The sequence below is a fragment of the Amia ocellicauda genome, chromosome 21, assembly GCF_036373705.1.
Source record: "Amia ocellicauda isolate fAmiCal2 chromosome 21, fAmiCal2.hap1, whole genome shotgun sequence".
NCBI lineage: Eukaryota > Metazoa > Chordata > Actinopteri > Amiiformes > Amiidae > Amia > Amia ocellicauda.
This window is the reverse complement of record NC_089870.1, coordinates 15112624-15255977: the sequence shown is the minus strand read 5'-3', so window position 1 is coordinate 15255977 and position 143354 is coordinate 15112624. Positions and strand designations below refer to the sequence as shown.

General features: G+C 46.4%; 5 protein-coding genes across 12 annotated transcripts; 1 reads left to right on the top strand and 4 right to left on the bottom strand.

Moving 5' to 3' along the window:
* Nucleotides 1-13459: 13459 nt before the first annotated feature.
* tmem260 (transmembrane protein 260) lies at nt 13460-41512 on the bottom strand. Of its 2 annotated transcripts, none has more exons than XM_066694460.1 (17): nt 41387-41512; nt 41063-41226; nt 35869-35900; nt 34028-34179; nt 24017-24194; nt 23542-23655; nt 23250-23429; nt 22954-22994; nt 20387-20473; nt 19127-19235; nt 18865-19037; nt 17015-17186; nt 16737-16876; nt 15812-15988; nt 15241-15294; nt 14529-14619; nt 13460-14281 (listed from the first exon to the last, which is right to left on the bottom strand). In XM_066694460.1, exons 2-17 carry the CDS (start codon nt 41190-41192, stop codon nt 13994-13996), a joined length of 2118 nt encoding a protein of 705 aa, XP_066550557.1. In that variant the 5' UTR covers nt 41193-41226; nt 41387-41512; the 3' UTR covers nt 13460-13993. The 2 variants fall into 2 exon arrangements, with proteins under 2 accessions (XP_066550557.1, XP_066550558.1); XM_066694461.1 differs by having other exon boundaries at nt 41063-41224; nt 41440-41495.
* Nucleotides 41513-55477: 13965 nt separating this feature from the next.
* On the bottom strand, nt 55478-77390 carry peli2 (pellino E3 ubiquitin protein ligase family member 2). 2 transcript variants are annotated; one of them, XM_066694174.1, is made up of 6 exons: nt 76985-77390; nt 62617-62746; nt 58471-58572; nt 57725-57928; nt 57428-57616; nt 55478-57145 (listed from the first exon to the last, which is right to left on the bottom strand). In XM_066694174.1, the coding sequence occupies exons 1-6, from the start codon at nt 77059-77061 to the stop codon at nt 56567-56569; spliced, it is 1281 nt and encodes a 426-aa protein (XP_066550271.1). In that variant the 5' UTR covers nt 77062-77390; the 3' UTR covers nt 55478-56566. The 2 variants fall into 2 exon arrangements, with proteins under 2 accessions (XP_066550271.1, XP_066550272.1); XM_066694175.1 differs by having other exon boundaries at nt 57731-57928; nt 76985-77380.
* Nucleotides 77391-86585: 9195 nt separating this feature from the next.
* ktn1 (kinectin 1) lies at nt 86586-117749 on the bottom strand. 5 transcript variants are annotated; one of them, XM_066694572.1, is made up of 39 exons: nt 117592-117680; nt 108641-108732; nt 106431-107014; nt 105554-105697; nt 105274-105426; nt 104982-105112; nt 104673-104786; nt 103712-103852; nt 103406-103512; nt 103056-103200; nt 102560-102656; nt 102243-102415; nt 102071-102139; nt 101858-101895; nt 101648-101738; nt 100342-100410; nt 100199-100236; nt 99747-99837; nt 98233-98301; nt 98108-98145; nt 97873-97963; nt 97187-97255; nt 97062-97099; nt 96552-96642; nt 96177-96227; nt 95725-95765; nt 95246-95336; nt 93847-93933; nt 91044-91133; nt 90775-90852; nt 90432-90521; nt 90247-90339; nt 90088-90159; nt 89809-89892; nt 88963-89046; nt 88291-88374; nt 87906-87998; nt 87661-87771; nt 86586-87492 (listed from the first exon to the last, which is right to left on the bottom strand). In XM_066694572.1, the coding sequence occupies exons 3-39, from the start codon at nt 107011-107013 to the stop codon at nt 87463-87465; spliced, it is 3759 nt and encodes a 1252-aa protein (XP_066550669.1). In that variant the 5' UTR covers nt 107014; nt 108641-108732; nt 117592-117680; the 3' UTR covers nt 86586-87462. The 5 variants fall into 5 exon arrangements, with proteins under 5 accessions (XP_066550669.1, XP_066550665.1, XP_066550667.1 ...); XM_066694568.1 differs by lacking the exon at nt 108641-108732 and having other exon boundaries at nt 117592-117749; XM_066694570.1 differs by lacking the exon at nt 108641-108732 and having other exon boundaries at nt 89818-89892; nt 117592-117749.
* Nucleotides 117750-118112: 363 nt separating this feature from the next.
* Nucleotides 118113-130194, bottom strand: msh4 (mutS homolog 4). The gene is made up of 20 exons (XM_066694575.1): nt 129776-130194; nt 128539-128727; nt 128144-128307; nt 127623-127733; nt 127281-127396; nt 126752-126925; nt 125793-125965; nt 125406-125473; nt 124961-125035; nt 124611-124675; nt 124288-124457; nt 123995-124131; nt 123280-123383; nt 123023-123147; nt 121737-121937; nt 121127-121245; nt 120344-120472; nt 119720-119894; nt 119068-119156; nt 118113-118502 (listed from the first exon to the last, which is right to left on the bottom strand). Exons 1-20 carry the CDS (start codon nt 130008-130010, stop codon nt 118308-118310), a joined length of 2814 nt encoding a protein of 937 aa, XP_066550672.1. The 5' UTR covers nt 130011-130194; the 3' UTR covers nt 118113-118307.
* Nucleotides 130195-130230: 36 nt separating this feature from the next.
* Nucleotides 130231-132611, top strand: vcpkmt (valosin containing protein lysine (K) methyltransferase). Of its 2 annotated transcripts, XM_066694573.1 has the most exons (5): nt 130262-130563; nt 131178-131291; nt 131580-131652; nt 131837-131956; nt 132249-132611. In XM_066694573.1, the coding sequence occupies exons 1-5, from the start codon at nt 130298-130300 to the stop codon at nt 132351-132353; spliced, it is 678 nt and encodes a 225-aa protein (XP_066550670.1). In that variant the 5' UTR covers nt 130262-130297; the 3' UTR covers nt 132354-132611. The 2 variants fall into 2 exon arrangements, with proteins under 2 accessions (XP_066550671.1, XP_066550670.1); XM_066694574.1 differs by lacking the exon at nt 131580-131652 and having other exon boundaries at nt 130231-130563; nt 131178-131280.
* Nucleotides 132612-143354: the final 10743 nt, after the last annotated feature.

Genomic DNA, 143354 nt, shown 5'->3' with positions numbered 1-143354 from the left:
TAAGGACGTTTGATAAGTACATTATAAATAATAAGGCAAAAAGTATCGTTTGCAGTTACAAATCTGTAGTAAGAGTAATAAATGAAGGGAGTCGCTGTGAGGTTTAAAATACATATATACTAGCACAAATGATGACGATAATAATAATACATATTTGCTATTTAGTATTATTATTTAGCAGCCTGGTTTACAGACACTGCTCTGGGCCAGTTAATCGAGGCATAAGTAAAACCAGTCTAAGGGAAGACTTATGCAACAGTCTTAACTTGAGCGTCTATCGTTAGTATGACTTATAATTATACTTAGACAAAGACTTAGTCTGTTTATGGCCCCTTAAGTGTTTCTCTAAAGTCAGTTATTTAAACCAGTTTACTACACTACCAGGCAAGGGTGTAGGTTTGGTTTGGACATGGGAGTGGGGACACACTGGTGGAGTCATGATTGCTAGGGGGGTTGGAATAGTCCAATTAAAATAAGTTAATTAAAAAAACTACATTTTATGGGGAAAACGTCAAAGGGCTGCTGAAAGGCTAGAGTATAGATACAACTCAGAGTAAACATAAGTTACAGAAGTAGCGGAATATTACATTTGAGGGTAGAAGTGTCATTACAAGGAGAAATCTTTCAATGAATAGTGCAACACGGTAAAAAGTGCAATGTTTGTTTTTGAATCTCTGGTTGTGTCACCATTACCGTTACAAAGGGAGGAAGAAGGAAAGAAATATATTGACATTAACTAACACACTAAATATTAAACTGGTTATATTTATTCTTGTGTTTTAAATAGGCACAATATACACCATCTAAGAATGACTGGATTTTTTATTTTATTTTTAACCCGGAGAATTACCTTGGACTCTCACGTCCGCACACACTTTCACGCCTCAATGATTAAAAACACTCTCCACACGGTGGCTGACGTCAGTCGGGCGATAAGTGATGCATTATGGGATTTGGAGTTCTCTTGTCTGCTGATTGCGCCCCAAAACCCAAAGCTGAAGAGCTTTACCAAAACACCTACAAATCCCAGGGTGCCATTACATTTAAAGCGACAGGACTTTTCTTTCTTTCTTTCTCTCTCTCTCTCTCTCTCTCTCTCTCTCTCTCTCTTCAATAACTCACTGCACTCACAGGGTGAAATATATACTAATACTATATTGAAATGTTCTCAGATTTATCAAAGTTATTAGTAGTGACAATTCACCGTTCCCTTGACATTGGTAGGGACCGTCCCAACCTAAATCTAAGCCGTAGCTACCAGGATCAGTTAAGTAAAGACAGTAAAGATATAAAGTTTACAAACGAGAGGAGGCCAATCGACCCATTGTGCTCGTTTGGTGTCCATTCATAGTGATCCAAGGATCCAGTAAATCAAATACATGAAGGATAACTGTAATAATGCTCCTGACTTGATTACATTTGATGGTACGAGACTGTTGTAGTTGTAAAAGTTATACCACTTAACTGAGAATACATAATTGAAAGTTCTCCCTAGACAGATAAGCACAGCCTGACCCAACGAACAGGTGTCAGAGTCGGCACAAACCAAACGACCACCTTTTTAAGGTCAGTGTTGTTATATGAACTTCCCCTCTCCGATAGAAATACAATGTGGCTCAGCTCTCCAAAAAAGAAAACAAATCTCAGCAACAATATCAAACATAGGGTGAGCGCTGCCTACAAAACCCCAGGGCCTATTTGTCATTAGCGCACATTGGATATTGACAATCTTGTAGGATTTAAGATCGCAGGCGTCTGCTCGGTCGTGGGAGCGGCCCAGCTGGGGTGTGAGATCCTCAGCGCTGCCTTAATGGAGTCACCAAGCAAATTGAACCTTTGCACTACATTAGCTGCATATACCAGAGAGGAGACATTCCTGCAGCACGCTCACTGACACAATCTGTGAGGGCAGCAGGTGTCCAGGGGAGCGGCACACGTCTTGCACAGGGCAGGCGGGGGTCCCAGATGGGTTAATGGAAGGCTTAGCAATGGGATTACAATGCAGGATGGCCAGCCTAGGATTGAGCTTCAATTACTGTAGCACTGTCTGCACCCATCTTTACACAGGACTGGTGGGGGGGGTAGGGGGTGCCTACAGACCCTCTGCTGGCACACGCCTGTCACCCCCCCCCGCACCCCTTCGGCCACCGGACAATCTGCTCCTTCCTCCCTCCCTCCCTCCATCCATCTCTCCGTCCACTTTTCCATCCCTCCATCCGAGCACCCAAGCTGGTGTATTAATCTGTCTCTAAACGCCCCCCCCCTCCCCATCCCTCCCACTCTCCACCTCACGACAGCCTGCCTGTCAATGGCTAAGCGAGTCCGAGGCCGCAGCCAGCGAGATTGAATTGTTAAGGCCAGGGATGACAGGCTCTCTAATTAAATTCTCCAGGTTAATCCCCACAGAGCCTCTGATCTCAGTTTACGGGCCAGCCAGGCGGGAGAGACGTGGGGAATAAACAATAAACACGCGGCTTCGGAACAATGGGCCCGAAAATGAAATGCAAAAAAAGAAAAAAAAAAAACAGAAACAAAACAAAACAAAAAAACACACGGAAATGAGACGGAAGAACAATGTGAGGGTTTGTCCCGGACAGTGTGCCGAGTTTTGAAACAAAGGAGAGCGATTAGGACTCGCTTCACTAATAACATTTTCATTCGTAGGAAAACAACAACAAACAAACTTGCACATGAACAAAGACAAAAGGCACGCGTCTCTGGAGGAATAAAACGAAAACAAAAAAACGTTTGTTCTAGGCATGGCTGAGCTGACACGAGTGAGAGATTCTCCTCTGGGGATATACGTACAATTCTTGAATTTGATACTGTACGTCTAGGATAGGCCAGGGGTCTCCTAAATGCAAGGAAGAACTTCAGTCCATTCCCTCTGGACCCTGCAGAAACAGATGTGTGCGACAGTTGTCTCAGGTTACAATTTCATTAGCACTACAACCAGTAGGGAAACAGAAAATAAGTATTCCGAGTTCTGAATACTAGCCTTGCCCACTGCCTCACCATAGAAAGGTCTCCACTCCCCTGAGACGTTCACAGCGCCGGCTTCACCCTGTAGCTCTTGACCCAGCTGAAAAAGTCTCGACCTGCGTCACGTTGCATGAAATAGTTCAGGACTATTTCATTTCTCTGGCAGGGAGCTGTGATCGCTTGAACGAGCCATGCTGTCAGTGTCAGTCTGGGTCACCTTAAAGACATTCAGACCGCTTCCCCATAAATTTAATTTCATGAATTCGAACAACTGCTGAAAACTTTGTGGGTGGCTCTAATTCCAGCCATCACGGGAACAATAGGGAACGAACACGGCCCTCGCCCAGCGTTTTAAAGTAATGAACTCATCTACGCAAGACGGCCGACTGTGAGCGGTTTCCCAGCGGACAACTTGACGTGGGACAGGGTAATGAAGTGCCAGGAGGCCTCGAGTGGTCGGGGCACCTGTCTGACCTTCATGATGTCACCCAGTTGGCAGCTGACAAGGTGAAGAATGATGTTTTCGTGACCTTGGCGCCCTTCAGAGGAGCTGCTGCTGTGCTGTGATTGGCCTCGGCTCAGGCCTGCTCAATCCTGACAGCCCCTCGGCTCCCCTGTCTTCCTCGGTGCACACACACAGCCTTCGAAAGAGACGCTCTGTGTGCCCTGCATCCCGACTGCACTGCCTCGCATGATCCCCTGCAGCCGGGGTGTCAGGGAGCCAGGCCGGTGGGGTGCGCGAGGGACACTGGCTGTCAGCGTGGGGAGAAGTGCATCTGCCCCTCCGCCTCAGAGCCGCGCAGGGGAGCGAGGCGTCTGTGCTGGTTTGCTCAGAGGTGTAATGCCTGATTAGAGGATTAGGAAGTCACTTCTTTTCAGTTCTGTATGGAACAATTATTACGAGTTTTGTGTCTCTAATCCGGGGATAAACACAGCTTTTCAAGAACAACAGGAATTCTTTTCTGTCGCTTTTTATTTTTTCTCCTTGGTGAACCTAGAGTTTTCTGAACTCCACAGCCCCACGCACACCCGTCGGCAGGGTTGGGCGCTGGTGTGGGAGCTCGAGGGCACGGTCCGGTGAAGAAGGGTGGAGCCCCTGTTGTGCACCTGAACGGGGGAACGGCACACTGACGGCAGTGGGTTGGGGCGGGTGTGCGTGGGGTGCAGAGAGCTTGCAGGACAATAAGTATTTTGTTTCCAAGGGTACAAAGCCAATGCAACGATCCCACATGAAAAAACCTAACCCTGCTTATGCGCTCGTATTTAGGAGCCGTAATCTCTTTTATTTGTTTGCACACTCGTTCCTCATAATCTGCTTTCTTGTACTATAGAGAACAATCTGAGGTGCAATTACAGTGTGTGAAGAGACATGCAGGACCCTTCTATGCTGGGCGTTTGTGGTGCCATCTCCCATGCTCCTCTCTGGGATAGCACTTCTCCCAACACAGCTGTTACACTTGTAGGGACTGGCCTGGATGAATAACACTTAATTAAAAAGAGACTTACATTTCCTCCTTTTAAGACCTCCATATATTGTGCTATTGCCGAACAATATGTTGGCATATTTCAACACAAAGTCCTGCTCCAAGGCCTGTCCAAGACGCATCTCCTTCTAGAGAGCCTTCAACCAGAGAACAGTCCTTCAGTATATCTGATTTAAGGACCCCACTAGCATACCCTACATTGCAAACAAATATTTTTGAATCCCTGCTACTATAGTCAGTCAGTGACTTCTTCCTACTCACAAACACACACCTGTTCCAGACATTGAGAATCGATTATTAATGTCAACATAACATTATATGCAATTCCTGTCCTTTGTTTATCAAGACATGGGTCCTATTACCAAGTATAGTATGTGTTACCAATGTAAACAACCCTTCAGCATGAGATCTTCCTCGGCAGAGCGCTCCTGGTGGTGGGATCTCAGTGGCTGCTCTAGCCCTGTTGTCAGGGTCTTGTCAGGGGCTTGTGTGTTGCTGGGAGCGTGGCACCCATCTGGCAGGACTGGATTTTCCCCTAATCCCCCAGCCCCTCAGCAGGGGGCCACAGACTGCTGACCAGTCCTGTGTGCCAGACACAGACACAGACACAGACAGACACAGACTCCCTAATCACAGTGCACACCGACCAGTCACCGGGACGGGGGCACAGACACAGTCACCACACGTGCCATCTCCACAACACCCCTGTCCCACTAATCCTGTTTTTCATCTCTTGTTGTGATACAGTTTTTTATTATACTTATATCTAAATGGAAGGGGGGGGGCGAGATTGCATATTGTTTTTGTTTTTCCAATTTAATTTCACTTCCCCAGGAGCTTCCAAAGGAGACCCGATGCATTAAACAGTGACATCAGTAATCGGTCAGACAGGATGAGAGTCTTGATTAATAAATAAATAAATAAATAAATAAATAAATCACATGGAAATTAATTGGGCCTAGTCTCCAGCCCAGCAGCCTGGTGACCCTGATGACAATGACTGGCCACACAGCCTCTGTATTCACAGCAGACAGTGATTCAAAGCTATAGAAGCTGAAACACAAACACTGAATTATAGCTGCTTTAGACAGTAATACAAAATATCGCATTATCCTATTCAAGTCCTTATATTAGCTCAATTGGATACTGGGATTTCCCTTTATACACTGGGAGGCTTTAATATTTATGATGAGGTGGGTCCTGCTGGCACATATGTATATGAAAACAATAATACCACATTGTAAGTATTTAATACACCCTGAACAGTACTGTTAATTTAAATCTGTAAAGCATCTGTGCATTACAGATATACCTGGCTTTCAGTTAAAGATGATTTTATCAAGCATTGTGCATCCTAAAAAGTTCATGATTCCAGTTATTCAGGGAGTACAAAAACAAAACAGTGCGGGAACCCCCTCGACTGCTCAGTGAAAGCCAGAGCAATCCAGGGAGCGAGGCATGCAGTCCCTTCTTCATCTGCTTCCCAGGCAAACACAGGGTGTACCGACTGCCAGAGAGTCAATTATGAAAATAGAGCGGAGACTACATTTCTTAATGTGGCACAAAATTACTACCTGAGGGAGAGAACCGTCACCTTGACTGCTAAAACTGCCCAAAGCTCTCGCCACTGCCTCATTACCCTGAAAGCCCGTGCCACCCTGACAAAGGCCTAATCCGCAGCCTCACTGTGCGCTCTTATGCGGCACGACAAGCAGTCCTGGGATGGCCATCGGCTGTCTGCAAATCAGTGCTAATGTGTTCGTTTAGCCCTTGATTATTTACATCCCTTCACTCGGGAAGCGCAGGAACACAGCTCTGCGCTCTGCTTACAGTGCTAAATGCATTAAATCACGCCAACAGTTACCATTTCGAAAATATACACATTACACACTTTATAAGAACAGCAGTCAGAACCCCGACTCTAGACGGCACCAAAATCTGATGCTACACCCAAGCCAAACATCAAGCTGTCTTAATTAATGCAGCTGAAATACTGCCCTGACCTGGATGGCAGTTTGTTTGAAAGATGATCTAAACAAACCCCGAGCCCAAGCCTTGACCCTACTTCTGAACCCTGACATTAATTACAATGGATTTTTTAGCTTCTTAATATGACTGCTTCCTTACATTTCCTCAGTTACAATGATCCAGAGCTTGATTGAAACAAAAGCTGGTGGTCTGAGAGGACAGGGGTTGCCTACCGCTGACAGAGAGAGAGAGAACATAGGGGATCTATAGGAGCTTTTTTTTGTAATCGTATGAAACAAATCTACCAATATATGCACACAGATACTGTACATCCATTTAGTGAAAAAACAAAGCACCTACACCTGAGGGAATTCAGATTGCCAACGAAAGACGTCTTTTCATCATTCGATTTCTTTAGAACAATATAAACAGATATCTACAGTCCACAAATGCACGCAGAAACAATCCCTCAGGAGTAAAAAATAAATAAAAATAAAAAATAAAAATCTACTTCCCCAGGGCTTTAAGGTGCTGTAATTTGCAAATGAGGGAGGATGGTGAAAGGATTGAGGGGAGAAATTACTGAGCTCCTTCCAGAGAAGCTGCCTGCCGCCGCTGTGCTGTCACAGAGACTCTGGGCTCGAAGATAATGCTGCACTCTACCAACAGGTGTGATAAACCCATTACCGCAATGCTCCACAGCTGGCATCTCCCTATCAGGCACACAGTGGAGGCAGCAAGGGGAGAGCCGGCGCCGCAGCCCACTGAGCAACAGTGGCGTTGTGTGCCAATGCAGGAGGGTGCGTGCCCATGAGTGTGTGTGTAGGAATTTGAGCAAATGGAGCTGCAATAACCCATGAGCTTCTACACAATGTCAGGGATCTAGATGTGTCGATATACAGTGTGTTGGTACTAGGTCTACTACAGAGCTGAGTAAACCTGTTAACTAATTTGCAGCATATGAATGTCATGTTTTTTTAACTAGAGGATCTATGGCTGTAGGTGTAGCACTGCTCTGAAACCCATTTCACAGGGAAGCATGCCAAAGACTATTAAATAGGCATTTAATCGTATACTGGGCTATTTCTGCCTTTGTAAATGCATGTCTGTGGAAGTAAATGGTATAGGTGGGTTGATATAATAGTCACGGGATTGATGCCTGAGAGACCCGGTTTCTGTGTTTGCTATCGCATGCCATGTTTCCTGTGTGTGTGTCTGTGTGTATTGGACCTGCATTTGTATAGTTTGTACAGGTTTGCGCTTGATCGACCTGTGAGTGTTCGTGTGCAGCTCACTGAGAAGGCCCGGAGACTTCCTGGAGAACCAGACTGGGTCTTCTCTCCTGCCACCAAGAGTACAAAGCTGCCTCTTCTCTGAATGATGGATCAACGCCGTCTTACTGTCAGGCAGCCATAAGCGCCGAGACAAGCCACACCGCCAGCCAGCACAGGGCAAACTCCTCACCCTGTCATTTTGGGAGGGGAAGGGATTAGTGGGGGTGGAGGGTTGAAGGTGGGGAATGGAAATATAGATGGCACAATCTCCACTAAATCCCTCGCCGCTTTTCATTGTGACGGGTTTAATTGTGTCGCCCCGAAGAAAAACGATGATCGGAACAGTAAAGACGAGGGTGATGATGGGAGCGATTGGGAGTAAAACACAGCTCTGTGTCTGCGGGGACGAGATTAGCGGGAGGGGTTAATGCGGTAGGATCGGTGAGGGGTCTTGGCAGAGAGACATGGGGGGGGGGGGGGGTGGGTGGCAAGGGAGCTGGGGTCACCTTATCACCTCCCAGCGTCTGGAGGATAGGCCAGGGGCACACAGATGCCCATTCATACCTGTGCATTCGGAAACACTGCATCACACAAAGACACACTGATCTCTGCCGGTTTCATATGTCAATTATATTGTTCAAGGGGAGTTTTAGAAGATGGATGTCCACAGAATTATGGAAAGTTAAGATGTTCAAACAATGGGCATTTACAATCAAAACACACATCACATTTTAGAGTACTAAATCAATCAGGGTGTTAGCGCCACTGAAACCAAACCCAGGAGGAATCTTTTGGGATCAGTGGTGGCCACCGTCCCACTGGATTGGTAGGTCTGGTTAAAATCCTGACTTGATATGAGCTACATTATCTGCTTTACTGGTTCAATTGAGTAAATATTGGTTTCAATTAAGTAATTGAGTGTTGAGGTGGAACAAAAACCCAAAGACACTGCAGGCCTCTAGGACCAGAGCTGCCATCACTGTCCACCAAGTCTTCCATAAGGAAAGTTACAAATGAGAATAGTATTCCTTCTAGAAGCTCACTGATACAAGGACATTATCTTGATGGATACCAGTGACCAACCTTCCCTTACATGGTTCATTCCACACTCTCTTCTTGTCTTAAAATACTGAACGTATTTGAGTGATCTGAAAGGATATGAGTAGGTGTAATACACAGGTTAGTCACAGTCTGGTTCAGGGTTTGGAAAGGGCTGGATGTGAACTTTGAGATTGAGGTACTGGCTTACTTTTAAAGCTATGAAGTACACTAGAGAAGCAGATGTTACAAGGTCACATAGCATTATAGCGGCAATCCATAACATGGAAAAGACCGTCACTGTATGTGTAATAAAAAATAATAAAAAAGAAAGACTGCAAACAATACACTGGCATGTACACAGATCTGTGTGTGTCTGTGCTAAGCATCCTTGAAACAGATGCTTAAGGAATGATCTGTAAAGAAGTTTTGAGAATGTAAGATGTTGCAAAATTTGTGGCCAGCTCTGTACATTATATCTGCCCCCCACCCCACCCTCCTCTGCTCTCTTTACACCGAGCGACAGAGATAGGCCCAGCAGCTAAAGCCGTCTTTTCAGCCTGTTTCTCGTTCTGTCTATCTGAGACGCACAGCAAGCGGAGGTGTCGCTTTCCTCTGGCATTTCGGACAGTATCTACTTATAGAAAAGAGAAAGAGAAAAGAAAAACAGAAGGGGTATTATCAGGGAGGGATGAGAGAAGCAAAGGCATTTTGTCTCTTTATTCCCCTCCTAAGCCCTGGGCTTTGCTCCCAATCCGATTGGACGATACGGCCAGGCATGTAAATGAAATGCAAAGAGGAATAAGGCTGGCTTCCCATCTTCAACCTTCTCCCCCCTTCTTCCCTCTCTCCCTCCCTCCCTGCCTCCTTCCCCTCCTCACTGCTTTCCCTCCACAGCCTTTTCGAATGCTTTTTTTCTGTTGCTATTCTCATTCTCTCTCTTTTTCTGGCTGTTAATAGTGCTGTGTCTCTCCATTTGCCATTCATACCATGCCTCGCTCCCTCTCTCCCCCGCTCTCTCTCTGGCTGGGCTCACAGCCCTTATCAGCTCAGACGCCCCACATTCCAGCGTTGCTGTGGCTCCCTGCCTGCATCCTTGGTCACGGCAATTCCACGGGCTCCTACAATCCCAGCAGCACCTCGCCGACTCGGGGTGGGCAACGTACGCTCACTGAGGCACGGGGAGGGGGAGGAGACACCCCAAAGAGGGATACAACCACAAAGAAACTAAGAGTGAAATAAGTAAAAATACTAAATAGATGAAAAAGAAAGCTAGGAGTGAGTAGAAATAAGTTTCAGAGTGAGATTGGGTGACCTGATCTAGCCCCCCACCTACCAGCCTGTCTGCAGCTCTGGGCTAGCTTGGCAGCCTGGAGGACACTTCTGAGGAGCTTCCCGCTGCAAGAGATCACAAATTATCTCCATCCAGACGCAGGCATGAAAACACAAAGAGCAAGACTCAACAGCTTCCTGAAGCACAGGATGAGGCAGAATCACACTGAAACACTGTAAATGGTCTGCAGGGAAGTGATCAGTGTCCAAGAAGCTGCCCACATGGTGAACATCAATCATTCATAAAAACACAGCACTCTGATGCCTACAGAGATGCTGTTCTCTGCCTGTTGGCTGGAGTAATTGGCCTTGACTTGGACTGAGGATGCCCTGTAGCTTTGTTTCAAGAATGAATGTTGGTGGAAATTAAATATTGATTACATCTAAAGGAAATGGTGACTGAGAAGACCATGACATATGGGTAACATCAGTGTCATTCTCATCAAACCAATGGGCGACCACACACGCTCTGTGGATGGGGCATTGTCATCCTGTAAGACACCCCTCCCAGCAGGAAAGAAATGCTGCCACACCCGGTGAAGATGATCACTCAGTACCAGTAGCGATTAGCATTGACCTTGCCTTGCCTAAGGGAATGAGTGCACCCAAACCATTCCAGGAAAATGCCACCCACACCAGAATCCTTCACTGTTGGAGTTCTTTAGGTTGGTGCCACATGTCTGGATGATTCATCTGATCATTGCACATCTATGCGAAACGTGTCCCAATAATTACCCCTCTTTCAAAGTTACGGAGGTCTCCTCTTGCAGTCATTCTAGCAATAGTTACAGGCAACCAGGTTTGTCCAGCATTTTCATACATGACTATAAGGATGCTGGGATACTATTATCTTAATTAACGCATGAGCGACACCTGTGTGGAAGCCCTTGCCTTCAATATACTTGGTGTCTCAATTTTTTTCCCCATTACCTGTAAACATATACGTAAGTATACACACAAACAAACATTTTTAATTCATTGCAATTTACTTGAAAATCTCAGTTCTTTGTCTGACACAGACACTGTGGGGGAGAACATTTTTAAATAGTCATACCTTTGTTAAAATGCTTAAGCTGTAGACTCCAGAAGAGAGTGTAGTGTGTGTGTTTCTTTATCAAAAGCCTCCAACACTGCTCCTAAATCAACAACTATGACGCAACACAGTGGAACCATCTGTGACTGGTACAATCTCCTCTAACAACCTGCTTTTAAATTGCATTTGCAGACGCATTTACTTACTGCCTCGGCTCTCCAGTTCCTCTACGCATGTCAGGGACAGTGAATGGCCCGTCATGTTGTTGGGATGCCACTGCTTTGGGAAGAGGAGATTTAGAAGGAAAATACATAGGGCATGCAAGTCTGTATTCACTCACAGTATTCCTAGTACAGTAAAAAGAGTGTTTTCTCTGAACAAGGAAAAGAAAACCACAGTAAGTAAACAATAGGACTATGGAAAACACATCTGATCAAATCTTAAATCTAAGAAAGCATGAAGTGAATGAAGGTGCCGCAAATGCAACACAAAGATCTCTCTCCCTCCTTGTTGGTAGTTTATGTCTTTGTCCAGCCCCCCCCCACTGACCCCACGAGCTCCCACAGAACAAACCCAGCTCCCACAGAGGTAAAGGAGAAGCGGAGGTAATCGAGAGCCCCGTCGAACAAGGACAAGTTTGTTCCCCCGACATACCAGAGACTGAGAGAGCGTGAGTCAGGCGCGGAGTGCAAGTGATCCCAGCGTCCCTCAATCTGCTGCTGATGACAGGTGAGGCCAACAGCCGCCCACCGGGTGTATCCCTCCCTGTCACCAAGACCCCCCACCACACTCCAACACCCTGGGTCACCTGCTCTCAGCTTTCACCCAACCCCCAACCTGCATGCCCCTATTCTTTCTTTATTCCCAGCTAACGCCACCTTAAAAACTGCTCACGACTGGTATTGGACACTGAAGAGGGGGTGCGGAGAGCACCGGCCTGCCCCAGACCAGGGGGGACCACCCAGCAAGAGGCCGCGGAGGGGTGGGATTCATTGCCCGTTAATCCGGTGTCTTCCTTCTCACAGCAAATAAACCCAAAGGTGTCCAATTTTCAAGGAAGAATTGGGGTTTGGTAGATATGGTCAAATCTTAATTCCTCTCCTCAAACAAGCTGGATTGGAGGTCAAGGCCTTAGAGGGGATAGGTTTGAGAGGACACATAGTGTGTCAATCCCGAAGGCACAGCTGCCATGGAAAGCAGGTTATTGCTGAAACCAGTGGGCTCTGCGGCGGCTCACCTGGCCAGCAGGAGCGACGGACTGCCAGCCTGGAGTCGGATCATCAGCCTGGCTCCCACTGCCACGCTTTCGGGTCCCTGATCCTGCCCTCTGGCTTGTTCTCCTCACTCGCACAGACTGGGCAGATGCTCAGAGGAACGTCAGGCCGGGTAGGACGGTCTGAGGTCAGGTGACAGTTCTACAATGCAGCAGTGGTGGGTGGGTGGCACGGGGACGATATAAGCATTCAGCGTGGCAAAGGGATCGGCACGTGCGAGAAAGAACAGCTGAAGAAACCAATCCCTTCGCCCAATGAGGAATTCGACCTGCTTGGGCAAGTTTTGGCACCTCCAATTTCCTGTTTCGGGGCACACAGACTTCATTTCGAGGTAACCTTGTGGTACTAAAATGAAACGGGCGCTTCAGTTGAGATAACACTGACTGGTGCCTTTTAGAAATTGTCCAGGGGCATAACTATACTGAACCCACATCTCTGTCATTTCCCCCCTCTTGGTGTTGTGTAACATTGTGCATCCTTCCAATTCTAGAATTGCTGTGAGGTTCTCTCTCTCACTCTGTTTCTCTCTCCCTCTGTGTGTGTGTGTGTGTGTGTGTGTGTGTGTGTGTGTATACTTAACTCTGGGAGTCAGAGGGTGGCCATCCTGCTGTGGTGGTCTGATCAACTCGTGTGCGCACTTCCCTGGGGAAACGAGACCCAGAAAGGGTGTTTCTAAAAGGGTCTCTGGCTCGAACATTTCATATTTCTTTTAAATCCTGGCAGAAGGGATTAGAGAGGGAGTCAAAAATCCATTAGAATTGAATGTTTAAAAGGACAGGGAGTGGTGAGATGGAGCTGCCTTAAGTGCACATTCCCATGCGAGTGGTAGCCAGCCAGGCTGTCCCAGATTAACCGTGCCCTGTAATCCCTGCTTCTGTGCCCAAAATGGGCCTTCCTGCTTCTCTGGGTTTGGGGAAATGAAGCAAACATTTCCAATGTGTGACAAAAAGAAAAAGAAAAGCCGTCAAGATTGCAGGTCTTTTCTTATATTAAAAATAGACGAGAGATCTGACTGCTCCTGGGCTAGATTGAGAAAAACAGGTCTGCCAGGGTGGAGCCAAACAGCAAACACACTTCCATAAGAAATACAATGTTTATTCAGTCCCGGACTGGACAGCTCATCAGTCATTTTTAAAACATTTTGTTGAACTGAAAGTCAGAGATGTTTGGTATTATTTGTACATTTTCACATTGTTAAAGTTTGATTTCAGCCCCCCCACGCTGCAACAGGAGTTAAAACCACCCAGTCCCTTTATCCTTCTCCTCCGCTTTAAAAATAAGTTACATTGAAACAAGGACAGATTTTTCTACGAGGTATGAAAAGACTGCATTGCTACCCTAACTCTGAATGAACATGTGCAATGTGTCCCTATCTGACTGAAACACAGAACGATTCTTCTTTAGTAAAGTAGTGGTTATGGTCGATGTATTTTTCTCTGCCAATCGGAACACCTGTAATTCCAACTGTCCCTCCCATTTCTCTTCAACAGCCCCTCCTCTTGACCTCATCATCGTTATTATTTTGGTTTCCCAACATTTGGTTTCCTTTCAGCTCCACCCACATCTCTCAGTTGGCCGCACCATACCTCAGACCACACCTGTCTTCCCCTAGATCCCTCCCCCTGCCTCAACCCTTCTCTCTGTCAGGTGGGGCGGAGCTCTCTGTCTCTTCCTCTCCGCCTTGAGGTATGCAATGGCATCTCTGATGGCTTCGGCCTGAGGGTCTCCGGGCTCTCTGTGCAGGTACCGGCTGAAGTGAGTGATGCTCTGTGTCAGCAGACTCTCCGGGCTATGGCCCCGGCCCCCGGCACGCAATAGCCGCTCACTGGCCAGGCCCAGGTTCTTGTCCCAGTTGGGGGGGTGGTCCCTGTGTGTTTCTACGATCTCTCGGTAGAGCTGTCAAAAGGGAGAAAGGCTTGTCACACCACAGAAACACAGCTGGTCAGGGTTGGCAAAACAGTGGCCGCGTTTTTCTAACCAATTCTCGTCTCTGCAGGGATATTGCCAGGTAATGTCCTGAGCTACACTGAGCACTATAAGGACACTGTATTGTCTTGTCCCCTCAGTAGTATGAGAGGTCGGGCTGGTCATCACAGTGGTGTGGTAAGCTAGACCAGTCCTTCTGGCGGTGCGGTGGACTCACAGTGTAGGAGAGCTCGTACAGACGCGCCTTTCCCTCGCCATCACTATGCTGTCGCTCCGCCAGGTCAAACAGGAAGAAGGCCACCTTCATCCTGAAAGACATTCGATGCACCGAAGGGCAGGATAAATCCACTTACATGCTGCAGGACAAAACCTTGGCTTGGCTCTGCTGCTCTCACCACACACACACACACACACACACAAATACTGCAGTGAAAGGAACATCCTTTTCAATAGCCAAACAGAGAAATAGTTTTAAATACCTGAATGCATTTCATTGGGTTACATCCATTGTGAAGTACTCCCTTTGTAAAGTGAAGCAATGAGGGTGACAAACACTCATCTGAGATTTCCACTACAATCGTGTATATGAAAAGATGTTATTATATGAATCACTGGTCTCTAAATAAAACGTGAGTCTCGAAGGCTTGTATTTTACTCTCATCTTTTTAAGCATGTTAAGATGTGCCTCCGCGTCTGTCTCCGGTAGGATTATGTATATAGTCCTCTCTGTCACATTGAGTGCCGTATGAGAAGACACTTTCATCCCATAAAAGACATACTATACATATTAACGCACACAAGGAATCCTTATCCTATAAGTTCCACTGGGTCCTTGAGGCTCCTGGGTGTGTTATTGCAATGTTATCAAGTTTATCAAGTGGAATCCAATTCAAAACCATCCAGATGCACTGACCAATGGGAACCCTCACCTGGCTTGCCACATCTCCTCATTGGCCACCTCTTCCCAGGACCCAGGAATGAAGCTGTGGAAACAGAGAGGAGCATTGGGGACTGCAATGGCTGATGGGATACTGGCTGATACAGAGTGTGACAAGAGTTGTGGACAAGGGACTAAAGGTAACACACCAGTACTCTCCGACAGAGGGTATAAGAGAAAAACAGACTCAGAAAATCTGAAAAAGGAAGGGAGCAGCAGAAAGCTAGATGGGGGGGAAACTGCTTGTGAGGTGAAACAGAATCAAAGAGAAAGTAAAGAGGCAGAGGCAGTCAAAGAGTGACAAAATGAGCGACAAAGGCAGCGAGGGAGGGAGATAAGGATGAGCTTTAAGTACATTACTTATTAACAGCAAAAGAGAAAAGCTCATTATCCTTGAAGAAGAATTCTGAAAGTGTCAACCATAGCCTGGCACTGACACGATTAACGCAGAGATGGTAGGGCCTGGCGTGGCCTCCCGGTGCCACGGGGATGCCATGTGTGACCCAGTCTGGCCAGCACTACCGTTCGGAGAGCCAAGCTGCCCTGCCCTGTGCTGCTGGTACCTGTCATGCGGCTCGGTCCAGTTGTACAGCCCTCGGGTCCGCTGCGCCCACTCGACCGGGGGGAAGGGGGTTTTACTGGGCACCAGCTGGTCACACACACCCCACGGCCAGCGAGAGAAGCCCAGTTCCCAGCTGGAGTCCCCCTCAGGCAGCCCAATGCAGGCAAACAGAGGCCTCCTGCAGACACCAGGACAGCAACATCAAACAAAGCTCTAAATCCTCAGTTACATTGTCTCTAGCCTTTGTCACATTTTCATTTTTGAATGTATTAGTTATTAAGAAAGTTCTGCCCGAGTTCTTCATTGAAGTGTTCTGCCTGCCTTCTGTTTCCAGTCTGACAGGAGACATAGACCCGCTGTGAGGGCAATGGGCACCTTTACCAGCTCCCCACTTTCTGGTGTTATTGTTTGCCAAGGAAACACTGCCCCCTGGTGGTCTGACAGGTACTGCATTGAAATATTAAACCGGCTCATTGTTATTACACTTTTTCTTTACCACTGCCTGTCCTAATGAACCTGCTTTCCCTGCCTAATTGTAATTGTCCATCCCCTGTGAATGGGAGCTATTGATCATCAATAGGAGCATCCTTCTTATCCTGCCCGTTGGGTCTCATCAGTGGATACTGCCTAGATGCTGCAGACAGGACGACGTTGGCCCTTTGACCCTAGGCTCAAAAACTCTGGTGTGGGGACATCAGCAGGACCTGGCTCATAAACAATACAGCGATACAAACCTGAAACTGTGTGTGTGTTTGTGAGGGGCTATTAAAGTCTTGATAGTGCACAATAAATACAATACCTTTTTTTAAATTATTGTTGTACAATTTGTACACTGCAAGAAAATTGTGTCCAGCTCTACTCTCTGAGGAAACTGAGGTGGACAAATATGCAATACTCAATTTCCCTCGCGGACCAGATGGACTCACTGTGAATTGTGGGAGAGGAACTGCTTCAGGCTGAAGGCGTCCCCGCTCTCTGCCAGGACGGGGTCCCACCACCGGCCAGGGAATCGCACCCCGGGGAGGTGCCGGCCCAGCCTCGCCACGTACCAGTCATACGTCATCATCTGGAGAAACCAAACACGGCTTTCACAGGAGGACCGAGCACCATGAAGCCGGAGAATAACTCGACAGGATAGCGAGGTAACACAAAGAGGACGCTGTAGGGTCAGCGACTTTATGGGGGCAGTGATGGCAACACTGACCTCCTGGTCGACGAGGCGCAGGTCAGGCCGCAGCCCCTGGCAGTAGTGCAGGTAGCGCAGCGTGTTCCCGGGCAGGTCCCCCCGCGTCAGCACGATGGAGTCGTTTGGGAAGGTGCTCAGGACGTTGTGGGCAAACCTCTGCACCACCGTGTTGTCACTCTGATCGCACAGACTGCAACACACACACACACACACACATTATAATCCTCTGCAGGTTAATTTTACAGTATACATTATATTAGTTTAGTTTTACTAATATATTACATTGAATATTACAGACTATTATTTAATTCCACCGCATAGTTGTGATTACCACTGTAATCGTAATGCAGTTTCTAATTTGCCCAAGATCTGACAGGGGACAGGTTTGAGAAATGCCCTACAGCTGCCTCCTGCACAATAAACTCTGTGGCCCTGTGTTGGCTGTAGATGGCGTGTCCGTGTGCTGGGAATGGAGGTGTCTCTGAGCGGCCCAGGAGAGGGTGGGTGAGGGAACAGAGGTCTGTGTGCTGGGAAGGGATTAGGAGGTCATTACAGTGGTGCAGCTCCAGAGTACAGGCCTGGATAATCTGTCCTCCTCTGGGACGGTGCTCCTACAGTCTCGCCACACCCCCCCACCAGGACTATCTACTGCACTGAGCTCGGGCCGGCCCTCCCAGCAGCGGACACATGGACACAACACACACACAAACACACTACACAACGCTGCTAAAACAAACACACACTGCACTCTACAAATCCAGTTAACTAGCAGTTAAACATGATTGAATGGGGACACTTTATGTAATCATTTTCCTCTGTATTAGTCATCAGGTTATTGCAATTACGTAAACAACTTAAAAGTACTCTATTTGATTTGAAACGAAAACCCCAAAATGGAATTAGAGAATTCCTCTCGTCTCTTACCAGGTGAGTATTGTTCTCTCTTCCCAGAGTGTCTGTTCTTAAATTCAAAGACCCACTTTTCATTGTTAATACTTAATACACATATGCATAAACACCTATACATATACACACTTTTAAATTAAAGAGAAACAAGCAATTCTGGATCTTTTTGAGGACCCTGAAGTGAATATGGTACACAAAAAGCACACTACATACATATATATATATATATATGTGAAAATACTGTAGTTTTTGTGTGTATTCATATCTTAATATATATGTGTGTGCGTGTGTGTGATTCTCAGACCTCCCTGGCGGCTCGTCAGCACTCAGCCTTCCCACGGAAGGAGCCCTGCTGAGACGCGCTGTGATTTGACTCTCTAATCACAGTCAGCCGGGCACGATGTGAACTGACAGCACTGTCCAGGTTCTGTACCTGATCAAAGCGCCGCTCTGATGGCTCATAAAGTACCTTGTTAGTGTAATCTGTTGACTCTGATCACTAACATTTGAAATCAGGCATTAATGACTTCATTATTCCAGAGCCGGCCTTTTTATGTAAAATGTACAAAGGAGCACAGAGCGCCTCAGAGCTCAATGGAGGTTTGTGGGATTTATTTTTTATTTTTTACATATTTTTACTGCTACTTAAGACGTTTTCAAAATGAACAAAGTGAGGCGCTGGACACCTGTGAACTGGAGCATTTATTTGCATGGCAATAAGCTATAACACTTCTCTCCTGAAGTGCCGTTTACTATGGGACTGAACTGACACAGTCCAGCACTGCCCTGGGGATGATAAAGGGATATCAGAGCCACAGCAGGCTTTACAACCTAAGCACCAATACAGACTTCACAAATCACAAATCATGGATAAATATCACCACACAAGACTGATATTACCTTGTCTCTTGGTGAAACCTACCAATAAAGTACACAGATTGCATTTACACCCCGCTGCTCACCTGTAGTTGCTGTGTGCCAGGTGTGCCAGGACCACAGCAGTGAAGGCCCAGCCCAAACCCCTCCACAGCGCCCCTGCCCCCAACCTGCACTCCAATCCCGAGCACAGCGCCGCTAGGCCAAGCCCGGCCAGCACACACAGCACCGCGTCGCTCTGCATCCAGAACCGCTCCACCTGGACACGACACATAGCGCTCAGTCAGACCAGCTGCCCTGGGATGAGTCCCTACCACAGAGCGCACCCCCTTCAGGGCCCACACTCACCACTGCCAGGAACAGAGGCCTGCTGATGTCCAGGTTGGCTCTCCAAGCGAAGAACAGCGAGTACAGGCACAGCATGGCCGCCAGGAGCCAGGGCAGGGACCGGCGCCTCCTAGAGACACACACACAGCATGGCAGCTGAGTCACAGAGCAGGGCACTACAGTGAGATGCACAGCCAGGAGCCAGGACACAACTCTGTGCCTGCTACAGATCTAGTGACAGCCTGGCAGTTATGAAAATGGGCAAATGATGAACCCATTCTACACAATAGGTGCTTTTTGTACATTATAATTTTTTTAATATGCTAACTCGTTTTATTTTAGAAACCCCAACTAGGATGAGCTAACTGGACTAAAGCTCCATGAGCTTGTGCGTGTGGGAACCATACATACGCCCGTGCGTGTGCTCTGTGGTCTCCGTGCTCTGCGTACGTGACTGTGCCCAGCGTTCGCAACAGCCTCTCGAGTCGGCATGTGTCTTTGTGTGCGTGTGCACTCTGTGTAACGTCCCCCGCAGGCGTGCCCGGGGCCTGACAGGAGGAGCCGCTGTAAAAACCCCCCGAAACGGCTGTTAGAATCTTGAAAGGGGCCCCTTTGAAGCGGCTGCTATCTGTGCACATTAAGGTCTCCGAGTAAATTCCTCAATGAGCCGGGGCAAGAGGCTGGCAGTGTCGTGCGCACACCCGTCCTGCACTGCTCTCCCTGCCCCCTGGCACTGCCGCCCTTTATCAGCGCAGCCTCACAAGCACAGGCACACAAGCCGTGGCTAATGAATTACACCCCCTGTGATCCAGTCCAGAGGTTACCGATTCATCACACGCCACGCTCCCCGCCATCGCTGAACCCAGACAAGCAGCAGCCGCAGACAGCCAGGCCTGCTCGCTCACACGCCAGCCTCTCCTTCATATACAGACAGCGCGCACATACACACGCACGCACACACACACACACGCACACACAAAATGTCCTATATTCATTTCTCCCGTTCCTCTTTTCCTGCAACATGGTGTTTCAGGTCCATGGCTATTTTTAACATCCCAGGGGGAAGATGCATTTGGCAGAACTCCCTCAGCTCCAACATGGATCAAATAGGAGCTGACTGGTTTAACACTGCGACAGTCAAGATGAAATGCAAGAGACAAGGTATAATATAATAAATCGGTATCTTTTCGAATCCAATTCAACCTAAAATAATGGTTCGTGTAATAACCACAGTTCCCACTTTTCCACATTTGTCCAGTGTGTTTTCAGCTCGAGTCTTACCTGTCACCAGAGACCAGAACCAGACCAGTCCCGGCCAGAACCAGGACAGGGAGAGACAGGTCCCTCACACAGTGGTCCAGCTGGGCCCTGCAACAGTACATAGACACTGTGAGCAGAACAGCACCGCAAACACATGGAGAAGCTGGTATCTCAGTTTGGCTGTCCTTCTGTCATTTCTCCTCTGTCAAATTATCACCTCACAGGGGTCTGTCAGTACGGTACAACTCTTGACTCATGTGCTCGTCAGCATTTGTGTTTCTGACCATTTATTCTGCAAGTAAAGCTCTCTCCGCTCCTGATCTGGAGGGTGTGTTATCTCTAGCTGTCATTCTGTCAGCAACAACAGCTAACTGGACTACAATCGAAGAGTGCGAAGTGTCTGTCAACAAGTCCCTCTCTACCATGGAAGCTCTACAATGAAGACTAGTATAGTGGATTGTATTAAGCAGAATGCATTCTCAAAACAAGGTCGACAAAGCCCACAACCACATGGACACAAAAGACACGCTTACACACACAACAACAGGAAAGTGGACAGAGGTAGAGACATGTCAGAAGCAGGCCTTATTAGAAGCTATTTGGCTCTATATGAGTGTATTCCAGACATCTGGTTCTCTTGGATTGAAGTAATTTAGCTGGCCAGCAAATCCAGCCTGTGTCTGTTTAGGAGTAGCCTACAACAGACCTGGGGTCAGTTTAAAACACATACAGGATTACGGCAATGCTATTAAATTACAATTATTGTAACCACACATCCCCAAAACTACATTACTTCAAACTCTGAACATACAGTGAGGGAAAAAAGTATTTGATCCCCTGCTGATTTTGTACGTTTCCCCACTGACAAAGAAATGAGCAGTCTATAATTTTAATGGTAGGTGTATTTTAAAAGTGAGAGACAGAATAACATCAAAAAAATCCAGAAAAACGCATTTCAAAAAAGTTATAAATTGATTTGCATGTTAATGAGGGAAATAAGTATTTGATCCCCTATCAATCAGCAAGATTTCTGGCTCCCAGGTGTCTTTTATACAGGTAACGAGCTGAGATTAGGAGCACTCTCTTAAAGGGAGTGCTCCTAATCTCAGCTCGTTACCTGTATAAAAGACACCTGTCCACAGAAGCAATCAATCAATCAGATTCCAAACTCTCCACCATGGCCAAGACCAAAGAGCTGTCCAAGGATGTCAGGGACAAGATTGTAGACCTACACAAGGCTGGAATGGGCTACAAGACCATCGCCAAGCAGCTTGGTGAGAAGGTGACAACAGTTGGTGCGATTATTTGCAAATGGAAGAAACACAAAATAACTGTCAGTCTCCCTCGGTCTGGGGCTCCATGCAAGATCTCACCTCGTGGAGTTTCAATGATAATGAGAACGGTGAGGAATCAGCCCAGAACTACATGGGAGGATCTTGTTAATGATCTCAAGGCAGCTGGGACCATAGTCACCAAGAAAACAATTCGTAACACACTATGCCATGAAGGACTGAAATCCTGCAGCGCCTGCAAGGTCCCCCTGCTCAAGAAAGCACATGTACAGGCCTGTCTGAAGTTTGCCAATGAACATCTGAATGATTCAGAGGAGAACTGGGTGAAAGTGTTGTGGTCAGATGAGACCAAAATCGAGCTCTTTGGCATCAACTCAACTCGCCGTGTTTGGAGGAGGAGGAATGACCCCAAGAACACCATCCCCACCGTCAAACATGGAGGTGGAAACATTATGCTTTGGGGGTGTTTTTCTGCTAAGGGGACAGGACAACTGCACCGCGTCTAAGGGACAATGGACGGGGCCATGTACCGTCAAATCTTGGGTGAGAACCTCCTTCCCTCAGCCAGGGCATTGAAAATGGGTCGTGGATGGGTATTCCAGCATGACAAAGACCCAAAACACACAGCCAAGGCAACAAAGGAGTGGCTCAAGAAGAAGCACATTAAGGTCCTGGAGTGACCTAGCCAGTATCCAGACCTTAATCCCATAGAAAATCTGTGGAGGGAGCTGAAGGTTCGAGTTGCCAAACGTCAGCCTCGAAACCTTAATGACTTGGAGAGGATCTGCAAAGAGGAGTGGGACAAAATCCCTCCTGAGATGTGTGCAAACCTGGTGGCCAACTACAAGAAACGTCTGACCTCTGATTTCCAACAAGGGTTTTGCCACCAAGTACTAAGTCAAAGGGGTCAAATACTTATTTCCCTCATTAACATGCAAATCAATTTATAACTTTTATTGAAATGCGTTTTTCTGGATTTTTTTGTTGTTATTCTGTCTCTCACTGTTAAAATACACCTACCATTAAAATTATAGACTGATCATTTCTTTATCAGTGGGCAAACATACAAAATCAGCAGGGGATCAAATACTTTTTTCCCTCACTGTATATAATGGATTCATAATTATTTTATTGCATTAACTTAAATCAATCGCTGTAAAATATTGTTTCAACCTTGCTGCTCAAACCGCGAGGAAGACTGACAGATAAACGGAGCAGCAAAAAGACAGTGGGCAGCAGGACTAAGGAAGATTTACAGAAAAAGTCATTAGAAGAGCTCAGCACTTCTGTACTCACTGTAGCATTTGGGCCAGCCCCACCGAGCTCTCCGTCTTGGCCTGTTGTCACACAATCAGACAAACGTCACCGTCACACTCCGATCGACTGCCACTTGGGCAACATTTCTAATTGGCATCTAGACTGATTGAAAGACACACTGCTATTCCCTTCAAGTTAACCCTTTGTAACTCACAGAACATTTGACTACTGAGAGACTGTGTATAGTTTAGACCGCAGCAAAACAAAAAGGCACATCGGCAGTGTAGTTCATAGAAAAGTTATCTGTGTTCAAATAACAAGAAGCCCGAGATTACCAGGCTGAACGTCCCATATTCAGCCCTCAGCAGGTGAGTGAGGAATCCAGACAAGGTGGTCTGGTCCCCCCAGCTCCAGCGCGCCCTGTTCAGGAAGGAGGAGAGAGGCAGGTATGCGTAGGGCAGGAAGCCTCCCAGGAAACAGGTCCCCAGCAGAACAAGGGTGCGCAGCGAGAGTTCCTACGAGAAAGGGAGACGCAGTGAGACTCACGGGATACGTCTCACAGTGCCAGGCTCGAGAGAGAGAGTCCCCAAGTGTCAGCACCGAGCAGCACAGTGTCCCAGGGCTCACCTGGTGTGCGTGAAGGCGGAGGAGGACCCAGGGCACGATGAGCACCACGAAGAGGACCAGGGTGTGCTGGTTACAGAGGCCCAGGCCACAGCACAGCGCTCCCCAGCAGCCATACTGAAACACACACACACACACACACACAGCTGCTGACAAGAGGCCACACACTGCAGCCAAGAAGTTTATATCATAGTTACCTAGTTCAATGGTGGAGTAAGAGACCGTAGTTAACCACAAGGGCTCTTAAACTCCGGGCTCAAAGCCACGTCTCCTTGTTTTTTTGGAAATTGACCATCCGATGACATTTAGTAAACTATTTACTTCAAAGAACAGTGCAAAAATGATTAACTTTAAGAACAATTTGATGGCACTTCACACCAAGAATGGATGAGGTCTCGGCTCAGCGGGAGTCAGGTACACAGCAGCACAGTGATTGGGAAGCTGGGGGTGGTGAAAGTTGGAAAGTGAGGCAGGGTACCTTGCTCCGCTGCGCAGGGGTATCAGCGCAATGGAAACAGACAGCCAGGGAGAACAGCAGCCCGACGAAGAGGTTGTTGAGAGAGAAGACCTCGGCTGCCATCGACCACTGCCAGGGCAGTCGGGACACTGCGAACACCCCCCCGGCCAGCACGGCACCAGGCCCTGTGCCTCCCAGCCTAGGCAGGAATGACAGAGAAAGAAAGAGAGGCAGAGAGAAAGAGAGAGTCAAATGACGATACCCATCAGTCTCTGAATCTGAACCTCAAGTCTCTGTTGGTCTCTCAGGATGGCTGTCAGTCAAAGCATGAGTGACAGTATTGCGATGAAGTACCTGGCAGTGGAGTGAAATGTGTCAGTGTTTGTGACCCACTAACAACACGTGTGTCTTGAAAAATGACACATCCAATTCAACATGATCTGTATGGCCTTTTGTAATTGTGCATGTGATTTTTTTTTTCCTTTTTTTCTTCTTAAAAACTAAAATAATGGCACTCAGCACATTGCCGAGATCTGAGTGGATCTCCAATACTTCATATAATTCAAATCAAAGATTGCGTCCCCCCCACCCGGCTCTGAATAAAGATGATAAACACCAAGAAACAGGAGATGGCCGATCAGTCAGCCAATGGGGAGGCCCAAGTGTAGGGTGCTCAAGACAACATACGACCAATATCTACCTCCATCTCTCCTCCCTGTAGGGCACACACTGCTCCAACAACAGGCAGGAAAAGACAGCCACCTCGGGAGACATCTTTAGCAATTTAAATGTTTCCAGAAAAGTTTTTTTTTTTTCCTTCCTTCCCATCTCTTCTCCTGTAATTGAGGCGAACTTGGGATAATCTGTCATACGCTAAAACCCACCACTTATTAAAGAGACAGAGAAAGAGAGAGACAACAAATGAGTATAAGGAGAGTGGAAAAGGGAAAAGAGACAGAAGGAGGGGTTTGAGGGGGGGATGAAGAAAAAAAAAAGTAAAAAGAGAGAGAGAGAGAGAGAGAGAGAGAGAGAGAGAGAGAGAGAGAGAGAAAGCCCAGTCCCCAGCACGCTGGCTCTGAAATTTGAGCAGGCTTGACAATTAGGAAAGTCAGGCAGTATGGCCCTCTCCGCCATTGTGTGAAGTGGCTTAGAGTCTTCATCAGCCTATCAGCTAACTGACAGGCAGAGAGCTGCTCTATTCAAAGCTGCAGATACAAGCTGCAGGCCAAACGGCTGCCAGGTCCCTTATGACCCCACAATCCCCTGCCGGTGACAGCTTCAAGCTCCATAGCAAATTAGGCGCTCTCACATTACAATCGCAGAAGACAGATTCCATTAGCGGTATCTGAAATTGAGTAGAGAGCAGGACTGTTATCAGACCTGACTCATAAGCACCGCTATTAATCACAGGCATGATACCATTTATACATTTCCAGCTCTCTGCCTGCCGCTGTGATATTCTGCCACAAAAGGCCTGATGAGACTTAGGAAAGGGAACAATAGAGCTTTCTGGGGAAAGCGCAGTAAATCAGGAAAAGAAAAAAAAAAAAAAAACTCTCGCTGACTTCTTCTCTCTTTTTTTTTTTTTCTTACTGTGCTCCTTCTTCTTCTCCCGTCTCCCATGCATAGAGAGGAGCGAAGGATTGGGGAGGGGGGCTCCTGCCAGGAGATAGCGCCTCTCTCTGTGCACTGTTCTGGGATTTAGTTGTCAGTCAGGGGGTGGGGGGTAGGGGGCTTTAGATGAGGTGCACTGGTCCCCCACACCCTCAATTCTACCCCCCTGTGTGGTAATTAACCCGCAGCGCCCGGGCACATACTCCTAGTGGGGGGGCCGTGTGGGGGGAGGTGGGGGGCTGAAAGAAAGATTCGTACATGAGTTCCGTCAGCCTCTATACCGTGGCTTTATACAGTACAGCCTCTGGAATAGCCACTCACTCTCCTTTTAATGTCTCACACAAGAGTTTTTTTTTTTTTTTTTCTTCTCTTTCTTTCTATAACAAGTTGACATCTCTCTCGGTCATATTGTGTGTTTACAGTACAATCTCCATTGTCGTATCCGCTCCCTCGGATCACACCCACCCCCGGCGCTCACGCCAGCCAGACCCAGGACTTCATTTTCTCTCGGCTTTCTTCATATATTTCGGTTTAACCCGCTAATAACATCTATAATGAAGCTCTTTCATCGAAATCTCGTCGCTTACCATGTACTAGCGCGTGTTCAGCATCCCAACCTCTCCAATAACAGACAGGAGGACAGGAAATGCTGCGGAAATCTGCAATGTGTACTTAATGGCTCTTAACCACGGTGGCATTATTTTTGATTTCCTTTAATCCAAATGTGACATGTGTTAAGCAGAGGCTGACACAGTATTTCAAGGATGAGAAGGCAAACCCAGGTAATGAAACGCACACGGCTCGAGCGGCGAAGAGAAAGATGGCTTTCGACAGCGTTGCTAAGACGTCTTGAATGCAGAGCCTTTTCAGTAAACAAACAAAGCCAAAAAAAAAAAATGAAATAAATAAAAGGCATGCATCTTTTTTTAATTCAAAAGATGAAAAACACCCAGGCTCATTCAATAGCCAGTCATTTTGTCAGACACAACAAACCCAAGGAGCTCCGCAGTCTGACGAGAGCTCAGGGAGACGGCACAGGGTCCATGTGTAGGGGGTCGACCACCAGGCTCCTGTAGCCGCACTGAGAGGTCAGTCCTCTGCCAGTGGGGCTTTGCGATTTGTTAAGGAGTTAGTGGTATATAAAGACGAATTCAGACACCCATGGGGAAAGCACCAACAGGATTAATGGGATACGCCTTTTAACAGTGACAGTGTTTATCAAGCAGTTAATCACTGAATCTTGCACGTGTAGCTCCCTTTTCATCTTATCCCAGGATGATCCTCGAGTCCTTCACAGGGCAGTCCCAGTCAGTCCAACTTCCAATCAGACTAGGAGGACAGGCACGCCGTCCAGCGACCGGACCCCCGCAGAGTCGCCTGCCCATGGGGGCTCGGCACAACAATCCCACGTGACGTGTCTCGGGGTGGGAACAGAATGGGCAGCACGCCGACTTGTTCCACCACAAAATACATCAATACAACCCCCCCCCACAGACACACACACATACAAAAATAAAAATGAACTATGGGCCTTTAAAATGTTACCTTGTGTGCACAGTAAAGAAGTTCTCAGAATGTTTTCTCAATTTATAAATAAAAATCATCAATCAAAATGACCAACGTCACGGTGTGAGCCAATGAAAATGAAGTAATGACCACATCTGCATGTCCGTTTATTTCACACGAATGTTCCGATTCAGAGCAAAGTGGGAAAATAATAAACTAAAACAAATTGAACACATTTTCTATATCCCTGAAGAGGTGCACTCAATATTAAATCCAGTCACTGAGACTTGAATTAAACCGAGCCCTCTAGTCCAGCAAGAGTGGGGAAAGGCATCACCTACCCTGTGCTGTAGCCTGCATCACTGTCAACACCGCCTCCCCACCCCACCACTCACTCCTCAATAATATGAAACACTGACCTCAGCCCCCAGCCTGCCACCTCTGCCATTGTCTCAGTAGGGCTTGGCTGTGGAATGTCTTCAAAATTAACCAGCACGGCAAGGCAACAATGGAGCAAAATGATCAGAAATACCTAATTAAAAGACATTTAATAACATAAATATTTCCCACCAGATGGTTGTTGGAATTCCGGATCAGCCAAAGAATATGTGTGTGTGTGTGTATGTGTGAGAGAGAGAGAATGCTAGCAGAGCTGAGAAAGTATTCTTAAACCTGTATTTCATTAAAAAATATATATGTTATAGATGTGCAAATTTTAAAAAGTGCTGCAAAAGAAATGTGTGATTGTGTGCTGCACTATGGGTGTGAAGGCTGCTATGAATTATTTTGTTTCACGATTTGCACTGTGTATATGTTTATTGCATTTAATCGCAAATTCACACATTTCCTCATTGCATAGACATTTGGTTCAGCCCTTAAATTCCATTCCAAAAGCTTAAGCGTAAAGTAAAACTCCACAAATAGTTAAAACAAACCACTGTAAACCTCTGCATATAGGTTTAAAAACTGCCACAGTACAGAATTAATCGTAATATTCTCGGTCCTTTTGCATTTAATACACATTCCCTGATATTATAATTTGGTCTTAAATGCATTCTTAATCTGCATGTTAAGAAAAGAAAAGAAAAAACATGGCATTTCCTAAATTCATTTAGCCATTATCCAAACAATTGCACTGAGCTGCACAGAAATATAAGGTTGCTCTACCCAATCTACTAAACCGATCTCAGAATACAATAATTGCACTGGCTGATTTGCGCACTGCCAGAAAGTCTCATTAAGAATGGCTGGGTAAAGTAAGGATGTAATATTCAAGACTGGCGCGGTATGGAGACAATTGCAGGCCTGCGGGCGGGAATATTAAATGCTACAGTATACCGCCATTCCTCCCTACAGTAATGAGGAAATGACAAGTTCATTAAACAGCTGTTACATGGCATTAAAGGACTGCTCCTCGGGGCACCACGGGTCAATCTATGAGGCAGAGATTTCCAACCAGTCTGCGGTGGCACAGCGGTGTTGCCATCAGACAGGAACCGGAGTGGCACAGAAAAAGGTAACACATTAATTATTCATGAATGTATTCTTAAGAATAAACTTCTAATTTGTTAAAATAAAATAAATTCCTAACAGAATTCAATAAAGATATCTAAAATTAAACTAAAATATTGAAATGTACTGTATTGTATTGCGGGGTACGCAACCCGTGGCCCATTTATCATATGATTGCGGCCCATGTATTCTATTTCACGGGTGGTTTTGTATTTTAGAAGAAAATAAAATGGCAAATGATAGACAATTTAAATACCATACAAGATAGTAGACAACATTAATAATCCATCATAAACTGAAAATAAGAATAAGCTAAAAGCAAAATACTAAATCAGACAGCATACTAATTCTAAACAGCAGTGCTAAATGCAGAGAGGTTGTGCAAAACACAATTGTATTACATCAGTAGGTTACCGGTTTCATTTTAACCCAACAACAGCCAACAGCAGCCAACCGCAACTTCAGGCAACACAAGAATATCAAGCTAGGCCCATGAAAATCTACACACAATTGTGTTTGGTCACTAGAAAAGCAAACCCTAGCCTTAACGAAAGCTTAAGAGTAATGGGGAATTTAACCCTAACCAAAGCCCAGACCAAAATACAACTCTAAACTCATCAATTAACTTCATTTTAGAGCAAAAAGGACTTTCAAAAACGCCACTTATTGCAACCAGCATAGTAAAACACTGTCCTTTCACAGCATTATCCCCAGTGCTCAGCACAGACATATAAAATAATTACATTAAACTATTCAATTAAATAATTAAAATAGACATAAAATAAAGCCCAGCCTCTGGGATTAGCATGTCTCATTTTCGAGCCGAGGGGGAAGGTGGGGCAGGGACAATAAAGAGCAGATTTGAAGCTTCATGGTTCCCGCAGAATTCCTCTGCTCATTGGCGGCCTCTTCCCCAGCTGGATTTCTGCCTGGTAACAGCAGATGTGCCCGAGAGTAGCGCAGTGCCCGGGAGCCAGGGGTGTACCTGCCTCTCAGCCTCGCGGCAAGGCATCGGCGCCAGGCACACACCCAGAACACCCTGCCTCTGTAACACTGCAACAGCCCGCCTGTCCACATTAAATCCAACCGTGATCTTCTTGTCACCGGAATAGTGTCCGCAGAATTCTAGAATCTAAAAGAAAACCAGGAAATAAGAAACACACTGCACATGTGCAGTGTGTTTCTTATTTCCTGATTTCCTCTATACTCTGCTGTGTGCAGGGTTTGGGGGGTGTGGCACTGCCAGTACCACATAGTCCCATATGTTCCTGGCAGTGCCACGTTCCTTGGATAATGTAGATTTACGGTCAGGCAGGTTTCCTCTGCACACATCTCAGAGCATGGATTCCACACGGAGTTAAAAAGCTTGGGCAACTGATGGTTTACAATGAGATTAAATGGCCTGTACCTTTTGGTCTTGAATTCCTTGCCTGCTGAACCCAAACACTATGACTGATCACAGTGGTCTTTGCAAACAGAAAAAAGAGGCAAACCTCTTATGCTGGACGTCTGTGCTTTCAATCTCAGTGTTAGATAAATGTAAAAATCATTTTACCATGCCATGTTCAACTGAGAATAAAAGGGAGGAAAAGAGCCAGACAATACCACATTTCTGTCACTTTCTGCTTGTGTCCCTTTATTGTTCTCCTCTGTGAATGAACAGAACAGAGGGCAAAGAGCTCCTTTAACTGTTATCTTGGGAAAGTCATGGCAATGGCAGCGGAGAGACAGACTTCGCGGGCTGCGGCCCTGCCGAGATGAGTATGCCATAACAGCAGTCACACAGAGCCCAGTCTGAGCACCTCGACTCTCACTGCCAAAAAAGACACAGGGATCCTATGTTGTGAACTCCACCATTCCGGAACTGACCCCACACTGACCCGCCCCCCAACCACACACACAAACACACACACACATCCACACACACACGCACACGCACATGCACATGCACACATACACCCTTTCCTCCCCAACCCACATCTCTGCCAAACCTTCTCTGATCTCTTGCCATCACCCAGCCCTGCCTTAGCCTGGATATTTTATTTTGTTTTCTCTTAATTTGAAAAACATAGATGATTAAAAATATATATATACTAAACCCCATGTAAGCCCATACTTAAGGGCTTAAAGGGTGTGACTGCCAGCCCGGCTAAAATGTGATCCTTTGCTACCATTAAAAGGGGTGTCCCAGTAATAAAATAAAAAAGCCCTCAATTGGATTTGAGGAGGAAGTGCATTTGGAGATTACGTGCGCAGTACTGATTTGAATACCGTCCACGGTCCTTCAGATTGTCCACTCTCTCGGGCCTGGACAGCGTGACCTCGCAGACCCCGTGAGAGACACTTCCTGCCGGGGATCAGTGTAGTGATCCACTCACATTTTTGTTTTTCTTGCCTCACTAATAAATACACAAAGAAAAAACACAGTGACACAGAGATGTTGCCTGGGAGAAGAATAATCTACAGCCACTGCTGAGGGACAACATGGCATTTAAGAGCAGGACCCTCACATCCATATTCAAGAGTTGGAATTTCCTTTCAGCTTGTATACCAGTACAGCATACTTCCATACATACTATATATAAATAAGTTCACATTTGCAGTGATACAGGGGTGTGTTTGACTCGAATATAACAATGAAGCAGTTCCGCCCCTTTTTTTTTGGTTCCTATTCAGCCCCCTCTTAAATCCCAGGCACAAAGGTTTGTGGTTCCTATTCTGTTGTGTCCGGCCTTTCCGGTAAAAGGCTGAAGGAAGCCCATTTCAAACAGATTAGTTTTGTTTACCTGCTCTCTTTAATAGGTTTCTCTGATATCAGACCATACAACAACGAGTCCAGTCCAGCCAAGGTCCTCGTTGAGCAGACTTTAAAAGTGAGAACATGAACCGGCAGCCACAGCGTCGGCACTCAATATAAATCAATTATATTATTTTATCATATCAGTTAAGTCTATATACATACATATTCATACACACACACAATATGAATTTTCATATAAAGATAGATTGATGAAGAGAAAGAGAGAGAGGAGTGAAAATCAACATTGTACATATACGTTCCTAATAATTCCACTCTGCTGTAGTATTTCAGAGACTGTTGGTGATCATGACAGATGAAAGGCGATGTCTTTGGCTGCAGTCAGCGGCACAGCCAGTCGGCACAGCGAGAGCTTCCTCTCCCAGCTCCGCAGGCGCGCCTCTACACTGACCCCACACCACACCGCCAGGCTCGGGCGGCCTTCAGGAAGCAGAATGGAGGCCAACGCAGGCCAAGCGCAGGCTCACACGTCAGCGCCGGTGGGAGCGTGAGCAGGACCTCGAACACTCTCTATCTGTCGGTCTGGACGGAGAGGTCACTTGTCCACACAGCTGGCCTCAACAAGCCAAACAAGAATGTGGGGAATAGTGTTCTTCTTTTCAGTAAATTCCCACTCCATTACAAACTATCTGTATACACTGCATAATTATCATATATCTAAAGTACCCCTTAACAAATACCGTGTATAAGACAGCAGCATAACTTCATCACAAGACAGCTAATTATAAAGTATCTAAATAATGTAAAACCCCTAATAGGTATGGTTTAGCCTGTACTTAATAACCACACAGTAGTGGCATGTCTTGTCAGAGCACTGCAGTGGGGGGACCAGTGGTAGATTGCTGCTTTGTGTGCAAATAGAAGGCCATCGTGATTTCTTCCAGAGGTCACTCCTCTTATTGGTCTGTGCATCACGGATCGGGGGCTTGACCTGGCCTTGTAGGAGTCTCAGGAGACCCCAAGCGCAGCTTAGCAGAGGGCTCATCAATGTAAACAATACCAGGACTGAGGACAGAGAGGAATTGCGTGACGCACACAGCAAAAGAAGCAATACTGTGTCTTGGATAGTGCTGCAGACCCAGCAGACCGGAGGGTTAACAGGTCTTAAGGTTAGGAGCAATGCGTGCAGCATGGCGAGGCCGGCAGAGCGAGCCCTGCCCTGTACCGCTTTCTCTAATCCCTTTAAAATGGGGTCACCTGCAGGTTAAGAGCATGTAGCAGGGCTGGGCTGGGCTATAGCGATGTCAAGGGTCAGAGGTCAGGCCAGGTGCAGGGGGTGGCATCATGAACAGCTAGGAAGGTTTGGTTTTATATACTACACTCACACACACACACACAAATAGTAAACGCAAAGTTATATAATAAAAAAACAAATCCCACAGTGCTTGCGAAACACAAGTGATGAGGCACATTAGGCCCGGGCTGGGGTGATTCTCTTAAAAAACAGGTTTTTTAAGGTCAAGCAGACACCGGTGTAAGTACAGGGGGAGACGACGATTCAGGAGCCCTTCCACTGAGGATTACAGAGGCCTGCGCACGTGAACGAGGATAATTAAAGGACTGATTGGGGCCGAGCTGAAACAGCAGTCGGGATAAAGAGAGCTTGACTCCCTCGAACAGCGAATTCGCCCGAGTTCATCAAGTAAAGCAGAGAGGTAAGCTCTCCTCAGGGTCACCTGCTTCTCTATCTGGAGGAAGCCAGGTTCTTTGTCTTATATTTTGGACTGTCTGCACCTCAGTCTTGCCTTATTATCCAGGGTATAAAATACATTTTTTTAAATATATAATCTCTCACTTTAGAACCCTGTGTTTTTAGTTCTAAACACACTGCAACCAGTTTAAACTATTCATCTGTATTCTGCTATAACAGAGATCGAACTTGTTTAATGTTTTTATGTATTTACAGACGCTCTGTGTACTTGGGTGATTCTAATCAGACACAGAAAGAAGGTCTGCCCTCCTCCCATTCAGTCACACACACAGCCCTGCTCCTGACCTCCCAACCCGCAGCACAGAAAGCTTAACGGGATAAAGAACTTCCAGGTCAGGAGGGGATTAGCAGGAAATTTAGTTCTGAAACAAGGGTCAACACCCTCCAGGATAACTGTATCAGCTTCAAACCCCCGCAGGCCCCGGAGCTCCCAGCTGAGCCCGACAACCCCAGAATCCCTTACTCGTGTCTGTGATGCCACTTCCTCTTGGCCCTTGCTTTGTCCCCCGCCCCGATAATGTAAATGACACTGTAGTTAAATTTTGACTGAAGCAATTTACCATCCTGTTGCTCCCTAATCCCTTCGACAGCAGTACAAGACATGTGCGTGCTATACTCATTTACTACCTGTCATTTACCACCGCTGCTCGGATGGAGAATTCTCCCGTTTGCAGCCTTTTGCACAGCAACCCATTTTGTGGTGTTTATAAATACACAAGGTGACACTGCAGTAGTGCCTTTACACACATACACAAAAGGTATTTTGAATGGATGTCTTTCTATGCTTTCCGATACCGTGCAAGCTAAATGTAATCTGTTTTGCTTGATTTTGTGTAGGGGGCACAGGTGACAGCGCTGATGCACGTAGTACCTGCAGACGGTGAAGCACAGCGCCCCGCTCGCCACAACCCCAAGCAGGGCAGTCAGCAGGTTGACACTGTGGGCAGGAGAGGACAGGGGCAGCAGGCCAATAGCCAGGCGGGACAGAAGGGTGAAGACAGGGTAGCCTGGGGGGTGAGCCACCTGGAGAGGTAAAGAGAGAGAGAGAGTGAGAGAGAGAGGGAGAGGGGGGGGATAATATTGTCAAATGAGAGAAGAGGGAGAATGCCAGATAGCAAAGACACATTCAGACACAATCAGAGGGAGGAAAACACATTGATCCGCTTCAAAAAGAAGAGGAGGAGGAGAAAGGAGGTGGAAAAAGGGGAACAGTTTTAAGATGTTGAAGAAGACAAGAGCATACAGAGTGGAGTGAAGAGAGATAGTTAGGCGATGAAAGAGTCGAAGGAAGACGTGGGGGGGGTTGAGGGAAGCAAAACGACACAGGATGAAAGGAGGGGAGTGAGAGAGAGAGACGGGAGAGTGATATGCAATTAAAAGCCTGTAATTTTAATTACTACTCTTTGTTGAAATCGATGCGTTTACTGCCAAGCACGCGGCGTTAACAAGAGCACGGGGCTGCACCGAGCGGTGGCTGCGAGACGGGCGTCCTACTCTGACCTCTGAATGCCCCTCCACAAGGCCAGTGAGGAGTCTCTTTCCAAGGACGGCCCATCTGCCCAGTGCCCAGGATGGCAGTGCTTGCCGGTGCCAGCTGCACACTGCTGCCCTGCTGTTGGCTGACAACACAGTCACCGGGGACACGCGCAATCTCAGCAATTAGCCTAAGTCTTAGAAGCATTGATAAGGCAGAGTTTATTAATGACAAAGCCATCCCCATGGCTGATAAGTCTCCCAGTCTTAGTCTAGGGGTCTGGGGAAGAATTTGTGCTCTGTTGAAATGAAGGCAACATTGCACCCGATTCCAGTTCAGCATTCACTCTGGCTGGAAGGACGAGTCGAGCCGGAAAATGGAGCAGGGGAAAGACAGGGAGACAACACGGAGGCTGAGAGAAAGAGAGGCATGCAGTGACTTCCTTAAACAACAGGATGACAAACATGGGGTGCAAATACATAGAGCAGCCAGCGTGATACGTGAATAACACAAAATTGCATCCCCAACTTCTGCTTTATTTAGCTTGCTCTTGTCACACACACAAATAAATGATTGGGTGTGTAGAAATGGTTACCCTGTGCCTCCTAACAGAGTTGTGTACTCTCACTTTAGAGTGCCACTGCCACGTGTACACAAATACACGCAGTTTGAGTGGACCGTGCAGAGCAGGAGTAGGGAGCAGGGAGCAGGGACAGGTAGAGGGAGAGAGGGGACGGGTGAGGGCGACAGAGGCACAGTGAGTGACAGTTAGGCAGTGAGGCAGACAGGCAGACATGCAAGGCCACACGGACTGCAGCACTAACTGCAGGATTACTGGCATAGTGACACCGACACAGCCTCCCTAAAAGGATCACAGCGGCGTAATAAACTTTATTAAATAATAAAACTTATTAGAACTGTTAACCCGATTTAGTTCATTCTTCGCGGCTTACACACACAAAAAAGAAGAGGGGGGTATAATAAGCCTTATACCGTACATAAGGCAAAGCCTACAAAAGCCATCGCCTTACCATTGACTTTAATTGGATTTAAAAAACGGGTTGCAAATTATAGCATTCTGTACTTCTAACTTAGTAAAATAAGTGTATAGAAAAAAAAAAAAAAAACCTGTAGCCTGAAAGTAAATTAATCTGCTTTCTGCCCATGCTTAATTAAACTTCCTTAATGCTTATAAGAGTTAATGAGTGAATTGATTAAACAATACAGCTAATGCTCACCCCCAGCTCACAGGCAGCAGTGATCAGCTCTCCTGTGGAAAAAAAGAGAGAGCGAAATTAATGTAAACCCAATAATTACTATTAAGAGATGAGTCCCCTCAAAGTTTTCCCAATCCAAATACTTGCACTGGGGTTTTGCATTAATTTGCCTGGATCAAAACCTGCAAATCTTCCCAGCGTGACATTTCCTAAGCGGCACGCTCGCTCCCTTCATCTCTCCTCGCTCCCCTGATCCCTCCCCGCCAACCCCCTTCCCCCCACGTGCCCCCTCCCAAACTGGCCGCCAACCATCAATACCCCCCCACATACACACACAAGACAAGACACAATCGCTCGCCCCAGTTCCTGCACACACAGTGTAATAAAGCCTTGCTGCTGTCATTTTACAGCACCCCTCCCTAGTCAACACAGACAACCCCCCCCCTCAACCTCCCTAAACACCCAACCCTCCTATAGACACGCTCCCTCGCTCACACTCCCTCCAGGCTTTGGGAAGGACACAGACAAGCTTGAAGGGTGAGTGCAGTCGTTGAGAGACGGCGGAAAAACACCACCGCTACGCTAAAGCTGGGGACCCAGAGGACACATCTTCAGTTTCCACAGGGCGACATGCCAACCGCAGGTCTTTGCCGTCTTTATTTCCTAGTTTCCTTTGATGGGAGAATTTCCACTGCAGGTTTGCATGCCTGGTTTAAACAGGGCCTTCCTACCAGGCTGAATGCAATTCAAACGCTACAATTCTTCACTAAGTATGATGAATACAGAGTATATGCTGCCGTGGTTTCAATATTCTGTCACTGCCTCTCCGGTATAGTCCGCACACAAACAGGACAGAAAAGAACATCTCTTTCATGGCCTAAAACATAACAAGTCCAACACACTGAAAAAATAATGTGTGGTCTGTTCTATTTATTGCCTTGGTCTTAAAATGACAATTGGGAAGTTTCTGAGAGACTGTTTGATAGTTTTATTTAAGAAAGAAGACACATATAGTAAAGTATAATAATGTTTCTAACATTTTCAACCCAGCCATATTACTTGCTCAAGACATGCTTGTGACATCTGCTGATACAACAAGAAAGGAGAAACACACATACATATACTGTAAACTTGATGCAGAAATAAATAAAAATTATAAAAAGACAGTTAGTGCTACAGTCACGGAGAGACATGCTAGTCTCATTATCAAGAGCAAAATGTGGAGTTTATAGGGCAGCGTTCAGGAGCCCAATATCTCTGCGATTGCAGGGCACAGCAGCCAGCCTGCACATAATCCGGCCATTTCCACACTCGCATTCCTAGACAACGGGCTCCCTGTGAGCCGCGCTGAGCCACTCGGGGCCAGATCACACCTAAAGAGATTAAAATGTGAAATCGGGACCTGGAGAATTCAGAGGCGCCCAAGACGGTCTCTATCAGAGCCGCATCCTTCGCCATCCCTAAAGACTGTGAGATGGGCTGGGTGGCGTTGCAAAGCTGCTCACTCCGCTGCGGAGCGGCTGCTCATTTCCTATCGGGGGGCGATTTAAAAAATAAATGAAAAAAAAAAAAACTACATTTGCAGCGTGTAATTCATCTGCATCCAGAGAACCAGTGCATTCTCAAACACCCCCCCCCCCAGGCCAGTCAGGGGAACCCAATTTACGGTGCCCTGCCTGACCCACTCACTGTTTTCCACGTTTTAAAAAGCACTGCACACACACACCCCTGCATGGCACAGAAATGTGGGAAGGCTTTCACTGTAGCTTTCAGACACGGTAGTTGGGCGTCACAATCAAAATTCCCCACAAGGAAAGCACATTATATTACATTTTATAAATGCATTTAGAAAAACATGTATTGCCCAATGAATATGTATAATATTTAATAACACAAGGGGACCAAAATCTAATTTAACAAGTAACCTTAAAAATATCAATCTGCCACTTTACTCTGATATGGCAGTGTATCCCTGTCACCAATACCGGGGACGCATGCTCGGGATATTTTAAGAGCCGTACTGCACCCCTAGGTGAACTGTCAGAGGGATTAGGCTTCTGGGGGCTCCCACCGCACTCCTGTCCCTAATCACGTTCCCCACAGATGATGGTATTTACAATTATAATTCTGACAGCAAAAGAATCTGCTGACTTTTCACTAGTGTGATGTATCCGAATAATGACTGCATTAATTCAGAACAGGCTTTGAATACCCCCCCTGTCATTTCATTGTCGTTTTTCTAAATAATATTAATAATAGTAGTGAAATATCTATTAACATAATCTTTACTTGCTGTCAGATCGAGCTCCACTTTTGGCAAAGTTACTTCAAAACGTCAGCAAATGCTACTTGTATGCTAATCGTGGTTAAAGTCCTGAATAAATGGAGTTGAAGCATTTAGGAGCTCACAGCGCTCGGCTTGCTGCCTCTCCCACACAAACCATCCCTCCCACAGCGAGGAGAGAGAGACAGGACCTGGATGAAGTTACTATTGGAGATGACTGACATTTGCCAGCTTATGATTCTGCAGTGGCAGCTATTGTTGAAAATTGGGAGAAGGCTGAAGGGAAGGGGTTTGGGACTGTCCTGAATCCTAAGTGCGAACAATTGTAAATGTGAATGTGTATAAATCTGGGCAAGTGGATATAACAACACAGACTTTTTAATAGTCCAAATCATTCTTGTCCATAGACTGAAAACGACTGAAGTATTTTACATGTTCGATAATGGAACAAAAATATTGAAAACATGCAGTATTCATTAGAACACACACAGATAATGAATAATAATAATAACACCACAAACAGACATACACACACATTCCCTGAAAAATAATGGCCTTGGGTTTGTGTGTAGTAATACGATCAGAATTGTGGTTGCAACATTATAGTGTAGTACAGTACAGAACAACAGAGTACATTATAACAGTCTACAGTACATTACATTATATATTCAATAATATTGTGCAAAAACACACATGCAGACAAAGTATATTCAGATATTTTAAATTCTACTTATCTGAGTTTTGCAAACTTGTTTGTAACCCCATCTTCTATCATGGTCATCGTATAACATGTGATAAGGGACCAAATGTGTTCCTGTGATGTTATATTTTTTTAAACTTTTAAACTTTCTTTCCTTTAGGGTTCAAAGGTCAATTATATTTTGGTGCTTTATAACTGCTTTCAGAAAGAAGATATAGTGTTTTTCACTATAGAACATGTATAGGAAACCATATATTTGAAAAAACGTATGTTGAAAAATGTGCTTGATTTTTGACCTTTGACCTCTCTTTTAAGGTCAAATGCACCATTTTAGTATTTTTCACTCTATAATGCCTCACAGAGAGGAGATAGACCCATGGTCAATGCAGAACACAGATAGGAAACCTGATATGGGCGATCAACACATAACCTTGAATTTGACCTTTTCTTCAAGGTCAAACTCACTGTGAGTATCAAAGAAAGGAAAGTTCAAAGCTTCAATCAATTTGACTTCTGTAAAAATTTACTGATAAACTTGTTCAAGCACCTTGGTCTCTTGACCTCTGACCTCCCCTAAAGTTCAATCTTTATTTAAAATTGTTTATATTAGCTTAAGTAATGTAGATAGGATAATGGTTGCTATAGAACTCAGTAGAACTATAGAACTTCTATATGGTCTGTTCAAAATTGTCCCTCACTATGACCTTTGACCTTTGCAATTGCAAACTGACTCATAACTCCTTACAGAGTGCAGTTAGGGTTATACTTACTATGGGACACATATAGGAACCCATGTATGATCTATCTGGAAATGCACTTTACCATAAATCACCAAACTCAGCATTGAAGCATCAAAGAATATCACTTTAAATACTCAAGCCCAGCAATTATTAGGGTTGACGTTGAACACAAACAACAAACAGAAGACCTTGTCACTACCCAGAACGCACCTCTGGTACCCTTTGACACACCCATACACCTGCACTGAGGGGGAGGAGTGGCGGCTCTCCGGGTGCCCTGGGGAATCTGGTGGTAAAGGAGACAGAGCCCTGACACCCCCCAGACAAGACAGGGGTCCTGGGCAGCACTGCGTACAAAAAAAAGCTCGGAGGCCCGGTGACTTTCCCCCGCCTGTCTTTAATCTCTGTCCACCTCAGACAGCTTCACTCCAGCCTGGCTTCTGGCACTCTGCAGGCTGCGGGGATTAGTTTGTAAATCGAGGGCTTTCAAATTTGTTAAAGTGGCAGCAAATACCAGATTAGCGAAATCAGCGTTAACAGGTGTGAAACAGTTTGCAGCCAGGTAAAACATCCATCGCTGGCAACATATGTTAATAGACACAGGACAGGAATCTGTGCACACCAGTCCTGCAAAAACACGGAAAAGGAAGTGGCCAGACAAAAGCTTTTTTTTAATCTACTGGGATGTACGTTTTTGTTGTCGCTGACTCGAAGTTATATATTCTTGAATCTGACTTTGAAAAAATTACTCATTTTTATTTAAAAAGTACATTTTTCAATCACTGAGTAAGTAAAGCTGGGTGTGTGATTCTCATTGACGCGTCAGTGTTAAATGAAAAGACCATTTCCATTTTGTTGGTTTGTCAGCTCTTGTGTGTTTGTTTTGTTGCCAGGCAAAGGTATAGCCATGCAGTACGACTGAAACAAAACCAAGTGTATAACTATAACTATATAAGTTTAAAACTGTATTTTCCATATGATACCTTATTATAATATATTTAAGAGCCTTGTGAAAAAATAGTGTACTTAAAGTATACTGGGTCAAAATAGTAGACAGAAATGATATTATTAGTATAGCATTTATTCACAAGGGAGGATAAATATGGGTATATTTATGAATCTATACATATATTACCGACTCTACTGTAATCAAAATTAAATTAAATATATTTATGATGATCAGAAGTCTATGAAGCTTTATCTGAATAGATAATAGATAGATATTGGTCCTATAAACAGTGTGGATTCAATCAATCACTCTTCAACAGTGATGGGATATCTCAAACCGGCTAATTACAGTCCCTGCGTTGCGTTCGAGTGGCGCAGATGTCCGCAGATCTGCGCGGCTCCACCAATGGAATCGCTTAGATTCTGCAGATCTGCGCAGACCTGCGGAGAGCTACGCAACAATAACGCAAACCAATGTTTCACTGACTTGGCTAAATGCACACACCCACGCCTATGGAGAACCGCGGCACCGAGGCACTGTACCTGAGTCGCCGCCGGGGACGGAGCGCTGTACGCACGGCAGGTAGAGCGCCGCCACGCCGGCCACCGTAGCGCCGCTCAGCAGCCACTTCTCCCGGGACACTCGCTGCTGCGGGGTCGGTGTCGACGCCATGGCTCTGGACGCCGCGGCGGCTAATGTGGGACCTCTCATACAAAACAAGGATGAAAACACGTGTGTGATTAACACTCAGACTGACGCGGATGGGAGTTTAAAAGTGCATGTTAAAGAGTCCCGTAAGGATCGTGCGCAGGCTATATTCACATATATTAGACTATATATGCATGCATTTGTTTTAAAACTGGTACCTAGTCTCACTGCACGGACAGCTTGCGTTGCATGCATTGTTACAAACCCTGACCTCGACTACATGGCTCTGTTGCACCAACTTTTGTTTTCAGTCCAGTCTGTTTTGATTCATTTCTCTTCCTTGTTTCGGCTTCTACCCACGCTTTAAAGGGGGGGGCGTACGTGCCGTTAACGTCTTAAATTCAAGTAAATAGGTTTTCCGTCACGTATCTTTTGGAAATATTATTTATTTGAATAGAATTAATGAAACAAATATCAATTCATAATGCTTTCTGTTTATTATGGCTGAAAACAGAAATTGACTATGAATACCGCACCCCCTATCTTGTGTGTTTATGGTATAGGCCAGAGCTTTGAAAAGAGGGTCCCGCCAGTTCAAAGTGCGCCTGTGCCGGCTCGGGGTTTCCACCTGTCGGCGGGTTGAGGTATGACATGCCTATTTCAATAGGTTTGAAATGTGAAACCAACGCGCTGTTGTTGAGTTTAGGTTTTAACTTTAATTCGCATGACATAACACAGTGAAAAACGATCAGGGCAGCCCAGCCTGTTGGGTCAACAGAGTTAACGTCTCCAGACCTGCACTGACCTGACCTGTGTACAGTGAGTTAAGACCACTGCTCCACCCTCCTCCCTTAATCCAGGACAGTGCAGAGAAATCAGGTAGAGTCAATAAGGGCAGGAGACTGTGACCGGACCATTGTCTCAGGCCTGAAAAGTACAGTAAACTCTCACAGTGGTTCAGAAGTTTCCCAAGAGTAATGGTCTATTAGTGGGTGTCAGGTGTTGGCTAAGGGTATGTTGTGTAAATGTCATAGCCGTCCCAAACTGAAGGGATGGTATAGGATGGGGAGTGCCTTTGTTCGGTGCAGACAATGGCTGAACAAAGCAAAACTGCTTTTCGGTGGAGTGCAGCCACATACGTCCAGAGCTTTTAAACCGTTGACAGTCCAGGTAAACCTTCATTCAAACACAGGTCTCTGAAAGGATTTAAAGCCTTTAAAAACATTGCCTTGATCATTTTAAACCTGCTGAGTCCCTGCGGATCTGGCATCCTTGCATTTTCCGTTTCTCTGGGTCTTATTAACGTGACTCAGGTTTGCATAAACAGGATTTACCTTTTCACTGAGAGTCTAGAGGAAAGCGTGAATGTACACAGTCTTCAGGACAGTTAGAGAAGATCAGGAAGGAATCAAAAGAAAAAATGCAGATCAGAAACAAGCCATGAATGCAAACAACAAGAGGTAATGGGAGTTGTGTATTAAAAGCATGTTTTTATTTTATGTGAAGGGGGCTTTGTGCTGGGACTGACCGTGGTAGTTTCAGGTCATCTCCACAGAGGGGCGCCAGTGAGCCACAGCCCCAGGGCCGGGCTCCCTGCTCGGCTCAGTGCAACCCGTAAGGTCACTGACAGCTCTGCCACACACAGGGGGAGGGTGACCTCTGCTGGGGAGGAGATGCTACAGCTCTCATCTGTGGAAGGCAAAAGTGCAACAGGTACAGGAATCGTGCAGAATGGAGATATCCTGTATTTGGGGGCAAATGTGAGTACCTTAGGACACCTTGTATATGTAATTTCATAACCAACAGGACAACTATAGGCTGATATTGTGTATTTAAAGTTCCTTCTTGACTTCCTCAGACACAGTGACGATGATATTGCATTGGGAGCCATAGAAATCATGAAGTACAAGGACACTTACAAAGCTGCTTTATCGCCCAGCTACAGGTGTCTTCCCTCCTTTAGGTGACACACAGACTCCCGTAATACAGTGGCTTTCATTTTCAAACCTTAGGTCTGTATAAATAAGAGCAGAAACAAGTTTCCGACGAGCTCTGCAATCCCACTGTCTTTGCTCTGGTTGTGTGCACTGCTGCGAGGGAGAAGGGAAAGCCCCTCCCTGGGTAAATATTGTGCTTTTGTGTGATGAGCGTCAGTGTCCAGGATACAACCCAGCAGATACAGCCCCCACTCACCCCCTCCACCTCTGTCCCGGAGATTACGCTCATTTTAAGATCTTTTCTCATGATGTTTTGCATGTTTTTCCCCCCTCACACTTTCTCCTTTCCTCCACGCCTCCTAACATAATTCTGTTCTTCTACCATAACTTGCAACGCTCAATGAAAATGAACCACACTTTTAATCAGAACTATGGACCCTGAGCTACATCCCCTCCTAAAAAAATCACAAACCATGCGGCCGTCCAGGCATGAGCCCGGATGTCATTGTCCACCCTCTCACCGATGCCGCTTCCACGCTGTTTGCAGCCCTCATTTACAGTGTTAAAGAAAAAAGGTGCTCATCCCATGAGTTTTCATCTTTCCATTCCAGGCAAATTATAACGTGATAATCCCTACACCCTGTCTAGAGCCCTGTATTCAGTTCCACAATCAGCTTACTACATTCCCATTGAAAGGAATGATTTTACTTTCATTATGATGTAGTAAAATAGGAACATATAGGAGGGGAGGGGAAGGAGGCTCGCAGAGAGTGTGTGTCTGAGTGAGAGCACAAGCACGACAATCACAGGGAGGGTTTGGTGTGTTTTTGACACGGGTTGGTGTCTCTCAAGAACAGCAGCACTTCTTGTCTGTCATACATCGGTCATGGTGGTGATCCACACTCCAGGAACTCTGAGAAGTAAAAACAGACTTTAGAAAGGGACGATCTCGGGTATAACGCCAGTGTATGTGTGAGCAGGTGTAGAGTTGTGTGTGTGTTTGAATTTGAATACACACACGCTGATGAGCTGGAAATGTTAGGAACGAAGGGTGATGGAGGGGGGGGGGGGTTGTGTCAGCACGTCAGAACTCGGAGACGGTTTCCTAATCCCCCCCTCCTGTCTAATCAGTCTTAAACTCCCTCCCCCTCCGCAGCCGTCTCTGTGCCGTGATGTCACCGTTAATCCCGCGGCTGGTTATCAGGCGGGCTGCAGCGCCGGGGGGGGGGTGGGGGCACTGCCACACTGCACCATCTACACCGCCACAGCGCCCGATTCACTACTGCTGCAGAACCGGCTCACACAGCCCCGCCACGAGGCTGGCACGGCCCGCTCCGACACTGGGGCGCTTGCACGAGCCACTTCTGAACAGGTATTTTTCTCATCAGTCATTTATCACATCAAATGAAAAGAAATAAAGTCGATCAGTTTCACTTCTATGAATGCAGCAACTCGGACAATAGTGAATTATTAATACATTCCCTATTGTTTGGTACTTAATAAGACACACAGCACAGGAACCAAAACTATATACCTGGATATGTGTAATTAGACAGTTATGGTTTGGTTTTAGGTTGAGGGTTTTCAGTGGCTAGTTAAGGCCAGACAAACAACAATTTGGCATTGTGGCATTATGTCAAAATCACCCCCAATTTTTAGTTTTTTTGGATTTTGGGACTTCTGAAGATCACAAGATGATGGCTTGTAATATTGAGATCCAGAGATAAGTTATCTGTGAATCACAAACACAATGGAATAGTAATACCCGAGATCCTGAGATACATTTGCATGTGAGCACAAGATCACAAACACGTTTATTATTATTATTTTTTCGGTCATGGCCTCAGCTAGTCATCTACAGACTCGGGGTGAGTGTCCGCGCTACAGTGAGGGTTGGCAGATGGGATAGATTTGAGGTTAGCATTGGAATAGATCAGTATACTCGGGTTTATATTGGTGGTGCCCGGTGGCCCCTCAGTTTGTAATGCTCCTGTGCTGAGTTGTGATGCCTCTGCTCGGGCCTGGCTCCCTCCCCGGGGCCACGTGCGGGCCTGAGAGGGACTGACCGCCTGGTGAGTACGTTTTTTTTTTTTTTTTTTTTCCTTCCTTCATGCGTACGACTTGGGCTTTCAGAGTGTGTGTTTATTTGTGGCGGTCTGCATTAGCAGCCCGGAGAAGTCACATGAGCGGGGATTAAAGAGCCCCCTCTCCGAAATCAAGAGACTTTTATCGACAGGGCTTGTCTGAAGATGGGAATTACCCAAATGGACAAAGCCGTGGTTCCATATGGCGCAGGGCTATTAGAGAATATTAGAGGGCTGTAAGCGCAATGGTATTAAATTCATTATCTTCACAGATAGCCTGCACAGGGAAAGGGAGATGATGTGTAAGAGCTGGGGATTTAAACAGGAGAGTGAGGGGAGAGGCATTAACCTAGAGTGGGGGAGGGGGGGGCAGGGGGCCGAGTGTGAGTGTGTCTCAAGTGTGTGTATAAAAAGTGTCTTCTTTGTGTTACTCTGAAATTGTTCTATGGAGTGCTAGGCGCACACAAAAAATGGTAGCTCCTGTGCCGTATGTTATTGAGCAAGAAACCCCCAAAAGTCGCCTCTTGGATGTTTGTCGGTGGTGTGTGCGTCTGTGTGGTTATAACTGTGACTGGATGTCTTTGTGTGTATCTGACATCATCCAGGGTCTTCACACAGCAATGAAGCATGTGAAAAGTGTCTGAAATTGCACTGCAGGGCACGGGATCTCCCGGAGAGACATGCAGCACACAAACTGGGTGCAGTTCTCCCTCCCCAGCCCCCTCCACACCGGCTGCAGCACACATCCAGCACAGAAGGTAGAGAGAGAGTGACCCCTGCAGGGCAATAGCAGAGCTGCACCTCAGCAGCTCCAGGAGACATGAGCTCAAATACCAGCAGGTAAATGAGGGTCTGAAGTTGGGTGCTGCGAAGGACCCAGGTCCAAGTCTCAAACACAATCGCATCAATACAGCACAGCTATGATAACAGTGGCTTGTTGCGAGTGTGACTGCCCTGTGTCAGAGACAGAGGGGGTGGAGGGAACAATCGGGGACAGGGTGATAGTCAGCGTATTAAGTCAAAATACTGGTGCACGACTAACTGTTCAGCTTCACAGATAAAGTCACTTAATGGTTTATGCTTGTGTTTGAAGGAGTCCTCCAATGAAGGGACTCAGCTCAGGAGCAGGAGAGCTCTGGACTGAGGCACAGACCGTGGTGAGTGGGTTCTGAAAGCAGGACACACGCACACATTCGCACGCACACACGGAGAGGGGCAATCTATTGGCTTTTCAATAAAGGCCTTCCCAGCCTCTCCGTGTTGCCTCCTTCTGATCCCATTTTTCTCTCTGCTCCCCGCCATATGCTTGATATCAGTTATAATCTCCACCCAAATACCCCACGAACCGAGCACAATCCACTAATACCCTCTTTAAAATGTCCAAACCAGAACGGAAAACAGTCGCTGCAATCCAGCGGACAACACGCAGGCGGAAGCACACGCTCCGGCGTGGCCCCACATCACAGACACACAAACACGGATGCCAGCTACACAAAACACACTCCGCCTGGCACAGTCACCCGGGCACATGGCACAAAATCATTGCTTTCAGAATCATCTCTCAGTCATCCACCCCTATACACCCCATTAGAAACATCCGTCCATCAGACTTCCCTCCAGCGTTGCACAGCTCTTGGTGCACATGATTTGGGGACAGCACTATGCAGTGTGATTGCAATGGATGGGTCACCTGTACTGTAAAGACTTGGGGGTTTTCCATTCAGTTCTGCTCACCCCAGATGGAACTGTATGTACACACACAAATATATAAATACAGATTCAGATATACATCAACAAATACTATTTGAATACACTATTGAAATGAAGGCTTCTCTTGACAATTTCTTTATTTGGGGTTGTTTTGAAGCTCTTTAAAATGAAAAACGATTTCTTTTTTTTTCTTTTTTTAAATGTAAAACAAATTAATAAAAAAAAACCTGCATAATGGAATACAATGCAATTCAGAGGCACCGTTTTGCGAAATAGCCCAAAGCACTGCACATAACAAGGGCAAATTAAAATCAGAAGATTCAATTTCTAAAAACAACAGGACCTAAAGATAAAATTTGAATTTAAATTGAAGCAAAAGCCAGCCCCCTCAAATTATTTTCTATCGTATTTGTTATGGCGATTCCAGACTGACTGTGCTGACAAAGTTGGTGTGAACTACCCCCTCCCTGATAATACCAGCTAATCCTAAACACAGAGAGACAGAGAGAAAGACAGAGAGGGAGAGGGAGAGAGAGATGCTGACAGCGAGGCGAAATTGGGATGGAGGGAATGGGAGAGAGAGATAGAGAAGGTAGAGAACGGATGGATGGAATGAGAGGGGAAAGCGAGACGGAGAGAGAGAATGAGATTCACACTTTCGCTGCCACAGTGTGCTTTCCAAGTGGGAGCAATCAATTCACTCACTTAAACTGATCAAGATTTAATTAACACAACACTGCGCAATTACTCCGTAATTAAAGTAATTTGGCCCCTCGTTGCGCCGAGGATATCACAGCAGAGAGGGGGAGAGAGAGAGGGGGATAAAGTGAAAGAGAGAGCGTGCTATGAGAGACTGGAGGAAGAATAACGACAGAGTGTGACAGAAACGAACAGAGAAGAGGACGAAGAGATGGAAAGGAGGAACACAACCAAGACAAAAGGGGAAACAACAGAGTGTGGGGGAGAGAGGAAGAAAGAGAGAGGGGGCTTGGAAAGGGAGATAACAGGAAGAAAAGAGGGAAAGAGAGAAGGGAGGCTTGGAGAAGGAGTAGGGAGAGAGGACTATCGGGGAGAGACAATGAGAGCAGAGGTGGGAAATGGGGGAGTATAAATGTATTTCTGACGATTCCCCCCAAATAGGGATAAGAGTGTCCATAAACCATAAAACAGGCAAACAGTGCAAGTCTACAAATACCATCAGCCGTTTTCTTAGTAAACGACCCATTCATGCTGATTATATTTTCTTAAACATCTGATTTGAACACTAAGTTATATGAAATAAAATAAAAACAATGCACACCTACAGAACAGCCTCGCAAAACACAAATCTGTCTATTGCAGTACAGACGGTGCCAGAGCATGCACTTGTGCATTGCTTTAGGACGCCGCCTGCCGGGTCTGCTGCCTTTGCATGTGGGTTGTGTGTGTTGTGTAAAGACGACTGTGATGTAGAAGAGAGAGCACGACACAAGAAGTGTGCAGCTACAACACAGCGGCCACCTCGGCACACACCAGTGCCCGCACCGAGCCCAGAGCGATGAGACAGCCATTAAAGGCGTCACAATTAGACTTCTACCCAGCCTTGATGACTGCAGACACGAAGTATTTTTAGACTTGTCACTTGTCACTGTAAATCCTTTGCCTGCTATTGCAACCTGCCATTGAATATATCTGGGCCTTTTTTTTTTTTGCATAGGAGCTGCCTGATGCATGATTTGCAATTCAATAAGGTGTAAAGAATAGAAAAGAAACTGGTGCCTCTATTTCCACAGGTTAACCAACCTTGGGCTCTCTCCTCCAAAACCTTTAGAAGGAGCTGATTTAAATATTCACGCACACATAAAAAAAAAATTGAAACAAGCAAACACTCAGGTTAAACACTCATTAAAGAAAAAGGCCAGCCATATTCCCAGCCTGCGGGCTTTGAAGGAGCAACATTGATAAACAAACAAACCAACAAATAAATAAATAAGTCGGTAAACAAACGTGTTTATTTTTATTCCCCCCTTCATGTGTGCGGGGAGAAAGAGGAGTTCAATTTAACGCCAAGTGTGAAATCAAATTTAATATTTAATATTCATCCAGCTCTGTGCATTTTTTTCTTTTTTTTTGTGTAGCACACTAAAAATGATCAATTATACCATGAAAGCTATTATAGAGGCAGCAGAGCCCCGCTGCTGCTCGTATCAAGGAGAGAGGGGGAGCGGGAATTAAAGCCCTGTGCAATGCGCTGTGTGCGGAGGTGCGTCTCATATTGGACAGAGAAACTGGGACCTCTGACTGCAGCGTTTGCAGCTGAAGGAGGTAAGCGCAAACTTCAGTAACGAGTGGAGATAATTAATGAGACATTTTCAGCGGCAAACAGTGACTAATTGTACAAGATAGATGTTGCTGGGAATTAATAACATGCATCCAACGCTTGCCACGATCCCCTACCAGTTCAATTTGCCGGGAGATTAAAATTACTGCCAAGTTGACTAAATTAAAACGGGGACGTGCATGCGGGTTGTTGTGTGTGTGTGTGTGTGTGTGTGTGTGTGTGTGTTAGTTAAGAAAAAGAAGGAAAAAAACTATCTCTTATTTACAGACTGTGATCTGCATATCATTTCCCTCAGAAGTTTGTGGTGTGACTGAGGAAATTACCGGGCTTACTGCGCGCCACTGAAGGTATCCTATAGCCCCCAGACACCTGTGGCATTTCGCCAGTGGGGGGTGGTGTTGGGGGGTTGTGTTGCACAGGGTCAAATTGCAAAGTTGACGTGTAAGTACCAAGAAAAAACACAATCACATCCAGCTTTCGTTATTGAGCTGTGCGCCCGCTGGGGAAAAAGCCCTTGTTTGTTTTTTCTCCACACCATCCATCCATCCATCCATCCATCCATCCGGGCCGGGCAGCGCGTGTGGGAAGACAACACCGGGTAATTCATGGTAAACCGTTCGAAGGCTGTATCGCACCTGGTGATACAACCTGACATCTCTCGTCTGGCTGCCCCTCCCCGCTCCCAGGTCTTTGATCCCCAATTCGGGCTGCAGGTGATGGATGACAAAACAACTCAGCAACTCCTGTCATGCCGGGACGGAAAGACCCGTCTCCACCTGTCTCTCCACCGCTCCGTGCGCCGTGGGGATGATGGGCGCCTCACAAATTCAACTCGCAACGGCCCAGACAAGTAGCACTAAGCCTCCATCCTGAACAGTCAGGCGAGCGCCTCTCAAGTGAAGCAACTGCCTGTCATAGTGACAGGAGAGAGAGAGGGAGAAAGAGAGGGATAGACAGTGAGAGAGAGAGAGTGCAAAGGCCTGGGAAACATGCAATAAATAAAACCAGGATTGAAACAATGGAGTGTGTTTCTTTTCTTAAATGTATAATATATTCTCCTTATAGGCACCCTTTTCAAATACAGTATTGGTGTGAATAGGATTTTGATATTCTACGTAAAACATACTTTTTTGGTTTGTTCTTTAAGTGCTTCTCTCTTTTAAAGTTGCTCTCGAAAGACGAGATTTACCTCGAGCTGAAAGGCTCTGATCGTCTCCGGAGAGGAAAGTGAGCACGCTGAATCATTTAACCGTATCTCTAAGTTACTTCAAAAAAGACTAATCATTGAATAGTGTTTTCTTGAGTTGCTGGTTGTGTGTGTGTATGTACACATGTTCTAGGCGTGCTGTGACTCATCAGTCGATCCCTGGCCCCGCTCTCTGGATGACTCAGACTCGGCCTGTGCGCTCGGGCGGACGCTCTCTCCCCGCTGTGACGCACGCACAACCACAAGTCCCATCAAATATGGATTTGTTTTGGTTGTTTTTTCATTGACCTCGAAGTCAGGGAGACACTCAGACCCACGGTGGGTGAGGTGAGCGGTGGTGGGGCTCAGACTGGAAGCAGTGACCTCTGACTCCCACAAAAGCAAAACTTTGATTTGATTTTTCTTTATCTATTGGAGGTTCTCTTGCTAGTCAGTTGGCAGCCACATATTGCTGAATCATCCCAAGACAGGTCCATTCCTTACTCCCATCTAACAGAGGATGCACAATCTGCCCGACTGTCCAGCTACCTGCGCCTGCCTTTGTCACATATAGTTCTCAGACCTGCCACTGAAATGGCAAACTTTGGGGGGGAATCTGTTCTACCGAGGAATGACTGGGTTCAATTTCTTTATGGAAATAAAAATAGCTCCCACTCCTTAATATTTTAAAGGCTCAAAGAGTGCTGCTATCAATTTTTCAACACAAAGCAGAGATTTATGGGACAGATGTAGTGGGCACCTACAACAACAACAGCAACAACAAAAGCTAGAACTTGAAGTAGCTGAAGATAGTTTGACTGCATGTGATAATACTTTTGCATGCTATAATACTGGATATGTACAATGTTTATGGTAGTACACAGCTTTATATCAATGACAGTGTGTAATTTAAGTAGTAATAGTAGAATTTAGGTTAATATGCATCAGTAACAGTATGTAAAAGGCTGTGACTTTTGTAAATGGTACTGTGGTATACTGTGGTAAGTGTATACACACAAACACATACACAGACCATACGGACCGAAGACTGCGTTGTTGTCCCATAAGATTACTGCTCTGAATCCCACTCTGCGCCTAATGGAGGGTTTATACAATCCTCCAGGGGTGTGATGGCGGTGGGAGGACGTGGTTTGACGGCTTTAGAGAAGCTCTGGGGTCTAAAACAACCCTGTCCTGCGGCCTCAGGCTAGGATTTGTCTCCATCTAGCGGCGGGTTGTTGTCATTGTAACAGCTGTGTCTTATTGGACAGTAGCGCTTTCCAGATGTGCAAACGACAGAAAGTGACAGTGCGAGCAGAGAGCGTGGGGTCCCTTGCGTTTGCGCCAGTCTGACTGTTTTTTGCGCCTGTTAGTTCCGCTAATATATATTCCCACCGCAGCCATCGGAACACCAGTGTGTCCTGTATACGCATGCACAAGAAAGACCACAGCAAACCGGCAGTTACTCAAGTGATAAAGCTCCCACATCTTCCACCGTCGGCGGGTATCTTGGTTTGTGGAAATGTCAGAGCCAATCAGATTGCGTGCGGTCTTTCCTGTGACTATGACTGTCTCCTAAAACTCACGATTAATTCAACAACCAAGAGATGATGCAATGCATCAGCAATCCCGGTGCTCAGTAGGCCACTGTGCTGTGATGTTGCAGAGCAGCTGGGCTTTCCATGAATACAAATATACAACTCCACCACAAGGGGGCGCCCAATCTGCACGAATTTAAGACTGCTCTTTCGCATCGCCGGTCATTCTAATGAGGACCGCTAGAGGGCGCTCCAGCTGTGTTTGTTGGGGACCTCTCTCTGCTTTCAGTCTCTCTGCGTATTTACTGATCTGCCACACCTGGACAGTGCCCTGTTTGAAGAGGTTTAGCAGTATCTATCAATGATCTTTAGTAGCACACAGGGAGCTTTGAGGGGCTTTTACTGGTCCATTCACTTATATTCAAACCCAAGACTTAATCTGGGCAGTTCTTCTGTGCTCTATACATGGACTATCTGGCATCTCATTCGTAGCTCATGGATGAAACTTTAGGCCACCCTTCTCTCTCTCTGAACCCCCCAGGCCTCCTCGGCACGACCCCACTGCGATTAAAGCACAGGACGCGTCTCTGAGCCCCAGTCACTCGAGAGCAGCCTGTCAGTGATATTGCACAAGTACATGGGGGGGGGGGGGGGGAACAGAAGTAGCACTCCATTTCTATTTGAGGAGCTTTGTACCTAATCTTGAGCATCGTGCGCCGAGCAATGAGAGAGAGCGGCTGTGATTACTGCCTCTCCCAGGGGAGCGCTTGAAGCTTGAAGCAGCCTGTGTACCAGAGCCTGGGCTAACTGTTACACATCCCCCCTAGGCACCGAAACACCTTGTGTAGTTTAATTTACTTGTATTATTATCATTACTATTCTTCTTCTTTTGCGGTAATGACCGGCTGGAGAACGCAGCTCAAGATCCAATTACTGCCTCCTTAAGACACATTACAAAGCAGCATCGCGTTACAGCCCTGTATAATACATCCCCATTTGCACAGAGAAAGAGAGGATGTTATTGATCAGCTCTGACTGCAAATAAGTCTGCGGAGGAAATGTAAAAGTTGGCATTTCAAGGCTGGGCATTGCTCTCGCTCCTGGCTGTAGCGAAGAGAGCAGCTTTCCTTTAATGATCCTGACAGGTTACCTATCTTATCCTCTCGGATTAACACACTGAGCCTCTCAACAGCTATAAGGAAGCACTGCGAACAGATGGTCAAGATCTATAGTGAACTCCGGCCCAGGTCTTGCGGTCAGCAGTTAATACCAATCCGCACTTTATGATAACCGATCATGAAATTTGGCTTAAACGCAACAGCAGGCCCGGACACACACACACTTCGCAATGCAGCGGTATGCTCATTTGTAAACTCGGTCTGTGTGGAAATCTAAACTAGGGATACTTGGTTCATATACAATTCAAACAGCTTTCATGTCTATTTATATACTTCCCAGCAGATGTTACTTCATGTAGGCATGTAGCAGCTACTCTCTGAAGTGAATTAAAGAAATGTCAGGTAGGAGCTGGCGTCTTATTGAAAGCAGGTTTAGCAATATTAAAATCTGTTAATTATGCACATCCATCTACAGATTTACTGGGGGAATAAATATGTAAAACGACCAGTCCCCGCTCTTCAGATACTCAAAGGAACTCCCCGACACTTTTTATTTTTTAAATCTTTATTTAGTAAAGTAGGCTCTTGGGGTGTCCAGGCACCCGCCGATCGTACAAAGGTTAAGAACAAAACATCAACAGCAGCAGCCCCACCGTCCCCCCCCAGGGCTGGTTGTGTCCCAGTGAGGAATGTTAGAGTAAAACAGTGAAGCAGTGCGAGTGGAAGACCGACAGAGACGGCCCAGCTCCGCTCCGAGTCACACGTAGGCCGGCCATCTCCACTCAATTCAACTCATAGAGGTCAGATGTTCGATTATAGTTGCTTCAGTGGGCATTGTACTGGGGTCCCTCGTACCATGATGGAGGTGGCAGACCCCAGAAGCAGCCCAGAAAAGAGAAGTCCTATAAAAGACCACTTTAACCAGTGCAACCATTCCGATTAGCTTCACCATGTAGTAACTAGAAATCAAACTCTCTCCAGCACAGCACATGGCCATTATGGATTTAAACCATCATCTATGTTCTCCAAGCGGTTAAGATTTCATACCCCTCTCTTTAATCTTGATCCCTGCAATGTTTTGCCGTTAAATGGCAAACTTTCAGGTCTGAATCTCTTGCCCACCTCGCCTCACAGTGCCAGTTAAGAAGGAAATCCTTTGATTTGCACATTTTCAGTACACACTTCACTATCAACCAAATCCCAGCAGGACAGAGTCAAAGCTCCCGAGGACAGAATAACTGCAATTTTGAGTTTTCTTATTTTTCTTCAATGAATAACATCTCCCAGGGTCTGCGTATATCACTTCCCTTCCACACAGGACGCAAATTCCAGTGATTATCCTTTGAATGGCGGCACGAAGGTGAAAAAACAGGCTACACTTTTCCTCTTCCCTATTTCCCGGTCACAAACTGCTTCCCACGCGAACTTACCAACTGGAATACGGCTAATTCAAGCAAATCACGTATTTTAAGTGGTATGGATAAACAGAGTAAAGATCACATTGCCAAGTCTTAATAATAGTTACTTCTTTGCTGTAATTAAGACCACAGAGTCTAGAAATAAAATTAATATATGCGGCTACCTAATCGAATAGCTTTAGCCTTTTTTTAATATTGCAAACATCGCACCTGTCACTACTGTAAAACAGGGGGAAACTACAGCGAGAGCCCACCAATTCAAAGAGCTGCTCACAGGAGGGGTTAGTGTTCATATACGAGATGCAGGACTGCAGTCTTCTCTCCAACACACATCACTTGCTCATGTATATCTGGCCCAGCTCAAGATTGTTTAAAACAACAAAAAGCAAAACCGGGAGAACTACCAACCTATTTGAGCAGACCCTGGTGAAACTCATAAAACAGCCCAACCGAGCGACTCTGGGTGGTCTTAATTCCCGGAGCACGGGGATAGAATCAAAATATCCCACGAGCCCTTGCAGCAGGTCTGACTCTGTCCCTCGCGAGATATCAGGGGTGTTGAAAGCTTTAAAACACTGCATGTAAAATCGAGGCCCAGAAACGCCAGCGCCAGCGGCAGGGGTCAGAGGCGTGCGAGAGTCTGTGCGTGCGTGTGTGAAGTGTGTGCGGGTTCATACTTAAAATCCACGAACGGTGTGTCAGGGTGTCTTGACTCTCCACGGGGAAACCGACTTGAAACGAAAACGCTCGAGCTGTAGAGCGAGAGAAAATAGTGCTCAAAACATCAGTGTGGATGTCTAAGGGTACGAACAATGAACGAAAACCGAAAAATCCAGAGGACCGGACTCGTGAAGAGTGTTTACCCCCCCAACATACACACACATACACACATACACACACACACACGAGTATACAAGATAAAATATATTAACATCCTCATTTAAATTATAAAACTGTACAAGGGCCTCAGTGTAGTAAAATACTCATTAGAAAGAATATGAAAGACAGATCGTATGAGTTTTATTGATGCATCTTGAAAACAAAATGTTCAACTCTCTCTTCGTATAAACTCCCCTCATTAAAATAGCTCAATTTCATCTGGTATAAATGTTACCCTCTGGGGCAGTACAGGCCCCTGAGTATTGCAATCCATATCTGTATTATATGGAAGATGATTCATATTTATTTGTTTGACGTTCCTAGTCGCAGTGGCTGGAGTTACGCTGGTCCTCGGTCGCCCTCACACACGCACGTGCTCACTGGCATCTCCAGCAGTGAGTTTCAGAGGGCGTAGCGTCTTCCACCGCTTCACACGCTCCCTCCGCAGGGCCGTTGCAGGAGATGGGGGAGTTGGGAGGCCCCCAGGGGATGACGGTGAGTGAGGAGTTGTGGACGAGTGACCCAGCCTCCCCTTCCTCTCTGTCCTTTCCTCTCCAGCCAGCAGACCAGCTGACTGGCCCGGGAATCGAGCGTTGCGACTCTGTGACACGGCCAGCCAATGCCAGCCCACTCCGGGGTCCCTCACAGCACAGTGAGGAAACGAGTGGCCATCTTCCACCATCTGAGTGACCGGCTTTAGTGAGTGAACGAGGGCTGGATTGCTACAGAAAGCCTGATGAGTCCATTCCGGTCATTCAGTCCCTCGGAGCTAGTTCAGCCCGGCTACTTCAGCAGCTCAGTGGGGTTTCTGTGCCACCGGGTTTGTGAAATGCCTGGACTGGTCTGTGAGAGAATAGTGTGAAATATGGTGCTGATGGGACACAAGAGGCAGCAGGGAAATGACAGTGTAGACAAGGGAGTCTCCGAGCAGAAACCCAAAGGCTCGCCCCGGCCCACCTGCCCGAGCTCCCACAACCTCACCACCCCCGAGTGCCAGTCTGGACCGAGTCCGCCCGGCTCTCGGCAGCAGATGCGGCCATCCAGCAGACCTGCTAGGGTGAGCATTTCAGTAGCACCTTATCAACTGCGGCCACGCCGACACACCCCTCCCTCCGCCAATTAAAAAACAAACAGAAAAAAGGAAAACAAAAAAGAAGAGCAGGAGAAAACGTCGTCTCCCCCTCCCTGGCTGATCCCCAGGAGTCAACTCAGTCAATGGGTCCCTGGAAGATGAGTTTGGCGCAGCCCTGGGAGGGGGTGAGCTGCGTGGCGCAGAAGGGGCAGGCGGCGTGGAAGGCGTGCGTGCCGTGGGGCAGGGGGATCTCAGACCAGTACTTGGCCGACTTCTCGGAGCAAACGTGTCCGCAGGGCACGAAGGCATGGGTGGGGGCTCCGGTGTCCACGTAGAAGGCGGGTTCGCAGCCCAGCCACAGGGGCACGTAGGGCCCCACCGTGCGGCACATGGGGCACTCGCGCTGGGCGTTGGGCTCGTGCTCCGAGCGGTGGCCCCAGTTGTGGTACCCGTGCACATGACCGCAGGTGAGGTAGACCCAGGGCTGCTTGTCCTCCAGCGAGCCCAGGTCACGGCTGCGCTGCATGCTGGGAAAGGCCAGGGTGTTGAGCCCCACGGGGCACTGGGGCCGTGCCGCGTTGATCTCCTGCCGTAGTGCCTCGATGTGCTTCTGCGTGGGCGTGTGAAACAGCCCGTCCGCCGTGCGCCACAGCAGAGTGGCGCCGCACAGGTCCACCAGAGAGCCATCCTGCAGCACGTTGCTCTCAGTCTCCACCTGCAGGGGGCAGCACAGCACACAGCTCAGGGGACAGACCGACAGAGGAGCGTTTGAAACGTAAATGTGAAAAGTGCTTAACGTCGATAAATGTGTATAAATTGAAGCCAATCCCTTAGAAACCTTGACTATGCAAACATTAACTAATAGAGCCAGATTAAGAGATTAACAAACTATGCTTTTTCAAGATCTCCATTCCAACTTAATAGCATGACGGCAAGATCGCCCTTCCTGAAGGTCTACAGTCGCCCCCCCGATTTGCCAAGCCCCCCCAGCACTGACCAGTTTCCCTCGGGTCTGTGCGGAGCGGGTCTCTCTCAGGGTGTAGACGTCCCCACAGACGGAGATCTCCCTCCACACACCGGGCTTGGAGTCTTCTGTGAAGCCCCCCCGTGGGTGCATCACCAGCACACCATTGGTGGTCAGCCCGTCCATGTGACCGTCAGGGTTCTTCCACTTTGCGGCCTTCTCCTGGTGGGGGGGAAGAGAGGGGAAGAGGTTTCAGCACAGCACGCAGAATGAGACGGCCCGTCCTCTACACCCAGACCCACGCCCTTAGAATAACAAACCACTACACACACTGACCCCCAGGAAGATGTTCTTGGAGGAGTCGAAGCCGGCAGCGAAGATCCTGGCCGTGTAAGGGGGGCTGCGCTCGCAGACCACCCGGCAGGCGAAGCGAGAGATGGTGCTCTGAGTGATGGGCGCGTCCTCACCCGCCTGGCCCCCCGACACGGTGTCCGTGACCACGAAGTCAATGGGGCTCTCAGTGGAGCGGCCAATCTGCAGTGGAGCAGAGAGGGAGAGAGAGAAGTCCGAATGAAACGAGAGGCACAACAGCAAAATGATTCTGCATTCGAGAAAGTGGACAAACGAGGGAGCTACTAGGTAACAATTTATTTTCTCATGCAATGTGCTGCACTGACTGTTCAGGCTGATTTCATGGCTGAGGGCTGGATGTTGTTATGCATGATGTTCTGTAAAAGGGCCCTCAGCTGAAGGTCCCAAATTGCTGCGTAAGAAAGTGCAGCTGAGCGATGCCTCAAAATACGGTCGCCCAGACCTCCAGCCTAGCACATAAATAATTCATTCAGAAACTATAAAACTGAAACCCTCGTCCCAGTTATGCGGCTGCCATGCTTTCAATCAAAGCGAGGGAGCGCAGAAACTCACACCGAACAGCACCCAGACAAATTGCTCGATTTGACGGGCGAGGTGAACGACTAATGGAGAAATTGCAGCCTCCATCATCAGTCCTGACAGACGACAAAACGCCAAGCCTCTGAAATGCATACCCCACCCCCGCCCCCCACCTTCACGGTTACCTGAAACATGTCCGTGTCCTTGTCATGGCAATACTCCACCACCACGGTCTGGTTCCGGGACAGCGTGTATGAGATACTGTGCTGCCCCCTGCAGTTCACCGCCTGAAACACAAGGAAGGAAGAGACCCCGTCACACTCGGCCGAACACACACAACCACTGGGATAACATGGACCTCAACAGCAGCCTAAGACGTTGTCCCCGAGTGGTTTCTAACAGCGGAGCAGGTCCCCTCAGACTGCCACCTTCCCAGGCTTTTCAGGTCTCACATGAGCTGGATGATTTGACGATTTACCAAGTTTGTTTGGTCTTATGATGCATTTTGGTCAGACTGTGACACTATCACCATGAGAAGAAAAACAAACGCAGGACTTGGGACTGGTGTCTTATGTCAATCATTTATCCAGACATTCAGCTGATTCAGGTCACAAACTGATCTGGTGCCAGGGTGCCTCAACCTTAAATATGCATGGCAGCCTGTCAAGTATTAACACTATCTCAAGCAGGAGGAGAGAGAGAGAGAGAGAGGAGAGAAGAAAAAAAAAAAAGTATATTTTTCATATCCAGAGCACAGAACCACTTGCAATTTCGGAGGAAGACATTAATCAAAACGGCAAAGGATGCTTTTCCTTGCCTTTAGAGGACTCCTTGTTCTGCCTATAAAGGCTTCTTGGCTGCTCAGGGCTTCCAACCCCCTGGGCACTCATCAACAGATAACAAGGCTGAAGGAGCGCAGCACTGAGCCACAACAAACCAGTTAATCTCAGATTATTGCTATAGCAATACTGGTTTATCTACCAGTGCCCCCCAGCCCTGGTGACCGAGAGCCAGCGATATGTACAGTACATTCAGTCTCTCCAGACGCCATACCTCCAGGGTGGTGCCGACGCAGGGGGAGGGGAAAGGCAGATGGTGGAGTGGGTGTCTGCCTTTAGGGGAGATGGGTTCGGGGAGAAGTTCACTTTGGCTCAGCTGTAGTCCTCAGCATTGTTAATTAAGCGCCTCCCCACACACACAGTGGGGACAGTACGCTCCTGCCACTAACAAAGCCTTCATGAATGAGTGGACAGACAGGATGATCAATGGGCCCATTCTGTGGCACTAACCTACCCCACAGGACACCACTCTGACAGCACAGCTCTCAGCTGTCCTGCCAACGCAGCCATCGCCGCCAACGAGACGAGGCCAAGCCCCCCTCCGCCATGTCTACAGCTGCCCTGATATGCAATATACAGAACACTACAAAAAAAACTGCCATGTCACCAAGCCAACTTGAAAGTCTCTCCCGCCTTTTCACTAGACCATTACGGTGCACAACTGGACTATGACAAGAACAAGGAAAGGCCATTACATGTAACAGGTTCTGTGCCAAACACAGAGGTAAGCACCCAGCAGACGCCAGTCTCGACACCAGAGAAGAAAGCAGAGTAAGAGTCATTTGAGTTTCATCAAGTCCCATATCTTAATACCAGACTGTACTTCAGTGAAGGTTTCTGCTTTGTAACATCTTTTTGGCTGACGGGGCAGAATGTTTGCGGTCCATGTGACTGTTGGGGACAGCAGTGGTTCAGGGGGCGTGTATTTGGACGCTTGCGTTAAGTGCAAGTGCAAGAACGAGAGGTAAATATTAGGGACTGCCCTAAGCCCCTGCAGTTACGGCAGTTTGTGGAGCAGATGGCTGCGTGGGGGAGGCGGCGAGGGTAGCAGTCGTTATATAACAGGATCAGTGTATAGGGCAACAGAGCTGTCACTCTCCCAGCACACAGAGGGATGCTCTGCTCTGCCTGACCACAGCTTCCACTGAAGCCACCAATCCCCCGGGGATTAGAGGACCGTGCACTCGGGTGCCGGAACTGAAAAGACCATTCGGGACACCGGAGACTGTCTTGTCAGCAGGATCACCAGGCGTCTACTCTTGGAGAAACACAGCATACCACGACTAATGAAGCAATCAGGACCTCCCCCACCACTTGCCCCTGGGACCATCTCTGTACCCTCATGTCTCCCAGAGACAGTGATTTAGCACACAGACTGCTCACATGCTGGGCCCCCACATGAGAGACAAAGCAGAAGAGGTTGCAGAGAGAGAGAGAGCAGTAGCAGAGAGGAAAAAAGAAAAGAGGGAGAAAGATCAAAAGGAAAGGGAACAACATGATTGTGTAAATGATATAATAAAAGAAAAAGAGAGAGGAAAGCAGGAAAGATGAAGAGAGAAGTTGCAGTGTATGCCTGGAGGCTTCCGGAGGGGAATTCTCTGTGCCTGCAGGCCCGGGAAGGCCCTTTAATTGGGATCAAGCGGGAGATTAGAGAGCAAAGGAGGGAATTAAAGAGCGTCTGCCTCCATCACGGAGATCACAGGAGCTCCTCATTAATACTCATGAGGCCATGCGCGGGGAGAGCAGCGATCAGACAGCCCCGCTGCTGCCGCCGCCGCCGCCGCTGCCAAGTGAAAACCAGCCAGAGACACGAACAACAAAAAGAGTCCTTTTCCACTTATCGCTGGAGAAACCGCAGGCAGCCCCACTCCTCCAGGAAGCCAGCACACCCTGGGCCAGATTTAGTCCCGAGCGAGGGGGCTGACGTTTGAAAGCGAGAAAATGATTGTTGCTGGTGTCAAATCAGACCCTTTTCAGGATGGTAACTTTTTTCCTGCAAAATTCTCTTCCAATTTTTTCCAGCAATTATAATGAAATAAATCCAATCCAACCCCCCACCCCCGGGCAGTAAGCCGTCCCCCCACGTCCCAGCGCTGCAAGCACGTGGCGTGTGCGGCCCCTCGTCGGGTCGGCGATGAGCCACTAAACAGAACAGCATGCTGCCACTGGGGGGAAACAGCCATGAGTTTTTCTAGGCTTTGTTCATTTGATCACTGGATTTTTTCCTACTCTGTAAAGATTCATAAAAAAAAAAAACATCTATAAATAAAGAACTCAACACCTGCTGCTCAGGAGAAAGAGGCGATCCGAATTATAGAACGGCCTTTTCCACCCAGGGAAAAAGTGCAAAATTGGTACAGCACCGAGTGAACGTTACCACCCAGCGCCATGCAGCATACTGATGGCGTGGGAGGAGGGCCGGTCAGCAACAACTCATGTTACTAGTCCTTAATAAATGCCAAGTGTTGCTTCTCACTGGAGAGCTTTGATGGCTTGTGATCTTGTCGCAGTAAAGCACAATCCAGCGCCTCCGCATCGGCCATTGTGTCCCGTGGATGTATGGAGGCATTGGCATAGAGTGGGACACCTGAACGCATTGTTAAACCATCATGTCTGACCTCTTCGGCACCGGCGTCAGCATAGAAACCATCAACTATGATCAGCCAGGGTGTTTTTCCCACCTCTTTCTTTAATTGAAACATGAGGACCGAGGTGAAATCGCAGGCTTTATTTGCATTGGTTTTAAAGAGATTTGAAGCAGAGAGGGTCTGAGCTGATAAGAGTGTTTTTTGTTAATTTAGGCTTGGTGTGTATTGTTCTGTTGGCTTCCCCCCCTTTTCTGGTGCAATTTGGAAACAAATGGCACTGCAAACAGCACAGAACTGATGGTTTAGCCAGGACTGGTCCAGCGTCTCTCAGACGGACGCACAGTAACCCACTTCCACTGTACCTCCCCCAGGAGCCCCCGACACTGCCAAACCTGCCTAGCAACACAGTCAACAACAGCTTCCAATCACGTGCGAACAGGAAGGTCATGACCCCATGGGAGAGATGGAGGGAGAGAGTGCGAGAGCAAAAGAGAAGAAAGGGGACAAAGAAGGAGGAAAGAAAAAAAGAGGTAGACACAGAACAGCAAACAAACCTGTCAAAATAATTTGAAGGAATCTCCAAACGGTGATAAAAGAACAGCAAATAGGAAGTCAGTTCACAGAGCTGTAAAGGGTGGGAAACCAGCACACTGGAGCTCAGGAGACCCACAATGAAGGAGGAGTTAAAGCCAGAAAGGGATGAACACACAGTCTCTCTCAACCTAAAATATGTTTCAAGAGCAAGGCAAGAACATGTGGATGCCTGCGATTTCCATCTCCTCGCTATCAAACTGAAGCGCCCTGAAGCCCGGCCACCTGTCTGTCAGGTGGCACCTCTGGTCTGCAGTGAAAGCGCCCCACCCGTGGTGAGAGAGTCAAAGTGCCGTGGAAGGCGTGTCCCTACCTTGCTAGCCTGTGGCGTGTTGAGCACGTGCACAGTGCTGGGCTTAACCCCGTTGGCCTTGGCTCTCCTGTACAAAGCAAACCGGCTCTTCCTGCGGCCCCGGTCTCCATTTGGGAGGGAGCCATTGTACCTGCCAGAGAAAGAGAGAGAGAAGAGGAACTTAACAACTGCGTAGAAAAATGAAACTGCGTGAACTTCTCTTTTCAAAAACAAATTCCTTCATCTTCCTCTTCGCTATAATTCATATATATTGGTATAATTTGTTATCACATTTGAAATTGTGGGGTATATATGGGTGTCAATGAGTAAGCATGGAGAAACCGGACAAGAATAGCACAGTTTTAACTCTCCCAACCCAATGAAGGAGCCGAGCACTTTGGATATTTGGAAATGAAACTATGTGGTCATGTTGTTCTTTGGCAGAAGACGGAATAAAGATATAGTGCCAATCTTTTCTGTCCTTATTAGGGCAAATGTAACATCCTGATATAAATTCTTTTTGGATTTATATATCGTTTCCTGACCCGACTCCTCTCCAAAAATTCCTTTGTTTGCATTCTGCCCTGTGATTGGTGCACAATAATAAAAAAAAAAACACAATGGGATTCAGCCAATCAGTGAGTGAGTGAGGAAAATTAGCGCCTTAACACAGAGCAACACTTAAAGCTCTTTAAGAAATAAGATGCAGCACAAAGTCATCAGCCTGGTCACACGAAAGCCATACATAAGACACACACGACTGGTTTTCAAGAGTCTCCTGCAGTGTTGAAGCTCTTCAGAGTCAATACACCAGACAATTTATGCAATCTGAAGCTTGATGAAGTGATGCCTCTACTTTTGTCTTCCAAACCTTCTCCCCCACGGTCTTCACCGGTGTCTGTGTGCAAGGGGTCAGAGATTTTACATAATTGCTTGGAAACAGCATGATTGAAGTATTTGATCATTTTGTTTTGGTATTATTAGCCATCCCTCACTTACTACAGCACAAAGACTGTATTCATTGGTCAGTGCTCAAAGAGACGTTGAGCTCCTTCCCAAAGTATGACCTAGGGCCAGAAACAACTTTCCCCGTATCGAGCTCAAGATTTACATGCGTCTGTTGTGGTTGGTTGTTTTGTAAACTTATGAAACGAGTCACTGCAAGTAGTTACCGTCTATCAACTGTGCAAAACACACAACACGCATCACATGCTGTTGTGCGTTAAACATGTAAAGTTCATAAGAAACATCCTGAACACAGCTCTGACTAACTAAGCCACAGAAAAGCAGTTGTCCGAGGCTCCTCCCAGGCCCCACAGGAGACCCAAATCGCCTCTCTCCAGGGGTCCGGGGCCACAGTTTGGTTAATGAGATAACCAGGGACATCCACACCACACCCCTGGCCAAATGTTCAGCCTCCTGCTCACGTTTCCCACTGCTCAAATTATGCGATACATTCAAGAATACTACGTCACAAAAAAATTAAAATAAAGGGCGTTTCATCAATACAGAGCTCAGCACTGTGAAACTCATACCAAACGTGTTCCACTGAGAATCGCTTTTGTTCTTTAACAGTTCAAAACTCCCACTCAGGTGGCTTCCCACCACAAAATGCCCCTTGGTTATAAACTGCCATAGTCTTATAATGAATCGCTCTTCTTTCTCCAGAGAGCGAGCGGTGGTAAATTTCAGTACCAGCTGTGCCGTGCACCACTGTTAATACTACACCAGTACATTAATCTCCGAGCAGGGAGCGAACACCATTGTGTATCAGATGAACATGTTGAAATCCGTCTGCGGGACGAACACTGGAGCCTGTATTCTTGTCACTTCTTCACATCTTGCCATAACACAGGCACTCCCAAAGACCTTATCAAAGGAGCGCATGCAGGAGACAAACTGCAGGAGTCTGTTCCAGGTCAGGGGACGGGCAGAACAAACGAACGCGCGCACACACACCTACTGCGGGAGAACTAAACGCCGCCACCCAGCAGACTTTCCCAAAGCCTACATGGCAAGCTAGTATTTTGTGCCGCGCCTCAAGGCTCAAGTGTGCATAAATGACATCTGCTCCTACAGCTGCCAGCTTTATATTGAGCACACCACAAAACCACCAGGAACTCTTAATGGGTAACAATACAGAAAATAAGAATACGAGAAGTGGAAGTTTGTCAGCTGAAAGTCCAAAATGCTAAATTCAAATGAGTACTGTAGTAACTCGGCTGTATTCTGGGATAATAATTAACCAGGGCACATTGCCAAGTGCTGACACTTAATTAGAAATGCCATACAGTCAGTGGTGGATTCAATTGCAGTCAATGTCGTTTTCAGATAGTTTTTAGTATCAAATACATGTTTCTATATGTACTGGTGCCAGAAAAGAAACCTGATTAAGATGGATATTTTTCATCTGCTTCCAATAAGACAAATTTAAGGCGACATGTTCAACGAAACCACAGTATCAAATAATTGCATGTACTGTCTGAATTGTTGCTTTAAAAAGCATCCACTTGATTATGCAGTTACCTGTAACGTTTCAGTGAACACACATTGTGGATATTGAATTACATGGTGTGTAAATTATGCATATGCTAAACTGTATTGTTCTAGATTAAAATGTGTTGTGTCAAACTGTAAATACAATGTTTGTACAACAAAAGGGAAGTTCAAACAATATGTTGGAGCTGACACTTCCACTACGGAATATGATTTTGGAAGAGAATCCGAAAGCAGAACAATGAAAAAACAAATAAAAATACATCTGCTATTGAAGCGAAGGCAACGGTACAATATTTCACTGGGCTAAACATTTTTTATGACTTAAGTAGTAAATTTGCCATTTCCTGTAGTAATGCGCAGTGTCAATAAGAAGAGACGGGCAATGGGGAAACTAACTTTACAAGGTCAGAATGGATCTTTCTGACGCTCGTAAAGCCACATATGTGCACTCGAGGAGGAGCACAAACAATAGAAGAGGCACGGACCGATCAAGAAGAAAAGAAACCAGACCTTGAAATATGACATTCTCATCCAGTTTAACATGATCGTCTTGCTGGACTGGATGAGAAAGCAAAGGACTTTTTCATTTTCCTCACCCTCTCCTTAGAAAACACACCTCGCCCGTTCAAGATCAGAGGGGAAATCATCCCCCCCTAAATATTGTATGAGACAAAAATCTAAGTAATTTTAGGATTAGGCAATTCATCATTTCTGTTACGTCTGATGTATTTGTACTTGTTATGACTTGAAGTTAGAAAATACTGAGCCATTTGTGGCTTTAGCGGTTACAGCAGAGACGTACAGAACATCCACTTACATTTTTAAATACTTCCTGGTATATCTATTAAATTCTGGGTTTCACATTCCTAATAGCACTGAAATCCCCCCCCCCCCATCTCCCACTAGTCATTTAAAGCCCAGTCCAAAATAAACCTGTGAACATTTTTCAAGTACATACCACTCTGCCTCAGCCACAGAACTGAACAGCCCAGGGACAAGCATGCCCTCAGGTCGAGACAGCCAAGGTTAATTTCGCCTCTTTCTAAATCGGAATACTTACTGGTATAAGAGGTAGGCCGACCTCTTTCTCCCGATGCCTGGATATTTTACCAAAGCACTTAAATCGCTACTTGTGGTGTCCCATCCCTAATGAGCCACGTCTCAGGAGCTGAAGGCCCAGGTGCGACTGATCAGACCCACAATGCACTGGGCTGATCACACTGCTCTGTCATAGCTGTCCATTGCACCCTGCAGTAAACAAATCAAGCTCAAACTAAATCCCAGGACTGCTCACTCTACCATGCTATAGACACTTCATCTGTTGTCCTACAGAAAACAGCTAATGAAGGTAACAAAGGCTACATTGGCTTCAGCTTGTACAGTAATGGCAGCCTTACCTCCTTCCCTGAGGCAACACTACACTCTAAATCCTGACTATTATTTTGGGGAGTGAAACCCCAGTTTTCCCAGTAAGTGACAGCAGATTTGTGTTGGTGTCGACAGTTGGCAGTGTTGCGAATAACAGTCTCGGCACAATTATTTTTCCAACCGCATTAAAATTGCATTTCTGTTGCACAAAGGGCCTGGTGTGAGAAGATAAGGAAGGTCCCAGGGCAGCAGCCCAAAACTCCACATTGGCCAGCTGTCCTGTACAGCTGGGACAGCCCCACGCTCTGCCCCTTTCCAAAACCCCCACCCCTCAGCTGCCGCTCCACCCCTCCTCCTAATGCATATCCCCACCCGTGATAGAGCCCCCAAAAAAACTTTAAAACACATGCAAAAGCCACCCCACCCCCCCCACTTCAGCTTCCCTCCCCCATCACAAACCCCCAGGCTTCCCAATCCTCCACCCCCTACTTCTGTCTCCTCAACAAAATAAATCGCTGACCTCCAAATCACCCTGCACCCCCTCCATACAGATGACCTTCCTCTCTCTGGTTCCCCCTTCCCCCTCCCACCACTAGAACCCTACCCATGCTGCCCACCCTACTGCACCACCTGTCACCCGCATCGCTGAGCCGGCTGGCAGAGTAGGGACCCGGTGGGACAAACCAGGCCCATGCGATCGCACACTCGGACAAAGAGAAGACACTCATTTAGTGGACTGAAGCCTTTATCACTGTATCCTTCTATACCAAACGACATCACTATTCTAGCCAGGCAACTGCCCACAAGCACGCTGATGAACAAGGAAATCTCTATCCAGCGATTTTGCGACTGTTAAATACAAAACTAAGGGTGATGTGACCCATACCGCTGGTACTTTATTGCACTGAATAAATCCACAGTGACCAATAAATAAGACTCAAACTAACAAACCCTGCCCTTCCCCCCCCCCCTTTTTTTTTTTTTTTTTTATATACTTCGTCCAATGTTCCAGTTGTATAACCTATCCTCTCAGAAAAACAGCAACCCCTCTCTTCTCTGTCATCTTGTAATTATAAGTGCCTCCCCCCCGCATCCCATCCACACATAATAAAGAGCCTCCACATCCCAAACGCAGAGAACACCCCCTGAATACTGGGTTTGACTTTGTTTCCCTATAGCCAGCAAATCAAAGGACTGAGTCAGACTCTCAAGGAATAAATGAAGGGCCTTTTTATAGACACGGCTCGCTGGTATGTAGAGGGAAACGAACACGGCAGATCCTCAGATCCAGCTGGAAAACGCCCCTGCCGGGAACCTGGAGACACTACAGTGGTATCAGCGCCTAAGGGGGAAATATTTTTTCAACCAGACACTGCCTCATCAGAGACCATATTAATAAACCGGAAGTTGTGTAGGCAGAAAAGGGAGTACAAAAAACAAGAGAAAGATGTTACAATGGTCACAAGGAAACATTTAAACTTCCTATAGGGACTCCTAAAGCACCACGCTGAAAGGTTTATGGTGTCATTGTCGTATTAGGAACAAACAGCTGTGAATACACCGGGTTGACAAATGTTTTATGCATGTGCCCTTTCCTGGCCCTACGTCTGCTACAGCTGGTTTATGGGTTAAGCGTTGAACAGCTCCTAGCAAGACGTGATCTCAGGTTTTCAAGGCTGCAAAGACTCGGGGAGACTCTACCTAAAACATCACTTTACTGCAGACAATGACGCCCTCACAAAATCTTCTCTAGTTAATTATAATCCCTTTCCACAACAAAGGGCTTCGTCAACGGGTTTAGAGGCTGTGGATTTCACTTACATTCATACACAGGGATTAGGGGTTTCTCTCAGTGACGCTCCAGCTCCCCGGATCACCGACACCGGGCTACCTGTCTCGCCGGGTCTCCCGTCAAGAGCAAGGACAGTGTTAATCAGGTATAAATACTCCCGATTAGCCACCATAATTCCCCAGCTAATCTGGATTCATGAGGGGGAGGTGGGGGGCACAGCGACTGGAAGGAAAAGAGAGTGAACTCAGCAACTAGGGGCTTAATGTATTCGCCTGGCCGTCCAGAGCAAGGGCCGCCCTCGTAAAACTCAGCGGTTTGTTTTAGCCGGGAGTCTGGGCTGCGGATCTTGTGTACTGAGCTGGGGAGGGGGAGGGGGGGCGACGCAGCTTGCAGGGTGGGGGATACGGAAGATTAACGCCAGGAAGGGATCCTCGACTGTACACAAATAAGTGTCTGGGCTCCGTGTATTTATATTTTGTTGCTATAATACATGTCAGACTTCCCAATTTATAAATATCCCAATTTGGCTGCAGCCCCTTCAGTTGGCTAGGAGGAAATTAATATGTTTATTAGAAAACAAAACATAACTAAAACTCAAATTGTCAAGCAACTAAAATCCGAAACTAAATCAGAATGATGGGACTCAACCCGTGTCTGGCATAGCTTTGGCGTCCTGTTAGGTGGCACTTTATAAAACACAAATCATGAATCATAGGAGGAAATGCATCACTTCACCGATGTATAGTCAGCAAGCGTTACCCTCAGCTGACAAGACAACTCGGGACTTCAACGTTACAGTCCATTTATGTAAAGGCGAAAAACAAAGTTCTTTAAAAAATAATGTCGTCTCTTTCACAGCACCATATCCTCCCAGTGCTTAGGAAATGAACAGGACAAGCCAACTGGTTCCGCGTTTCCTGTGCAGTTATAAAAAGTAAAAGCACCCGTGTCATCTCGGTACAGCCTTTTCTTACCGTCCTACGAGGGTGACAAATTCCAATTTTAAAATTTTCAATAACCACCAATATTTCAATAACTGTCTTCCATTCAAAATAAACACTATACACGTTACTTTAAATTACATCATAACTCAGTCCCCTAGTTTCCTGCTACGTCTATTAAAGTCTGGATGCAAAAGCAGTGAGAAAATAAGTGTAAAGATGTCTATAAACACTAGCTTCATCTCATAGCATTCCTATAATTAAAATAAAGCCAAAAAGAGTGTTTTGATGCCTAACTAGAAGTATAGGCCTACACCACAGATTGGAAAATGTATTTTTAAAGACGAAATTAGTATCTCTACTGTTAGTTCAAGTCTGTGCATGTTAAACCGTCTTTAAAATGAACCTAGCATGTAAAAATAACCATGACGCTCATCTTGTCCACGCAGGGTCACATGATTCACACGCTGGTGAAGTTTGTCATGTTCTGTACAGTACGCAGTCACTCGCCCGAGCCGCCACCCTGGGCCTGTCCCATTAACGCACACCATTTAGCAGCGTGAATGCAGTGACACTCTCGCTGGCCCCTGAGTCAGCTGTTTACCCTGTGGGAGTTGCAGTGTTAAAAGGAGAAACGCATACATCAGCACGGGACGCCGAACACAACGGACCACCTGCACTCCAGCTGAGACCACTGCTCATTTCAGCCCCACTGAAGGCCTGGGCATCAGGAGTCTCTCCTCAAGATGGGGGGGAAGAGGCAGCTCCTTATGGATCTCTCCATGCTGAGGTTTAACGAGACTAGAAGTGACCAGCATTACAGCACTTCCTGCGGCACAGTTCTCCGCATAACAGCGTTACACAGCTCGGTTCCCAGGAAGAGTTAGAAAAAAATAGAAATTTATGCCCGGCCTGGGCCCCGAGGGTGATGAGCCAGGGACCGCAGCGTGCCCTTCATACTGCCCGTGCACTGGGGAAGAGAGGGAAGAGCTGGTGCCATAAAGCGACGTTCTCTTCTGCTTAGCCTCACGCTGTGGTCTATTTACATCCCACAGCCGCCCAGCCCACCCCGCCGCCCTGACGCGAAGAGTCGTCTTCCCCCCGTCGAAGCCGATGTAGCAGAGAGTGGAATGCGTTTGTAAGCCGTTCTGCAGTCAGTGAGCAAATCTCCGTCAGTACAGCACAAGACACCCTGGGAACAGATTCTGGCATCTCCGCAGAATCAGTATACGACTTTATTTACACAGACACAAGTATGACATGGTCTTAATTAGGCTCACTCTGAAGGGCTTCAAAATGGTGCTCCACACAAGAAGGTCGTCCACACCCTGAACGCTGATGGCTCACTGACTATAATGTAAACTCAGGTGTCCTGGTCACAGGTGAGGAAGATGTGTGTGGGGGGGTAGCAGTGATTATCAGATTAGATTCCATCTGGGTTTTATTTTGGGCTAGTCCAAAGCTGGATTTCATCGCAATTAAAATAAGAGATTATGTACATTATATCATTCCAGTGGAAACTATTTTTAAAGCAGTGAATAAATACCACTTTATTACATTTTTATACATTTTTAATACTTAGACTGTATTCAAAATAGATGATTCTGAGCTTTAAGAGGGATCGTTGTTATAAAAGTGATCACAGATGGTTTCTTTATTTATATACATTACCTAGAAATATAAGATGCATATTAAAACTTGGCAAAGCACCACTTTGTTAAATCAGGAAATGTGTCACATGCCCTTATTGCATTTAAACAAAAAACTAAGTTTGACACTACACAGTGAAGCAGAAAAAAAAAAAAAAGCCGTGCAGACGCGAGGGCAGCAGCGCAGTCCGACAGCACAGCTAACAAGTGTGCAGCAGCCCTGCCAGTGACAGCTCTAATCAGAGGCAGGCTCTGCAGGTTGTCAGCAGTGTCGGAGCACGATCGCTGCTGCTGAGCAGACAAGACAGCGACCGGGGCTACTAGTGTTTCCACTTAAAAGGCTTCGTACCGATGGTGCTGCGCTGTGCTGTGCTGGATGTGTGGGATACAGTGGAAGAGAACTGACTGAGCCAATCCATCCCGTCGGAGATATAACACTTCTTGCATAAAAGGGAAACTGTATTCCACTTTAGGGTTGCATTACACTTTCCTGAACTCGAAAGGGTCTAATTAATATCCTGAGAAAGCCTGTCAAAGTGGCTCTTTTTTGCCTCTACTATACACTCACCTAAAGGATTATTAGGAACACCATACTAATACTGTGTTTGACCCCCTTTCACCTTCAGAACTGCCTTAATTCTACGTGGCATTGATTCAACAAGGTGCTGAAAGCATTCTTTAGAAATGTTGGCCCATATTGATAGGATAGCATCTTGCAGTTGATGGAGATTTGTGGGATGCACATCCAGGGCACGAAGCTCCCGTTCCACCACATCCCAAAGATGCTCTATTGGGTTGAGATCTGGTGACTGTGGGGGCCAGTTTAGTACAGTGAACTCATTGTCATGTTCAAGAAACCAATTTGAAATGATTCGACCTTTGTGACATGGTGCATTATCCTGCTGGAAGTAGCCATCAGAGGATGGGTACATGGTGGTCATAAAGGGATGGACATGGTCAGAAACAATGCTCAGGTAGGCCGTGGCATTTAAACGATGCCCAATTGGCACTAAGGGGCCTAAAGTGTGCCAAGAAAACATCCCCCACACCATTACACCACCACCACCAGCCTGCACAGTGGTAACAAGGCATGATGGATCCATGTTCTCATTCTGTTTACGCCAAATTCTGACTCTACCATCTGAATGTCTCAACAGAAATCGAGACTCATCAGACCAGGCAACATTTTTCCAGTCTTCAACTGTCCAATTTTGGTGAGCTTGTGCAAATTGTAGGCTCTTTTTCCTATTTGTAGTGGAGATGAGTGGTACCCGGTGGGGTCTTCTGCTGTTGTAGCCCATCCGCCTCAAGGTTGTACGTGTTGTGGCTTCACAAATGCTTTGCTGCATACCTCGGTTGTAACGAGTGGTTATTTCAGTCAAAGTTGCTCTTCTATCAGCTTGAATCAGTCGGCCCATTCTCTTCTGACCTCTAGCATCAACAAGGCATTTTCGCCCACAGGACTGCCGCATACTGGATGTTTTTCCCTTTTCACACCATTCTTTGTAGACCCTAGAAATGGTTGTGCGTGAAAATCCCAGTAACTGAGCAGATTGTGAAATACTCAGACCGGCCCGTCTGGCACCAACAACCATGCCACGCTCAAAATTGCTTAAATCACCTTTCTTTCCCATTCAGACATTCAGTTTGGAGTTCAGGAGATTAATGGAGGACCAGGACCACACCCCTAAATGCATTGAAGCAACTGCCATGTGATTGGTTGGTTAGATAATTGCATTAATGAGAAATTGAACAGGTGTTCCTAATAATCCTTTAGGTGAGTGTATAAGATAATTACATTTATATAAAACGGCATTCGATTTTCATTACGAACAAGTCAATGGTCAAAGAAAAGCACTGATTTTAAAGTAACAATCACCTCATTTGCTTTCAGCTGAAGCCATCCAATATGCCACACAAGCATACATTGTAAGAGTGTCTTTCTTTTCAGTTCCAGTACGTCTTCCACTGCTTCGTATGTACAACATTCACCACAATTTCACATATATCCTCTTTCCTGAGCAGTGCAGTGCCGAGCACGAGTAATGTCCGGTCCGGATGCGTAATTGGATGAATACGTGCAAAGTGTGTCCGACAGTGTTCCCGATTTATCTTTACCTGTGGTTCAGTTGCTCTATTCAGTCCATTAAACATACTACCCTGTATCGCACACAACTCACTGCCTGCTGAGCATCCCAGCATCCTCCTGGGCTCCACTGCTTCGACTAATCAGCTTAACAGCAACGAGAATGACTCCGTAGTAAAGAAAATACTTTATATAACACCCTTTTTCTCCAAGAGATGCCAACAGCTGAAATTCTTCAAAATAATTCTGCACATATACAAGAAAACCGCAGTGTACGTTAGGCCTAAGTCGCCAACCCTCATCCTGACCGTGACCCTAATTCAACACTTACACCAACGAGACTTATATAAACCCTCTCACCTCAGTTTATCCTTTAATTCAATCTTTTAACTCGACTAATACTAAATTGGAGTGTGTAAGTAATCCTTTACCAGCTCGACACTAATTCATGATTACACTTACACCCCAATGCCAGGCTACACTGAATTGTGACTATACACAACTCAATCTAACAAAAATCGTGCCTGATGACAACCGGTTATACTCACAAAACCTCCATTTCAAAATAAAGCACTTATCCTAACCACAGGAACTAACCTTCAATATAAAACCTAAACATCATTACCATCATTACCCCTTTAGGTTCATTTTTTCCAAACAAACAGTCTTCACTTGTGTCTGAGCTCACAAGGTGGTTTATTTTCATTTAATTGTCAGGAAACAGCCCAGGGGTCCCACAGCACAGTGGCCCCTCTCTCACAGCACAGTCGCCTGTGTGCTGAACAAACTACACCTTCCCCTCCAGACAGAGGGCCATATAGCTAATTAAACTCCCAGCCGGGCCTGAGTTAGCGCTTCTGTTCCGCTACCCCGGGACGTCTCTCAGGACCTGCACCTCACAGAGGCCGCTTGTTTAGGGAAATGCACAATACACAATTAATAGGTTCAGTCCGGCAGACACAATGGACAGAGGAAGCTGCCGAGCTTGAGCTTCTGTGGCCCGATCAATACTCCCTTTCATTCCCGGCTCACAATCTACCCGCCTGCCAGCTTCTCCTCGCCAACACCGCACTAACACACCCGGGCACAAGGCTGAACAAAAACCAATAAGAATAAGAAACCAATAAGCGGCCATGTGCAGCAACCAAATTAAATCTCTTATTCCATTCTTCAACAAGCATTATGCTGATCACATTTTGGGGGAACATGAATGATTTTTTTAAACCTGCATATTTCGATTGTTCAGAAATTACTCTTCCCGGCTCCACGGTGAAGAGAAGTTTTCTACCTCTGAAATGATCGAACACGGGTCCGAATTCCCTAAGTGGTGCTACTGTGTTGTGATCATTGGCCTGCTCAACCCGTCCTGCAACAGCAATAGGACTTCTGAAGGAATTTATAGTTTTAATTTACATTTAAATCTGATGTATCACCCGGGGAGCCTAGCCAACTGCATTTCTCAACTCATCCCTCGAACGTGTCTGAGCCTGAAGAAAATCTGTCTACAGAGCTTCACGCTCAAGCCTCCCTCCTGCAACAGCGAAGGCAGATTATCTGTTCCTTCCTGCCTTTCCAGTCAGTGTTGTACAGCTGTTTGTATACAGCTAACGGGGCAATAAATCAATAAATACATAAATAAAAGAGAGAGGTTTTAAAATGTTCCCTTTCAAAATGTAGGTTATGTGCACCAGTTTTATGTGCAGCCATGTGTGTTTGTTATGGAGGACAGTGGGCGAAGACAAGTTTTAAGCTTGTGAAATGTTTTAAAAATCACTGAACTTCCAGTGCTTTTAACTCATGTCACACAAACCAGGTCCACGGGCACTGGAAGCTATCAACATAGCTGAATGCATTATTTATTATTCTAATAAATCTTTAATTTCAAACCATACAAGGAGTGCCATAACGGGCTTGGGTACTCCCTTAGTAAAATCCTGATTGTTTAAAGTAGGCCCTAGGCAATTTCACACGTGCCGAAACTCACACTCTGTAAGCAAAGAGTCTAATAACAGAAAATACATATTTCGTACAGGGTTCACTGGTTATGATTGTGAAAGTAAGGCAGAAGCCAAACGGCACAATTGTTTTTGGTTCGCTAGTGATATGAATGAATTGACTCAGACAAGTCTGAAAGTTTAGTGAAGAAACAGATTTCTTGTATAAGCTTTTGAAATGAGTTTAATCGGGTTTATCCAGAGGTCAGGTTTGACACAGTACACTATATTTGTCCAGGTATTAACTGGACTGGTGGAATTAATCTAATCTAATTTGTTAATCCAAAATATACACTCATAATTAAAACAGTCCCATGCAAAATATACAATATATCTGGTTCAAAAAGTCTTGCCAAAGGGCTTGACTAATAGATTATGGAAACATGCGAGCGGCATTTGTTGCAGTTATTGATCCAAAAATAAAAACTATTGGTTACTCACAGGCTGAAATCCATTCATGATAATGTGCTCATTTATTTCAAGAAGATTGTCATGTTGCCTGTAATCATCATCACATTGCATTCTTTTGGTGGAAAACAGGGGTGGATGGATACAGACTTCAGATTCATGTCCTCCGCTTATGCAACCAAACTTCAAAACCATCTCCACACTTGCCCTGGTCTATACACCCCCACAATGGACCAACTGAGGCGTGTCTGGGCATTGTCCTGGAAAACGTGGCAGAAAATGACTAAAAATAGAGACACACCACTCTTCCCTATTATGCAATAACACAAACCAGGAAAGAAAAGAATAAGAAAAAATGAACACAGCCCTGTCTGGGTTTATTAACGGGAGCTAAAGGTCGGCAGAGGGATGAGTAATATCCCCCGCTGGTGGCACACTGACAGTAGTAAGCAAATTTCAAATTGCCTGGGTTCAGACTTTGACGTGAGGCTAGCAAAGCTTTCCGGATTGGGGGATTGAGTGTGGTGCTGTAAATCCCCCCGAATTTACTCACTGGGACACTTTGAAACAGTGCTTTTGGGGGGATAATCGCATAATATGACGCATGCAACGCAGTGTTTTGTGTAACAGCTGCTCCGCTAACACGTTGATCTTTAATGTATGGGTTTGACCTATTGTATGCAGTTGCTCTGTACACAACAGTTTCTTTGAGATCTCTTCAGTGCATACAGATCACTTTGTTTGCTTCCCACATTAGCTCGGGGATCGGAAGCTACTGCAGTGCATGGCTTCATTATTGCACTGGCAGAAGTGCCCCTGCGGTTGGTACACAATGCAAAGTTACACTGGGGTTTGTGCACAATCCTGGGTTTCTCTTGCTTTTGGAAGCGGAGCGGGTGGCCATCTCTGCGGCTCCAATCTGGCGCGGCAGTCCCTCCCCTCCCCTCCCCAAGTCGTGTGGGAAGCAGCGAAATGCCCATCCACATCAGAAGCCCTGCTCACTGGCTACAAGTTTGCAAAACTTCCCGATCGCACACTATTTATAATCTAGCGGAGGAATCTACACGAGGTTGTGGGTAATAACAGGGAGACGTGCGATCGGTTGCAAAATAATCCAGCTCTGAAAAGGGAAAAGCAGAGTCATGAAAGAAATCCCGCGATTGACACACACACACCACACGGCTGCTGTACTTATTTTCCAACCCCCTCCCCCCACCGTGCACCAACTACAGTAGCTAACGACTTGACCCGCACTGTAATACAAGAGCTGGGCAAACGGTTGCATTCAAGACTTGATGGTTCAAACTAAATATGCAATTGTGTAATATAATAGACATGGTATGGAGTAATATATTTATGGGGATGTTTAGGCGCGCAGGGGGGGGGGGGTACACCATCAACACAACTAGCAATCGTAGCCTAACTATGCCGTCACCAAACCCCTCAGCCTGGCGTGCGTTCCGGAACCGAAGCCCCCACAACCCGAACGTCGGAAGAACTTTCGCGACATTCTGGATGCCATTGTTTCGAACGCGAAGGCGGTTAGGGCTTGTGATCAGTCCGCACACCAGCGGGTCACACAGACGCCGAGGGATCCCAGCTGAAGTTCTAGTCCCGACTCAGACCTAGATATGGCAAGGTTTCCTACTCACCCCAGCACCACCAGCTCCCCGAACTTCACCGGCTCTTTATGGGGGGCGCAGTTCTCCTCCTGGTTCGGCGAAAACATGAGGCTTTGGCAAACTACGCAGCTCACAATATAGTCGTCCTCGGAGCTGGGAGGAGAAAAAAGAATCGGTAGGGGAACCCTTCACAGCGGCCAGGTCACTGCCATCAGCTCCCACTCTCCGTCGCCGCGTTGCCCCAGGGGTGTTTATGTCATGGGTGGCTTTATTCTTCTCGCTGCTCGTCTCATTCAGATCAAAATAAACTTTATTTCAAGTGCCACCGCTCGACTCGGCGGTCCGATCCGCTCTGGAGCGGAGACACGAAAACAGCCCTGAGCAGAGGGTGGGTTGTACCATATGCTCACACATTGCTTATGAAGGGGGGCAGGCGGGAAATTAAAATAAATAACACGAGTCTCCTCAGAGCAGATACAATTTTATTTAGCGTGTTATATTTTAATACCGCTTTTATATTTAATGTTTTTTTTATTATGTGTGTAGCTTTTTTGTCTGATCGTCTTTAACCTGTGACTTGTGTACTTGTGCCACCCCTCTTCCAGTTCACATTCCTGAGTCTTGGTGCTGGGCAGGTCCCTGCTGTTATGTAAACAGTGAGTATAAAGTGGGGATTCTTAAAGGGGCAAGCCCCTCTTTCACGCCTCTGTGGGAACTCTTAAAGCATTGTTATTATCCTTATTTTTAACATGCATTATAAATCAAAGTTTAGCGATGTTAACACAGACCCGCATACAGTCGAATCTCTTTTATTCTAAAGGAGTTCAGAAGATAAAGGCAGGCTGACCTTGTTGAAGGAGTTTTGTGAAGGACGTAATAGCCGATTATAAAATAAAGCGCCGTCTTGTGACCTACAAGGCTATTTTGCGAAAATGCTCTCAAAATGAATGATCATTTGTTTATAGTCGTCAATCGTAATGGGAGACACTGTGCCCTATGAATACGAAGCACAGCCGAGGACTACCGAGTGGTGGGTGTGTCCATCTGGGTGTGTCCACAGGGGAGACTCCAGCAGCCAGTCTGTGTTTGGATCTTTCCATTTCAAATGTAAAGGGGGAAGAGAAGGGGTAGGGGTTGGAAACTGGTGAATGAAAGCCTTGGCAGGCACAGTATGGACAGCTGAAATTGAGGTGCATCCGTGTGGGGCGAAGCTGTCAAGCGAAGGAGCATAACTTCAAAACAGGGTTTTAAATATTAAATAACTGAATTCCAAGCACACAACAGTATTGCACCATGCATGTACAACACAGGGTGAAAAAAGTATGACATTTAAAAACACATTTGAGATGATTGATTCTTTTGCATGCTAACAGTAAAAAAGTATAAAGAGAAGCTCTTATATTTGAAAACATGCTCAAGGAATGTCCTCTTCAACAAAGTAAACTGCTAAATGTCCTTGCTAAGAGCTGGATTCAGAAAACAACTCCCTTTTCTACAGCAGACGTGTGCCGTCCTGCATTCTCAAGACAGCATTACAACAGAGCTAGAGCTGCCACCTGCGCAGCACATGTGGCTCATATTAGGAGAACAACTCACACATATGTGTTCTTCGAATATTCTTATTGATGCAGGGACAATGAGCTCTTTACAGGGGTTGTGTGTTGTGTTTACAAGGGCTCCAGGTGGCTTGCTTGAAGCAAATTACAGTGCAAGTGAAGGAGTCAAACAAGGAAACAGTATCACCAGATTCACTCTCATTTAGGCATATTTGTTCTCCGAATGGGCGTTTCAAATTGAACGGGAACCAAAGTCAAAACGTGCAAGAACAAGATAAATGTGTGGGACAGTGGTCTTGGTGGTGTGAGGGAGTGGGCCCCTTGCTGTGCTGACTGCTGTTAAAACAGGGCTTCCTCTCTCTCCAAACAGAGGCACTGTCAGCACTTCTGTAACAAACAAAGCCAGCAAGTCAGATACCTCTGTGAACCAACACCCCCACTTCCTGTACTTCTTCTGCCACTTTCAAACTTGTAACTCAACCGTTGCTGTGACACAGCATATCTCCTGCGAAACTGAGCTGTATTCAAGAATCTCCACACAGAAACCCCCTCTCTCTCACCACTGCAAGCCCCTCTCTTTTCATGGACCCCTGCGCCCCGTCCACATGTCTCATCCTGCTACAGGGTGCTAATTATTCGAAGGATCAATTTCAATCTGTGCAGATAATTGCCTGGCAATGGAAGCAAGCTTGCAGGGTTTGGCTGTGTGCGCTGGTGGGGGGGGGGAGTCCAGTGGCATGAGCAGGACAGGACACGTGCATCCAGTCACCCTGTAGCCTGGAAGTCAATATACAATCCCTTCATCTCCACTGTCCTCGTGGTAGCACTCTGAGCCGGACCGAGAGCTGTTCTGTGCCTCATCGCAGCCTTTCCAGAGACAAAATCCTGCCCTGCAGCAATTTACTGAAGGAGAAGGTGATGGGGACACGGTCTGGGTGGCAGGAGGTAGTGAGAGAGAGACAGGCAGCAGTACAACTCAATCAACTCCTGAAATTGGTGCAATTAAACAAGCCCTCTGTTCCAACTGACCCATATCATCCTGTGGAGCAACCAGCACACAGACACACTTGACCACCAAACTGCTTCTAATAATGTCAAAGATGGAGAAATAAACCAGGCAGACCAATTAGTATGACATTTATTACCTGTAAAGTTACATGACAGCTGACCCACTAACCTCAAACTGCAACCCTTTCCCTTCACCACTAGACCACTCAGCCTCCTAGATGTAACTGTGTAGATTCTCTGAAGCTAAATCTCACAAGATGTCTAGTACATTAATTAACCGTCTTTTTCTTCAGTTTGAATTCTACACAGAGTAGGCTGTGCGAGTTCAAAGGCATTCCAATGTACACAAGCACCTCATCTTAGCTGCCAGAGGCTGATTTATAATAGGGAGCTGGTCAGCAGGGAAATCCACTAAACACAGCCTCACAAGACTCCGGGAGAAATAGCATAGGGAAGGGAAAAGCAAGGGGAGGTGGCAACATCACATGGACTGCAGGTGTGTGGAAACTGTGAGGGAAAGGAGGGAGGAGAGTGACGGCTCTCTGCATTGGGACACAGGAGCTCTGCAAGTGGTCCCCCCCCCACGCCACCCGTCCTGCCCAGCCCACTGCGGCCAGGCAAGCCCCTCGGTCCAGAGAAAATTCCTGCGTCAGCCGGCCCACGTGAGCAGCATTACTGATATTATTAGTATGGATGAGAGTGGGAACACACCAGAGCACAGTACAGCTGTAATCCCGCAGAGAGACGGCCACATGTCCTAGGAATGCCAGCTATGCGCTCTGCGGTCGGCAGCCTACCTCCACTGAGAGGGGGCTGCTGGGAAAAATTCACACAGCCCAGGACTACAAGGCAGCACATAACTGGGCACAGCTGGATGGAGGCAGAGAGTGCCAGAGGTTAGAGCTGGGAGGCTGAGAGAGATAGAGGCCTAGTGGGTGCTTGGTTCTAGCCGAAGAGCTGTGAGACAGGGAGACAGTGTGGGCTGCAGGTTAGAGCTGAGGCACTGGGAGGGAGGTAGTGCAGGCCAGTGGTTTGACAGAGAGAGAGAGAGAGAGAGAGAGAGAGAGAGAGAGAAGAGAGAGATAGAGACAGTATGTCAGTATGAGCTGAAGGACCGACAGAAAGGGAATAAACCAGGGTGACTGACTGCAGGAACTGGAAGGTGCCGTTCTCCCTGCGTCTCAGTGTCTGTCGTTGTGTTATCATCTCTGTCCTGTACGACAGTGTGGGATTAGAGGCTTTATCTGAAATCAGCTGTCTAAACAGGATGCCGCGAGAGTGCCGGCAAAGCAGGAAGAGTCCCGTTGCTGTGGAAACTGTGTGTGTGGTTGCTACCTCAGTGAAGAGAGAGAGAGAGAGAGAGAGAGAGAGAGAGAGTGACTATGTGTGTGCGTGCTGGGTGTCAGAGCTTTGCCCTTAACTACCACAGGAGCCGGCGTCCACACAGGGCCATGTGACACCATGCCCGACTGGAGGGATTGCATTAAACAATTTCAGAATAGACAGATTACTGTAGTTTAGGGAGGCAGAGTCCTATCACGTTGTGTACAGACTCATTAGTTAAAAGCAGCGACTGTATTGTTGCATCCTCCAGCTGATGCCAGTCTGTGTTGTGTCCCTGTGTTTATTCAGAGCAGTGTGGGGGGCTTTTGTCAGCAAGGACAACAGTACGCTGTCACCAGGGCTCTCAAACAGCATGGGTACAGCTGCTCACAATGTCAATGAACCTCTGTGTTTGACCTGAGGCTAATAACACAGATGAAAGTCAGGGCTCAAGATTACCTTACATAAACAGTGCTCACTCACTTCCTATATGCGCCACTAAATGGATTTACTCCTTTAAACCGTAGCCGGTGAGAGTTTGCCAAAACATAGGAAAGTAGTGCATTGTGCCGTCTCTGACACTCTGCGGTTTTAATCACTCTCTCTGAAACTGCGCCATAAAACACTCCCAGTGAAGGCCAGGCCAGTGCAGTTTTCATTAGTTCAAGAAATGGTAAATCAGGACACCGGCTCTCCGAGGCCCAGCGCAGTGTGCAGTAGGAATCGTGGGGGCGTGTCTTTGGCCTCGTCTACAGCCCGTCTACTGCACCCGCAGCGAAAGGCTTAGTTTTTTTGAGTGTTTTCTTTCATGCTGATGTGGCAATACTAGATCCTGGGTATGAGCAAAAATCCCACTAATTGAGATTTTAAGTTGTCTGAAGCCATTTCTAAGAGATCAGCAGCTTTTTTTTTTTTTTTTTTTAAACTCTTCAGAGAGCAGAGTTCTCCCCCTTCATGAGTGTGTGTGCTTGTATACATCTGTGCCACGGGGGTACTTGTCTGTACAAACTGTGGTCTAACAGGGCACAGCGCCACCCTACAGGAGACATTGAAACACAGCATCACAGGAACAGCATCTGAAAGCCAGGTACAGAATGGTGCCGCACCAGCATCCGTGTCCTCGTGGAAAGTGTACGATGGCACAGGCTCTGACATCTTACAATGGGATCTGAACACTTTCCAGCAGAATAAATTAATTCAGAACGGGGGCAGAACGGCACAGACAGGGCGATCGACCAGCTGCTCGGGCTGGCCGCTTGCCCCGGGCTCCTCTCAGCGCTGCGATCTGGGCCTTCTCTGGGAGGCAGGGATCAATTAGCTTCTTCTAATAACTTCTAATTAATAAAATCTGCAGAGCACAGTCGAACGGTGCTAATTACAGAACCTCGGTGAGCAGGAGGCTGGGAGGACACAGCCGTGATCAGGGCCAGTGGCAGTACAGCGAGGCGAGGGTAGCTGTGCAATCGGGTCTCTACAGGAGAGAGACGGAGAGGAGAAATTAGAGGAATTGTGTTTTCCGCTGTACAGGGTGGAGTAATTGCTACACAGAAAGCTTAATTCCTGCAAATAACATCATATGACCAATCTGTTCACAACTGACAATTATGGAAAAGTGTGGAGATGTAAATACATGTGAACATGGTCTTTTTAAAGCGACCCTCTGAGGAGACGGACTGAGCATGGAGCCGAGTAACATTCTCTCTTCCTCTGAAAATCTGACTTGGTCATATAGTGACTCATGAACTGAGGACTCAACAGACAAGGAAAGGAGCAATATTAAAACCGCGCGAAGGACAGACAGGCACAAAGTAAGTGAGAGAGGCCGATTCAGGGGCCTGCCACTCAGATCTCACCAACTCTGTCACTCCAGAGACCCCACAGACGGTTGCGACTGCGATTCCAGTAGTTGTCAAGATGACAGAAACAATCTAGGAGTACTGAGTTGAGGAGAAAAAAAAGTCGAGTGCCTGTGCCAGCTGATCAGCTCATTAAAATACATGGTGACTCATAATAAATAACCAGTACCCCCTCCCCAATTCTGTTAGGCTGCAGGCTAGTGGTATCAGTGTGATCTGATCAGCGATTACTGTGATTCACTGTCCTGGCTAGCATGAGCTCAGAATGGAAAATTGGTTCACAGTGGGGCTGGTAGTAGTGCGAGAGTGCCGCTCTGCTCACACATGGAGACAAAACCATGACTGCACTGCACTGCGCTGAGACCTGCACTCTGAGGAGGTCTGACGATCTGAGGAACTGTGCAGCCCTCCCTTTGAATACATCCAGAGAAACCCCTCGCCCTGTTGAATACAGTGATCTATACACCGATCAGCCATAACATTATGACCACCTGCCTAATATTGTGTAGGTCCCCCTTTTGCTGCCAAAACAGCCCTGACCTGTCAAGGCATGGACTCCACTAGACCTCTGAAGGTGTGCTGTGGTATCTGGCACCAAGACGTCAGCAGCAGATCCTTTAAGTCCTGTAAGTTGCGAGGTGGGGCCTCCATGGATCGGACTTGTTTGTCCAGCACATCCCACAGATGCTCGATCTGGGGAATTTGGAGGCCAAGTCAACACCCTGAACTCATGATTCATCAGACCAGGCCACCTTCTTCCATTGCTCCGTGGTCCAGTTCTGATGCTCACGTGCCCATTGTAGGCGCTTTCGGCAGTGGACAGGGGTCAGCATGGGCACCCTGACTGGTCTGCGGCTACGCAGCCCCATACGCAACAAACTGCGATGCACTGTGTGTTCTGACACCTTTCTATCAGAACCAGCATTCACTTTTTCAGCAATTTGAGCTACAGTAGCTCGTCTGTTGGATCGGACCACACGGGCCAGCCTTCGCTCCCCACGTGCATCAGTGAGCCTTGGACGCCCATGACCCTGTCGCCGATTCACCGCTTTTCCTTCCTTGGACCACTTTTGATAGGTACTGACCACTGCAGACCGGGAACACCCCACAAGAGCTGCAGTTTTGGAGATGCACTGACCCAGTCGTCTAGCCATCACAATTTGGCCCTTGTCAAAGTGGCTCAGATCCTTACGCTTGCCCATTTTTCCTGCTTCTAACACATCAACTATGAGGACAAAATGTTCACTTGCTGCCTAATATATCCCACCCACTGACAGGTGCCATGATAACAAGATTATCAGTGTTATTCACTTCACCTGTCAGTGGTCATAATGTTATGGCTGATTGGTGTATTATGTAACAGTTTGTTCATTCATTCTGCATTTTCCCCCACTTACAAGACACCACATCCCAGCGTCATTGAGCCCCCTCTGTTATTCAGTGCCAGTTCACTTTTGTTGGCTCTTTTTACAAGAGGGTTAAGCAAGCAGTGAGAGGAAGTCAAAAGGAAAAACAAGCTTTCATAATTTCCTCTTGCCCGTGTCAGTGTCAGCCACATTGCTTTGTGGTTAACAAAGGGTCTCGAGAAACAGCTGGGGGACACATCGCCTCTCACAGAAGGGCCCGTTGTGGACTGGGGCGCACAGGCTGGTCTGGATCAACTGACTGCAGCGTGACAGCGGCGGGAATGCCAGGAATGTGCTGAGCCTCTGCCCAGGCCGGGATCTGCTGATCTCAACCAATTACAAAGGCCAGTGTTGTTCAGCAGCCCATGCATCCAGACGCACAGGAACGCCGGTGTCAACGGGGTGACTTCCTGGCCACCTCAGCTCCTGTGGTCCGCTGTCCACCCAGCACAGCCAGCAAATCCTGCTCCTCTCTTTAGCTTACAACGCTAAGCTTAAGCACAAGTGCATTTGAATCGGTGCCTCGGTACACCCTGACCTCTGCCATTCCCTCACGAAACAGAAATATCATGATTACATTCAAAATAACCCTGATAAACCTCACCGCTTGTCGTCATATCAGATAAGACTTGACGTCAGGCTTACAAAAATCTACCCCTCCTTCCCTCTCCCGAAACAGAGTAGGAAGTATACAGCTCTTTAACTCTTTGGAGTGGGGATGGATAGGGGCCAGGTTTGATGGGGCAAATGGGTCACCCGATCAAAACTAGCTGATACAAGATAAACAATAAACACAGGCACAAAAACAAACGTGGCTAGCCCATCGGCTTCTGGAACATCAGTCTGCCAGCTCAACAGACTGCTCACTGCATTAGCTGCTGTAAGAGAGCCCAGAAATTATTGGGCATCTAATGGGGCTCCCTCCCTCTCCCTCAACAGTTACTGCACTTTTTACTACTGCCCGAGCTGGGATTGAATAGTTTTAAACTGCTCCCTAGAAACAGAGTACAGCGTTTACCAGGACCTTTGAGGAAGGTTATTGCAAATTGAAAACTCTCCCCCAGACGGCCATCTTTCCTGGATAAATTAATTGTTTGTAAATGGAGGATTGAAGTCCTTCAGTAGGGATGTAATGCATCCGGTAATAGTTCAATAATAAATCTCTTACCACCAACACACAGATTAACTTACCCTCTCTCTCGGCATCACATTAACAGGACAAGATCTCTACTATAATGCGCGCACACAGGGCAGTATTATAATTATAACCAAATTAAAATTACCACCAAAAACAGGAGTAATACAATCTGTAGAGAGAAAAGGTGAAATTGAAAAATAAGGCAGGATATTGGAATAGCAACAACGGTCATCTTTGTGGGTCTAGACCAGTTTCTCACAAAACAGAGGGAAACAGATGCCAAGACTAGATCGAAACAAGACTTCTGTAGAACTTGTGCAGCAAAAGATCCCCTTTGTTGTTTACTCATCACATGTGACAGAAGCACATCTCTTATCTGATTTCCAGTAACCAAGGCTGTAAACGTCTATTCATAAAGATGGTTGTCTATCACTCTCCTCCTGGGAGGAGGCCGGGGAAGACGCGACAAAACAGGAAGAGATGACTAAGGCGAACATCCATAAATAAAACGGCAGCAGACGACGCTTTTCACCAGCGACGGCACAGCTGTACGGACGGCTTGATAGATCACTTCCTGAGCGAGAGGCAGCTGAATGAACAATACGGGCTGCTGTCGCTGAACAAGGCCCGTCTGAAAAAACACACTCAGGGAAACATTTCTGGAAACCAGCGGGATGGGAAGGAAGGGAAAATGGAAGAGCCATAGCCCGGTCTGCAGATGGTGCACAGAAACTGTCCGAGTCTGTACTGGACTACTGGGAAGGTTTATCCAGAGAAAATGTTAAAGTATGTGAGGTGGGTAAATGGATGAATAGATACATAATTAGGGAGCCCTTAACTTTAATGCCGATTCAAATGGTCTCTGGCGAGGGACCAGAGACTCTAGAATGCTAGAATTTAAAACCTTCCTTGTACTTCTCCCTTAAGAGCACATAAATACAAGTTGTGAAATTACAGTGAAATGTCAGCTCTTAAAGGAAAATCCCTGCACATACTGTACACAACCCTGAATCTGTGACTGTGGGCTGTACTCAGGCAGGAGTAAAAAGGCCTTCGTTGTAACAGGCAAGCCAGGCAATATCTGAAACACGGGCTCTCTCTTGTGGCTGTTAGTGGGACTGCAGTGTGTATTGTACAAATCAGAAACCTTAATACAACTGTATCCCTTATTACTCCTAGTGGCACATTTATATTTATGGATATTTAAGTGGACTTCATAATGAAAGTGTACAGAAGACCCACTCTCTTGTGACACTCTTCTTCCAGGCAGTGTAAGATGCATGACAACTAGAAATCTTTGCCATGACCCGACTGAATCACAAAATGGCAACACACACGCAAGAGTACCAAGCATCCCTTTTAATTGTTTAACGGTCACCTTTTACAAAATAAAATAAAAGTTCAGTATTAATGAAATTAGCCACAATATAGGGAGTGTGTCGACTAAAGATGAAGGACAGGCGGCCTCTCTTCCCGGTAATAAAATATAATAAAACCGCTATGCTGTGCGTGGCTGGCCTGCTGCTCCAGCGCAGTGTGTCCCTCAGTGCTCCAGGTCCAGAGAGACCCGATTCAGACAACCCGACTGGCGCCGCCAAAAACCAGGCGAGGCCCAGAAGATGCAGCGTGCACCCGCCTCAGCCCAGGCACAAGGATGTAACTTGTAGTGAATAAGAGTCAATAGGTCCTTATCATTGTTATTATTATTAATCATTATTTTCTCCTTTAAAAAAAGGATTCTAAAAACTCATAGATCGAAAGACGGGAGCTGCTCGTCTCCCAGCTGTATCGGCTAGCAAAGAACTCTGAATCATATTAAAACTGGATCTGAACAGGAAATGAAAAAATTAAACTTAGTTTGTCATCTGTTGCATTACACCTCACCCCCCCCCACCACATAGTCTTCAGGAATGTAGATTTGCATTTTAGTTTGATTTCTATGTATATATATATTTATTCCATTTTTGTTTAGATTTTTTTGACACGGTTGAAATCTGTAAATCCCTACCCCCCACTCCCTTCCTCCCACCCCTACCCAGCGAAGAGAGGGTCTCTAGAAGTCTAATCTCAGAGGCTGCCTACAGGCGGGTGTGTCAGCAGGTCCACACGGGCAGGCGGGGAGTGAGCCGGTCGGTTCAGTGTTTCTGACTAGATCAGGACAGGACAGGGTTGGGGGTGGCTGCAGTAAGGCTGGGTTTCAGGCAGGTCCTCCCATGAGCCTCTATACCTCTGCTGGGTACTTGTCCTCACCCTGGAACAAAAATAAAACGCAATTAGGCATTTCCTTGTAGTTATCTAGTGGTCCAAAATGCTCCTATCCCTACCTCTCATCACCCCCAGCCTCTACCCCCTCATCCTGTCTTTTTCCTTCCTCATTCCCTCTCACTAGCCTTCATGGAATCATTTTGCCTCTTCTTACCCCCTCTTGGCCCTTGGTGAGCTGCCGGTTGACCGCCCTCAGGAGCTGCTGTAGTTCCTTCACAGTCTGGTTCAGCCCTGCCGCCATCTTCTCCTTTCTGTCCATCTCCTCCTGGGACACAGAAGTACCGGTCAGACCGAGGCCTGCTCCATTACAGTCCGTCTGGCACTACACACAAATGCCTGGAGCATTCCCATCCCACTCGAAAACACGCAAGCCCCTCCCTGACGCCACACTCCACTCACCGTCTGTGTGGCGATGGTGCTGTTCTCAATCAGGTCCATCTGCCCCGACTCTTTAAGGATCTCGGCCTGGATCAGGTCCAGGGACTGCTGAGCCTGGAAGGGGGGAGGGGGAAGAGAGATGTTGACCAAGGGTGTCTTGATGTCATTCGTTACAGCGAGGGAATGTGTAACGAATGCCACAAGCTTTTTAAACAACCAAGAGTCTAGTTGCGCCACACTTTTCACGGCTCAGTTTGTGGTCCCTTTGAGTCGGTGAGTAATCGTCCATTTGCACAAACCATGATTCAGTCTGGCGCTCTCTTACGTAGGTGGCACAGAACAGGAAAGGAAACTTCCTCCAGCAGATGAGGTTTAAATCTGCTGACACGCACGAATGACCGCTCACCTTGTAGAGATCCCCCGCCACCTTCTGTCTCTCGCTCTCCTCCGTCTCCAGTTTGGACAGAGTCATGTTCAGCTGGGTCTTCAACTGCAGCAAAGGGAGAGATGCGTTTAAAACCTAAAACCTAAACTGAAAACACCTAGATTTGTTTAAAACCACCTATAACCTGAAAGGGCAGCTTTACCCACAGGAGACAGTTGCTCAGACTGACGGATTGTGACCAGAACAAGACAACCGGGTAAGATATGTATGTATGTATAAGATATGATATAGCCATCATTCTGTTCCAACTTCCCCCCCGAAAATGATGAAGGCAATGGAAATGTGCTTGGAATGGGATGGGTGTTGGATGGGTGCCCAGTTCTCTCCATTACACCGATCAGTCTAATCATTTCACCAAGCGTCAATAGGTTAGGTAGCACTGGGGCCTGCGAGTGAATGGGTCGTAACAGTGAGGGGTCCGGGACTGTCCCAGGTGTGCCAATATTAGTGGGGGTTCAGCGAGTGTGAGGGCAGGTTGTGATGTTTCTATAAGTTATATAGACTGCACAGTTGGAAGCTGTGGATGAGCACCCCACCAGAAGACCTAAGTGGGCAGAGTAGCCCCTTTGTTTGCCCCCCACCCTAAGGGTTAGTGACTCGTCAGCGGCTCTAGGCTACGTCGACAGGCCTTACCACGTTCAGCTCTTCATTCTGCCTGACTGCCTCTGTATACGAGCCATCAAGTTTGCTCTGCAATTCAGTCAACAGGTCTTTCAGCTGAAATGAAGTTTGAAACTAGTTTAGATACGCTGCCTCGGCAAGAGCTGGAGGGGAGAGAAGGGGCGATGGAGGAAAAAAACCCAATAAAAAATAAGTCTGGCTAGCTCTTTAATGAACAAAAATAATTGCTTAGGGGTTGCTGGAAGGTATGGGAAACCAAAACAGCTAGTGCTGCAGCTCATTTCAACCTGTAGCTTAAATAATGTACATAACTTAAATAATATATACACCCTTACTAGATCTATACCAAAAATAATAAATAAAATCAAATGTTTTATGAATTGTCCAACTTTGATTCCTGTGAGGCTCCAGCCCAAGCTTTGGAAGACATTCTGGCTGCAGAATCGCCACCCACTGTCGGCTCCTTAGAAACCAGAGGGAATCCTTCTCAGATATACAGATCCCACAGCTTCTTGAAGTCAAACCTCTTATTATCTACCAGTGTTAGACGAGGAAATTGTTACTTCCTAGACAGTGCTGGCTGCTGGAGTGCAGCCAAGGATTCACTAATAGTGGGGCAGACGCTCTTCAGCCGTTTACTACCATGGCAATTATCAAATCAAAACATGGGCACTTGTACAAAAATGATAGTGAGCGTCTAGTCATAAACGTATGGGGATGATTTGGAATGTCGATACACACATGCACCCCACCACCCCCAGACAACACTCACACACATCAACCCAGCTGTGTGTGTGCACGTGTATGTTCAGTGCCAGGACTCCTCTCAGCCAGTCAGAGGACTCACTGCACACTGACCTCTCTGACCTCCGTCACGTAGGTGGCGCTCTCCCGCTCTGCACGCTCTAGCTCTGCCTCCAGGTGCTGCCTCTCCTGCCGCAACTGCAGAGGAGAGGAGCACAGAATTAAAAATCACCCCTCTCTTGAGTCAATGTAGCTTTTAAATGAGGAACTTATTAGGACTGTACAAAAGCAAAGTGCATGATCGTAGACACGGGGTCCTTTGATAGCATCCAACCCAGATTGCACAACGCCTTGATAAAAATGAGAAATCAAAGAGCGCTGAGGGCCACTCACGTTCTCCACCTCCCCGCTCTCTGCACCCAGCCGGTCCACTTCCCTCTCCAGGTCCGCCACTTTCGCGCACATCTGAAACGGAAGGCGCACACGGGGACTGAGCTCTCGCACAGAGCACACGACCCAGGGGGCAAGAGCGGGGTTAATGTCCGGGCTTACCGGTTTCAGCTCGTTCTGCGATGCCTCCAGCTTCACTTTCCAGCGCGACTCTTCCTGCTCCACGCTGTTCTGCAGCCGCTGCAGGATGCCCTCCTACGCACAGAGGACAGAAGACTGACAGTCATTACCCTCCACCCATCCCATCTTCACTCGCCACTCCCCCACCCCCTGGTGACAGGACTCACCGTCTCCGCCAGCACTTTCTTGTACGTCTCGCAGTCCTTCTGTAGGATCTTCTGTACCTCCTCTGACTCCCTCAGCTTCTCCTCCAAACCCTGGAGTGAGGGCAAGGTCAGAGGTCAGACTCTCAGTCACAGACCCCAATCAGTGCAAACCAGACCCTGCTGTTGCACCAAGGTCTGCTACACCTTGCCTTCAATTTGAAACTCACTACATCCTGCATATTTTACAACTGTAAAAAGTTATTTACACTGAATTACTATGGTTATACATCTTCTAAACTCTTATGAAAAATCAGGTAAAGGAATGGGGCATGGAAAAGACTCATGTAAGTGTGGCTGAGGTCACCTTAGTGTCTTTGTGCTCTGTGCCCATCACCACCTCCTTGGCAGCACTTTCAAACTCCTGCAGCCACTCTTGGTGGTTCTGAAAAGGAATAAACATGTTCATAAAATTCTGCACACTAATGATTCAAATAACACAAGGAATATTATTAACAGGAATATTATGTTAATATTAATTAATATCACATTTTACAGGATGGGTTTTTCAAATTATAAAATAAAAATCTAAACAAAATGTAGTTCCCATGGTTAGTTTATGTAAACCCCTCTCACCTGTTTGTGCGGCAGGGGCACGCTGGGAAAGAGTCTGTGCAGCACATCTCGACTCTGAGCTTCAACTGCGGCCAAGGTCTTCTGACTCTCCTGGGGAGGGGGGAAAGACTAGGTTTAACCCACTGCCTCACACCTACAGACCGCACAGAATTGCACTTTTTAATGTATATATAGACTGCTCATACAGGGTTGCATCAGGCTAGACTCAAGATACTAATTATCAGACCCCTCATATTACAACCAGGCCTCAAGACAGTAGTGAGGAACTTGGTCATTTGATTAGAATCACATTTTGTTGAATCCCCGAGGCCCGGGTAGCAGACATTTGCAACTATATTCCCCTATATAGCACACAGGGTAGGGTAGTTTTACGGAACTGAAATTTCAATGCATGCACACACACAAAAAAAATAAATAAATAACTAAACAGGAACTAAAAAAAAAAATGAGTCAGAAAAAAGGAACACTATTCATTTCCTTCACACAGCAAGCCCCTTAGGTACAACAAATACTCCTCCCTCTAAAAACACCCTCATAACCCATTCCATATACTTCAGAGCTCACTTCCCATCTTTACTGCATTTTTTATTGCAGGAGTTCTTCTAGCAAGACAGCACAGACATCTCCGGTACAATCATCATGCTCCCAAACCGAGCACTCAAATGGCACAAAGCCACAGACATCAGCGGATCACATTCGGTTTTGAGCAGGACGACAGTGCAGTCCTGAGGTCACAGTGGTTAGAATTTTAATAATCCCCTTTCCCTAAACATCAGAGGTCACAAAGGAGCCACTCATCAAGACCCCAACCCCCTTTCCACAGGCCATCTCCTCAGGCCCTGCTACCACTCCTCTACCATCAATGTTACTTTATTTAAGGCATTCTGGGTAAGGGAATAGCTGATGGTCATGGTGCTATAGCTTTCTTATTTGAATCTACACAAAAGTAACAGAATTGGGGTCAATTCCAATTCAATTCCAGTTGAACTGTGGAATTGCTTTAACCTCAGAGTCCAGGGCCCCTTTCTCTATGCCCCTCTCAGCAATACGGGCACCAGGAAAAGAAACTCATAACCAAGACAGCAACAGAGGAGACCCCAGAACAGCAGGGAACAGGATCCTCTTCTTAGAAACCTAAAAGACGTACTGCTCCCAAATGTGCTTTCCACACTATATACATACATGCATCTTTCCCTAAGCCTCTGCAATGGGTACAGTCCGAGCCACACAGAGAATTGATGCATATTTTTGCTAGAAAACTTGACCGAAGCACCACTTCCTCGATGCAGGGCTGATTGGACATCTGCCAGCTCAACACCCAGGAAGTGGAGAGAAAGCAGAAGCCAGCCAGCTGCAGACCCCAGAGATGAGAGCGATGGCAGTCACATGACACCCCGACTAACACAGCACCCTGCTCCTAGCCCTGCTGTTTGTGTACTCCAAAAGAATGGGTGTTTTTTTTTGTTTTCTTTGTTCCAGACTCTGAGACCACCCAGAATAGGCCTCCAGTCAGATGTGTGGGGGATAGCAGGGGACTGATGGGTGAAAGGGGGCAGGGGGTACATAATACATATACAGATCAGACAAGGAAAAAAAAAGATCTTGTCGATCCAAGCCTCTTCCAGCAGAAAAGTTAAGTTTCCACTGCAATACATGTAAAAAACTAAGTAAAAACTAGACAAAAAAGGCAACAAAACTTGTGCAAGACTTCAGTTCTGACTTGGTAAAAAAAAAAAAAAAAAAAAAAAAAAATTAAATAGGTTTAGATATCAGTACATCGAGTCCCTTGAGGGCTGGGTCAACGCCAGTGGGAAGCAAAAGACTGGGGAGCTTGCAGGAGAGGTTCCCACACCATATATTTATCTAGGGTGGGAAAAGAAACTAAAAGCCCCATTTCCAAGGGTATCCAAAACAAGCATATGTTTTGTAATCTGTGGAAATGAGCAATATTACAGACACTGATCACAGGTACTGCAGGAAAAACAGTTTGCTGCCAAAAACAAAAAAGAAAAAAAGATGGTACTGGTTTAAGAACATGTACAAAGCAGAATCATTTCAAAGTATATACACATAAATACACAGGAATTATAAAAATAAATTAAAAAAATAACATTTGGAGTGATTAGTGCATCTGAAATTGCACACACAGAGCACAATGCAGATGAGAGGCATGCTGACGGGGGAGGGAGGAGGCAGAGGGATAGGGAGTGAGGGGGGGGGTAAATGTGGATTAGATTATGCGATCCGACTAATGACTGAAATCAGTGGTCAGTGTCTGCATACTCATTCACATGGCAGATCCTCTTTCTTTTTAGATTTAAACCACTGGGAGTGGGTTCTGTACATATTTGATCAGATAGGGATGCTTCCCACTCGATGCCAACAGGCCTGTGAACTGGCAGTGGGTTTCTGGCGAGCAGGGCAAGATCAAGAGGTTTACACACTGCAGGAGATTAATAAAAACCTCCAGTGTGGACATTCCCCGAGTTAAAGGTTACTCAACTTCGGCTTTCAAGCATCTCCCAGGGTAATTCGCCAGAAGAGATCACAGGATGTGTTTTGGGGACAGTTGGGATCAGAATCAGACTGCAGTTGTTGTGTGCATATGCGCCGACTGTCTACAGAGGGAGTGGGAGGAACAGAGAATGCAAGTGGAGCAAAATCTGAGGTGACGCAGAACAGAGAATCTCAAGCAGCAGGAGTCTGAGCAGAAATGAGTATGCAGCAATTTAGTAAGATGTTTGTTTGTTTACATTCTGAATCATCTGATCTAGTGTGAAGCAGACTGGGTTGGGGTTCGAACCTTGGTGATCTTGCCGAGTTTCCCCTGCAGCACGGACTCCGTGGCTGACAGAGCCTCCATTGCGCTCCAGTTTTTCTCACGAAGCTCCTGGGTCAGTTTCAGAGAGATACTATTTCAGTTCAGCCACAAGCAAAAACGAATGAATTAGCTAAACTCAATGCATGAGAATCTTAGTACTAAAAAACTATTTTCAGCACCCATCCCCACCCCCACACCCCACTTGTGCAAGGGCTTGTCTGTCTGCCCATTCTGGAGACCAACGTGCTATTGCCATGATACCAGGAAAGAAAATTGCTGACCAGCAACTGAAACCCTGACAGACCTATGAAGCTGCAGATGCACAAAAAAAAACTTAAAATACAACAGCTGGATAGAGGGCAAAGTCTTCAGCTTCACAGCTCTTCCTCCGCAGAGCAAAACCATTTCAAGTCTTTCCTGTCACAGCTTGCACTGCATTAATTACCGTCAAGTTCTGCTCCATTTCTCTATGCTGAAAAAGTACAACAACCAGCACGCCCCGAGAACACACCCTGCAGGTATGCTGCATGCAAAAGCAAGAAGTCTGGCTAAGAGACCTTACAAAATCTATAGCTGATCACCTTGAAATAAAATAAAATCCAAGTCCTTCAACTACCAGTTTGGTTAGACTAGAACCTTTTTTTTGTCACTTCCAGTGGGTTAGAGCTATCCCAAAGCACTGTAGCATGAACCTAAACATCTCATTTGCTATCAGGGGTTTCCAGGGGTTATCCAACTGCTTTCTCTGGGCAGTACCATCTGAGCGGTCAGCCACGTGGAATATTACAGTGGGAACAGATGACAGAAAATGCCTGAAGTATGCCTCTCTCTGGCTATGAGGGAAACCACCTGGACTGAAGGCTAGTAAAGGAAGTTGCTGGCGTACATTACATATCACCCTCAGGAACCACAGGTACAACCCTACAGTAGTATGTGGTTTATCGGTACTACAGATTTCTTCTATGAGTCACTGTATGGCAGGCAAAAAAACATTCCAGCCCCTTAAACTCCAACATGATGAGGGGAAAAAGGGCATTAGACACCTGCAGTGAGAGAAAAACTGATGACTTCGGAGGACAGCCTTGGGGAGGTGGTCTGGCCATGTCTGAAATATAATCCCTCCACAAAGCCCCCGTCTCGTCCCACGCTGACCCTACCCCACTGCGTGCAGGTGTCTCATGGTACATCTTGCCCTTAGGGCATGTCTTCCTTATGGATAAACTACCATATATTTAACCTCTACTCCATACTGGAGGATTGTTTTATTAGTGAGACATGGAATTATTAAATTATTAAGTATGGGAAAGTTGCCACAGAACAGATTATTCTGGGGTGTGGGAAGATATAATATGTGACACAGGAAGCACCCATGTTGACATACATTGTTCTTCTTCCTGTGCAGCTCCAGGGACTCCCGCAGCTCTGCCAGTTCACTCTGAACCTCCGCCAGATGCCTATCCTTCTCAGCCAGCCTGGAGGTGTAACAGCACAGACACGAGTCAGACTGGACACTGAGCAGCAAGGAAGCTACGAGCAGAACAGTTGCAAGACACAAACTCGGAGGAACTCAGAACAAACCATTCAACTTTAGAGCTAAAGCAAGGATAGAAGTTCAAACATTTGTTGCCAAGCAGCAATTATTTGTTTATTTTTATTTTAAACAATTACTCCACAGCACAAACTAGGAAGTCCATAAACTGAAGGACAACAAGCAGTCTGAACAAAACAAGCCAACAGCACTCTCGCATCAATGAGTGCTACAGCAAGGCTTCAAATCACAAGAAAGGAAGAGAAAGCGAACTCAAGTGTAATCCATCAGCGGCCTAGTGCACAAATTAAACCATCAAATCTTATACTCACGCTGTCAAGAGCTCCTGACTGGGGGCACTTGTCTGGACCTGCTGGAGAAACGCACACATTCTCAGTTTCTCTCTTGGCATGGGTCAGATATGATCAGTGTAGAAGAAGAACGACCAGCAAAGGCAACTTATGCTGTCTGTACTGTGTTCTGAAGTGTAATCCAACTTGGCATTAAACATTTGAAGGGAAAACCCACCCTGTACCACTGCCACAATGTTAAAACCACAGGAATATGCCTCCTACATCAGTGCGATTTGTCAGAAAGAGTAGTGCAGTCTACTGCTACTAAACCCTCTGCATGCCTACTCACACCCACATCCACAGAAACAGGGTGTGAGTTAAACAGATCACTCTGGTATTTTTAAACTATTTGGCTGCAGGACGCCTCTGGTTCACTTGGCTTTGTTTTAAGGGGCAGCTCAAATTACATATAAAATAAAATAAAGACGTACCTGCTGCTCCTCCATCTGACCCCTGAGCACTGAGCTCTCCTCGCGCAGGGCCTGCATGGAGACAGAGGAAGTGTGTGACTGTAGGAAAAGGCACCCTTGAGCTGCCCATTTCAATTATTTCCTCTTAACTCTAGCCCTTGAATCCTCTACTTCTACACCTTCTATGATGAAATGAATCTCCCCTACTAGTCTGGCTATTTTAAAAGGCAACATTTATTCAACACCACATGCTCCCTCAGTCTTCAGCACCACCCCACCCTTGTCAGCCCACTATTGGTTCCTGCTACGGGATGTTCGTTCAATCAGTACTTCTCCCCTGCTCCTTCCGCCCTCTCCCGTGCCCACTAACGTCCCACCCGTCTCTCCTTCTCTCACCTGTAGCTGCAGCTCCCTCTCCGCCGCCTCCGTGGCCCTCTCCTGCACAGCCCTCTGGAGTGTCTGCATCTCCTCCTCTTTCACCGACAGCCTGCCAAACAGCACCCTGCAGGTCACCATCTCCTCTCATGTGCAACACGGCAGATTTGCACACACACACTCCATTTTCTTCTCCTCTCCATCACAAACACGTCACTGCCCTCTCAGACACCCCTCCCGAAGTGAGGGTAGTCGAGGTCTTACTGAACAGCTGCACTTAAGTTAATCCTTATAAGCTTGCAGTACAATATGAAACTGGGGGGGAGGGATTTGTTCATCTATACAATAGAAAGAACTCTTGACTTGAATCAACAGAAGTAATGAGACAGATTCCATGCTACACTGGGATGTAATTGTTATCCCGTGCTACACCGAGACGTTGTGCCTGCGGACATGATAAGCTGTGCTTTACTATGATATCTTGCAGCCCACACTATCTAGTCTAGGAGAAGAAGGAAAAGGTGAACTCACAGTTTCTGCAACTCCTGTAGCTGTGTCTTGATGGAGGCCTATGGATACAGCAAGGTCACACTGAGCACCAGACCATACAAGGTTCCAATCATCATACTAAAGTTTTCAGAGACTGGGGTTGGTACCTGTTCAGCTTCACGACAAATGACCAGCTCCCTCTCTGCCTTCAGGGCCTCAACCTGCTGCACAAGGGTCTGCAGACACAAAACACGGCAATGGGGGTCACATGAGTGGGCCGAAGACCGGCGATTCAGGGCGTACACAGAGGAAGAGAGGAAAGCGCAGGGCATGCACATGGACCACAACACACTATGGAGACCACTTCAGAGAAGGGAAGTGAGGGGAGAAAGGATGATGTAATCATGACAGACACGTTGACAGCATGGAAAAGCCCCACACACAGAGAAGGGTCACGGAAAGGACAACTCAGAGAGAGAGAGAAAGGAGATGATAGACAAGAAGCAAAAGCACAGGTATGCAAACTCAACACAGGAACAGTCAACATCACTCCTAACTCGAGCTAAAATATGTCAATAAAAATCCTAACATGCATGAGTGAGAACACACTCTCACAGCAGAGGAAGGAGGCAGGAGAGGCCAGAGGCACAGAAAGGGTACAGTGCCTCTACAAATGCAGCCTGTTCAATGTCCTTCAGGAATCAGGATAGTTTTTCCACGCCTCTAGTAATTTGATTCTGATGATCTACTTGGTAACTACATTAGTGGTGTTAATCCAGTATGATCTATCAGCAGATGAATGTGACCGAGGCAGGAAGGAGGATGTGGTCGGAGAGGATGTATGGGACAGTACCTCTATGGTCTTCTGCTTTTCAGACACGTTCACCATCTCCTTCTGCAGCTGCTCCACCAAAGCCTTCATCCTCTCGTCTCTCTCCTCAATCCTGGAGGAAAAGAGGAGAAACACCTCAATTCTTATACTTGATCTCTGGAGAAACGCTACAGTTTTAGTGCTCTACAGTGAAGGAGAAACACATTCACGAGCTCGAATGAAACAGGGTGTGTGTGATGGTATCAAGCAGACTTACACTTTCTGTAGATCTTCCACCCTCAACTCAGAGGTGGTCTGGAAGAGAAGAGAGGAACAGGTTGGTCTGGTAACCTCACAAAGCGAGGATAAGGGTAAAGATTGGGACTAGGGTCGAGACCATACCTGCTCAGTGTTTTGCTGTTGCAGAGCTTGCATTTCCCCTTTTAATGATTCATTCTCATTCCTCAACATCTGCAGGGCCAAAAGAGATGGGGATTACAGACAAGACCTTCACAACTGAAACACACTTCCACAACATACAGCCTTCCTCAAAAACTTTATACAGATTCACTAATACACTACCGATCAAGTTTTAGACAACTCAATTTTTTCAAGTTTAATGTCTCAATGTACACTGAAATTAAAGCATAGAACAATAAGTATTGGAGATAAAACGATTCCATGATTTCATTACCAAAATGTTTGACTCAAAGTAGCCACCTTTTGCAGATGTAACAGGCCGAACACTCTCGCGGCATTCTTTCTACAATGGAAATCAAATAAGTTCTTCACAACACTGGTTCAGAAGTTCCCACAAATGTGTTGCACTTGTAGGTTGCTTTGCTTTCAACCTTCTGTCCAGCTCATCCCAAACCAGGTCGATGGGGTTTAAGTCTGGAGATTGTGCTGGCCATTCCATGATTTGAAGCCCATCATCTTGTTCTTTTCTTCTAAGGTAATCCTGACATAGCCTGGAGGTATGTTTTGGGTCATTATCTTGCTTTAGGATGAACCCCTGACAAACTAGGCATATACCAGAGGGTATTGCATGGTGTTGCAAAATGCTGTGGTTGCGGTTTTGGTTCAGGGTGCCACTCACTGTGTAAGTTGCCGATTGTATCCAGCTAAAGAGCCCCAGACCATCACACTTACTCCTCCATGTTTGACAGTTGGTGTCATACACTGATTAACCATCCTTTTCGCCTACTCGGCGGTGTACAAAAACCCTGCGTGACGAACCAAAGACTTCAAAATTTTCATTCATCGGTCCATAAGACCTTCTTCCAGTCTTCAGTAGTCCACTGGTGGTGCTTCACGGCCCAGGCAAGCCTCTTTTTCTTATTTTGTCATCTTAGCAATGGCTTTCTTACTGACACTCAACCTGCAGTACAATACTGTCCAAATACTAAAGAGGGTGTAGTAACAGTCTGTTCCAACACTGTTTATACAGACAGAGGGTTTGTAAATCAACAGAAGTTGGGACACAATTGTTAGCATCAACTTTCAAGGCTTAAATTAACTTCCATTGCTTCCATTCCCTGAAAAGGGCCTTTTTTTATAACTCTGAAATGTACATTATTTTTCAATTTTTGGTAACCTAAACTTTTAACCTCTGGCAGTTTACTGCTTACCTTTGTACTATTTCAGTTTATTTACTGGCATTGAACTGCTTAAATTTCAATAAAAAAACTGGAAAAATGTGGGTGTTCTAAAACTTTTAACTGGTAGTGTATATAGGGTCTTTGAGGAAGATTTAAGATTATCTATTCTTTGAGTACTTTTGAAATAAAACACTCCGCCTACATTCTAATTATGTGGACACATGCCTCATGTTCGAATGCTTATACAGTGCAATCCTAGTTCTTTGTGATGAAGTCACACCCTGGCTCTTCCCCCCCCCCCCCTTCCTGCCATACCTTCAGCTTATCCTCTTTATTGGCCACCTCGATCAGCCCTGCCTCCAACAGCATCTCCACTGTCTTTATCTTCTCCTCCTTCTCCTGAGCACTGATGGGACACACAGAGGATTCATTTAACACTGCTGGAATAGAGACCACCAGACAACTGCAATACCTATCCACTTGGTCTGCTGCAGACAAAGGCAAACTAAGTTCTACATAGTCTACATTCATTATGACCTGACTGCAACCATAATTAAGATTTGATCCAATTAAGGTCTCATTAATTGAACATGCACATGTCTGTTTTGGACAGCGATATTTTTGTTGAAATTGTTGGACAGCATGGTTTAAAACTGCGGTCACTGATACTGCCTTCAAAACTAGGTCTTTGATATTAAACCTCAATAGGACATTTGGAAGTAACATTTGTACAGAATCAAACAGGGGACTGTTGCCCTGTCACTCACCTCTTCTGCAACTGCTCCAGCATATGCTGTGTGGCCGCCTGTGGGTGGGGGAGTGGAGAGTGAGAAAACGGTACATGGTCAGAAGGTGCATTCAGAAAATGTCACAAAATCTGAAATTGAGCAGTAGTTTTCAGCCCTCTGACCTGTTCAGACATCTGAGCCTGCAGTTTCTGAACTTCAGTCTTCAGTGCCACATTCTCATTGTGCATCGCCTGTACACAACATAAACAGGAACAGTAAGCAGGTTTGCCACATTACATTAGTGTACCCAATCCACAAATCGAGACAACAGTATCTTGTTTTGTTTAGTTTTGGTGTCATACATTTTTGGGGGAACAGACATGCTTTAGGTTGTATAAGGTCTTGGCTTTGCGTCACCCAGCCGATTTTGCCTCATGCACACGAAGTTTCAGAAAGATTCTTGAGCGACTCCATTGTTACATAACTTCCCCTCAGCAGAGGAGTATAAAACAGCATGTAGGAGATGTCCCCACTCAGTTTCGTTGTGCATTCTTTGAGAAAAGAAAAAAGTTCTCTGGATTCCCAGAAGAGAAAGGCTATTCCTTGGAGTACAAAGATGGAAGTAAGATCTCATCAAGGTGAGCATGCGGTTGGTATTGGTGCTGCTTAGGGATTACCGCCCATAACACTTCAAAGATTCAAAAATATTAAGACTAAGTTCGTTCTTATGCAGCAGCAAATTCCATGGGTTTCCTTAGAATAATGAGAACCGGATCTGCTGTTATGGCAACAATGGAGAAGCGTCTTGCCATGGGGATGGACGAGCCAAACCAAGGCAATGTTCTAATCAGCCGGGCCGTTCTTTGCCAAGAATTTGTTCTGTGACATCGAGCGAGATCCAAGTAGAATTGTTCCAAGCCAGCCATAAATAACGATCTAGAGAATCACACTCCCAGGAGAAGCTGTAGAGAAATTTCCCGACATTCAAAAAATCTAAAGGAAGTGGCTATTATCTGAAACAAGTTATGGTGGCCGAGATGGGCTGATTTTGGATGCGTTTACCGAAATACTCCTGTGTACCATGACAGGACAGAAAGGCCACTGGGTTCAAGTGGCTAAGGACCGAATTACTTAAGCAGCTGGAGACTTCCTGGCTGTTTCAGGCAAGAGAACAGCTTTCAAATTAAAATCTGTCCTGGAATGTATACTCAATCATAACATGTTTCATGGGTGACGTTTTCAATAACACCTCCTCAACACACAACAGGGCGTTACTGTGTACACGAACCCTCAAATCCTCTTCCTTGCAGGGCTTACAGTAAAAATTAAAAATAAACATGGCTTTTAACCCTCATATCCTCCTACCAGACCCACTTATGCTTAAGTGAACTGTAACACGTTTCTCTGCAGGTGAAGAGCATATCCCAACCCTCAGGGGAGTCTGAACCTCTGTCCCATAATCAGCTTTGGCCAGTGCCCCCTCTGTACCTGCATGTCAGTCTCTCGGTTTGCCCCACTGCTGCGCTCCATTTTCAGGGAGTCCTCCAGGGCCAGCTTCTGGACCTCTTTTTCTGCCAGCCTACCAACACACAACACAGGGAACTTCTAATGTCTCCGTTCAAGCCTGCGTCAGACACCAGACATTAACATGCCACACCACCCTGTACGTTATTGTGCCCCAAAGGCAGGTGCACTCACATTTTCTGCAGCTCATCCATCCGTGACGCAACTGTAGCCTGGAGGAATGAAAGGGGAGAAATTAGCACAGGGCCACCAGTGAGGGGCAACACACACACAGCCTGGCTACATCAGAATATCTTTCAAGCAGATGTTTATAAAAAGTTGGCAGGGACAGATTGGATTAGAACAGGGAAGTTAGTTTTCAAAGAATAAATGCTGACAGATGTGTACCTGAGAGGCGACCTGAGCCTGCAGCGACTCTATCTGGACATTCAGATTCTTGTTCTCCTGCAGAAGGTCCTGAGACAGAAAGAGAGGGGCACTCATTAGATCCTATAGAGCGGTTGCCATTAGGATTATCTTCTCCGTCTCCGGTCCACAGAGCTCAGCCAGACTACAGTACCTGCAGTGAGTCGTCCGGCCGGCTGTGCTGCGATGCCTCCAGCAGCTGCATCATCTTCTGCTCCACCTGGTCCTTGGAGAACATGGTGTCAGTCAGGCTGCTGTGAAGAGTTTGGATCTCCTTGTTCTTGCTGTTCAGCTCGGACTCCACGGCCAGCAGCTTGTTCTGCAGATCTGCAAAACAGGGAAGATATAGGGTCAGTCCCAGCCCATAGCCACGGACACTGCACGCCTGCTGCAGCCATCACTTGGCACTAGGGACTGCACCCAGGATAAAACGTTTGACATCACATGTTTAGCTGGGCCAGATTTCCGCACCTTTCTTGGAGGCCTTCAGGTTCTCATGCTCCGTGTTGACGCTGCGCACGTATCCCTCGACCTCCTCCCAGCGCCGCTCGGCTTCCTTGAGCTGGGACTGCCACACAAGAGGAGACAATACGAACATTTGAGTGAAGCCCCTTTCAAGATCACGGCAAATCTGAGAACAAGGTATGGAAGTTCCGAGCCAGAAGTAGCTGGATGTCTGAAGCCAGAACAGAGGGTCATGTGCCAGCTAGTCTTCAAAGTGCTTTTACTGGAGATGTGCTCACCACGTGGGACAGGGGAAGAGATGTTTCAAAGCGGGTGAGGTGGCAAATTGATATTTATTCTCCCAAGACCTGCCTGGAGTAAACTTCCAAATGACAGCCGTAACGAACCCAGTCAAGCACCTGTTCTGCACACAAAGGTCTAGCTAAGACTACAGTGACATCACCTCTCGCTCTTTATCTAGCTTCTATTTCTAGGAGTCAAGCCCCAGCCCCTCTGACAGTACCTCCAGCTGGCTGACGTTCTGGTTATAGGTGACCTCCAGGCCCTTCCTCTGCAGCTCCTCCTGCTGTAACTTGGCGTTCTTGTCTCCCAGCTCCTTCATCAGCTGCCCATAGTCCAACCTGAGCTTGTTTAGCTCCGATGATTGCCTGTGGGAGATGAGAGACTGCTCACACAGGGCACTGGAGGAGAAGGGACAAAGGTGGGGGGGCAAGGGCAGATGGTCCTAGCAGTAAGGGAGAGGCCCGGACTCATGCAAGACAATCACGAGGCCTTCACATGAGCCAAGGAAGGCGAGAAGCAAGGTAAGTAGGCTTGCTCATTGTGAAGCACAGGAGCACGTGTTAAACTCACTTGGTCTCCATCTGGTTGGTGGCGGTGCTGACTGCGTCCCTCAGGATGCTGTTCTCCTGCTGCAGCCGCGCAACCTGTCCCTCGAGCTGATCCCTCAACTGCTGGAACTGAACACAAGAGACCATGAGAGAGGCGCCAGGCCGACAAGCAAAAAAAACACGGCTCTGCACATGCTTACACACAGGACGAGAATGTGCATCAACTGCTTAGGAAGCTAGAAGATTCAGAAAATCTTAGAAATAGGTCCACCAATTCGTAACTCCACCCTCCTCCTTGGTTACTCCCTATACTGTGCCGCTCCCATACCTTTATCTGGATGGCCTGCGTCTCCTGCATGCTTCCTTGTGCTTTGGCCTGCAGGACACTTCGGTCCTTCTCCAGGGCACCCCGCTGTTCACGCAACATAGAGTCGACACGGGCGGTCTTCTGCTTCTCCACCATCAGCTCCTGCCAACAGACACAGAGGGAGAGCAGATATTAAGGACAGGGCTCACTTCACCTGGACAGGGCAGCACAATTGCTTTTCCTTAAAACATCCGAATTTTCAATTAATATAACAATTAAAATCAGCCTCATGGCAAAATAATATTCAGAATCTTTACACTGTAGTATCAAAGTTCAAAGTAATGCAGAATTCAATATCATGTCTGAACAAGTATCAATCAGGAAATCCAGGATTTAAATGTAAAATGTTAAGTTCAAGGATTTAAATATAAACTACTTTCAAGACACTAGTCAGAAACTGCTCGCACGCAAAGCACAAAGCTGGGACTGAGCAGCCTTCTCGGTGCCCTGGCGCACAATGACAGCCCCCATTGAGCAACACCACCACAGAAAAACACGGCCCAGGGTCAGGGGGGAACCAGGCTCCGGGGGCCGCACAGTTCTTTATTTATTTTTAATTAGCTCTACCAGGAAAAAATAAAAATCGCTGACACACATCAGTTCCCCCAGAGCATTCAGGGAGCCAGGGAACTTTGGCCAAGTGGCAACATGGTACAGCTCACATGATGCAGCACAAAAACAAATGCAACACCACCAAGGACACATGGGTACAGCATAACAAAAATCTACAATGCCTTTAAAAACACTTTTGAACACTATATTGAACACTTCATATAGAACCTCCGGGTCCAATCGTTAAAAGAAGAGAAAGCACTCAAGGCAACAGAGAGGCTCGAGTTAGGAGTCTAGCCTTATCAACGCCAACACCAGTTCTGAAGTTTAATTTATTTTTTAACTGGTGCATACTGAAGGGGGAGGGTACCTGGCTGAGTTGCTTGACCTGCTCCTTGGCAATGGAGGCCTCTTCCTGCAGAGTAGACAGAAGCCGCTCTCTCTCAAGGAGCTGCTGGGCCGACGGCTCAGACTTCACCACCGACTGAAAGAGAGTAAACATACAGACTAAGCATGTAATGCACTAAAAAAAGAGAACATATGGAGAGAGACAACCCGAAAGAGACCGTACACGTTTTTTTATGGAGAAGAGGAGAGATGGAAAACATCCAACTGAAGAAAACGACCCACCAACGAGAGAGAGAGAACGCCCCCATCAATACCCTCCTTGTCCTCTCACCTTGTGCCAGGCATCCAGGGCAGCGGGGCACTTGTCCCTCAGCACAACAGCCACACTCACTGCCTCCTCCGCGGACAGGGCCAGGCCTCGCAGCCCACACAGCAGCTCCTTCAGCTTCATCTCTGTGTTTTCTACAAAGAAACAGACACAGAGGGGACCATTTTTAATCACCTTTTTGTATTCTGGACCTCTGAATAACCTGCATAATGCTAAGGTTGCTTAAACAGTGCTGCGGCCTTAGAAAATATACTTGACGCAGGAAATGGCATGAACAGGTCTCCCTCCTCCCTACCTTTGTCCGTCTCGTTCTTCATCTTCTTGGCGTTAGTCTTCGCAGGCGTGTCCTCGCTTGGGCCTTTTGGTGGGGCAGCGGGGGCAACAGGGTCATTGTCCATGAGCGGGATGTACACCGTGGCCTGGATCAGAGCCTCTTCGATCAGGGCCACTGAAACACATGTATGCTCTCATGACATCAAATCACCAACCAAAGCGCAACTGTCAACTACAACAACTCTGCCGCAAGGACCCACACTTGGAGAGAGGAAGCATCCCTGAACGTTTTCTGCCCATACCTGGCTCAGCTTTCTGTTTCTTGGGAGCGTTCTTCTTCTTCACCGGGGCCCCATCCTGCAGCTTGGTTTCCAGAGATGGCGGTGCCGCCTCCTTCCTGCCGGGCACTGGGGCCGGGTCGGGCTTGCTCTCCAAGTGGAAGTCATCTGCAACAGGAAAGGAGCTCAGTCACCACAGAAACAGCCTTCAACAAGCCATCCCTGACACCGTGTAGTGTAATATGGCCTCCGATATATTGATTTCATCCATTCTCTCTGTTCGATGGATCTCTGATGCAAGGCTGCCATCTACCCTTGACAATCACAGAGTAAAGCTTCTTGTGTGAAAATTGTAGAACTAAAAAAAAGTCACTTAATCTCGTGCTTATTGAAGTCGCTTTGACGTTCTCAGATGTACTTCATTTAGTCAACGGACAAGATAACCTGTATACTCTTGCATTCTTGTTTCAGTAAACAAAACAAAAACACAGCTTCAGACAAATCTAAAACGAATATGATATCAGCCTTGACTTTCACCATATGTACTTATGATGGCATTTCAATTTTTTATAAAAGCAGAAGTGAGACATTACGGTTTTACTTCAATCTTGCTTTGCTTGCAAGTTCTCCTATAGAGTTGTTGCCAAATCTTTGTATACATGAGTGTCAAATAACGGTCTAGTTAGGGACCCATACTAGAGGACTGCCCTCTGTGTGCCCTGACTTTCCAGAGGCCATAATGAACAGCTGTTTCCCAACTCCATTTAAGAAAAACTTTTCTACATTGTAGTCGGAAACATATTTAGATTAATCATATTTATGACTATGCTTTGTCGTAGACACCAATCACGTCTTTCTAGGCTACATTAACCCCAGAACCCTTTCTCCCTCTGCAACTCACCGGCCTCATTTTTCTGTTTCTTCTGTGAAGCTTTCTTCTTTCCCATGGTGTCTGCAGGGGGAGGGCTGGGCTGCTTGGTGACGGGGAGGGACGGCTCGTTCTTGCGGGTGGAGGGTTTTGACCCGTTGAGCTCACGGGGGGCACTGCCTTCGTCACCCCCCGCACTCCGAGGTGCTGTCGCCTGCTGTTTCCGGTCCCGCTTCTTCCTCTCGCGCAGGCCAGAGGGCAGCTCGCCGGAGAGGGGCGGCAGGGGCTCCTCATCCTCGTGGGAAGGGCTCACCGCGTCGGCGAGTTCGAACTCCCGCTGCTCCGAGTCAGACTCCCCGCCACCCCCGCCGCCGCTGCCTCCGCCGCCGCCTCCCCCCCCGCTGCCTCCCTCCTTCTTCTTGCTCTTCTTCTTGTCGTTCTTCTTGCGGATGTCCGGGCGCACAGGCGGGGGCTTGTGGTCCCGCTTCTGTCGCGCCAGCACTTCGTCATAGGAGGTCTCCTTCATGAAGAGCCAGAAGAACAGGAACATGAGGGCGATGACCAGCGAGGGGGCGAGGATGAGCAGGTACTGCGAGTCATACAGCTCCATGGCCATGCTGCAGAATACAGAATGGGGAGAGAGAGAGAGTGTGAGAAAGAGAAACCTATCCTGCTTTAAACCACAGCACTCAAAACAAGTACAAGCCTCAAAAGTAATTAGATCAAACAGTGACTGACTTCTACAGAAATACAGGAGAAACCCAGGCATCACATCTCACTGCTGTGAATCTATCCCAAAACTAGCTCGAAACACCACTGTACCGTTGGCCTTTCCAAGAATCCTTCCTCTGGATTCCCAGTATGACCATAAACACCATCAAAATACTTTCAGGTAGCAGTCCGTGTCAGCCGTGTGCTTGCTCTTTTGATTGCCCCCTCAAAAAATTAAAATGGCAGAGAAATTCTGAGCAGGAAAACACAAGGCTACCGCAGCTGCAGTTAGAAGACATTGCCCATAGCCCTGGAGCAGGGATCAGAGCTCAGAGTGACTGAAACAGCCACAGGCTCCAGCCACCTGTCTGAGCATTAGGAATCATTACAAGAACCCTCAGCCGTCTCTCACCTGCCCTGACTCTAAATCTTATACTCCGGCAGGTCTGAGTCCTTCTACACCACCCTTCGTAAATGCACAACTCAAGCCCGGGCTCTGCAATCGCCTTTCATTACGCCCAGTTAAGTTTCTTAACCTCCTTATACTCTTGTCCTGCAAACGAGAAGAGGTCCCCATCCTGCTGTGACTGCAGCAGCAATTGTGCCTGCTTACTTCATACCCCAGTTTCTGTGAGTTGCTTTGGAGAACAGTTTCTGCTAAATGATGATTATTCATTCAGAAAAGCTGCTCATTATAGCTCTGGAGATTAGAAGATTTGTTTCATTTTATCCACAAGAGACGGAGTATCCAACATCTCTGGGCCCAGCACTGAGCTTAGGACTCAAGTGCCCTTTAGGCTGTAACTGGACTTGGCTAATGAAATTGCTCTGGGTATGACACTGCCACAATCCTGATCATGTTAGAAACGCAGCTACATCGGTCTCTATTACTGCTGCTAGCTGTGAATACAGGGAAGGGAGGAGACCCACAAACTGGAGCCTAGGTTTCAATCCCCAGTCATTGAAATTAACTGGTCAAAAATGGACTCCCTGAACGGTCTGATCAGCGTGAATAATGGCACCAAGAACAAGGAACACTGAAAGGCTGACTTTTCCCAGAACCAACAGTCATCTGGATATCTGTGAATGTATATATAAGATCATATTAAAGATTATTTAATCTTTGCAGGTATAACATGGAAATGGGAGGCTGTAGATCGAAGCAAGCGGGACACATCTTGGACAGGCCTGCATCCAGCGGTCGAATATAGGCTCTCTCACATACACGCACACAATCTCTCTGGTAACTGACTGACTACAAATTACTTCATTAAGTAAAATACATCACTAACACTATTATACCATTCAATTTACATCTGATTTCCCTATTTTTAAATTACATTTACATGGTAAAACCAGGATTAAAATATAGGGTCTTATACTTGCAATGTGGGCTCACTTTTCTCCACCTGAAAAATAAATGCCACAGTGCCTGGGGAGTAGTCAGGGTGCATAAAAGGGCATAATCTGACATTCTTGCCACATGCCTTCTGCTTTCCAGGAGGTATAGACTTATAAATAGATCCATGTACCTTTTGACGAGTCAGCTAACTGCCTGACAAAGATTGGCCCACGATGAGAAGGGGACTGTGTCGGAGACGAGCAGAGACGGGTGCAGAGAGCCCTGTGGATTTGAATAGGGACACATCAGGACTACTGCCTACCCCCTGTATCTCTCGCTCTGCGCTTCAGTGCTCTGATCCAATTAGACTATCTGCTGAACACAGTAATCTCAGTTTGCCAACTGCCCTGCAGCTAAATACCTTCCATTCCTGAAAGGACACGCCGTTGCAAAACACTGCACCGGCCCCAGACTACTCATTCACAATGGCCGACATCCATGCAGCCAGTATGATAAAGGGTCTGCGCAGCCCCCAGGGCAAACATTATTCCTCGCATTCCTCTCAGCCCCCCCCACTGTCCCTCTACCCACAATGCACAACCTCCTCTCTCTCTCCATGTTTGTAGAGGGAAAGGAACTGTGTCCTCTTCACACATAAAAGTCAAAGACCTCTTCACACCCTGAAACATCTGACACAAACCACTGAGAGCGCCATCACAATAAGCAACTACCATAAGGGCTGGCAGATGACTCTGCACCATGGGTTCGACACACTGCCTGACTGAACACTAGTCTTCCTAGAAATCAAAATGACAAAGGAGTCTCAAAAAGGGCGTCTGCTACTCCTTATTCCTATTTCTAATGTCTCAGCCAGTGTTCCTAGTGCAGCACGCTTGACCTGTCGAAATGCTAGGCAAATCTGCAGGAAGAGCACTGTGGGGAATTAGCCTCAGCTGCAGTGGCGATATTTCGGTAGCCGCTATAACAGTGGCAGTATCTCAGTGTCTGGTCGGCTGGTCTGTGGATCAGTCCTGCCCGGCTCTGGCCTGTCTTACGCGACTGGGATTAAGCAGATTACAGTGATAATACATTCCAGAATAGTTTTCCGCTGCGGCGCCTCTGAATATGGGATGGGGTTTGAAGTCTTATTTCATCTCGTCTGTTTAAACCCCCATTACTTCAGGTCTGACACACTGCATGGAAAAAACAGCCCCGGCACTCAATGCTTATTTCCCCCCTGCCTCCTAATCATCAAATACACAGAAATTTGATTACATCACCCTTCGAAAATTACTCACTTCTCCAAACTAATACCAATTTCTCCATTTGTATTTTATATTTGTTCTGTGCAGTAAACTGAGTACCGAAGTGTCTCGTGAGAATGGAAAACATTTAAACATTAGTCTAAACTAATCTGACCCATTCTGCAGTAGAGTGTGGTTCAGACACCCTCCTGATTTAAACCGCAGTCATGCCTGTGAGCGCACATTCCAAAGATAGACAAAACATTCTTCGCATACACTGCGACTCAAAAGCATGCCATCGACACGACTCATTCTTTCATCTCATAGCAGGCGGCTCACAGGTAGACTGAGGGGGAGAGAGATGAGATCGAGAGCAGCAAGGCGATCTGACCATCTCCACCAAGCACAGGGTCTGAGGTCATAATCCCTTTCCTAGTCCCTCATAATGCCCGTCTGTGCCCTGACCAACTGGATGGTATGAGGCTGAAGCGTGTGATGGGCCGAGCAGCCACTGACCCAGCACAGAAACCAGAGAGCGGACAAAGGGTTCTCGGGCCGATGATTCCCCGGAATCTGGCAAGTGTGGCCCGGACTGGAGGGATTTCCAAAAGCCGATTGTTAGCACAACCCAAGATATGGATAAGGGTTGCCACAGAGCACGGCACCTGCATTCAGCTTAACATGAACACCCACAGGCACCCAAGGGAATGCCGATCTGCTACAGACAGACTCAGAGGGCACCACTGCCTCTAAATAGAGGGCAGTGTGCTTCAGGATTTTGCTCAGACCACTGACACGGGACACGGACACCACACGCCTGGCAACACGCAGCTCCAGAGGAATGAGGAGATGGTGTCGCATGTGCAGGACAGTGATGGAGTGTATAGAGGCCTCCCGCCTAGCTCTGGAATCAGAACAACGACACGACACTCAAACACACCTACACTCTCTGCACATGCACAGATTCACTCACAGCCCACTCTGTAGAACTGTGCAGTGGGTACCTGAACAATAACATTTTACAGCTCATCTACAAACCCTCACACTGAAGAGATCTAAGCTAACCACTAAAGGAAACAAAGGCAACTTTTCCTTCTTTCCTTTTCTTACATTAACTACAGGACTTGAATAAATACAACCAAACAGATTTTACAATGAGGGATTAAGAATTTATTTCCCTGTGAAATTACCCTGTGTTCATGCAAACCACAGTTACAATGAACTGACCTTTAGGAGAATCAATGAAAAATTATAATAAAAGCAATTAAAATGATAATGCAGAAGGCAGGTGAAGGCTTGTAGCGTTTGCTAGTGTGTGTGTGATTGCATAGTCAGAGCAATTCATCTGGGCACAGTAGTAACTGCATCATCACACACCGAACACTTGTTTGCTCAGTCTGTACCCCATTACTGTGAGCAGGATTATAAACGTTCACTGAATACAAGAAAGAAAAAAAAATCCCTAATGTTTCAATTTCCAGCTGTAACCAAGGCCTTACCTTGATCAGTCTACTGGAGACACAGCCCTAATGAGGGAGGTCGTTCATTTGCAAGTAAAAACTATCGAGGTAGAGGAGGGAGAGCGAAGGGGAAAGAAAAGGTAACATCGGCCATATGCCTGGCTATGCAGGCACACTGTTTGCATATCCCATCATGCCCCTATCAGCCAAAACAGATAAGATCTCTCCACAAACACACAGCACATACCCTCAATACCTAAAGGACCACACCTGAAACAAGGCCTTCAGAGAAGAGAGAGTATTACAAAGTAGTGGGACGCATTCGGTGATCAATCCCAGGTTTTCACCCAGCATGAAAGTTATCGAGAAAGTAATCTTTAACTACAGGGCTTGCTACACAAACAGAATGCTAGGGTATATTGTCAAAAGTGTAGAATTGAGAACAAGGGCAGTGATGTTCAGACTGATGTTCAGTAATGTTCAGATCTGGATACTGTGGACGGTTCTGGGCTCCACACTTCAAGAAAGATATCGCTGCTCTAGAGGCAGTTCAGAGGAGAGCAACCAGACTTATTCCAGGTCTGAAGGGAATGTCCTACTGAGAGACTGAGGAACTGAACCTTTTCACCCTGGAACAGAGGAGACTATGTGGGGACTTGATTCAAGTCTTCAGAATCATGAAAAGCGTCAACCACATAAAACCAGAGGAGCTTTTCCAGATCAGCAGGGACACAGGCACCCGGGGACACAAATGGAAATTGGGCTTCAAGACATTCAAGACAGAAAACAGGAGACACTTCTTCACACAGACTGGATAGGATCCTTGGATCACTTAGTTATTAATGAACACCAAACGAGCACGATGGGTCGAATGGCCTCCTCTCATTTGTAAACGGTCTTATGTAGCTTACTTTTAACAGATACAGAACGGCTGTGTGTTTAAGGCATTTAAAAAGATATTCAACTTTTTCCTGACTGCCCATAACTGATCCTTTTATGGTGCTGCAGCAGGGCGAGAGCAGGAGAACAGTTCTGGCATGCCTGTGACACAATCAACTTCAGGAGCCACACTCCTTTTAGGCTTTCTTCCTCTCTCACCCAACACAGGAAACTTGAAGCATGATTGTGTAACCCGCGCTTTCCTGAACTATACTATAAAGCCCTTAGGAAATTGCTCATGTTCCACTTAAAAGAAAAAATGAGAAAGAAACAAAGCAAAAGTTTGTGAAACTAGGTTTGTTTTGTTGCCGGTCGATGACTGAGGAATCTGGCAAGGTGTGGATTTAGGAAGTGTACAGACATGAACAGTAGAACACAAATCCAAGAAAAGCTGTGGCAAAGATTCCTAAAGCTACAGATACAAAACCACAACATAGATAATGCTATCTAGTAAAAGCCATGAAAATAAAGATTCCATAGTTTTATCTATTATATGGGTTTTGTTTCATGGGGCCTAGTGTAAGGCCATAGGGCATCTTTTCAGGGCATCTGTGGCGCAGAGGAATGACTCGGGACAGGCGAGTGAGTTTACTTTTCATCAGGAACTTGATTCATTAAACAGGCTTTGTTCAGCAGCAGTATACGTAGCTTACACAATTGAACTGACCAGCAACTATAGTAAACAGAAGATTACAGCACGAAAACAAAATAAAAACCTGAGCAGTCTAGTGCGAGATACTCCTCCCTAGTTCTCCATCTTACTTCTCCCTCTAATTTGTCTTCCAATCACCTTCTTCTACTATGGAGACTGAAGGTATAAACCAAGCAAACCAACCCCCCCTCCCATACCTGGCTTAATCAATTGATCAAACAGCTTTATTTGTAAATGGCCCAAGTTACAGGCTAATCAAAAGTATTGTATTTATTTGAGAGTACAATGAAGATATGTATTAAGTTGTTTAATGGAATCACTTAGTACATTTTCCATATATCTGTATGCTCAATTTCCATAGGTTTGGCTCCCACCTCAGCCTCACTATTCTATTTTATATCCACACCAGTGACATTTTTCTAGAGCCACCCCTGCTACTGTTTCAAGTGTAATAATGCTGCAGCTAGAGCTCAGCAGGGAGGAAGGTCAGGAGGTGTCTGTAGCCCTTGGGAAGTGGAGCTGACCACCTCCGATTCATCACACAGGCCTGTTTTTCCTTTTCAGAAGTTCGGATTTAGAATCTGCAGCGCATTTCAACAATGTCCACTCATTCTGGAGGCAACCCCATGATGTCACACTGCACTAATGTGATGTCACAGGATTTAGAATCTTTATGTTGGTATCGCCATGGCAGCCTGAGCAAATGTTTGGCAATATCTTCATTGCGTGGACAAGCTTAAAGAGAGAGACAGGTTTTCAAAACTGTCCTGAAAAAGACCCTTCACGCTATTAAAATGGAAGTCAAGATCTTTACCCCAAGAATAATTTACAATAGAAATGACTTCTCAGGTGAGAATTTTGAATCATTTTAGAGAGTTTTTTTTTAATGGGCTTACGAGTCCAGGAGGCCGAGAGCACCAGTCAGAGGAATGCACTGGTGGCAGTGGACACCTGTTCACAGACTGTGTCCTGAAATCTTTATTTCTGTGAGAAATATATTTTCATTTCTTTAAAATTACCCTGCTTTTGCTTCCACCCAGGGCTGGAACTTAAGGATTTTTGGCACTAACAAGCTGGCTAGGAGGCTGTAATTTTTACTAGCGCACATGATTTTCACCACATTGTGACAGAAGCTAGGTGAAGTATACATTTACACTAGTGCATTTTTTTTTTTTTTTAAGAAAGGTTTATTAAAAATCCTTCAGTTTAAAAGTCTGTAGCAATTCAAAACAGGTTCAGTTTTGATATACAACTGTGTGCTCTAAACGCAGAGCACCACATAACTTTCCCATCATATCATAGCTAATACTCCCTTTGTTTTTGCCAAGATGCAAGGAAATTCCTGGTCCCTTTTTTGGATCACAATTGAGTTGAGTCACGTGGTGGGCGAAACCAAAATTTGCATGAAGATCTTAAGCAGATCAGTAATACAACAAATTGAGTTCCTTGTAATATGATTTTGCACCATATTCCATGAAAACAAATCATACATTTTTTCAATAAATAGTGTGCAAGTCAACATTCCTATCTTTTAGTAGGTTGCAAAATAAATAACTATTCCAATAAATCAATTGAGAAGGCAAAGTGCACAATTAAGTGAACTAACAAATAATGAATTGCAAAATACCAAATCCACAATAAAAAGGGGGTTTGGTCTCCATAATTTACACTCTCCATTTGAAAGCTACACTTCCAAACAAGGGGAAATCATTTGTGTTTAGGTTTTTTGTGTGTGTAAGAAACGCAAGCATGTCCACGTTTTGTTTAAGCTGGCCCATTGATTTTGCCATTCGATACAGCACAAGGACTGGTATGCAAAACTGAAGGTGTACTCATGTCATTCAAATTAGTTGAAACTAAGTTGAAGTTATTAATCAGATTAAACAAAATAAGAAAGACACAAAAGTCTAGCAAAACTCACGGCATTGCGATACATTGTTGCTTTTATTGACTAAATACTGTTCGCCACGTGGGCTAGTAATTCATATGTCACTCGCCCTGCTTTCAAAATACTTGTCGGGGGCGACCAGGCGACCTTCATTTCCAGCCCTGTTATCAACAGATAAGAAGCAGTTGCTTTGAATGATGGACTGGTATGTTTCTTCACCTTGACACCATGAATAAATCATTAACTGAAGCCCAGTCTTAAAGTCACAAGGCACTATAAGGAAGTGGATTAGGAACACATGGCAGATCAGGAACATAGGGAGTAGTCTAATATGGATGCAATAAGGCATTTTCTTTCTTTATCTATACAGAGATGCTCCCACTCAGTTTTTCAGATGATCAGTGCTACTCAAACTAAAGTTTTATAAGGTCATTGTGTAAATATCAAATTTATTTTTAAATATATCCGTTCCTCAAAGTTCTGACAACTAAAAAGTTCCACTAAATTATAAAATGTATCAGCCTGAACTGTATAGTAACACCACCCCCCCAGCACTGAACCCCCTCCTCTACCCACCCCTCTCCCGGCACATCCCCAGCCAAGGCAGCGCAGTCACAGGAAGTAGAGTGACAAACTGTATTAATAGTATCGTAATCACTGACCGAACACCAGCGGTGTCAGATCCGTCTGACTCAAAGGTTCCTGTCAATAGTATGGGGCAGGGAGTGATATTTGGGGTGGGGGGGTGGGCGGTCAAAGAAGGAGAACAAAAATAGAATCAAGGCTTGTCTATGCACAGCACACAGCAGGCACAATCCAACACACTCAGCTCCTCTCGCTACTGAATTCAGGTCAAACATCATAGCTTACAAACCCTGAGGTAGTACTGAAAGCCAAATGTTTCTGGGATTTAAAACAAATGAAAACCTCTCAAGAGGCAGAAATGCAACTAATCCAAATGAAGGAATCCGTCACCTTTCACCTGGAAACAGTAACTCTACTCCAGTACTGACTTTTACATTACATCCACAGCTCCTCACAGAATCTCCACTACATCACAAAAGGACCTTTTCAGTTGTATTAACAGTCTGCAAAACAAATAAGCTTGGCAAGATAGCCCCAAGCCGCTCAGGCAATATATTAAAGTTATTATTCCTTAGCAGATGCCCTTACCCAGGGCTAACATACTGCCTAACATTTCATCGCCAATTAGTAATGGGATATTAATAACCTATGCATGGGTTGCCTAGCAGGGAAGACCAGTTAATGCTGAGGTGGTGAATGGCAGTGCAATGGCAGTCAAGCTCCGGTACAGGGTTCCGATGTTCACCACCAAAACTTTTTCGGTGACGGAAAATAAGCCTCTCTGTAGCAGCTCCAAGTCCTTTCAGGTTTGACAAGCTGCAGACTCTTGTACACATGCCAATGCCAGGCACTGGATGGGCGTAAATTTGCATGGGTAGACTTGTTAAAGCAATATTAGAATACACACATAGGATTTACTTCTATATACATACCAGACCCTTCATCTCCAAAAACCTAAAGAAGGGTCTAATCACTATGTCGTGGTAGTCTTATTTCAATGTTTTATTACCTTCACCAATAACAGGAGCTACCCAGCACTTAAGAACTGGAAAACATATGTTGATCCAATGCAGAAACAAACACACAACACAAATAGCGTTGCATCTGTCAAACACACCAGAGTGCATCCCCTTTTTATATTCATACTGGATATAGAGGGTCTAGGGATTTTGTGCATCCAATCGCATGAGGGTGCCCACAGTGTATTAGCTGCCGTAGTAGTCTAAATATTTCATGATCTGGTGTTACAGATTGCACGTACCGCAGAGCGCTCACGGAGGCGCTGACGATCACAGCAACTTCCTTCACCGATTGCTCTTTACGGGAAGCCCAAATCGTGTCCGTGTAGCGCAGATTTCCGCACGTCTGCGCCGCTCCACCAATGGCAGCGGGGGGATTGTGCAGATCTGCGCAGAAAGGCGGAAGTCTGCGCTACACGACCACTCTTCCTGCTGCTGACCTCTCGGGCTTATTCCAACACCGTACCCATGAGGCCATCGCATAGCTTGGGCCATTATTCCGGTTAATAATATTTAAACTCCCCCTCCCCTACTCCAGCGGCATAATTAGTAACCAGAAGTGTACTGAAGCGCAGGCATCCGAGACAATGATAACCGAGCTGGCCGGAGCGGTGGCCAGTTTCATTTGACAGCGGGGGCATTGCATCATTTGCATTACAAGAACTGAGCATGGTTGGTTATATAAAACGGGTGAGCGGGGAGGAGAGAAAAGAAAGAGCTCCGTTAAATACGTAGGCATTCATTGCAATCAGGGCCATACACATGCATGCACCATGAAACGCCTCCTCGACTTTATTAGCACTACTTTGCTGCACAGCTCCTTCCACTGGAGCTCCGGGACAGGCGTGCAGCTCAGCCCGGGCGAGGGGACACCTCCTCGGATGCAATGGGCCTCACTCAACCGCTCTACCACATTTACTCCTCGCTACCGCCGAGACAACGGATAGTGCTTCCGAGGTTATTGATGGTTTGGGCGAAAGGTCGGCGTTTAAACCCCGTAAATATAAACGAGAGCTGGATGAAACACCGGCTTCGTCTTTCACAAAGATGCACGGAAGAAAAGTGGGGGAAAAATACTTAAGTCGGAGCCGGCGTTTCATTGCCCGTCCATCTGTCGTCCTAACGTGCTCTTCCCCCGCCGCACCGGAGAGTAAGACCACCCGAGCCACTCCGAGGCCTTGTGGCCGAGCCGCCGCCTCTCCTGAAATCTCAGTCCCGGTCTTGCGTTCTACTACTCCGGCACTGCCTACTGGACAGGCCCGGGGCTTCGGTACTGACTCAGCGATACAAGTGCCCGACACGACGCGTTGATGTGTGTGCGGAGAGGGTTGGGGGGGAAGCCGGCAGGAGTTACCTGAGAGTGTGGTGGTGGTGGTGGTGACTGGAGCGCTGTTCCCCCGGTGTTGGTCTGCGGCTGCCCCGCCGTGCGTCTCTGAGCTCCAGCCTGTTTCGGTTTCGCGGGGGCGGGCCGGCGCTGCACAATGCAGGAGCGCAGGTCAGCGAGGGGGGCGGGACAGCGGAGGGAGGCCGGGCTTCTCCCGAAAAAGGGTGGAGTCCTCCTCGTCGCGTTAAGGCTACGTCTGTGAAATTATTCATTTTGATGCAATTGTGCCGACCATTCAATACTGATCTAAAGCTTTATTAGGACATCCCCACAGGCTCAGATCCACCACACCAGACAGAATAAGAAGAAATATTGTACAGTGCACACTTTGCTTGAACATTGTTTCTACACTACACAACAATGCAATATGAAAATAACTGCACGGATTCACTTGCAGGGTGATGTGTTCTAAAAAGGATGCAAATATGTAATGTTCCCCCGCTCTCTAAAATACACAAGCATTTCTCACAATAATTTCTCACGACTCTTAATTCAGTTGCTGGCTCATGTTTAATGACAACGCAACAAGAAAGCAACCTGTGGAAACCTGCTGGAACAAAGACTTGCTTTGCAGAGGCCTGGAGGGGGAACGAAGCAGGTCAGCTGACTGGACCCTGATCTTGGTGACCAAGCGGTCTTTCTGATGTGTCCAGACAAACGCTCTGTAGTGTCCGGTCGTTGTGTGGTCATTCCTCTGTGTTCATGGATGTCGTCTCCTGCGCAGCCTGGAGATCTGACTGATAGTGCTTCTTCAGGCCCTTCAGGTAGATGCGCAAGCTGTCAGGGTCCAGGCGGGAGTTCCTGGCCGTCTGGAGGAGGCGTGTGGCCAGGCTGTACACGGCCCGTTGTCTCAGCGTCTCTGGGTCGCTGTGCTGCCTCGCCTGAGTACACAGAGGTCCACAGAGAGACGGAGAGAGAGGGAGGAGGTCACGCAAATAGCAAAGATTTCCTAAAATGTATCCATGCATAGAATTTGGCATATCACAAGAACTCCTGAAATGACAAAGCACGTTGTCTTTGTCAGTTGAAAGTGAAAAACCACCGAACAGGTGACAGCTGAGAAACTCTCAATACGGGGATCAGGAAGCTTACAGGTCTTGGCATACAATAGTGTCTTAGTTTTTATTTAAAAAAAAAACGTATGCTAAGCTGATGAGTGAGTCTATTGTAGTCTTGTAAACACAGCTCTAAAGCATATTTGCAAATGCAAATGGGGTGATTGAACTACAAATACATGTTCTAACATACATCCTTTATGCAGCATATTCTGCTCATTGAGGAAAGGTGGAAAGTTTTTGATTACAGGGGTGACTCTAAGTCAGAGCGAGAAGATAGGCCTGTCTTTGTTAAGAGCTCCTAGACTCCACAATTAACTTTGCTTAAAAAACAATTGGAAAAAAATAATAGGGAATGCCTTAAATGCCGAGTAAATCTTGGGAGCCCTACCCATAGTTGTTTGCTGACGTGAGAGGTGATCTCCTTCGCCTCCTGTATTATGGAAGGTGGCAGTGCCGTGATCTCGGCAGCCTTGAGCCCTGAAATTCACTCACTCTAATAAATCACTGTCAGTACAATTAAATAAGCGTGCATTTCACAATGAAATGTAATTTAATAAAATACACATTAAGGCAATAGATTTTCGATAGATCTGCTTACACTCCTGTAACCCAGATGTTGGGAGATATACCATTTGAGTACACTTCTACTACCTACTCAATCTTTATTTACACTGAAATAATTTGATTAGGGTCTGGGGAAGTATGAGGAAGGTTTCAATTTTGAGGATCAGGTGGAGAAGTAAATCTCATACTGTGTAGGGATTGAGTTAGGACAGGGGTTAAGACACATCTTGTTATAAGCCCTAGCCAAAACCCCAATTCTAGGTGACTGGATGAACCATAACCCTAGCTCAACCCCAATTCTAATCCGAGTCTGAACTCTAAACTTGTAAATCTTGTAAACAAATCAGCTCTAAAATGTATTTTCAAATACCAATTGGGTGATTGAACCAAAAATACATGTCCTAACATATACATCCTTGCGCTTTATCCCAAATGAAACCTAAACGTAACCAGCAGGCAAAGCAGTACGTTCTCACCGTAATTCCTCTCCTCGGAGCAGCCCCGGCTGAACACATAGGTGTAGGAGACTCTCTCCGTGTTGCCGTCAACACTGCGTTTGTGCTGAACCTCCATGTGGTGATTCTCCACATTTGGATAGAGTGTCTCCAACTGGCACAGCTCCAGGAAGTGTGTAGCAAACAGAGTGAACGCCTGCAGGGAGTCCCAGGGCTTTTACTCCTTGGCCACTTTTCAGAGGCGTCAAACACAGCACATCACCACCTCACACACTAGGTCAGCAGGTAATCATGGGGAGGCGTTTCTAACGAAGCCAGCATCAAAGCGCACATGGTTTGCAAATAGAAGAGTCTTTAAATTATTGATCACCCAAAAGGTGCTGCAGAAATTACATCAGACTTCAATCTTGGCCTTCAAATATTCCAAAAGATCGCTTGTATGTTTACAATATTGTTGTTACATAGCCAAATAATCGGAAATCAATTGCAAAGGTTGTGTTTACAGAATTATAAATTAAAAGGGATTAAATTCATCATACTAGGAAATATACTGCATACTAATTACAGCCAGATAGCCTCTGAATAATAAATGATCCAATCACAACGCAGTGTCTTTTAAGCAGATTTTAGTTTTTTAATATTTACCCTAAAGTTGAGTAGAAATTCACAGACAGCGTGACAGATGCCAACTCCCTCCTCGGCACTTGTACCTCTTCCCAGCTCATCTATAATGATCAGAGATCTATCACTCACATTATGGATAATGTAAGCTATCTAGGAAACACACATACAAAAGGAAAACTTTAGAGCATGTAAATCAATAGACTTTTTTAATATAGTAAAATTAATCCTCTGCCATTGTTTTAAAGAAAAATCCAATGTTTTGATCCAGAACACACAAGAATATTATTTTTTATCTCTGGTGTGTAAGAAGACAGTGCTGCTGGGGGCAGGGGTGGAGCACAGCACTGTTTGTAGAGTGGGAAACACAGCTGTGATGCACACTTTCAGCAAGGCAGTGAGACCATGCCCGTTTGTTTAATCAGGAAATGATTGTTCCACGCCCTTGGCTAAGACACACACCTTTAGTTAAAACAGCATAGATGAATACACACACTACTCTCTAATATTCGCCAGTTAGGTCTTGTTCAGGCAGTTACAGCTGGGTCACAATAACAACCATTTGCTCGGTTTATATAATTTGAAAGCTGGGCACAGATTAGGAGGAATGTTTGATTATCATTGTACAAACAATTAAAAGTATCCTGCATTTTAAGTATATAATATTCACAGTTTACAATAATCATAGATGGAGCATTGGGTGTTGCCATCTCAACCTCAGTTGGGATTGTTTATTATGATGTCAGTGCAGCTATTAATGACAATACGGACTATAAAATAAACTCACAAAAGCGAAATCATGAGTACCTCTTTCATTTCCACCATGAAGGTAGATGAGTTTGTTTCAAAGTCATCATCCACCCCAATCCGAGTGAATATCTGGTCTGCAATTCGGAAAGAGGCGTATTCTGCAGGGACATAGGATCCTAGGAAAGACAGGATGGATCTTTCTCATCTATAGAATGGGTAAAATGCCTCACAATTGTAGAGTACTTCAAACTTTCCCAACAGTATAATATTCAGATACTTTGCATCTGCCTGTAGGGTGCATATCAAATAGTCAGAAAATCTGAAATAGAAAAAGCTTTGTATGTAACCGTTTCCATTTTCTTTTATTGTGTAATGACATCTGTTTTGGCAGATGCTTTACCAGAAGTACAAGGGAATTTTTCATAAGCTTTGAGTCAATTGCTGTTCACACACTGCATGACAAAAAGCTCCCTCATCTAAATGCTGCAGTTCACATATATTGTGACAATAGTAGCAATGACTTTCTTGTGCTCATTAAGAGACGAGTGCGAAGAAATTAATGGACATTAAATGCAAACTGACTTTAAAGCGACAAGACCTGTAGGATGGGATGACTAATATACAAATTAACTCTACACTGATTATTGTGGAGAGTGAAACTGCCCACCTATCTGTGCCAGCACCTGGCACAGTGCCACCTGCTTGAGGTAGGTGGATTTGCCACTCATGTTGGGGCCGGTCAGGAGGATGAAGTTGCTGCCCTCAGCGATGTAGCTGCTGTTGGAGACGGGCTGCTGGCCTGAGATCCTTTCTAGGATGGGATGCCTTCCTTGCTTGATGGCTAAAGTGTCTGTGAATTCTGGACGAACTGAGATATGGGCAAAGACAACAATCAGGTCCCAGACTGTCACGATGTTCCCAACCTACTTTAAGAGCTTCCACCTCAAGACACCGCATGATTGATGCTCTGTGTCCTCGATTGTCAGGGTAGCTGTGGCATTATAGTGACCCTGAGGATCATTTTGTGTTTCGTAATCTAGTTTTCCTATTGCTGCCCTCAATTGTATTGCACAGACAAGATTTCAGTATTAATCATATGAAGCAAACCAGGATTTTCCTCAGCACGAACTAAACAATCAGATTAAAAAAAAAATCACACACACACACACTGCTTGGTGCTTGTGCGGTGAAGTCAGCTTCAAAAGTGAGTGAGGGGAAGCACTTCAAAACAGAAGCAGTCTGCTTATCAGCCAGAAGACAAGGAGTCAGACACACATTCCTCAGCTGCTTTAAACTACCACCACCCCAGTGGTGTGGGATGTGCCCAAGCCTGCCATTACTGCTTGGGCATTCAGGGAAACATAACTAAAAAGGGAAAAATAGAGATAGGAACTGACAGATTGACACTTGCAGGCAGGGCTGAGCACCTCGAGCTCTTGGGGCCACAAAGAAAATGTAATTAGTCTGGCAATCAGGGCTCATCCTCTTAAAGTGACACCAAAGAAGATCAATGTCACAATGTTTGGTACTGGACACTTTTCAGGATTAAGTTAAGATATGGATTGCTGTGATTGTAGCTTTAGTTTTGTTAATGATCATCAACAAAGAATACGTATCCACTACAGGTATATTCTTTGTAAAATACACCAACACATTCTCAGTACAAAATCTTACAGCCATCTTTGGGGTTTTCACTGTTTTTGATCGCATCACACCTGCAGGATTTATTTTTTCCTGTGTCAGATTAGAAATTCCTTGAACTGAAAACTTCAAAGGGAACACAGGTGAGGGGCGTCTCAAGTTAGTTATGCAGCAAATGATTAAAGACAGAGGGCAGTCTGCACGAGGCTGATGGGAATGTCTGAATGTGAAAGATGCTGGGAAAGGCGTGTGTATACGGTTTTAGATCCTGCTAGTTTTGGGGTACCGGGGGTAGCAGTGGGCAGCACTTGCCATAGTCAGAGATGGTGCAGGCGTTTGCCAGGGACAGCAGCATGTCCAGCATGGAGACGGCGTCAGACAGCTTGTACAAGCAGTGCACGTGCTTGTGGACGGTGCCGAGCAGCTGGCACACGACCCTGAGGACAACAGGAAGCCGTGTGAGGAGTCACCGCAGCCCGGCAATATTATGACCTTCCTTGGGAATACGTGTGCAGTTTTACAATTCATTAGATATCAGCTGTGAGCCTGTTTTCTGCCAGTGGACGTACACATAGGAAATGTGGAAAATCTCCTTCAGAGCTTCATCGCACCGGTCGTTCATTTTGATCATGTCTGCGGTGGTGAAGCTGTAGTTATTCTTAAATGTAGTGACCTGCAGTACAAAAACAGCATCAAAACCACTGAGGATAAAAGGGTCGACACATATACTTCATACACATATTAATGACTTAGGACAATATTCTGTTAATTGAACCACAAATAAATTAAATATTACAGAATTGCATAATGTCACCCAGTAACTGATGATTTTTTATTTAAATGATCTAAACAGACATTTAACAGCTGACGTGTTTGCTGGAAATACCCAGCTGGCGAGTGCGTCTGTGAGCCGGCTCAGCAGGGACACACATTCTGCACCAAGTGTCTTGCACTAGTAAACAAAGTCGGGAAGCTGAAAGAGATCTGCCATGTGGTGTGCACTGTATAGCAGGATGCGCACATTTGAGGGAGTTGATTTTTGTGTGTTTGGCAGGAGTAAAGAGCAACAGCGTGTACTGTGAGCTGATGGCATGCAAGCCCGGCTGATTGTGAAGAGGCCCAAGCTGGAGACAGCAGTATCACTCAACGTCTGGCTCAGATATCTAGTCAGGATCATATAGGATGGGACTTCTTATTATCTACATCACATGAAGCCTTTGCCATTTGGTCATGTCCTTCTACTACGTCCTCCCTGAACTCCTGCGGTCAAAGAAGGCAGTTTACCTTCATGAACTCGGAGGGAAGCTGTCCATTGGGCAACCCCAGCCCGTCTAGCCTCATCTGAATGAAGAATCCACGCGTTGTGCTGAAGCTGGTGCGCAGGGGTAAACCATACTTCTCTCCCATCTGGGTGACCATCCCTAAAAATGTAATTAACAAAACAATCTCTTTCTTTCTTTATTTCAGGGCTACTATATGAAAGGTTGTCTGTCTGGCTAGAAATACGCTTCTTAAATCAGGAATGTCACTCACTCCAGACCCCGGACAGAAATTATGTCAGTGGAGGAGAGACAGACCTGCTATGTCATCCACGATCTCAGTGTAGGCGCGGCGAGCGATGTCCAGGAATTCGTTGATATTCGGACGCACGGCGTAACATTTCTGCGTTCGCATGTTGAGGCTTCCCTTCATGTAGGAGGTGTTGTCATTTATCGTGGTCTTGATCTGCTCAAGGATGCGATCAAACCTGAGGAGAAACACCATAAAACAATAATGCTCAATCAGTTTATGTTGCAGCTTTGTTCACAGAGGAATGAACACAAGTTCATCTTATTGTGCTATTTATCTCTTGCCCTTCTCATTAAGAGCTTTACATCAGGTATGGTGGGAGCTGAATTACCGGTTGTCTTCCAGTGAAGTGCAGTATGCTTTGAGCAGGGCAGTCTGACACTTCTTCAGCACGGCCTGTCACACCAAGACATCAGGATTAGTTTTCGCTACGAACAACAAGTGGAATTCCTCTCATCTTAACACAGCTGTCCATAATGGTCCTGAATACTGAAAAGAGGCAGATGACAGGAAGGCATTTTCTTTCTCTTCTTTAAAATCGGTGAAAAAAGGTTCTTGTGAGCAATTCTGGACGCGTGATGTCAGACTGTGCCTACTGACCTAACAATTTCCTTTCACTTGTGTCTACCTAGCGACCCTGCTTCGAATCCACACACGTTTTCTTAACGAGGGGCCACACACCTTGAGAGGCGACACCAGCTCTAGCGTATGTTTCAGATTAATCACATGCATGATCTTCGACTCTGCCACTTGAACCTGCAACACAACCACATCCCGGTCACTCACCCCTGCCCACTTTGTCCATCTACAGGTCTGTCTCCCATTTACTGGGGTCTTTATTTGAATGGTCTTAGTTTTCAACCGGTTTCATTCTTTGGTCTAAATTCAATCATTTTTTCACTACATGAAAACCTTACAGGAAGCAAAAATTATTAACACATTTACATCAAAAACAATTAACCTACTCCAGTCACAAGAAGATATATTTAAAACGGTCAGGGATCAATTTTAGAACAAGATTGCAAGGACCACCGGGAAAGCTGCCCTACTACTTTGCAGTCTGGGACTTCCTCATTAATTAACCTTGGACTATTAGACATGAAGTTTATAATATCCACACTTATACCGTTTTCTGTTTGGGGATCTGCACTAGGACAGAGAGCAGCTGGTCTATATCCAGAAAGCGTCCTATTGCTGCAAAATAGAGACACAATGACAGCACACAGCCAAGCAGCAGCGGGAGGAAGGAATCAGACTTCAGAGATAGTGAGAATAAAGAATAATGTTACACAAATGTGTGGGAAGGTTAATGCACAAATAAAGAGGACTATATTTGCAATGTACACATTTGGATGGCAAGGGAAGACAGATGCATGCCTGAAAGCTCAATCAGAAACTTCTCTCTGGTGCAGGAATTGCGAGGGACACCAGAAAACTGTCCTGGGATGATACCCCCATATACTCCAGTCACTGTTGGTCAATTAACGTGGGTTTTTGAAGGCCCCAGTCTCACCACTCTTCAGTCCAAAGAAGAGCTCTTCGTCCTGCAGTAGCTCCTGCACTGCATCCAGGCGGGCGTTGATGGAGTCGGCGTCCACCAGGGGCTCCAGGATGTTGGAGCGCAGGCGGCGACTCCCCCCGGCCGTCTTGGTATAGTTCAGCACCCCCAGCAGCGTGTGCTCACTCCTGCCCAGACAGGAGAACCATTGTAAGACTTTACCTGTACAGTGGCATGAATTAAGACAACCAAAGCATAGGACAGTAGTGTATAAAGACTTCACCACAGCAGTTAAAGGGCAAATAGATCTTCCACGGCACATGGAAAAGAACAGAAACGGATGACAAAGTGAGAGTATGAACCCAGGGAATAAAAAAACAATTGTCCAGTGTAAATGTAGCATTTTATGGACTGTTCTCATCATTTAGATGAGGGATTAGCCTAGGACTGACACACAGGTGCCGCTTTCAGGGAATCTGAATATTATATACATTTACAATAATAGTTTTCAATCTAGGGATTTTTCAGAAATAATTAGTGCAGAAATCATTACACTTTTATGTAAACTTTATCAAAATACATTACTGTAATGCCAAGAGATCATGGTGCAGACTTCAACAGAAATGGAAAAGTATGCGTTTTATTTAACTGTAATTATAGTGCTTCCAGAGATGATAATAGAATTGTGATAATTTACTTCTTGTCTATAATAATACTTTCAACACAAGACAACAGCAGCAATTATCTTCATCAGCTCAGACTTTTCTAATGCCACTGTATTTAGACATAAATCCTGTACTGGCACTGCAAATGACAAGCGTATTTAATTTCAGTAGTAGTCAAATTAAGTTTGTTTGAATATAAAGAAACGACAGGGATCTTTTCCAAAAAATACCAGATAAAGCAGTGTAGCACCACATTCTCACACCTCTCCCGTGTTTCCCTTTGTAATCTGACAAAGAACGGAGGCTCACCTGGGGTCCCTGTTGTTCACCACCAGCTCCAGATTGCGGGCCGATGTGGAGTCGATCATGGCCGTCTGCTCGCTGCCTCGGAAACTCACCTTCAGGGATTTGGGCGCGTACACCGAGTTCTGGATGAACTCAAAGTATTTCAGTAGAGATGCTGCCGCAGCAAGACAATAGTATCTGAAGAAATACAGGGGGAAAAAAAGTCAGGGCTTTCAAATTATGTTTTTTTTTTTTTTTCTCCTGTTCATCCAGTATGTCCCTGGTAACACTTTACAGAATGGAAATGAAAGGTTTTATGAAACGGAGCAGTATGTTCTGTTGAGTTGGGACATAAAAGGTCTATTTACATTTTCCAACATCTTTTTACTCGTGTTTTCACATTCTGTTCCATGTAAAAGCTGTCATAATGGCTGAGCATTTAACAGGATTATTTGGAAGCCGGACTCCTCTGGGTATGCTATGCAAACATTTGAGGACAATGATTGAAACAGCCTAAAAATATTTAACTCTCCCTGGCAGTCCTAAAGCATACTTAGCTTGCACCTCCATAAGGACTGTGCTGAACTCAGGTGCACAAAGCTGCTGAATGTATTCCAGCCCTTTCCTCTCATTGAAGTATTTCCTCTGAATGGCAAGCAAGGCCACATTCTGGAAGAGGGAATGATGCTTATCAGGAATCAAATAAAGGCCAGATAAAAATGGCGCAAGCATGGGCAGATAACATATTTATTTCAATATCCTTTTAATAAACACCACATATCCAATTTAATCATATGATATAGCGTAGCTCTCGGGTTTGGAAATGTAAGCAAATAAACATGGGTACATAAAATTGTCCCCTGCCATCGCTGTCTCGAGATCTAAATACACATACCTGGAAGTTCTCCGTGATGAGATTGTAGAGCTTTGTCCCTTTGCCCTTTTCACTTGCAGTGTCAGGCATTAATATTTCCAGGGGAGATAAGATGTGGAGCTTTGTCACAATCTGGAGGGGGGAGGGGGCTGAACTTTAGATGTCAGCAAAATTAACAATGGAATCCCATATTAATTCTGCATGTCAAGGCCAAAACTATAGGTTGCTTTTACAACCCAAGAAGGATGAAGGCCTAGGCACTCAGACCATAAGAGAACAGAGACTGGGTTACTTAGCACAGTCTAGCATTCCTGCATAATTTTCAAATATCAATTTCTGTTCCAAGAGTAAACAATGTAATCCCATTTTTACATTTTCTTGTTCACTAATTATTTTATAAGCAATGCTCCATTATTAACACCAGACACTGGATCCTGAAGTACTTGTGTTGGGGAAGATAACAAGAGGGGTGTGTTGAGGGGTTCCTATATAATTTGCAAGTCATTTTTCAGTGTTTTCCACCCTGATGTATGTGTTCTTACCTTGGCGTATGTCCCAGTGTCAGCAAACTGGGAGAGGATGAGTTCTGGGCACTTGAGGTTAATGCTGGCCATGCCAATCTCCCCCCTGGCGAGGCCACGGCCTTCCACCAATGCCACAATCACCGAAGCCACACAGCTGGAGGAAACCGAGGAGCTGGTGGTCACTGCGGAAGAGATCTTAATTATCAGATAAGAAGAACAGCAGGGCAGAGGGTCACTTTCTCAGCTGCACATGGGAAAGCAGAGCTACCCAACAGGGCACAACATTTTTTATGGTCTCATTCTAGTTTGAGCCACTAAGAGTACTCCTTTATATGTCTTAAAAACTGGTGTCATTTGAACTTTTTCCTCAAATAAAATGAAGCCCATAAGCAGAATAATAGTGAGCAATGTACCAGTGTGATCGGTCTGGGGAGTGCGGCTGCGATAGCCTGCAGTGGCGGCCCGGTGAGCTGCGGCGGAGACTGGGGTCCGGCGCAGGCGAGGGGTTCCCGCACACCCCGGCGAGGAGTTGCTGTGACCCGAGGTGAGGTTGGGCACACTCACCCAGCCCTCGCTGGAGCTCCTGTCTGCCAAGCAGGAGTCTGACAAGACAGTGTTGTTAGTGCAACACACACAATAGGCACACAGCAGAAGGTCAAATTACGATGCAATTCGTTGGGTAAATACACCAATCAGCCATAACATTATGACCACTGACAGGTGAAGTGAATAACACTGATAATCTCGTTATCATGGCACCTGTCAGTGGGTGGGATATATTAGGCAGCAAGTGAACATTTTGTCCTCAAAGTTGATGTGTTAGAAGCAGGAAAAATGGGCAAGCGTAAGGATCTGAGCGACTTTGACAAGGGCCACATTGTGACGGCTAGACGACTGGGTCAGAGCATCTCCAAAACTGCAGCTCTTGTGGGGTGTTCCCGGTCTGCAGTGGTCAGCACCTATCAAAAGTGGTCCTAGGAAGGAAAAGCAGTGAACTGGCGACAGTGTCATGGGCGTCCAAGGCTCACTGATGCACGTGGGGAGCGAAGGCTGGCCCGTGTGGTCCGATCCAACAGACGAGCTACTGTAGCTCAAATTGCTGAAAAAGTGAATGCTGGTTCTGATAGAAAGGTGTCAGAACACACAGCGCATCGCAGTTTGGTGCGTATAGGGCTGCGTAGCCGCAGACCAGTCAGGGTGCCCATGCTGACCCCTGTCCACTGCCGAAAGCACCTACAATGGGCACGTGAGCATCAGAACTGGACCACGGAGCAATGGAAGAAGGTGGCCTGGTCTGATGAATCACGAGTTCAAGGTGTTGACTTGGCGTCCAAATTCCCCAGATCTCAATCCATTCGAGCATCTGTGGGATGTGCTGGACAAACAAGTCCGATCCATGGAGGCCCCACCTCGCAACTTACAGGACTTAAAGGATCTGCTGCTAACGTCTTGGTGCCAGATACCACAGCACACCTTCAGAGGTCTAGTGGAGTCCAGGCCTTGACAGGTCAGGGCTGTTTTGGCGGCAAAAGGGGGACCTACACAATATTAGGCAGGTGGTCATAATGTTATGGCTGATCGGTGTATATGTAGATATCAAATGTATCCCAGTCTTTAGAAACTAGACGTCGAAATAATAAATAATAATACCAGCTACAGTAGCTCTGCTGAGCGCCGGGCCTGACGTCCTGATCCCCGATGAAGACGAGCTGTCTGCTGGGCCGCGGCCACCTGCCGAGTCCAGGTACCGCTCCACGGGGGAAGAAGAACTCCAAGACCCCGGCGTGGCCAGCTGACTTGGGCCCGGGGCGTCCAGAGGGGACGGGGAACTGCGGCCTGAAGCTGAGCTGTAACCCGTAGCCTCCTCGGTACTGCTGCGAAACATCTTGGATACAGACAGAGAGGCAAACGCAATGGCGGGTATTCAGTGTGGACGGACCGGTGGGAGTTTAAAAATATCCCGAGGCACCCAGCGCATGCGCAGCAGATAATAGACATAATAAATAATAAATACATGAAAACCTACTGTCACACGCTCACAAAGTATCATCACAAACTGTAACTCATTAGAGCAGTTGATTGAGGGGCTGGACCAGACACCGGGGCGAGTGCGCCCTCTACTGCCGCCGAGAGAGACGATCTACCCCGAGTACCAGGGAGATGTGACACAAGATGGCGGCGCTCCCGACTGAGCCCGGAGACGAGGGCTATTTCGTCCGAGAGGTGGAGAAGAGAGACGGCGGCTGCCTGCGGGTGAAGCAGTGCAGCCGGGGCGACGTGGGCTGCGTGGTGTGGGACGCGGCCATCGTGCTCTCCAAGTACCTGGAGACGGAGCAGTTCTGCGACCCCGCCGCCGGGATCAACACCTGGGCGGACAAAACCGTGGTGGAGTTGGGCGCCGGGACCGGAGTCGTGGGTCTTATGGCGGCCACTCTGGGGTGAATGCGCGACCATTGCAGCGGTTACAGTTCACAAGTCGTGTTGCATGCATTTCAAGTCTCTTTAAAGTTGTGATTGTGTAACGCTTGGATTAACTAGTACCAGGCTGGCCTATTCTGCTTATTGTTTTAGTTGAGGAATATGGATAAGCTGACCTAATGAACTAGCTGTTTAGGTTGTCCTGTTTAATGCCCCTTTATTTATTCTCCTATTTTAACAACAAAACGTTAATGACACCAGTGCAGTGGGGGAGAACAGTATTGGAGAGGGGTATCATCTACAGTATTTTCTTAGTCCTGGGTGTCATTCATTTCCTCTCATAGGTTTCTGTTGTGTTTTTCCATGGCACATCACATGCAAAGCAAGCAAATCCAGCAGAGATTTCAGCAGATAATTATCAGGTTTTAATTAATGGAAAATAGGTCTGTTTTCCACCTGAGAAAGTTATCCCTTTCTCTTTTTTTCAATGCAGACTTATTAAAAACCCGGGTGTGATTTATTAATCCTCCTGATTTATGAAATGGAGGGGGTGACCTATCCATCTCATGCAGGACTGAGTGGGTTAGTGTTGTTCATCTTGGAGAATGTAAATCTCCCTTCTTGTGTCCCTCAGAGCCCATGTGATTGTGACAGACCTGGAGGATTTACAGCCCCTGCTGGAGACGAACATCCAGGACAATGCGGCCCTGGTCAGCTCTGGGTCTGTCAAAGCCAAGGTACTGAAATGGTTTGTACGACAGCTCCATTGATTTTCCATCTGTATGAGATATGACACTGTAACGTCAGTTGTGCTGTACCGCTTTGGCCACATATACTGTTGCATTTTAAATCGGCACGTTTTCTTTGTGATGAGAGCAGGAGATATGTTAGGCAAGTAAATCAACAACAGCAACATCACTTATAAAAGCATTTTATTTATTATTAGTGTGTGTGTGTATGTGTGTGTATGTATGTATGTATGTATATATATATATATATATATATATATATATATAAATTATTCTTTCATGTGAAGGGGGGAAGATGTGGCTGAGTTTTTACCTCCTCCTGATTTCCTGCTGATGGCCGACTGCATCTACTATGAGCAGGTAGGATAGTCTTGGTACCAAATTGTAGCAGTTTTGTCAGAATGAGATTTTCCTGAGTCCTAAAGATCCTGATATCGTTATGATATGATATATTTGATTTTGTTTGCTGGAAGAGCGCAAACGCCATGCGCTTGTGTTGCTGTTTTGTTTGCCACTGTGGCAGTGTGCGTCTCTCTGCCCCCAGTCTCTGGAGCCGCTGGTGATGACTCTGCGAAGCCTGGCTGGACCGCAGACCTGCATCATCTGCTGCTATGAACAACGCACCATGGGCCACAATCCTGAGGTGGAGAAGCGCTTCTTTGAGGTCAGTGGGCCTTTCCAGAGCTCCGGTTTTCGGCAGTGACTGTCACTGAGTCTAGTTTTTGAGAGTTTGGAGTCGGTGAAAGGAGCATTATTTATCTGCCCTCGGAAGCAGGTGTATTGAAGTTGTGAGTGCTTCTCTCAACCTGCTGGGTCTGTAGGGTGGTTCCTTGACCCTAGCTGCCTGTTGTTTTGATGGTTTGTTTTGCAAATGGTTGCCCTGCTGGTTTCCACAAGATGTGTAAAAGTGGCACTGCTGGAAGCGCTCACTGGCCTCTCTCCCCAATGCTGGACAGCTGCTGCTGCGGCACTTCGAGTCTGAGGCGATCCCCCTGGAGAAACAGGACCCCGAGTACAGCAGCCCGGACATCCACGTCCTGCACCTCCACCTGCGGCCCTGACTGCACCGGCACTGCGGACCGGCAGGAGGTTGGTTGCGTTCGGACGATGCGGGGTGGAAGGCCAGCACAATGAACCTGTCCACAGACAATGATTGTAAGCTGGAGCTGTAAGCTGTGGAGAGGGACACATTGTTGTAGGTCTGGTGTGTAAACCTGGGGATTTTCTATAGAGCGCTGTCTGTATAAAATGTTTGAGATTAAATGTTTCATTTCAAAATGCGAGGAACTTTTTTAAACAATAAATATTTGAGAAAAACACTGAATTGCTTATTCTTATGCTGTAGAGGGCATATTTATTTTTGAAGAAGGAGATTGTGCAATAGCAGTATGAACAAGGGCTGTGATTCATGGGCACATGATGGGGAAATACCGTCAGTGCTGAGGATTAAAAATACATTTGAGGCTTTTAGGAATTCTGAAAAGTTTTTGAAGGGGCTTCCTGACAATATTGAAAGAGCTATGGAGTCATATTTTAATCTTAAAAAATACAAGAAACTGGCATTTGTGCAGCAACAGAGGGCTGAGTAGAAGACACTCGGGCACACAGAGCAAAGAACGGCAAAACGCCTTCTGTCTGTTGTGCTTGGGGTGCAACGACTGCTGAGAAATGAGGAGCAAACACAATTGAACGTGTCTTGCAGTAAATTGATTCCTCCTGCATTAATACAGTTATCGCATCCGCAACAAACAAAACCAAGGATCTTTAAAGGCGAGTGGATTTGAGCCTCTTTCACAGCCCCGCTCATGTATTCAAACCCACACAGTGTGGTGAGGGAGCATCTCTCCCGGGCTTGCCCCTGTCAGTCCAGTTACCCTCTGTGTTCTGTGGGCACGGCTCAGACGGTCATGCCCATCGCAGAGTGCTGACCTCGGCAGACCCCCGTGCAGCGCCGTCTTGGGGATTTACGAGATTACCCTTGGATTATAGAGGGCTGGGTGAGGGAGGAGGTCAGGAAGGCATGGGTGACGATGCTCCATACCTCTTCGGCAACTTGGATTCTGACAATTGCAGCCTGCCATCACACGAGGGAAACAGATGGAGCCACCGATCAGATTAGTAAGCGGAAAGCTGCCACAACGTTCATTATATTACACTGCAGGGTACATACATCTTGAACAACAGTAATACGTAAATTAGCTCTTGGGACCAACTAATTCGTGGCTGTTTTGTTCAAGTCACTAATCTTTAGCTGTACCTTTCTTATTGTATACTTTTAATCGTACATTTTTGTCTACATACAGTTTATATATAGCACACAGTGGCCAGGGACAGAGAAACGGGGTTATCAGGTACTGCTGTTAGCAATTCTCCAAACTGTGATGATAAATCGCTGCTGTACCAAGTCTGGCTTCAAGATGGCAGTATTGTTTACTTCTCAACAGGGCAGAGGTGTATCTATGGGTGGGTAGTGCCAAAGCACACAAAACTACCAGGCTGTGAGTGGGGGTGAAGTGTACCACACAAGACTGGACTGCCATTTTCCCACACCCGTAACAAATCTCACCCTCCTATCATGTATTCTATTGTTATTATTTTGTTAAATTAATTTACATGTATTTGTTTTTTAAATTTCCTTTAAAAAAAAAAAAATCAGTACAAGGAAGCACTGGTGCAGTATAATCAGTGTGTGTGGTGGCATGAATTGGCCACATCAGTGGGTATGATCCAAATCACTTCACAGATAAATGATTGATTTCAGACCGAAACTTGAGTCTGTATGTTGGTCCGAGTTCTAACGCCATGGAGGATTGTATTACTGCAGGGAGGAAGCCTCATTAAAAGCAGGGATTGAATTCCCAGAGCTGGGGCCAGATTGAAATGATTCCAAGTTTTTGTTTGCATCAGCTGTCTGTGCCTGGCCTGTAGCCATGTGTCTGGGTATGTATACTCTGAGCTGAGCCCCCTAATGACTGGTACCACCTTTTCCTGTATTATAAACTCTTGCACAGCACAGCAATTGATGTAGTGGTAATTGTAAAGCCTGACTTCTTTGCAAACACATCTCTTTACCAATGTGTGTGGGTAAACTATATTCACGAAGGTTTACATCAGTTAGTAACCTTCCCTAAACCTTGTTGCGATCCAATGACAATATTTATCTTGCCGGTCTAAAAGGAGGCACCTCACACTCTTTCACACACATTGAGGGTGACACATGTTTGGTCTGCAAAATCTCCTCGCTGTCCATTATAAGAAACAACTACTGCTTTGATCTAGTAGTACAGGGACCAGGGAGACATTCACCGAAACATAGATTAGCTTCATTATGGCTTTAAAGTTCCACATTGATTCCATTAGAACCCCCACAGACGGATCGACAGACAGCTCTAGACTAGATTCTGGTCTTCACTCAGACCCGCTGAGCCTAAAAAAGACTGCAGCCCCTTCCTGTCTCCTCATAGCTGTGACACAGAAAGGGCGGCAGCAGTACAGCACTAGAATATCACACCCCACACCCACTTCGAGGTGATATTTTTACCCACTCTGCTAGGCTCCTCGGGGGCCCTTTTGTGTCTCGGGGGTGCAGTGGATGTGATAGGACTAGAGATTAATTGGCGTTTGTTGTATGTCCTATAAATAGAAACAACAGTGCATTTGAGATAATCATACCCCCCACACCGCCCTTCTCTCTCTATTTTCTTGTTGCAAATTGCCTATTAAGTTCACAGCAGTAGGCGCCATTACAATTCCCTGGTTTCTGTGGAGAGGATGTGTTTAGCCTAATTGCTTTGACACGGAGTGGCTGCTGATCCCCCCCCCCCCCCTCGGGTGGAGGAGAACGGGCAGAGGGGGGGTGCGGTGTCGGGATAGATGACACACTGCCCGCCAGTGATAAGGGTCCCAGTAACCCTCGCTCAGCCCCCTGTACAGCCACTGGGTACTCACTCTGCCATCATCTCCAACTCTCTCTGAGGACAGAATCCTTTTCAAATGTCGATAAAAAACGCAGCTTTTTAATCCGAGTCCCTTGGAGGTTAGGAGATGGCCAAGTCTACAATTTAAAGAAGGTGAATAACAGAATGAGCAGAATGAACCACCAGTAACTGAAAATCACTCACTTCAAGTCATAATAATGGAAACGGCCTGTTACATTTGTTGAGGGATTTCTCAGGTACCATTACAGCAAATGGCCCACAGATGGAGCTATGTGATAAATAAATGTGAATGAATGACAAAGGGTAACACCTTAAAGGCCTTTTGTTTTAGGTACAAATCATATTTTCATTTCTGAAAATGTGTTCTTGTATTCATGATAAACTGACTGGACAACTACAGAAATATCTACACATAATGCAACCAATCTTGGTATTTTATGTATTTAGAAAGTAGTATTTTGTAGGACTGATTAAAACATACCAGGTAAAGATGTGTGTCTTAAATATGGTTTCTGATAGGAAATGTTTCTTATTATTAATGACTTCCCTGCCAACCGTTGTCAGGAGAAGCTACCACTTCCTCCCTTGGTTAATGTGCCTTAAAGGGGCCCTGCTCAATTTGACAGGCTAGGTTAGAGAAGGAACAGTTTAGATATCTGCAATCCAGTGGTTACAAAAGTAACATTTCTTATAACCATCTTTAAAAAAAGGAAACAAATGAGCAAGATTACATTTCAAAGTAGCTAAAGTATATACTAACAGCTCACTTTTAGCTATATAAGTCAACATTGAGGTCCCTCGACAGGACAGAGTTTAACCCGCGTTCTAAACCGACAGGACCCAGGAGTAGCGTTGGCTCTGATGTCACACTGAGGGACACTTATTATTGGGCATTAGACACTTCCTGTGGGTTGAGGGGAGTCTGGGCTCTGGGCTCTGGGCTGGCCCGAGCCTGGTGTGTTGTACGGGGCCCTGCCGCCACCAGAGCTTACACACGCACAGGATGTGGCATCAAGCCTGGCTTCGTGCCTGTATTTATAGTTTCGAACACTTATCCCCCCTTCTTCAGAGGCGGCAACTGGCCTCGCCTGAAGCAGCATGACAGCCTCGCTGTGTCTGCACACCCAGAGACACTCTCCACGCAGACCACAACAGATTCAGGACAAGAGATTCACAGTAAAGAGAAAAATATGCGCCACACCTCCTAACTAACTCAACACCACGTCTCAGAGCTGGGATTGAACTAAGCCTTGACCTGTGTTATAGAATACCTCTGGGATGAACTAGAATGGTGACTTTTTGTTGCTTTTAAAATGTAATTGCAGGAGGAATGGCTAAAGGAGTAATACATTTGGTAATACAAGGCATATGTAAACAGTAAGGTGCTCTTAAAACACCTTTCATTCAGTGCATTGTTTATCATTTAAGTGAACTTGAAACTGTCTTTCTACATATTGACCAACATTATCTTAATTTTCTGTTTGTTTGCATACCATGGCACTCTCCTCTTCTGTCATAGCCACAGAAAAGCAGTGCTCAGCTGGCCTGTGGCATTGTTGTCGAGAGGTGATGCGGCCTGGGCTTCCCTGACCCCTCCCCCAACCCCCGGGGCCGTCACTGACCCTAGCACACTGCACCCCCACCGGTCTGCTGCAAAGACAGCTCTCTCAGCCACCTCTGACCTGAGCGGTGACACACATATACTCTCACACACACTTTGAAATCGCAAAGGCAAGAACTCTGCCCCTGCCAGGCCCTTCGCATCTAAGTCACACACACACACAAATGCGCTCACAGACCCACACACCATTTATATGACATTGCAGAAGATTGTAGCTTGACCTGTGCCGGAGACTTTGCCATGGATGTTCACTCATGAATCGACACTGGGCCTGGGGTGAGCGAGGGTGTCCGGGGAGGCGCGGCTCTCTGTCCCCGTGCCGTCTGTAACGCGCACTGCCCCTCACGTGGAGTCCCCCTCCCCTCCTGGCACCGGCTCACTAATCCATTCAATTAGGCACAATAAGACACAGCTGTGACATTCATGACAAACCCGCACACACGGCGACTGTACTGGCCTGCGCCCTGTTGTGTAGCTCACTGAGACAGACACAAAGGAGGAGGGGGCTAGGAAGGGGATCTACACAGGAAAGAGAGGCCTAGTCACTGTTTCTGGCGCACTCTACGCCTGTCTATATACATACAGAAACAAAAGCATAACACTATGAACCATCCCAATAATTCCACAATGCAATCGGGAAAAAATAAAACAATAATACTTATCTTTCTCCCCTATGTGTTAAATACCCAATTTTTAATGCAATTTCCAATAAAACAAAACCTACTGCTAGTCTATATCACAAAACCGGTAATTGCATACATTTATTTTCTATTTTTTACCCTGATCAATCTTAAAACATATTTACTCATTTATTGGCTGTTCTAAACCACCATTTTGAAGATTCTGAGAATGCAGGGCGTTAGGTGTTGGCAGGGGTTTCACAGATTGAGCTGTATGCAAATGTACACACTGTAAACGTTCCCCCCTTACAGGAGCCAGTGTCAGAGCTTTGGGGTGTTTAAATTACATTCAGCTACCTGATTACATTTCCGCATGTACACGTTTGCTCAGCATTTGCCAAACAAACTGCAGGTTACTGGCATCCATGAATGAATCTGAGGTAGAAAGAAATAATTGTCTTTGTGAAATAAGGAGTGTCCCCCCGTGTGGAGGGAGGGTTCCTGTGCAGGGAGGTGCCCCACTACACACTAGCAGCCTGGGGCAAAACAGAGGTTTCAGGCGGTTCCGTATGTGCAAATACGTTCAAACTTACCACATATTCATGACTTACCCACATGTTAAGGGTTTGATTCCTGACTCACGCCACGGGTGCTTGTTTACAACGTTTACAAACATACGCAAGTTTCTGCCACGGGACATTCAGCTCCGTCGCAGAGGTCAGCCTGCAAAACAAGCTGCCCGTTGACAGAGTAGCGCAGATCGCATTACTTCACAGCCTTTCACACTGACCCCCGGGCCCCAACGTGCGACCCTCCGAACAGAGCTTCCTTTCAGCGCAGGGAGAGATGAGCAACCTCATAAAACACACAGAGTCCGCGGCAAAAACTGAAACATTTGCATCAGTTTGCACACCCAAATGCCTTGGCTTTGAGGGGGTGGGAGGTTGGGAGGTGGGGGTTTGGCTCCATAATTTATAATTAGCAGAAAATGTTATACGCTCCTCCAAGTTTAAAAATAGATCGAGAGAGAGGCATAACAGTAGATAGAAATAAATAGATGTATAGAAAGAGAGAGAGAGACATACAGTGATAGAAATAAATAGATTGATAGTTGATGGCTGGGTGGTCCAGTGTCAGTTGCCTGGGAGCCTTTGCGAACATCTGCAGGGTGGCGCTGTGCCAGAGCAGCTGGCTGGGTGACTGGTACGGGCCCGACAGCAGCGTAAGTGTCTGTCATGCCAGGCCATCTGTCTGTCTCTCTCTCCGCACTGCGCCGGGCTCTGCATCGCCCTCACCGAGCACAGACACACACACGGCTCATCATGAAGACAAGCTTAATGCGCCATTCTGAGGTAAAGGAAGATTTATGTGGCACTGTTATTAGAGAAAACACAGGTGGTGCAATATGCCCACCTGTGTGCTGCGGTGGGCTGCCAGCTCAAAGGCTATCATCCTCACACTGGCAACAGCTGTTCCTCTTTCAGTCTTTCACCTCTGCCACAGCGCTGACTGATTGTAACTCGAAAAAAACCCTCCCAAGCCTCTCCTACTGAAACTTATTGAGCTGCACTAGAATCCTGCAAACACAGCTGCTTCCATTGAGCTTGATAAGCCCTAATCTCATTAAGACTTTTACCTGAAGAAAAACAGCCTTGTGGAAGATTAGGGTTGGTACAGCTGTAGTGTAAGCAGGGCGCTGGATGCTGATGTGGCTCACGCATCTGCAGAGACGTCCTGCAGTGTAGGACACAGCTGGGGCTGGCTGCTGTACCCATACCGTACACTCTGTTTCTGTCACACTTCAGCTGACCAAGCAAAGTTCGAGCAGCTCCCAAAAAACAAACAAAAAAACAACGCTATAATGCTCGTTACTCATCCACACCCTCCAGATTACTAAACCAGTAATGTGTCATTCGGTTCAGTCTAAACTACGCCTCACTGATGTCCCAGTTGCCAAGAAGCTTCGCACAACACCCACCAGTTTCCCTACTGGTGTCAGACTGGGACTAGTCCCTCATAAGGATTAGACCCCCATCTGGTCTCCAGCCCTGGATACACAGCCTGGCCCTCCATCCCTGCCTCTCTCAGCACCCTGTGCAAGCCATTCTCCTCCGTGCTATATACATCACATTCCCAAACAAGAAAATAAAGCAAAAGCAACCTCCCGGTGTTATAAAATCGAATAAAAATGTAAAGGTCTCATAAATAAGCATCCTGAAAAGCTGATGTGCACTCGGCGGCTTCATGGTGAGGATTTTCAAACTGATCATTAACTTAGAGGTTTTAAGAAGCACAATATTAGTATACCTTATTTATCCCTTAATTTAGGTGTTTTTATTGATCTGGATTTGATACATGGTCGGTGAAAGCCACTTCTGCCAAGGTGAAGACCTTCGCAAGACTAGATAACGCCAGAGTTTCACAAAGTGCAAACAATGATGTAAATGCAGTCACAGATGGTAGTGCAGATTAGGACGCAGTCTTCCTGTTTTACACTGCAAGACACTTTTTGGCAGCAGGAAGCCTTTTCCTCTATCACTGCACTGGTGACACGGCAGCAGGGCACCCTAGCAGAGACACAGACACACACACGCAAAGACAATGACAGACAGACTGACTCAGATACCATGGTCATACTATTAACTTGTGGCCATTGTCGCAATACATCGGGGGGTTGTTTTTTTTTTACACTGCAGATCAAGTGAAATGTAGACATTCGGCTCTAGCCTGGTTAGTAGTCACTGCTAATGATTTACAGCTGCAGGATGGGAACAGCAATAGATGATAGCAAAAATGCTGACAAACTGCATTTGAATACATTCTTAGATGAAGTGGATATGATTTGTAGATAGCACCTCAGAATAAGTGCTTATTACAGAGACATTTAATCCAGCAGATTGTAAGAATGTGTTCACTTTTTACCCTCATGCATCGCTCCCACATACTTTATCAGACTCCACCCTAAAGGGACTCGGCGAACTACAACGCATCGTGATTGTTATCTGCCCTGATGCCGCGGCGGGGGGATGTATATAAATGGCTGGAGCCTAAACAACGGTGACTCGTGCTTTCCAGCTGCCGAGGCCTCGTCACCGGGATCACAGACACCATGGAGGTATAAATAAAGCGCTGACTAGCAGGGAGTCCCGTGCAGAGACACATGTTCGCTAACGTTTCTTGCCCGAGGGGGTAAACAGGAAACAAAAAAAGCTGCTATTTTTTTCCAGGCACCTGTTGTATGTCTGTTTATTTCCAGGGTCTTTCAAATTGTGTTCGAACAGGCTCGTTAAAATTGAATTTACTGTACCTGCCATGTCTCTAAAGAGTGCTTTATTTTAATCTCATCTGTTAGCCACAGAGCCACACGTCCACAAGACCCCTCTTTCCTTTAAAATGGTGACATTACCGTTTGACTCATGTGTGTCTTAGTGCCACTATAGTAGTCCAAAGGAGAGGTCTGACCAAATATTTCCAGTGTTCCTCTGCTTCATTATAAATTATGATTGATGATTTTTTGTTTCCCTGTGTTTTTGAAGTCTGGTGCAATTTGCCATCAGCTTAATGAGTGTGTGAATCGCAAATTGATGGATGACAAATGGGCAAAGCTAATGAGATGGGCAGGCGCTTTTGGAGAGGCAATGTGTGACATGCTGCAGTTGCACAGACCTTCGTGCCACGGGGAAGTGCAGGCTGGGAAACCACCACACTCTGCTATTGACTCAGCCAGGCCCCAGCAGATGCTAGTTTCGCACCTTGGCTGCCCATATCTCAGCCTCCCTTCTGCTTTCCTGTGTTAATGGGACCCCCCCCCAACACCCCCCACCAACCCCCCCCACCCTCCCCGCCCTCCCCGCCTGGTCTCTCTCCTCTCTGGAGACCCCAGCTCAGGAGGGTGTGGTCTGAGAGGTTTCCATCAGAAGATAATGGCTTTGAAAACCAAACCACTAGCAATCTGAGACTCTAAACCTAACCCTAACCCTATTGTGAACCCTGGACTTCATTTAAGTGCAATGTTTGATTCAAACAGTCAACATTTTACTCTTACAAATATATAAATAAATGTAACCTTTGTTATTACTGTCTTTACTTGTATTTCTGATGAAAGCTAACCATAACCCAGATCTATCTTTACATAAGTGTCCAAACCTCAAATCTAACTGTAGCCCATCTCTACGTATGCAGAGTTAGATTTAACAGTAGGTTAGGGCACGCGTTCGCAGTTAATGTCATATTCACGGATGGGAATTGTAGGTATGGACATAATTAGTGTGGGACCTCAATCTCAGTCAGGATTGTACTTTGAGAACAAGAGAATGTACACCCCTAAATTATTCTTCTCCAAGGCTGCTCCCATACATGTTCTGCGTTTGAGACAATCCAGGAAAGCTGGCAGCCCAATTCCTCTCCCAGGACTGGGGAACACAGCGCAGTTTGACACACACTGGGCCTCACAGCCCCGATAGTGAGCCAGCACAGCCGCTCAGAAACACAGCCCAGCCACAGCACTCAACACACAATGCAAATGCAGTGCTGACTTTATCCAAAAACACAAAAGGCCGATTCTTCAGGTATGCCCATCCACAACGTAACGTGGAGAAATTGAGCTGCTAGTTTTGCATTATACAAAAAAGTAACAATTATCTATTAAAATTCCAGTTGAATTGTAAATGATATCCATACCATATGACCCAGGTGACAAAGCATTAAAACTGATCACTGTATTTCGCCCGTAGGTTTTGACACAGGATTAAACTGCTTAGCAATGCTTGCTCAATACATTGGGGCTGTTGCATTTTCCCACAGTTAAAACAGTCTGGAGTCTATTCAGCTCTAACAGTCAGTATTTAACACCTAACAACAAAGAGATATACACTACTGGCAGCTTAAAATAAAGTTTCTCCCTGAATTGTGTGGCGCTGTCACTGTGGGAAAGTGTAGACTCACAGGCCTGGACTCGTCCCCTCCCACAGTCGTCTCAGGAGAAACTCGTGTTTTCCCAGGCGCATCTGTCATCATTAGTGTGAGAAGTGAGTGAAGGGACTAGAAAAGCAGTTGGGGGGAAGGGAACTGGCAATGTGGAAGCGATGGCAGGTGTTTCCTGGCACAAGTCTCCTAAGGCACAAGAGGTGTTAGGAGCAGGCTGTCTAGGCCTGTCGGTCTGCAACTGTCTGAACACGAACCTCAACACTATTAGCGCACTGGACTTGGGCACCTGCACAGAACCACTTGACACGGGGACGGGAGACTCTGCAGATCAGAGCCTGTAACTCAGCCAGCTGGCCAGTGTGGGTCCTGGGTTCGTCTGTGGCCAGAGCTGGTGCGGTGCTACGTGTGTAAGTGTGGGTGTGTGCGGAAGCTCTTCCTGCCATCCCTGAGGTCTGTACCAACACTCAGAGCTCAGATCTCCTACAGCAGGTGCACAGAACAACAGAGACAGGACAGGAAACGGGGCTGACATCATCCCTGGGCCTGGCCACATTTTGACTTGATTTTGAATTGAAATGGGACACACACACACCATGCCCCGCAGGAAGAGCAGAGAGCCGACATCACAAACACACCTGAAACTGTGAAACACGTTGACATTCCTGCTGTTATACCCACGGGCACTCTCGCTCTCCTGCAGTTTAAACACACACACGCATGTTCTCTCACACACACACACACACACACACAGACAACCAAACTAGGACAACCACAGTCTTCTGAGCCTACACTGAATCTGAACTGAAACTCCATCTGCAGAAGCAAGCAAGCAAATAAACAAACAAACAAAATAAATCAAAATATAAATGAATAGCTGGAGCCTGCTCTTAGAAGACATCTCTCTCCTTTCTGCTGTGTGGCTCATATTAACAAACCAAACACTAACCACTCATAGTC

Bases quoted from the DNA above. Each gene is read 5' to 3' on its own strand.
- vcpkmt (XM_066694573.1), top strand. From the start codon at position 130,298: ATGGCGGCGCTCCCGACTGAGCCCGGAGACGAGGGCTATTTCGTCCGA. The intron at 130,564-131,177 runs GTGAATGCGCGA...TGTGTCCCTCAG, and splicing joins CTTATGGCGGCCACTCTGGG to AGCCCATGTGATTGTGACAG. The intron at 131,957-132,248 runs GTCAGTGGGCCT...AATGCTGGACAG, and splicing joins TGGAGAAGCGCTTCTTTGAG to CTGCTGCTGCGGCACTTCGA.
- peli2 (XM_066694174.1), bottom strand. From the start codon at position 77,061: ATGTTTTCGCCGAACCAGGAGGAGAACTGCGCCCCCCATAAAGAGCCG. The intron at 62,747-76,984 runs GTGAGTAGGAAA...TTTCTCTGGCAG, and splicing joins GGGGAGCTGGTGGTGCTGGG to GTACAATGGCTCCCTCCCAA. The intron at 57,929-58,470 runs GTAACCGTGAAG...GCTCCACTGCAG, and splicing joins AGGACACGGACATGTTTCAG to ATTGGCCGCTCCACTGAGAG.
- msh4 (XM_066694575.1), bottom strand. From the start codon at position 130,010: ATGTTTCGCAGCAGTACCGAGGAGGCTACGGGTTACAGCTCAGCTTCA. The intron at 121,246-121,736 runs GTGGGCAGTTTC...TGTCTTTCCTAG, and splicing joins CCAGGTGCTGGCACAGATAG to GATCCTATGTCCCTGCAGAA. The intron at 119,895-120,343 runs GTAAATATTAAA...GACTCCCTGCAG, and splicing joins AATTTCTACTCAACTTTAGG to GCGTTCACTCTGTTTGCTAC.
- ktn1 (XM_066694568.1), bottom strand. From the start codon at position 107,013: ATGGCCATGGAGCTGTATGACTCGCAGTACCTGCTCATCCTCGCCCCC. The intron at 95,337-95,724 runs GTGAGTATAAGA...TTACACCTCCAG, and splicing joins AGTCAGGAGCTCTTGACAGC to GCTGGCTGAGAAGGATAGGC. The intron at 90,160-90,246 runs GTAAGCCCGGAC...CTTCCGTTTCAG, and splicing joins CGCAGAACGAGCTGAAACCG to ATGTGCGCGAAAGTGGCGGA.
- tmem260 (XM_066694460.1), bottom strand. From the start codon at position 41,192: ATGGCGTCGACACCGACCCCGCAGCAGCGAGTGTCCCGGGAGAAGTGG. The intron at 23,656-24,016 runs GTACCCTGCCTC...TGTGTGTTTCAG, and splicing joins CCCCTGCGCAGCGGAGCAAG to TATGGCTGCTGGGGAGCGCT. The intron at 20,474-22,953 runs GTGAGTACAGAA...GTACTGTTGCAG, and splicing joins GGGCTGGCCCAAATGCTACA to GGCCCAGCTGGACCACTGTG.